This window comes from Theropithecus gelada, chromosome 4 (genome assembly GCF_003255815.1).
Source record: "Theropithecus gelada isolate Dixy chromosome 4, Tgel_1.0, whole genome shotgun sequence".
NCBI lineage: Eukaryota > Metazoa > Chordata > Mammalia > Primates > Cercopithecidae > Theropithecus > Theropithecus gelada.
Window position 1 is genome coordinate 113,260,547 of NC_037671.1, and position 144,179 is coordinate 113,404,725.

A 144,179-nucleotide genomic window follows, 5' to 3' on the forward strand; every position below is an offset into this window, starting at 1 on the left:
GGGCATTTGGGTTGGTTCCATATTTTTGCAAATGCGAATTGTGCACTACAAACATGTGTCTGCAAGTATCTTTCTCGTATAATGACTTCTTTTCCTCTGGGTAGATACCCAGTAGTGGGATTGCTGGATCAAATAGTAGTTCTACTTTCAGTTCTTTGAGGAATCTCCACATTGTTTTCCACAGTGGTTGTGCTAGTTAAATTCCCATCAGCAATGTAGAAATGTTCCCTGAGAAAAATACTCCTTTGTAGTAAAACTGGCAAAAGGCATATTTTAAAGAATCCTTTTAGAAAGAATTTCATAAATCTCAAAGGGTCAGAAACAGAAATTACAATTTTCAAAAAGCTTTCTAAAACAAAAGCTAAAATAAAAGATGGGATAGCAAGGAGTTCCTTCTATTATTTTAAAAAAAGTAAAGTTAAGCCTCTTATTTTTAATTTGTATTTACCCTTAGAAAGACAAAAAGGAGAAGATGTAGTACAACAGGTATTTCAGCCTCCTCTCTGAGGTGGTACTCGCCATGGAACATTTACACATGGCACATTCCACAGCTGTGCCTAGGGCTGTGTTCAAATCCACTGTGCCCATTTGCTCTTCCTTCCTGTCACTACTGCTCAGAAAACACATTAGAATTTAAGCTGATGAAAGTACAGTTCATCCATTCTAACTTATAATAATGTGAGTCATGTACACACATTCATAATCTAAGTATTAATAGCAACAATGTACTTGCCATCTATGCGTCTTTACACCATAGCAGAGCCACTAGAAAGAAGACAGAATAAAATGAGAAAAATAAGACATAATGTTTACCATTAAAAATTACCTTAACATGTGGATTATTAGCCTCTTCCTTCCTGTAAAAACAAGATGAAGCAAAATCAGAAATTATGTATATAAATGACCACACTGATAAGGTACATATGCAACAGCAGCTGCCTCAGAAGCAATTGAATTTCTCCCACCTTTCATTGCCCAAAGTCATGCTACTTTACTCACAGTAACAAAGAATGTCAATGTCTGGATACGTACTTTTTATCCCCCTAGAACCAGGTTACTTGTGCAAACACAGTAAAGACATTTACAAGATGATATAACTTATGCATAGAAGAATAGCAGGAAATGCAGAAAGTGTGATGGTGAGTGCTTGATGTGATTATGGTCAATTTTCCCTGGAATACTTTTTGTTTCTAAGTTTTAAAAAATAGGATGTATAATAATTATAATCATAATTATATTAACACTAGAAAATTGCTAATTCCATGATTTTCTAGGTAATTTCCCCTAATTTTGTGCTGAGAAAAACACATATACATAAATTTATCTCCATTCCAGTGCCTGCTCTCTGTTAAAAACATGAAACATTCAGTTGTGAAGAGCAACCGCTGAAGAGAGTAAAATAGTCAACAGGTTTGTACTTATTCTTTATGATTTCCACCATGATCTTGAAGACAGTCTTATTTAAAGCTGGCACTTTATCTTATACATAAATAAGATAGCATTTGGAGTCACATGTCTGAATTTCGTCATTTTCCACATAGCTACATGGTAGTATTAGACCACTGAGTTTTAATTACATATTTTAACTGAGATGCAAAAATGAAGTGAATTTTTATGCATTCTTTTAGAAAGAACTACGTAAATCTTGATGCCTTTGAGGTTCTTTAAAGTTATGTATGCTTACCCCTACCCACAACCTCCCGGCCCTGCAGCCTCTTCCCATCTCTTTGCTGGCATGAACTTGCTCGTAGCTCCCCCACCACTTTGCTGGAGCATGTATGGATGGACCACACTGCACTGCCCCAAAGGCATGCATGTGCGCTAACCCCACCATGTTGCTGCTGTGAGCACATGCACACATGGATACCACTGCCCCACCTTCACCTATGCCCTGACCTCACCAATGTGCATACATCCTGCCATGCTGCTGTTGCTGCTGGCCTGTGTGTGCAAGTGTCGACCCTGCTCTCAGGGCACCAGTGAAGTGCTTTGTTTGGCACTGCTTCACTGGAGTCTTGTTACCAATGGACCTGGAACACTTTGGCTTTTCCAATGCAGTAGGTTCCTAACCTCAAGGGGTCAGACAACAAAGTTGTGTGCCTGGTTCCAGCCCTTTAGGGTTAGAGCATGAGTCCAGAAGTGCTAAGTTGAGTGTTGGCCACCTGAAATCTTACAGAAACAAAGCTAGGTGATCGAACCTACCTTATACAGCAGTCAAAGTGTCAATGGCATCAAGGAATGTAAAAGCAAATAATCTTATCCAAGGAAAGCAGCTTCAAAGATTAAAATAACATCAGCCCACACAAATGAAAAAGAACCTGTGCAAGAACTCTGGCAACTCAAAAAGTCAGAGTGTCTTCTTACCTCCAAATGACCATACTAGTTCACCAGCAGCTGTTCTTAACCAGTCTGAAATAAGACTCTGGGTAAGAATGAAGATCGTCGAGACTCAGTAGAAAATCAAAACCTAATGCAAAGAATCTAAGGAATTCAGTAAAACCATACAAGAAAAAGAAGAACAAAACCTGCCAGGCATGGTGACTCATACCTGTAATTCCAGCACTTTGGGAGGCTGAAAAGGGTGGATCACTTGAGGCCAGGAGTTCAATGCTGGCCTGGCCAACATAGTGAAACCCTGTCTCTACTAAAAATACAAAAATTAGCAAGGTGTGGTGGTGGGTGCTTGTAATCCTAGCTACTCAGGAGACTGAGGCAAGAGAATCACTCAAACCCAGGAGATGAAGGTTGCAGCAGTGATCTGAGATTGTGCCACTGCACTCCAGCCTGGGCAACACAGCTAGACTCTCTCAAATAAAGAATGAACAAAACCTGAGAAATATGGGATTATATAAAGAGACTAAACCTATGACTCATTGGTGTCCCTGAAAGAGAGGGAAAGAGCAAGCAACTTGGAAAACAAGTTTGAGGATGGTGTCCACAAAAATTTCCCCAAAATCCCTAGAGAGGTCAACATTTAAACTCAGAAAAGGCAGAGAACTCCTGTGAGATACTACACAAGATGACCATCCCCACATAGTCATTAGGTTCTCCAAGGTCAATGTGAATGAAAAAATATTAAAGGCAGCTAGAGAAAAGGGGCAGGTCACCTACAAAGAGAACCCCATTGGGCTAACAGCAAACCTTTCAGCAGAAACACTACCAGCCAGAAAAGATTGTGCACCAACATTTAGGATCCTTAAAACAAACAAATTCCAACCAAGAATTTTATATCCAGCCAAACTAAGCTTCATAAGCAAATAAATAAATAAATAAATAAATAAGATCCTTTTCGGACAAGCAAATGCTAAGGGAATACATTACCGCCAGAGCTACCTTACAAGAGGTCCTTAAAGAAGTGCTAAACATGGAAAGGAAAGATCATTACCAGCCACCACAAAAACACACTTAAGCATACAGACCATTGACAGTATAAAACAACTACAAGATCAAGCTTGCATAAAAACCAGTTAACAACATGATGACAGGATCAAATCTGCCCATATCAATATTATCCTTGAACATAAATGGGCGAAACGCCCCACTAAAAAGACACAGAGGCATGTTGAATAAAGAAGCAAGACCCGACTGTATGCTGTTTTTAAGAGACCCATGACACATGCAATGACACCCATAGGATCAAAGAAAAGGGATAGATAAAAATATACTAAGCAAATTGAAAATACAAAAGAACAGGAGTTGCTATTCTAATTTCAGACAAAACAGACTTACACCAAAAAAAAAAAAAAAGGCATTACATAATGAAAAAGAGTACAATTCAACAAGACGTAACTATCCTAAATATATATGCATCCAACACTGGATCACCCAGATTCATAAAAGTCTTTCCTAGAGATCTACAAACAGCCTTAGATAACCACACAATAATAGTGGGAGACTTCAACACCCCACTGATAGTATTAGATAGATCATCAAAGCAGAAAACTAACAAAGATATTCAGGACCTGAACTCAATGCTTGCCCAAATGAACCTGACGTCTAAAGAACACTCAACAACAGAATATAGTACGAGAATATTCTTCTCATCTGCACACAGCAGATACTCTAAAATCAACCACACAATTGGCCATAAAACAATTCTCAAAAAATTTTAAAAAACTGAAATCATACCAACCATACTCTCAAACCACAGAATAAAATCACAGAACAAAATAAAAATCAGTACTAAGAAGATCTCTCCAAACCAAACAATTACATGGAAACTAAACAATATTCACCTGGATGACTTTTGGACAGGCAATGAAATTAAGGCATTACTCAATAAATTCATTGAAACTAATGAAAACAAAATATACAGCATACTAGGATCTCTGGGAAAAGCAAAGTCTTATTTATTTATTTATTTATTTATTTATTTATTTGAGACAGGGTCTTGCTGTTACCGAGGCAGGTCTCAAACTTACAGACTCAAGCAATCTGCCCACCTCAACCTACCAAAGTGCTGGGATTATAGGCATAAATCACTGTTCCCAGCCTAAAGCATTGTTAAGAGGAAAGTTTACAGCACTAAACACTCACACCAAAAAGTTAGAAAGATTTCAAATCAACAACCTAATATCACATCTAGAGGAACTAAAAAAACAAGAGCAAACCAATTGCAAAGGTAGCAGAAGATGAGAAATAACCAAAATCAGAGCTGAACTGAAGGAAATTGAGAGGTGAAAAATCATACACAAAAATCAACGAGTCCAGGTTTGGTTCTTTGAAAGAATTACTAAGATAGATAGACTGCTAGCTGAACTGATAACAAAAGAAAAGCTCCAAATACACACAATCAGAAATGACAAAGGGTACATTACTGTCTACCCTACAGAAATACCAGAAGCCCTCAGAGTATTGTAAACACCTCTATGCGTGCAAGCTAGAAAACCTAGAAGAGATGGGTACATTCTTGGAAACATACAACTGCCCAAGATTGAACCAGAAAGAAACTGAAATCCTAAACAGATCAATAATGAGCTCTAAAATTGAATTAGTAATAAAAAGTCTATCAACAAGGAAAAACCCTGGGCCAGACAGATTCACAGCTGAATTCTACTGGATGTATGAGGAAGAGCTGGTACCAATCCTACTGACATTATTCGGAAAAACTGAGAAGAAGGGACTTCTCTAATTCAAAGTTGATGCCAGCTTTATTCCAAAACCAAAATCTGGCAGAGATACAACAAAGAAAGAAAACTTCAGGCTGATCTCTCTGATAAATATAGATGCAAAAGCCCTCAACAAAATACTAGCAAACTGTACCTAGCAGCATGTCAAAAAGTTACTCCATCATGATCAAGTAGGTTTTATTCCTGAGATGTAAGTTTGGCTCTTCTCTACATTCACAAATCAATAAATGTGATTCATCGTATAAACAGAACTATAAACAAAAAACACATGTTCATCTCAATAGATAAGGAAAAGGCTTTAGATAAACTCAACATCTCTTCATGTTAAAAACCCTCAACAAACTAGAGATCAAAGGAACATACCTCAAAGTAATAAAAGCTATCTATGACAATCCCACAACCAACATTAAATGGCAAAAGCTGGAAACATTTCCCTTGAAACTGGAACAAGACAAGGATGCCCCCTCTTGCCACTCCTCTTTAGCATAGTACTGGAAGTCGTAGCCAGAGCAATCAGGCAAGAGAAAGAGATGAAAGGTATCCAAATAGGAAGAGAGGAAGTGAAACTATCTCTGTTTGCACACAATATGATTTTGTACCTAGAAAACCCCAGTCTCTGCCCAAAGACACCTAAATCTGATAAACAACTTCAGCAAAGTTCATACAAAATCAATGCACAAAAATCAGTAGCATTTCTATACATCAACAACATTCAAGCTGAGTGCCAAATCAAGAACACAATCCCGTTCACAATAGCCACAAAAAATAATAAAATACCTTGGAATACAGCTAACCAGGGCAGTGAAAGATCTCTACAACAGCTGAAAATAAAAATCAGAGACTATAAAAGGAATGGAAAAGCATTTCATGCTCATGAATAGAAAGAATCAAAATTGTTAAAATGGTCAGACTGCCAAAAGCAATTTACAGATTCAATGCTATTCTTATCAAACTACCAATAATATTTTCAGAGAATTAGAAAAAAATTATTCTAAAATTCTTATGGAACCAAAAAAGAGCTCAAATAACCAATACAATCCTAAGAAAAAGAGAAAAGCTGGATGTATCACATTATTCAACTTCAAATTGTACTATCAGGCTGCAGTAACCAAAACAGCTTGGTACTGGTACAAAAACAGGCACATAGACCAGTGGAACAGAATACAGAGTCCAGAAAAAAAGACACACACTTACAACCATCTGATCTGCAACAAAATTGACAAAAAAAATAAGCAGTAGGGAAAGGACTCTCTATTCAATAAATGGTGCTGGAATAACTGGGAACACCGAAACTGGACCCCTTGCTTATAATATGTTCTAAAATCAACTTAAGATGGATTAAAGACTTAAGTGTAAAACCTAAAACTATAAAAACCCTTGAAGAAAAATTTAAAAATATCATTCTGGACATAGCCCCTGGGAACAATTTTATGATAAAGATGCTATATTACTTAGGGTTCTCTAAACAGACAGAACTAATAGGATAGATGTATATATAACGTGGAGTTTATCAAGAAGTATTGACTCACACGATCCCAAGGTGAAGTCCCACAATAGGCTGTCTGCAAATCGAGGAGCAAGGAAGCCAGTCTGAGTCCCAAAAGCTCAAAAGCAGGGAAGCTGACAGTGCAGCCTGCAGTCTGTGGTTGAAGGTCCAAGAGTCCTAAAGCTAAAGAACTTGGAGTCCGATGTTTGAGGGCAGGAAGCATCCAGCATGGGAGAAAGATGGGCGCCAGAAGATGAAGCCAGTCCGGTCTATTCATGTTCTTCTGCCTGCTTTTATTCTGGCTGCAGCTGGCAGCTAATTAGATTGTGCCCACCCAGATTGAGGGTGGGTCTGCCTCTCCCAGTCCACTGACTCAAATGTTAATCTCCTTTGGCAACTCCCTCACAGACACACCCAGGAATAATACTTTGCATCCTTCAGTCCAATCAAGTTGACACCCAATATTAACCATCACAGATGCTGAAAACAATTGTAACAAAATGAAAATTGACAAACGGGACCTAATAAACTAAGGAGCTTCTGCATAGCAAAAGAAACTATCAACAGAGTAAACTGATAATTTACAGCATGGGAGAAAATATTTGTAGACTATGTATCTGACAAAGGTCTAATATCCAGCATATATAAGGAACTTTAACAAATTAACGAGTGAAAACCAAACAACCCCATTAAAAATTGGGCAAAGGACATGAACAGACACTTCAAAAAAAGACATACACGTGGATAACAAACACATGGAAGAACACTCAACATCACTAATCATTAGCGAAATGCAAAGCAAAAACACAATGAGATACTATCTCACATCAATCCGTATGGCCATTATTAAGTCAAAAAAACAGATGCTGGTGATGTTGCAGAGAAAAGAGAGAGCTTCTACTCTGCTGGTGAAAATGTAAATAAGTTTCACTACTGTGGAAAACAGTCTGGAGATTTCTCAAATAACTCAAAGCAGAATCACCATGAACCCAGAAATCCCATTATTGGGCATGCATCCAAAGGAATGTAAATCATTCTACCATAAAGATAGATGCACTTGTATGTTCATTGCAGCACTCTTCACAATAGCAAAGACATGGAATCAACCTAAATGTCCATCAGTAGACTGGATAAAGAAGATGTGGCACATATACACTATGGAATACTAAGCAGCAATAAAAAAGAATGAGATCATATACTTTGCAGCAACATGAATGGAGCTGGAGGCCATTATCTTTAGTGAACCAACACAGGAATGGTAAATCAAATATCACATGTTCTCACTTACATGTGGGAGCTAAACCTTGAGTACATATGCACACAAAGAAGGGAACAACAGACACCAGGGCCTACTTGAGGGTAGAGGGATGAAGGAAGGCAAGTGTCGAAAGACTAACTATTGGTACTATGCTTATTACCCGGGTGGCAAAATGATCTGTACACTAAACCTCTGTGGCATGCAATTTACCTATATAACAAATTTGCCCATATAACTCTGAATCAACAGTTTATTAAAAATAAATCTAGAATAACATTTATTAAAAATAAATAAATGGAAATAAAACTACCTATTCTATAATCAAAGTTACTATGAAATTGTATTTTAACAGTACATGTGAAAATACATTAATAAACATAATAGCACTCTACAAATGTGTAAGTCTTTCATGTTGATGAGAGTTCATTGTATTCTGAGAAAAATCTGAGTAAAAGGGAAATTCCTTTCTTCCTTTCTTTCATCCTTCCACAACTACTCATTGAGTGATGAATCTGGAACAGGCATAACTATAGGCTCTTAGTATATAACAGCAAACAAGTTCAATGAAAGTCCTTGTTCCCAAGGTTAATAACTGTAACAAAAACACTACATAATAATAAACCAAGCTAAATCTCTGTCGAGCCGAATTAATAGTTTAATGGTCACTTACAACTTAAAAACTAATTTCATTTTAATTTTGTCAAAAATGGATTAAAGGGTCAGTTATCAAAAAATGTCATCTATCATGGCTTTTAACTGATATTTCAAATGGTAACTTAGGGAGTACAGCAACCAATGCTGAAGGAATTCTATTATGTTTCTTATGTCTGATAGTTCTATATTTTATTTTCCTCAAGAAAAAACTAATTGGAACAAATTAACTAATAATAATACTCAGAAAGTTTAATATTAAGCCATTTAGGGATTATAAACGGAGATCCCATTTCCCACCCTACATGTGCATTTGTTTGTCCAGAATAGAAAATATTAGCATTTGATTCAAACTTATAAAAATACCTTGATGACTTTATAACAGAACACAATTAGCTAAATAATTATATTGTCTTCAGAAACCTTTTTTGTAGAGAAATTGTTGAAGGGGGGAGTAGTGAGAAAACTAGTAGGCCAATTTGTCCCTTTTAGTATTATCATGGGTAAAACATAGAAAATAATGAAGCCAATGGAAAAGAAACAATTTAAATCAAATAAAAAGGTTTTCAGAATAATGCTATTGCAACATTAGTAGGAAGAAATTTAAATTCTGTTTGGCAATTTGAAGTAAGCTATTATATAGGATTTTATTAAAATTTGAGAAAATCACAGTTTAAATGGATTTGTAATATTAACTCTAACATTGTCTTTATCAGTTCTATAAACCCATAAGATCCACATGTAAGTTCATAGAGATATGAATGTTTACAAGTCTTTAAAATAAATATCATAAATAAGCATGAAGCAAAAGCCCTTGTAATCTTTCCTGTTATTTCTTTACAGTCATCCATCCATCTGCTTTCTCTATGATCTCCTGAAGCATTCTACTTGAAAGAAGATCGAATTAATTGAGTTCACCTTTCCTCTAACCTGTTTAAATTCTTCTTCCAGGATCACTTCACAAAATTTACTTTTAAGCTAGTCCCACATTTTAGAAACGACCTTGGTTTTATTGCGTGTCGCTAAAGACATTTATCTTTTTCAGATAGGAAATAAAATAGCTTTTTGTGGGAAGATATGAATGGCCCTAGTTCAGAGTAGGTATTTTCTAGGATAATTTGCCTCTCTTCAGTTTCTGTCTTCTCCAAACTTACATTCAATTATATGCATTCTGATTATTAATTACTATAATAATAACCTTCTATGTGCTTTTTACATGCATGTTCATTACATAAATCAATATTAGTTGAATGTTTTCATTTGACATTACTATATATCAGGATTTTTATTTTACTATTTCACTGCAATTCTTTTTTTATTAACTACTGTGCACAAATTATTATAAAAGGTTAAAGAAAAAAGATGAACAAAACACTAAGACCTTGGAAGAGGCCGAGTGTGGTGGCTCACGCCTGTAATCCCAGCACTTTCGGAGGCTGAGGCAGGCGGATCACCTGAAGTCAGGAGTTCAAGACCAGCCTGGCCAACATGGTGAAACCCTGTCTCTACTAAATATACAAAAAAAATTAGCTGGGCGTGGTGGTGGCTACCTGTAATCCCAGCTACTCGGGAGGCTGAGGTACAAGAATCGCTTGAACCTGGGAGGAGAGGTTGCAGTGAGCCAAGGTCGTGCCACGGTACTCCAGCCTGGGTGACAGAGTGAGACTCAGTCTAATAAATAAATAAATAACTAATAAATAAATAAATAAAGACCTTGGAAGAGTTATCAAAGTAGTAAAGTACAGAAAACTCATTACCAAATAAACACAACAAAAAAGCTGAAATGATATTTCTTCTACTTGAAGTGAATTAAAAACTAAAATAAGAGTTTCCCAATATCGATTTTCACTTAATTCGGCAAAGTGTAAAGAAAAACTAAAAAATACATTAATTTTATTTTAACTACTAATTTTGGGTTTCACATTATCTGATCTTCAGATGACTTATTGGTGAAGTTTGAAAACTATAAGATTTTATTTTTTCTCATTCCAGCATTAACAAATTGAGAAGTTTCAGAATACAGATGTAAAAAGAGAAAGATCAAAGTGTAGAGGGACCATATAAACAAGAGATGGGATTAGTAGTATCATACATTTAGGGATTTTGTATGGAAAACATAGTTCTTCATTTAATAATCAGTTTCTGCCAAGTCAGTTATTTAACACATTACTTGTAATAGATTCTGTATGGTGTCAGTTTGGATAAGCTGGAACTACAACACCCAGAATCCTCCTCTCTGTACAGTTTCAGGCTAGAGTTGGCCAAATGAAAATGTTTTACAGGATTTTTAAGGCAGAAGTGACGCAACAACCATTGCTTTCTGAGGGTCAACATTGTAGTTGTGGTGAAAGACAGATGCAGAGGTACCCACAAATTCCATCTTGTCCTGGTTCTTTCCCTCTCCAAGTCCAGTTTTTCTTCTGCTAGCTTTGGGTAGAACGGGTAACCCAGATCACCACCCAACACAGAATCAGTCACTTTCCATGGACTTTCTCACCAGCTCTATCTGTGCAGTCTCGCTGTGGCAACGGGATGTGCTTATTTTGACATATTTCCTTGTAGACTCTGAGTTACCTATGCCTACCAATATCTTAGGAGGGCTGGCTAGTGGCCTCTCCCTAATTCTCCAATGCTCCCTTAAGACCTTTACTTCCTAGGTTTTAATAAAAAATTGTATAAGATTTTATTGCTATAATAAATCCCTTATTTCAAAATGCTCATAGTGGTTCTGTTTTTTGATTAATTCCCCATTGATATTACTAGAGGTTCCAGGGGAGCAGAAACTTAACAATGGGAATCTGGAATTGGTTCTTGATCTGATTGGTTAAAATGACCTCTTTGCCAATATCAAAGCAAACATGGTATTTCATGGTATGTGGTGGAAAAAGACTTACTTCAATTATAATTCAGAGTCATCTGTAATCAAATGTCTATAGAAGACAAGATTTTGGTTGACTATGTAGGTGCTTCCATATAACTTTTTAGTGGACATAAGAAATATAATGTTTTGTAGGTGGTTTCTAAGAGGAACCAACTTGGAGAAAGAAAATTTAAGTTCAGGATCAAGGCATAAGTAAAAGGTCAGAGCTTCTGTAACTGCCCTAAAAGAAACCTTATTTTCTATAATTACAGGATCAAGTTTCTGGAAACCAAATCCAAAGTCTAATCCTTCACTTGGCTGAACAACAAAACAAATTCAATCTTTACTCTCACAGAGTCTCTTAGGTTAAAGTTAGGATAATGGTTGAGAAGGAGTGGGATCATGGAAAATCAGGTAACATTTGAGTGGATTTTTAGGAAGCTGGGAAAATTGAATCATAAATTCTGCCAAGACTCCTGGGCCTATAAAATAACACTGTTCTCTCCTAGAAGTTAGTGTCCCTTCGCTGGTAGACACTGTAATGGTTTCCTGTGAAGTAGTTGTCTTGCAAAGACTGATGATTCCTCTCAAGATCTGCCTTCCCTACAGTATAGAGCTCCTACGGGAAGCCTACAGGTGGAAAGCTCCATTCTCATGCAAAACTCCATCAGCTCTTTTTGTTCTGCTTGTATCTATGACTTGACAGTTCAGACTCAACAGTCATCTTAAGAAACCTTCTATGTGAAACAAACAATATAATAAAACCACTAATCAAAACCCAACAAAAACAAAAACAATTTTAAAAAATACAGAGAAAGAGAGTGAAGAAACAAAAAGAAATGTAATAGTATCCCTGAAACAAGAACACAGTACTGTACAAAAAGCAGTCAGGGAATAAGAAAGAGCTCATGGAATTAAATATGTAATGTAGAAATTAAAAAATGAGTAAAACATTCAAAGCGTAAAATATCCTACAAAATAGATTAAAAGGCAGATGTAAAAACTAGGAGCAAGAGGATAAGAAACCTAGAGGATTTGTATGGTAGGACCAACATCCATATACTAGAAAACTAAAAAGAAAGAATGAGGAAAACAAAAGGGAGAAAATTGTCAAAAAATAATTTCCTGCTGAATGACCTATGTTTCCATACTGAAGATGTTCACAAGAGGTGCTGTGAAAAATAAATGAAAACAAAATCCACATTGTATATTATTGAGAGATTTCAGAATATTTGGAATAAGAAGATTCTAACCACTTCCAAAATTGAAAAACGTAGCTTAAAAGGATCAAGAAACAAAATGTAATTGAATTTCTCATTAGCAACATTGGAAGCAAGATGATGAAACAAAGTCCATGGTTCTTTACCAGGAATCTACTGGAAAATGCATTCCACTAAAATGGGAGGACATCTGAAGGGGACAAAACAGACATAAAATACACAAGAGACATGCAGGGAGACATGTGGGAGACCCATGATTGTGGTCAGGAAGCTCTCAGGTTGATGACCCATGCAGCACCCAGCAGCCAGGCAGTCCATGTTGGACCAGGTCAGGAGACTTTGGGAAGTTGCCTCCGATGGATAAAATTAATAGAATCTATGTAACAGGTTTCAACTTAATGAGAAAAGAGTTATACAAATAAGGAGCATGTGGGAGACGAATTAGTAACATAATAAACAAAGGAAACAAGTAATGCAAGACTGCCAGGAGAAAACAATTATACAAATCATCATTGTATACTGTGTGGCTTAGTATTGAATATAAAACCACAAAGATGATGTAACGATACTGGGGAAATGGAGAAATGAGGGTGCTTATGGGTTTGGTAGGGGTAGAGAAAAAGAAGTAAGTCTCTGTTTCCGTACTGCCAAGTCCATAGATTATGCCTAAAACTGAAAATTCAGAGTGTGGCAGTCTAAGTAGGTTATGTAGAGATAAAGAACTAAAAGAGTTAAAATAGTTGCCTGGAGGATGGAATGGAGGCAAGAGGTGTGGAAGGAAGCCATGTTTTTCTTAGTAAGTCATGTACAACTATTTGACTCATTAAATATGTATGACTTTGTAGAACTGTTTGACTGAATATGTGCATGTATAACTGACAAAATATTTTAAAATTAAAAACTACACAGTTTATTCATAAATAATTAAACATATCTGATCATAAGTGAGATTTGGGAAGATTAACACAAGCTAAGGAGAATAAGTGAATAATTGTAACTGAATATACTATAGTTCATATAAGTTCATCTAAATGTTACTCAACTTAAACTCAGTAATTTGAGCGAATCATTAATGATACATAGATGATAGTAGAAAAGGAAAAGCCTGTTTTAAAAGTGATTGATTCATTTATTTCTCCTGATTATGCAGGAAATAACTTTTCCAATGTCATTGTTTGCTGTAGTCAGGTGAGGTGCTTCCCTTGACATCTTGTCGCCCAGGAAAATCTTTCTTGTGAACCTCCAGGCTGAAGTTGGATATTCCTAGTACTCTAGATGTGCTAATTTCACCATATTCTTGAACATTATTCTTCCTTTCCAATCAGAGTGTGGTGTTTGTGGCCAGTCACTGTAACCCCTTTTTTTCTTGTCTCCATAAATGTTGACCAGCTTGAAAGTCTAACGTCAAAACATAACGAGTGTAATCAAGTGGAGGAAAGAAAAGCTGTTTGAAAATGGTTATTTCTCCCCTACCTAATGTATAGGTTCTTGTGAAAATGTTCTTTCTGTTATTTTTAAGACTGCCTAAGACTGAAATAGTTTCCTCATTGAACAAGCTATAAAGAATGAATACATCCAGATCAGGGTCAATCTGGTCTTCAAAGACCTCCTAGTTTATGTGATTAACTTCAGTCAAAAGATAAATTATATAGTTATGTGACATCTGAAAGTCACTTTGATAAAACTCAGTACGTGGCGACCTAGAAACGTTAAGACTTTGTCAGAGAGGAGTAATTGTGACAATGTAGATCCTTTTTTTTTTTTTTTCTCTGTGGTCAATACTCACTGGATCAAAATAGCTATTATCCTCTGTGCTTCTGTCTGCCCTGGCTTCTTTCATTTAATCAGATGCCCCTTTGGTAATTTCATTCCCCCACCAACTCTCTTTAGCGTTGTTTCCTAGAGAGATATTCTTTTTAACCTAAGATTGTGTTGGTATCTATTCTGTCCTTCCATATGGCAATGGAGGAAACAAAGGGAGTGTTAATGGAGACATGGCTTTGCATAACTCCCACAGAATGACTTCTAAATATGATGTTTATTATAATAATACTGTTGAATTAGGATTTATAGTCCCTTTTCTGAGATGTGTTAAAGTAGTACATGGAAAACTCTAAAATTAAACAAGTGCATCAATTTCAGACATTAGTTTCTTAATAAGCAACACATATCTAGCAGTTTCAGCCCTGCACGAAGACTGTGCAAATCCAATAAGGTGAAAGAATCTTTCCTTCATTAGCTTTGTCTTCCTTTTATTTACCATTATTTCTTACTATATATACAAATACATGTAGTAAATATATCTCTTATAATATATATTAAGAAATATATATATATTGTAATATATATTTGCTAGAAAGAGAACAGAGATTGTGGATTGCAACTTTCCTTGAACAACTCTGACATTCTTACCTTCGTTACCAAGTAGGAAATCCTTACAAAGGTGTATTTGTTGTCTCCAGCGGCCCTGGTTTAATAATTTCTATTGTATTACCTGATATCTAACTAGTACATTCATTGAGGTGAAATCCCAAGCCTCTTTCTAAATAGAATTATAGTCTAGACTGATATCTCACAAACAGAAAAATTCATTTACTAAGAGTTTTCTGAGAATAGATAACTTTTTGTTATATCATAGGCTTGGCTATTATTTGTCTCACAAACTTCATCTTTATTTCTGTTACCTATAGGTTTAATTATGATTTGGGAGTTTTTTTTTGCGGAAATGAGTCTCATGGGACTCTTTGAAGTAGGGTAAGAAAATTGCTTTTCTGTTTTCTTTTTTTTTTTTTTTTTTTTTTTTTGAGACGGAGTCTTGCTCTGTCGCCCCAGGCTGGAGTGCAGTGGCCGGATCTCAGCTCACTGCAAGCTCCGCCTCCCGGGTTCACGCCATTCTCCTGCCTCAGCCTCCCGAGCAGCTGGGACTACAGGCGCTCGCCACCTCGCCCGGCTAGTTTTTTTGTATTTTTTAGTAGAGACGGGGTTTCACCGTGTTAGCCAGGGTGGTCTCGATCTCCTGACCTCGTGATCCGCCCATCTCGGCCTCCCAAAGTGCTGGGATTACAGGCTTGAGCCACCGCGCCCGGCCGCTTTTCTGTTTTCTTAAGCCTAGTCAGAAGGAAAGAATGAGAATGAATTAATAAGGTGGAAATATTCTATTTTTTACTATTCAAAATTAAACATTTATAAAATATTTGGAATAATAAAAGACTTTATTCCATACACATATGAACAATTTGGACTGATGATGATAATGTAATGATTTGCTTGATTTATTTCCTGTGTATCTGTTTTTTAACAAAAAGACAATGAAAATGCTTTTGTCGTGGTACTTGGTGCAAACAACCTATGCAAAAGTTATCAGGTGACAGTCTCAAGAATACGAACATTTTATGAATACAGAACACGTCATAAGCAAGGGTCAGCTTTGGGAAAGGAACCATAATATAATTTACATTGTGTTGAATGAAAGAGTTCTTTGAATTTTATTCCACAGTCCATGATGTTCTAGGAAGCCTTTCTTTTCTTTTCTTCTCTTTTCTTTTGTTTTCTTTTCATTTCTTTTTTTTTATTTTAACATAATTGAAATAGGGAAGTTAAGAATGTGCTTTTCAACTCAATTCCAGCACAATGTTCTATTAATTCAAATGGTACCAATGAAGTGTACATTTTTGTCATGTGGATTCTGGGAAGTCTATGGAAGATGTAACTCAGGAATCCAGACTTCTAAGAAGCTTCTTAATGGCATTTCCATGAGGAGTATGACTTTTACTTTATTTGAACACTGATAGAAAAATTAATAATAAAGAATTCTTATAAAATCCTATTTTATTCAGTAAATAATTGATTGGAATAATTTTCTTTTTTTTTCTTTTTTTTATCTCTTTTTTTTATTATTATTATTATACTTTAAGTTCTAGGGTACATGAGCATAAGGTGCAGGTTTGTTACATATGTATACTTGTGCCATGTTGCTGTGCTGCACCCATCAACTCGTCAGCACCCATCAACTCGTCATTTACATCAGGTATAACTCCCAATGCAATCCCTCCCCCCTCCCCCCTCCCCATGATAGGAGCCGGTGTGTGATGTTCCCCTTCCTGAGTCCAAGTGATCTCAGTGTTCAGTTCCCACCTATAAGTGAGAACATGCAGTGTTTGGTTTTCTGTTCTTGTGATAGTTTGCTAAGAATGATGGTTTCCAGCTGCATCCATGTCCCTACAAAGGACACAAACTCATCCTTTTTTATGGCTGCATAGTATTCCATGGTGTATATGTGCCACATTTTCTTAATCCAGTCTGCCACTGATGGACATTTGGGCTGATTCCAAGTCTTTGCTATTGTGAATAGTGCCGCAATAAACATACGTGTGCATGTGTCTTTATAGCAGCATGATTTATAATCCTTTGGGTATATACCCAGTAATGGGATGGCTGGGTCATATGGTACATCTAGTTCTAGATCTTTGAGGAATCGCCATACTGTTTTCCATAATGGTTGAACTAGTTTACAATCCCACCAACAGTGTAAAAGTGTTCCTATTTCTCCATACCCTCTCCAGCACCTGTTGTTTCCTGACTTTTTAATGATCGCCATTCTAACTGGTGTGAGATGGTATCTCATTGTGGTTTTGATTTGCATTTCTCTGATGGCCAGCGACGATGAGCATTTTTTCATGTGTCTGTTGGCTGTATGAATGTCTTCTTTTGAGAAATGTCTGTTCATATCCTTTGCCCACTTTTTGATGGGGTTGTTTGTTTTTTTCTTGTAAATTTGTTTGAGTTCTTTGTAGGTTCTGGATATTAGCCCTTTGTCAGATGAGTAGATTGCAAAAATTTTCTCCATTCTGTAGGTTGCCTGCTCACTCTGATGGTAGTTTCTTTTGCTGTGCAGAAGCTCTTTAGTTTAATGAGGTCCCATTTGTCAATTTTGGCTTTTGCTGCCGTTGCTTTTGGTGTTTTAGACATGAAGTCTTTGCCCATGCCTATGTCCTGAATGGTACTACCTAGGTTTTCTTCTAGGGTTTTTATGGTATTAGGTCTAACATTTAAGTCTCTAATCCATCTTGAATTAATTTTCATATAAGGATTAAGGAAGGAATCCAGTTTCAGCTTTCTACTTATGGCTAGCCAATTTTCCCAGCACCATTTATTAAATAGGGAATCCTTTCCCCATTTCTTGTTTCTCTCAGGTTTGTCAAAGATCTGATGGCTGTAGATGTGTGGTATTATTTCTGAGGACTCTGTTCTGTTCCATTGGTCTATATCTCTGTTTTGGTACCAGTACCATGCTGTTTTGGTTACTGTAGCCTTGTAGTATAGTTTGAAGTCAGGTAGCGTGATGCCTCCAGCTTTGTTCTTTTGACTTAGGATTGTCTTGGCAATGCGGGGTCTTTTTTGGTTCCATATGAACTTTAAAGCAGTTTTTTCCAATTCTGTGAAGAAACTCATTGGTAGTTTGATGGGGATGGCATTGAATCTATAAATTACCTTGGGCAGTATGGCCATTTTCACGATATTGATTCTTCCTATCCATGAGCATGGTATGTTCTTCCATTTGTTTGTGTCCTCTTTGATTTCACTGAGCAGTGGTTTGTAGTTCTCCTTGAAGTGGTCCTTTACATCCCTTGTAAGTTGGATTCCTAGGTATTTTATTCTCTGTGAAGCAATTGTGAATGGAAGTTCATTCATGATTTGGCTCTCTGTTTGTCTGTTACTGGTGTATAAGAATGCTTGTGATTTTTGCACATTAATTTTGTATCCTGAGACTTTGCTGAAATTGCTTATCAGCTTAAGGAGATTTTGGGCGGAGACAATGGGGTTTTCTAAATATACAATCATGTCATCTGCAAACAGGGACAATTTGACTTCTTCTTTTCCTAACTGAATACCCTTGATTTCTTTCTCTTGCCTGATTGCCCTAGCCAGAACTTCCAACACTATGTTGAATAGGAGTGGTGAGAGGGGGCATCCCTGTCTTGTGCCAGTTTTCAAAGGGCATTTTTCCAGTTTTTGCCCATTCAGTATGATATTGGCTGTGGGTTTGTCATAAATAGCTCTTATTATTTTGAGGTACGTTCCATCAATACCGAATTTATTGAGCGTTTTTAGCATGAAGGGCTGTTGAATTTTGTCAAAAGCCTTTTCTGCATCTATTGAGATAATCATGTGGTTCTTGTCTTTGGTTCTGTTTATATGCTGGATTATGTTTATTGATTTGCGAATGTTAATAATAAAGAATTCTTATAAAATCCTATTTTATTCAGTAAATAATTGATTGGAATAATTTTCTAAATTAAAAAATTTTAAACTTCAACTTCATCATTAGTGGATGTTACTTAAAGATAAAGCAATTGTATCTAATGCTAAGTTGTACATTTAGTATACTTTTATTTATTTTAAAAATATTTAAATTATTATTTATTTGCAACTTTTATTATATTTTATTATTTTTAAAACTTTTATTTTAGTTTCAGGGTTACATGTGCAGGTTTGTTTTATAGGTAAATTGCATGTCACGTGGGTTTCATATACAGATTATTTCATCATCCAGGTATTCAGCATGGTACCCAATAGGTAGATTTTTCAAAACTCACCCTCCTGCAACCCTCCACCCTCAAGTAGGCCCCAGTGTCTCTTGTTCCCTTCTTTAATATCCATGTGTTCTCAATGTTTAGCTCTCACTTATAAATGAGAACATGCAGTACTTAGTTTTCTGTTCCTGCGTTAGTTCACTTAGGATAACAGCCTTCGACTCCATTGATGTTGCTGCAAAGGACATAATCTCATTCTTTTTTATAGCTGTATAGTATTCCATGGTGTATATGTACCATATTTGCTTTATCCAATCTACCATTGCTGGGCAATTAGGTTGGTCCTATGTCTTTGCTATTGTGAATACTACTGTGATGAACATATGCGTGCATCTGTCTTTATGGCAGAATAATTTATATTCCTTTCTGTATATACCTAATAATGGGATTGATGGATCAGAAAGTAGTTCTATATCATGTTGTTTGAGAAATCACCGAACTGCTTTCCACAGTGGGTGAATTAATTTACCTTCCCACAAGCAGTGTATAACATTTCCTTTTCTCTGCAACCTCACTGACATCTCTTCTTTTTTTTGACCTTTTAGTTATAATCATTCTGACTGGTGTGAGATGGTATCTCATTGTGGTTTTGATTCACCTTTCTCTAATGATTAGTGATGTTGAGCGTTTTTTCATAGGCTTGTTGGATACGTGTATGTCTTCTTTTGAAAAATGACTATTCTTGTCCTTTGCCCGCTTTTAAATGCTATTGTTAGTTTTTTGCTTATTAATTTGTTCAAGTTCCTTGCAGATTCTGCATATTAGACCTTTGTCAGATGCATAGTTTGCAAATATTTTTTCTCATTCTGTAAGTTGTCTGTCTACCCTACTGATGTTATCTATTGCTGTGCAGAATCTTGTTAGTTTAATTAGGTTCCACTTGTCAATTTTTGTTTTGTTGTGATTCCTTTTGGTGTCTTCCTCATGAAATGTTTGCTAGGGCCTATGTCCACAATGGTATTGCCTAGGTTTCCTTCAAGGATTTTTATAGTTTTAGGTTTTAAATTTAAGTCTTAATCCATCTTGAATTGATTTTTTGGGCATGGTATAAGGAAGGGGTCCAGTTTTAACCCTCTGTCTATGGCTAACCAAGTTATTCCAGCAACATTTATTGAATAGAGAGTCCTTTCATCATTGCTTGTTTTTGTTGATTCTGTTGAAGATCAGATGGTTGTAGGTGTACGGCTTTATTTCTGGGCTCTCTATTCTGTTTCACTGGTCTATGTGTCTGTTTTTGTACCAGTACAATGCTGTTTGGATTAGCGTAGCTTTGTAGTATAGTTTGAAGTCAGGTAATGTGATGCCTCCAGCTTTGTTCTTTTTGTTTAGGATTGCTTTGGCTATTTGGGCTCTTTTTTATTTCCATATGAATTTTAGAATTTTTTTTTTCTGATTCTCTGAAGAATGTCATTGGTAGTTTGATAGAAATAGCATTGAATATGCAAATTGCTTTGGGCAGTATGGCCATTTTAATATTGATTCTTCCTGTCCATGAGCATGGAATGTTTTTCTGTTGGTTTGTGTCATCTCTGATTTCTCCTCCTTAATTCATTCCATGAGATGAACATCATTCTGATACCAAAATCTGGCCAAGACACAACCAAAAAAGAAAACTTCAAGCCAATGTCGTTGATGAACATAGATGCAAAAATCCTCCAGAAAATACTAACAAACTGAATCCAGCAGCATACCAAAAAACCTAATTAACCACAATCAAGTAGGCATTATCCCTGGGTTGCAAGATTGGTTCAACATATGCAAATCAATAAATGTGATTTATAACATAAACAGAACTAAAAACAAAAACCACATGATCATCTCAATTGATGCAGAAAAGGCTTTTGATAAAATTTAACGTCCCTTCATGTTAAAAACCTTCAACAAACTAGGCAGTTAAGGAACATACTTCAAAATAATAAGAGCCATCTGTAACAAACCCACAGCCAACATTATACTGAACAGGCAAAAGCTGGAAGCATTCCTTTTGAAACTGGAATAAGACAAGGATGCCTACTCTCACCACTCTTATTCAATGTAGTATTGGAGGGCCTAGTCAGAGCAATTTGGCAAAAGAAAGATATAAAAAGCATCCAAATAGAAAGAGAGGAAGTCAAACTATCTCTGCAGACAGCATGATTTTATACCTAGAAAACCCCTAATGAGTCTCTGCACATAAACTCTTACATCTAATAAATAACTTCAGCAAAGTTTCAGGATACAAAAAGCCAAAGTACAGAAAACAGTAGCATTTCCACGCACCAACAACATTCAGGATGAGTGCCAAATCAAGAATGCAATCTTATTAACAATAGCCACACACTCAAAATAATTTACATAGGAATACAGCTAACTAGGCAGGTGAAAGATCTCTGCTTTGATTTTTTTTTTATATTGGGCACCTACTATATCCAGGTCCTACACTAGTACGTTTGAACTGGTAAGAACTTTCACCCTCAAGGATTTAGGATTTTCAGTGTTTTAGGATATTGACATATTTTCCAAATTTACCCATTCTACAAACTAAATGCAATCAAATTGATTGAGATGCATCCCAGAGGCTCAGGAGAGAAAGCCCCCTGAAAATGCTGAGGATGCTTTGAAATTTGCAAAGCTTCACAGGGATGAATGATTAACTGTTTTTTTGTTTTTTGTTTTTTGTTTTTTGGTTTTTTTGAGATGGAGGTTTGCTCTTGTTGCCCAGGCTGGAGTATAGTGACATGATCTCGGCTCACTGCAACCTGCACCTCTTGGGTTCAAGAGATTCTCCTGCTTCAGCCTCCCATGTAGCTGGAACTACAGGCATGCACCACCATGCCTGGCTAATTTTTTTGTATTTTTAGTAGAGAAGGGTTTTCACCATGTTGACCAAGCTGGTCTTGAACTCATGACCTCAGGTAATCCGCCTGCCTTGGACTCCCAAAGTGCTGGGATCACAGGTGTGAGCCACTGCGCCGGGCCAACAGAAATGTATTCGAGATGGTTCTTGGGAGATGCACTTTCTTTTCACTATGATAATGCTTTTAATGGTGGTGTCTGTACAGTGTGTGATATAAAGTCAGGAAGAACTCCAAGTGCACACACAGAGAGACCTGGTTATCAGAGAAAAGATTGTGAGTAAATAGAGTTCCCACTGCTTCCCCACTTTACCCAGTGTCCATGTCTGAAGGCTCTAGGCCACCTTCCTCTTGGCCTCCTTCTCAACCTTTCTCTCCTCCATGGCTGAGATGTCCTGGTATTACTGGTATTGGGACACCAGGTTGTTCATGTTGCTCTCGGCCTTGGTGAACTTCATCTAGTCCATGCTCTTGCCCATGTGCCAGTGCAGAAAGGCTTTGCACCAAAACATGGCCGTGAACTACTCAGAGGTGTGCTTGAACAGCTCCTGGATGGCCTTGCTGTTGCTGATGAAGGTGGCAGACATTTATAGCCCCAAAAGTGGGATGTCACAGACAAGTGTTTTTACATGGTTGGGGATTCACCCAACAAAGTAGCTGCTGTTCTTGTTTTGGGCATTAAGCATTTGCTCATCCAACTTCTTCATGGACCTGTAGTCCGTGAACACCGTGGCCACCTTTAGGCAGGGGTCTCAGGGAGCCATCATGTTCTTGGCATCAAACATCTGCTGGGTGAGCTCAGGCACTGTCAGGGCCTGGTACTGCTGGCTGCCCTGGATGGTCAGCAGGGTGAAGCCAGGCATAAAGAAGTGCAGGTAGGGAATGGGACCATGTACATAGCTGGCTTCTGCAGGTCAGCATTGAGTTGGCTGGGGAAGCTTAGGCAGGTAGTGACCCCACTTATGGTGGCAGACACCAGGTGGTTCAGGTCACCATAGTTGAGTGTGGTCAGCTTTAGGGCTCTGAAGCAGACGTTATGGAGTTTCATTATCAGTGCAATAGGTCATATCTGTGTTTTCTACCAGTTGGTGGACTGAGAAGGTGATGTTTTAGGGCTCCACCCCCATGTCTGACACCTTGCGCAAGGGCGCCACACTGAACATGTTCAAGATCCTGTCTGGATACTTCTGTGGGGTCTTGCTGATGAGAAAGGTACCCCTCTCAGGCCCAGTCCCTGCTCCCAGGGAGTGGGTCAGCTGGAAACCCTGCAGGCAGTCATAGCTCTCAGCCTCCCTCCTCACAATGTCCAGCACCGAATCCACCAGCTCCGCACCTTCTGTGTAGTGCCCATTGGCCCAGTTGTTTCCAGCACCACTGTGATGGAAGATGACGTTGTCCAGCCGTAAGATCTGCCCGAAGGAGCCCGAGCACACGAGAGTCCACGGTGCTGGGCTCCAGATCCGTGAGCTCAGCGTGGGGCACATACTTGCCACTGGTGGTCTCATTGTAGTATACACTGATGCACTCCAGCTGCAGGCTGCTATCCCCACGCTAAGTGCCAGTAGGACCGATGGCATGATCATCACTGATCACCCCGTAGAACCAATTGCCAAACTGACCAGTTTGCAGGTGCACGATCTCTCTCAAGGTGGCTGCAGTGGGGATAGAGGCGGTAGGATAGTCACAGGAGCAGAGGCTCAGGCGTGCAGAGTGCTGGAATCCACTTTATATCTGGAGAGAACTATATACGATTTATAAACTGACCCTTTAAATTCAGATCTGATATCCTGTATCTGTTGATGTGTTAATATTAGGTTGGTGCAAAAAGTAATTGCAGTTGATGGCAAAACTGCAATTACTTTTTGCACCAACCTATAACTTGGGAAAACCTTTAGATCACTCCTTTTTGTTTATGAATAAATATTATTATTTTGCTACTTTATATGGGGATAAAATATACCTTAGTAATAAGAGACTTTTTTCCCCAAAATATATCATCTTCATCTCCCTGAAGCCAAACTGTTTTACCAACTTCATTATGATTTGCATTGAGCAGTTTATTTTTCTTGCAAGGTCAGGCAATTCCTGTCTTCACTTGCTGATGGACAGATGCATATAGGAAAAGGCATTAAAATTGGTTATTAATGAAGTGAAAGTAGTAATTACAGAAAGATAATCCTGAAGTAGTCTTCTGTAAGGGAGTCCAATATGTCACATGAGTCTTCACTTAGAGTGACAAAATTATAATAGATTTTGGAAACTTTAATTTTCTTGTGCAGGCAATTTCGAATTAGCTGTTCTCTTTGTCTTTATTAGCTACATAGAGTTTCAAAAAACATCATGTATTTACTATAACTTTTAAATCACAGGAAAGTTTTACTTGACCTGAAAAATGACATGGATCTATATATACCTTCACTGCTTATGTATGAAACAAAATGAACTTAATTCTCTGAGAAATGAACTTCCCAGTGGCTTTGGCTCAATTTTCCTTTAATGATGATTCATGTGGTTTCAGAACTCCAAAGGTCACTAAAGGTTGTGTCTGTGCAAATTTGAGAAGTCTGCCAGCTCAGAAGATAACTTGAGGCAGTTCTGTCATCCTCTTGTGTTACCAAAGGATCTGCAAATCTGTAAACATGAAGCTTCATATTCCCCAAAATAATTTCTTCAAGGAGCAACAAGAAAACCGTAGTTGGAAAGATAAAATACAAAATAATGTTGACAATTACAAAAAAGATATATAGATGATTTCAGTAAATTAAAACAAAAGGGGAGTAAGCTCTTCATTAAACTTTTGGTATTTTTTTCTGATATAGAGTATTAACATTCAACTTATTTTTACTTTGAAGAAATAGGACCTCTACGTCTGTGTGTGTGCATATGCGTGCGTGTGTCCCTGTGTGGTGTGGTTTTGTAAAATCACCCAGATGATTCTAAGGCATTTCTCTCTTTCCACCACCTCCCCATAATCATTGATATAATGTCTCATTTTCCTTTAAAGACAAGGTTGGAATATTGCAGAGGGTAAAAACATAAGCCCACAATATAGGCATGCTAGAATGAAAAAGCTCCTTTAGTTTATTATATTTGTAAGTAACAATTTAACCCTATTATCAGGGTTAAACTATAGGCAGTTTCTAACTAAAAATAACCAAACTCAAATAAAAAATAGTAACATTTATGTGTAATAAATAATACCTAGTTCAATTATAAAATTTCTAGTTGTAGAACTCTACTATAAAGTAATATACATACTACTTTCTACAGCAATAAAGAAAACGGATTGCATATTTTAGTGTCTCATAAGTACATAATATTAAAAGTTTACCTTATAACTCTGTTCTATCTTTTTTTCCTGATTTTGTCTTTTGTTGAATTAAAAAAATATATCATTTCTATAATTTGGGGGCTGTTTTTACCCTTCACAAAATAATCATACTGGATTTGTTTTGGAGGGTTGTTTGTGCTTTCCTTTTAAATTGGCTCTAGATGATTTTCAGTGAGGCAAGTACCAGGGTACCCTACTCTTCCATTGGTGGTAGTTGATTCTCTTGCTTTAACTGTTATTGTTAATGTATTTCACAAGGCATCTCCTTTTGCCTTAGTTCTTCTGCTACTTGCACTCTGATTTTTTAAACAACTCTATCATCTCCAGCACATCTGAGGGATAAGACATATTCCTCCAATGATAGTGGTTCATCATGGCCCTGGTTCTGAATCATGAGATCATGCCACTGTCGTAAGCACATTAGATCCTACAGGGGTGTGTGTGTGTGTGTGTGTGTGTGTGTGTATGCATGTGTGTAATGTATGGTGTGGTTTTATAAAACCCTCCAGATAATTCTGAGGCATTTCTCTCTTTCCCCCATCTCCTCATAATCATTGACATAATGTCTCCTTTTTCTTTAAAGGTGAGAATTTCCTTGGCTAATCCTTAAGTCTTCTTTTAACATTTGAGGACATGATTCTCCTCTTTTACAATTCTTTATGGTGCTGCCTTTTTAGGGACTCTCTTTTTTCTCCAGTTTTGGAAATCCTTTCTCTAATCTACGGTACTTCTATACAAGTAAGAGGAATTAGAAGCATGTATCTCAATTAATGTCCTTTGTTGGGAAGAGGCCCCCCAAAATCTAGCCATAAACTGGCCCCACAACTGGCCATAAGCAAAATGTCTGCAGCACTGTGACATGTTCATGATGGCCATAATGCCCACCCTGGAAGGTTGTGAGTTTATCGGAAGGAGGGCAAGGAACACCTGGCCCGCGCAGGCCAGGAAAACCGCTTAAAGGCATTCTTAAGCCACAAACAAGCATGAGTGATCTGTGCCCTAAGGACATGCTCCTGCTGCACTTAACTAGCCCAACCTATTGCTTTATTTCGGCTGTTAATCCCGTTTCCCATAAGGGACACTTTTAGTTAATCAAGTATCTATAGAAACAATGTTAATGACTGGCTTGCTGTTAATAAATACGTGGGTGAATCTCTGTTCAGGTCTCTCAGCTCTGAAGGCTGTGAGACCCCTGATTTCCCACTTCACACCTCTATATTTCTGTCTGTGTGTCATTAATTCCTCTAGCGCCGCTGGGTTAGGGTCTCCCTGACCGAGCTGGTCTAGGCAGTCCTTAGCATTAATATTGACAAACAGACAAAACACAGGAAACCATAAAATAACTCTGTAATTACCCCATTGGCACCGAGTTTGCTATTCTAGAGGGTCACAGGAAAGGTTTTCCTCAATGGAACCAGAGTTCTCATTGGCATGTTGTGGTAACAATGCACAGCTACTAAACAGAAATTTGGTTACAGGAACAGCTTTATCGCCTTTGCCTTACATTTAAAAAGAGACATTTAAATCATTTATTTTCTCCTTTTTGTTTTTGGGCTTTTTAAACTCTTTGAAATATCCTTCAAGAATTCTCATTGGTCTAATTTTCTACTTTACATGTTCGTTTACAATCTCTTGGAAGTCTTTCTGTTTTTGTTGTTGTTGTTTGTTTGTTTGTTTGAGACAGAGCCTCTGTCGCTCAGGCTAGAGTGCAGTGGTGCAATCTCGGATCACTGCAATCTCCGCCTCCCAGATTCAAGTGATTCTTGAACTCTAGCTGGGACTACAGGCATGGGCCATTACACGCGGTTAATTTTTGTATTTTTAGTAGAGACGGGGTTTTACCATGTTAGCCAGGCTTGTCTTGAACTCTTTGCCTCAAGTAATCTGCCTGCCTCGGCCTTCCAAATTTCTGGGATTACAGGCGTGAACCACTGCACCTGACCTGGACATCTTTTCTAATTCTTCCACTAGTGTAAGGCATTGCTTAACACATTTTTATCTTCTTTACTAAACTGTAAGCATATATAGAAGTCAACAAAATGTTACACATTCGTAACCTCTAACACTTAGCACTGTCTGGCATATGAATAAATGACTGAAGAAACTATATTCCCATTTTTCTTAGATTATTTGTTCTCTTGACTTGTATTCTAACTTTTGTGTTAGTTTCTTTTTACATATTTTAAAAGCCTCTACCCTTGTTCTTGGCAGTATGTTATTATATGTCATATGAGATACAGATATATAGATATATATACACACATATCAATAAATGGATCTATACATAGCTATGTATGTCACATGCCATATGCTTGGGTTTAGAGTGTATTGCAAAGTATCTTTGTCATTGTCACTCATCAAGTCTCATATATTTGATGTTCTTAAGATTAGAACCATGGTGGGAAAATAACATAAGGGATACGTAGTCAGCCTTGGTTTACTTATATTTATTTCCTTAGCAGCACATTAAGCATGAGGATGCTGCTTCCATGTTTCACATCAACATCTTTAGTTATCTTTGCAATGTTTCTGGCAGCCACTAACTTTCTATGGTCTTAAAGAGAAAATGATGGCCTTAGCAAAAGCTTTTTTTTAAAAAAAGATCTAAACGTAATGAACATTCTTTCCATTTTTTTCTTTTAGTGTGTTTTACAATTTCTCTTAAGTTTATCAAACATGCATTGTGTGCCTGGTTGGACTCCATCTGGTGTCTCATGTCATCTGCTATTATTTCTATGTGGTTTAAGCCTCTATATTTCTTAACAATTAATTTTAAGAAATGTTATTGCTACTTCAGCTTCCTTGTATTAGTCATTTCACCTTTCTCTAGAGTCATAAAAAACTCCATCAGGGTTGGTTCAAGAAAAATAAATCACAATCAAAGTCGAAGTTCCCAAGTACGACCAAAAATAATGGAAAACAAAAACATATGAGACGGTGGAGGCCATCAAATTCAGGTGTGGAGTCAGAGAATCCATGTCTGAATCTTGGCCCTAGGATGTATCAACATGCGCAAGTTACTGAACTGATGAACCTCCCTTTTCTCATCTTCTTTTAATAATGAGGACGGCTTTTTCCATTATGCAATAACCTTGTAAAGCTGCTTCCACTGGCTTGGCACTTACAAAATGCTTCAGTACAACTCAACACACAATTGTGTCATCACCGGGCCTGACCCTGGCAAGATGAAGGGGAAAAGGAATGCCCCTGGCCTCAGAGTTCAGTCTCATCTGGCTCCCACCCCACCTTTGACCCTTTCCTTCAAATCATGGTGCCTTCCCAATAGATCACAAAGAATGCTGATGAGTGATGTTCTTCGGGTCTCATGTTGGAGAAAGTCTTGATGTGAGGTTGCAGATGAAGGTCTATGATTTGGAGAACATTCTATTAATAGAACTGTAAGCACAGATGGCCCAGAGTTCTTTTCAGGGACAGCTTTCTGAACCACATCCATGGCAGCTGGTTCACATGAGATGGTCTTTACCAGTGGAAGAAGGAATCAGGTGGCCTGGCACAATTTCAATTGGGTGGCACTCTGTGAAATTAGACACTATTTAGCATATATTTGCTGGTTTGTGATACAGAGTGTCTTGTGATTCTACAGCTCTTTCCTTACAAAAAAGCTTCACTTGCTTGCAGCTTAGCTAGATTACTGTCCTGCTAGCTCCTACTTTCCTTCTATGTGATTAATGGCATTTATATTTCAGATAAAGGTAAATTAAAACTAAAGATTAAAAGCAGAATTTGATTTAAAAACAGCGTGACGTGACACGAGACCATGAAATGAGCAAATACTCTACATGCTACCAATGTTGTTTGGTTGAAATTAACGTCATATTCAACACTGCTCTTTGTCAATAGTCACTCGGTGAAAAAAAAATTCAGACAGGGAGAAGGCTCAGTGATGTCTGTAAATGAGATTCTTCTGTTGAGCTGGAGTAAGAGAATGGGCCTGCTTTGGTCTGTATGTGTCCCCTCAAAGTTCTGATGCTCAAATCCTAACCTCCAGGGTGATGGTATTAGGAGATGGGCCTTTGTTAGCTGATTAGGTTTTCCCAATGTGGGTTGGGTGTCTGGAGACATCAAATCTACTGGCACTTTGATCTTGGACTTCTTAGCTTCCAGAACTGTTAAAAATACATTTCTGTTCTTTATAAGCCACTCAGTTTATGATATCTTGTTGAAGCAACTGGAACACACTAAGACAGGGCCAAAGGGATTTTTACTATTTTAAGTATCGATATGCTGAAGAACTATTTTAAATACTGTAATAAAACAAAACCACAGCTACAACAAACTTTGCTGACGTTCTGTGCTGGAAATGTCTTGTTTGCTGCAAGACTCACAGAACTTGCAAGCTGACATTTCTTCTTGCTGTGAGATTTTTACGTTAACTGCTTGGTCCACAGGCTTCTTTTCTTCCCAATATCTGCCACAGGATTCCCACTGCAGGCTCCGTTTGTGACCTGTGATTGGTGGGGGCTGTGGTGATTGTGGATGGAGAAAAGGAGTCCTTGTTTATTGCTTTTTAAACTTGAATAATTTCCAGAATTACCTAGAAGAACTTATAAAAATTCACATTTCTCTTTTCACAATTCTGATTTTCTAAGTCCAGTGGGAAGCTTAGGAGTATATATTTTTATAAACCTTCTTAGGTGAATCTATTTAGGTTGGTGCAAAAGTAATTGCGGTTTTTACCTTTACTTTCTATAGCAAAGCCCACAATTACTTTTGCACCAACCTAATAATAAAGAACCAGAATTAAAACCAGAAGAAGATGTGCTTCTGGTCTTGCTTCTAGTAACTAGATTCTGGCATTTTTATCTTGTCCCCCATTCCTAGGAACTAAATCATGGGTAAGTTAGTTTAGTGCCCATGTCCTTTTTTTGACACACTGCCTAGAAAACTTTAAAACTATGCTATTGCCAGGCACAGTGGCACATGCCTGTAATCCCAGCACTCTGAGAGGCCAAGGTGGGCAGATCGCTTGAGGCCAGGAATTTGAGAACAGCCTGGCCAACATGGCAAAAACTTGTCTCTACTAAAAATACAAAAATTAGCCAGGCATGGCAGTGCACACCTGTAATCCCAGCTATTCAGGAGGTTGAGGAAGGAGAATCGGGAGAGTCGCTTGAAAGGAGGAAATGGAGTTTGCAGTGAGCTGAGAGTGCGCCACTGCACTCCAGCCTGGGTGACAGAGTGAGACTATGTCTCAAACACACACACACACACACACACACACACACACAGTCTCACCACAAAACTGTGTGATTTACTTTGTTATCTCCAGTTGGCTGTCTCTGTATATTTTCACCTGGAAGAAAGTCCTAAACTTGAAATCCCAATACCCAGGGCCATATGGAGGGGACAGGATGCCTAGCCGCAGGTCTCTGGATATGCAATCTTGCCTGCTCCTGGGTTCGCTGACACTGTCCTTGCTCTGTCTCCACCTGTCAGAACATCTACTTTTGTTATATTGGATGTCCCTAACTTGAGCTTTCTGCACTACCACCAGTTGCCTGACAAATCCTTGCAAATGTAGACAGGATAGTGATCACCTGCAGCATGAGTTAAATAGATTTTTGCATTCACTCACTCCAGTCAATAAATCAGAAATCCTGGGAACTGGTCATAGGAATCTACATTTTTAACAAGTAGCAAAGTCTTTCTGATACAATTACTCCTGGACCACACTCTAAGAAAGGGAACCTAGAACTAGATTCATTTCCCTAAGTTCAGTTTCTATCTCGTGGGTAGATCTTATTTTAAGTCTTAACTCAGGTAAGTGTCATCCATCCTGTTACAGTTAACACACCACCCATGTGTCTGTGTGATGAAATACACTAGCATTAAGTTAATCCAAATGTTACCTCTTCCAATTCTGATCTTCCCCACTTGAGATGTATCTTGCCCTCTCCTGGACTTTCATAACTATTTGTTCATCTCTTTAGGTAGTCTTCATATCTCATTTTCTTTTATAGCCTTTTATCCAACTTAACAGGCTTTGAGCTTCTTGAGGCAGGTCTAGGTCTGGGTTTTCTCTGTTTTCAGCACTTGGCGCAGTGACACAGGCCTGGCACATAGTAGGTGACCAAAAATGCTTATTGAATAAAAGAGATACAGTGCTGGATGCTGCGTTTGGAACTGGAGGTATAAGAAAGTCCTGTGATTTTCAGAGATTTATTCTTTTCTTAGAAAGTAGTGATTTGAAAGCATTTTAAGACTTTCCTTGAAAACGTTAGTTACAGAAAATTTTTCTAAAAAGAAGAATAATTGGTTGTAATGGTGAAAAGAGGGAATATTCCAAGAAGGACCATAAAAATGATAATGCCTAGTCTTTCTGTCTAGTCACAACTTTGGTAGGTTGTTTATAGATGGGACTTGGCAGACTGTTTATAGATAGGAATTATTTGGCCGACATGAGTTAGGCCACAACAAAACTGTGTTTTTGAAAACAGTGTGTGCAATACCTTACTCCCCATAGTATTTGCCTGTTTTTAGGTCAAAACAAACTAAATCAGCTAGCTTCAGAAATTGACCCCTCAGAAACATTTTTTCAGAATGTTTGAAACACTTTCTTTCAAGAGAGACCTCGATGTTGGACACTATTTTTCCATTTCAATGCACAGAGAACTGAGTTTTTTTCCAAAGCGCTCCATAAAACTCCCTAAGAAGCAAAAGACCAATTCACCTGACCATTTCTTCTACAATGCAGCTGATAACCAGGCTTGGACTCTTGGTTTTATGTATTTCTTTTCCTTTTCATCAAGGAAAGGGACTAAAGGAAATAAGTTTGTGTTAGTTTCTTCACGTATTTCTCTTTCTCCTCTTGGCCATAAGAACAAAAAAGCTTTACAGTGTTACTCACAAAATGAGGTGGTAAAACTAAAGCTGCAGGCATCTGTTTTCAAAAAAATTAGCCAGTATCAGCAAATGTATAATAATTACTAGAAGCCCTAAAGTGTTCACCAGTTGAAGAAGTGGGATATGCGAGTTGATGTAACTCAATAGCAAGTTTCCAGTGGAAAAGTCTATTAAAAAAAATCATACAAGTTAGTTTAACAGACTTTAATATGAAGAATTACCAATCACTTTTTAGGGAACTGAACATTTAAATAGGTAAAAGTAGTGATTCAAAGAGTGTTTTAGTGCTGCTATAACAAAATACATGAGACTGGATAATTTATGAAAAACAGAAATGTATTCCTCACATTTCTGATGGCTAGGAAATCTAAGATCAAGGCATTGTCAGGTTGGGGTTTCTGGTGAGGGCTGCTCTCTGCTTCCGAGATGGAGCCTTGCTCAGCATCCTCAGGAGAAGAGGAACATAGTGTCCTCACATGGAGGAAGGTAGAAGGGCAAATGAACCGGAACAATGCATGAAGTCCTTTTATAAGGGTCTTAATACCACTCATGAGGGAGGAGCCCTCAAGATCTAATCACCTCTTCAATGTTCCACCTCTTACTGTCATCACATTGGGCATTAAGTTTCAATACCTGAATTTTGGAGAGGACACATTCAAACCATAGGGCAAAGGTGGTAACTGCAGGAAGTAGGTTTGCCCCTAGGGCTTGGCAAAAAGAAAAAAGACTGGGATTATTAAATTTAGAAGTCAATAGAAGAGCTTGTAAAATTGGGATCTGGACTTTGAGGAGGAATGTTTTGGGTTACCAAGTAGCATCTCAGGAACTTGCAAGAGGGTACCCATGGAACCCGAGAAACTTAAGGCTATAATATAGATGAACAGAAATCTCTGTTCCTAAGATGCTCACAGTGTAGTGAGGAAGGTAATAACATATGCAAAGGTAATTTGCAAATTGCAAGATATTGTATAAAAATAAATTTATACTACAGTTATTTATAATAAATTTCAAATGTATGTATCATGAACATTCAAATGAGACATTCTGGGAGCAATCTAGATGTGATATCTTCTGCCCATTGTCAAACTGGTGTTAGACTATGGGACCTAAATTTTGCTTTGTAATATACAATAATCAGTTATAAACCTATACACCACAATCGGTTTCTAAATTTATTTAATTAGGACCTAGACTTATTAAAAGTAACATAAATTTCACAGTATGTGCCTCATTGATATTCATAATTTGTTTATTATAGCCTAGCTTTCCTGGGTCAACTTCAGAAGTTTCTAGTGACTATTGAGCTTCTTGAGGGGGTTGGATAGGGTGGAGCCAAGAGAGGCGGGAAAGTGTTGCTGTTGTCATATTTTTTGAGAAATTTTTAAACACACAGAAACAGAGATTGAGTCATTAAATACAGGGAAGATAATGTAAACTAAGTGTTTTCCTCATTTAGTGATTCTAACTTACTGTCTCGGGGCAAAAAATTATTTATCACAAACTTCAAGAGTTAGAAAATAGTTCCTTAACAGTCCACAGATTACACATACTTTCAGGTGAAAAATGATTTCAGATAAGTCTTTCTCAGCTGTACTTAAAAACACAGGTGGCAAAATCAATATTTATATTTTGGTTGATTACAAGAGAACATGAAATTTAATTATGAAATAATGGGCACAGAGAATACTTCCTTTTGGTTAGGATAACAATCTTTCCCCGTACAATTTCATCCCAGAAATCAACTGATTTATGTAAATGCCACATAGATATTCTGCATTTTGTCAAAAAGAAAATATGCTACAAATATCTGCATAGAGGATCTCTCCCTGTAATTAGCTTCTCATTATGCAGCTCATCCCTCAATCCACTCAAATAGTCCTCTATGCTAATTGCACAATATTTCATTGTTAGCAGAAAGTGCAAATAGCATCCTCATCATTTAACAGAAGTTGGTTCCTTAATACAGACCTTTTGTAAAATGAAGCACATTTTCTGGCACATCTATGTTAAAGAAAAATATTATTCATGACACTTGAAAAAGATAGTAGAGAAGACTTCTCTACTACAAAGGGGTTTTGTGGTAGGAGTGAGAAATCTGTCTCAACTCCAAATACAATAAGGACAAGTGGAGATTTTTAGCCAAGGAGTCGGGTTAAGGGGTGAGGTGGTCAAGTGGATAGAAAATTACTAAGAGGAAACATCAGGGATGAGGATAATTCTTGCTAAGTCCACTTACCAGGATGATTGCTGAAGGCAGGCCAGAGTGATAAGATATTGAGGGTGGGAGAAGTGGGAAATTGATATCAAGGGTGGTAGATTTTTGCTAACCTGATACAGCAGGATTCTTTCTAGAAGTGGACTAAACCAGATGAACCCAAAAGCCCAAAAGTCAGAGCTCAGTTTAGAAGACTTCAGAAAAGACTGACTTAGAGTTAGGTCAAGGAAGAGTCTTTGTCAATAGCACTTAAAATAGTTATTGACTGATTTATTAAATTTCTTATAATTAAAACATGGGTAGGTATATTTTAAGTCACACTTTATATTAGTGTGATCTGTTACGCAACAGTTTGTCTTCTGAATACCTCAGTATTTCTTTGGCTTTCTCATTTTTACCTTTAAAACTTTAAACGAATGGCATTAAAATTACTTGTGGCATTTAATGACATGACTTTTTAGGAATTATGAATTATAAAGATAGTCTATACTTAGAATATTTAGGGTCTTTTTGCAATTATTCTCATCTGCCCAAGAGCAATTCTTATTAATAAACTAATAACAGTAATTCTTAGAGTAAACCTTCGAGTCTTTCCTATGTGACAGATAATGGGTTAAAATCTTTACATTATTATTATTATTATCATTATTATTATATAACAGTTTATTTCAGCCATCACCCATCAGACAAGTATGCTATTGTAGAGGACTACATGCTTGCAAACAGGGTGTTCCTGATAAATCCTGCTCTCGCAAATGAAGCAGGGCGTTCCCGATAAGTCCTGCTCTCGCGCCGGATAAGTCCTGCTCTTGCAAACGAAGCAGGGCGTTCCTTCCCTGTTTACAGGGAGGACAAAGGAGCCAGCTGCTAACAGCAGACCCTGGGGGCTTGTTTATGTGTAAACATCTTGAAAATCCAGAAAGTCAGGGAAAGGTCAGAAAAACAACAATGTGTCTTGTGACTTGGCATCATTCCACAAACGATTGTATAAAATAAAGCAGAGCGTGCCATTCGAGGCGGCCGCCATGTTTGTCTTGTCTTGTGTTGTCTTGTGTGTTCATTCCTTTGTTTAGGAAACACGCAGACCCCAACATGCTATTGCCATTTTTCTCCATTACACATAGTACTGTGAGTAAGAGCAGTGGTGGCAGAATTGCTAGGAGAGAAGGCATGAACTTTTTTTTTTTTTTTTTTGAGTCTCGCTCTGTCTCTGGGCTGGAGTGCAGTGGTTAGGCTCACTACAACCTCAGCCTCCTGGGTGGTATGAGCTTTTTCTTTCTTTCTTTCTTTTTTTTTAATTATACTTTAAGTTCTGGGATACATGTGCACAACGTGCAGGTTTGTTACATAGGTATACATGTGCCATGTTGGTTTGCTGCACCCATTAACTCATCATTTACATTAGGTATTTCTCCTAATGCTATCCCTCCCCCTGCCCCCCACCCCAAGACAGGCCCCCATGTGTGATGTTCCATCCTGCCATGTCCAAGTGTTCTCATCATTCAATTCTCACCTATGAGTGAGAACATGTGGTGTTTGGTTTTCTGTCCTTGTGATAGTTTGCTGAGAATGATGGTTTCCAGCTTCATCCATGTCCCTGCGAAGGACATGAACTCCTCCTTTTTTTATGGCTGCATAGTATTCCGTGGTGTATACATGCCACATTTTCTTAATCCATTCTATCATTGATGGGCATTTGGGTTGGTTCCAAGTCTTTGCTATTGTGAATAGTGCCACAATAAACATATGTGTGCATATGACTGTGAATCGATTTGGTCCTGGAATTTTTTTGGATGGAAGGCTGTTAATTATTGCCTCAATTTTAGAGTCTGTTATTGGTCTATTCAGAGATTCAACTTCCTCCTGATTTAGTCTTGGGAGGGTGTTTGTGTCCAGGGATTTATCCATTACTTCTAGATTTTCTAGTTTATTTGCATAGAGGTGTTTATAGTATTCTCTGATGGTAGTTTGTATTTCTGGGGGATTGGTGGTGATATCCCCTTTATCATTTTTTATTGCGTCTATTTGATTCTTCTCTCTTTTCTTCTTTATTAGTCTTGCTAGTGGTCTATCAATTCTGTTGATCTTTTCAAAAAACCAGCTCCTGAATTCATTGATTTTTTGAAGGGTTTTTTATGTCTCTATCTCCTTCAGTTCTGCTCTGATCTTAGTTATTTCTTGCCTTCTTCTTGCCAATTTTTGAATTTGTTTGCTCTCGTTTCTCTCATTCTTTTAATTGTCATGTTACCGTGTCAATTTTAGATCTTTCCTGCTTTCTTTTGTGGGCATTTAGCACTATAAATTTCCCTCTACATGTGCTGCTTTAAATGTGCCCGAGATTCTGGTACGTTGTGTCTTTGTTCTCATTGGTTTCAAAGAACATTTTAATCTCTGCCTTCATTTTGTTATTTACCCACTAGTCATTCAGGAGCGGGTTGTTCAGTTCCCATGTAGTTGTGCAGTTTTGAGTGAGTTTCTTATTCCTGAGTTCCAATTTTATTGCACTGTGGTCTGAGAGAGAGTTTGTTGTGATTTCTGTTCCTTTACATTTGCTGAGGAGTGCTTTACGTCTAACTATGTGGTCAATTTTCGAATGAGTGTGATGTGGTGCTGAGAAGAATGTATATTCTGTTGATTTGGGGTGGAGAGTTCTGTAGATGTCTATTAGGTACACTTGGTGCAGACCTGAGTTCAAGTCCTGGATATCCTCGTTAAACTTCTGTTTTGTTGATCTGTCTAGTATTGACAGTGGGGTATTAAAGTCTCCCATTATTATTGTGTGCGAGTCTAAGCCTCTTTGTAGGTCTCTAAGGATTTGCTTTATGAATCTGGGTGCTCCTGTATTGGGTGCATATATATTTAGGATAGTTATTCTTCTTGTTGAATTGATCCCTTTACCATTATGTAATGGCCTTGACTCTTTTGGTTTAAAGTCTGTTTTATCAGCGACTCTTTATTGGTTTAAATTCTGTTTTATCAGAGACTAGGATTTCATTCCTTGCCTTTTTTTTTTTTCTTTCCATTTGCTTGGTAGATCTTCCTCCACCCCTTTATTTTGAGCCTATGGGTGTCTCTGCACGAGAGATGGGTCTCCTGGATACAGTACACTGATGGGTCTTGACTCTTTATCCCATTTGCCAGTCTGTGTCTTTTAATTGGGACCTTTAGCCCATTTACACTTACAGTTAATATTGTTATGTGTGAATTTGATCCTGTCAGTATGGTTAGCTGGTTATTTTGCCTGTTAGTTGATGCAGTTTCTTCCTAGCATCGATGGTCCTTACAATTTGGCATGTGTTTGCAGTGGCTGGTGCTGGTTTTTCCTTTCCATGTTTAGTGCTTCCTTCAGGAACTCTTTTAAGGCAGGCCTGGTGGTGACAAAATCTCTCAGCATTTGCTTCTCTGTAAAGGATTTTATTTCTCCTTCACTTATGAAGCTTAGTTTGGCTGGATATGAAATTCTGGGTTGAAAATTCTTTCCTTTAAGAATGTTGAATATTGGCCCCCACTCTCTTCAGGCTTGTAGAGTTCCTGCCGAGAGATCCGCTGTTAGTCTGATGGGCTTCCCTTTGTGGGTAACCCGACCTTTCTCTCTGGCTGCCCTTAACATTTTTTTCCTTCATTTCAACCTTGGTGAATCTGACACTTATGTGTTTTGGGATTGTTCTTCTTGAGGAGTATCTTTGTGGTGTTCTCTGTATTTCCTGAATTTGAATGTTGGCCTGTCTTGCTAAGTTGTGGAAATTCTCCTGGATAATATCCTGACGAGTATTTTCCATCTTGGTTCCATTCTCCCCATCACTTTCCAGTACACCAATCAAACGTATAGTTGGTCTTTTCACATAGTCCCATATTTCTTGGAGGCTCTGTTCATTTCTTTTTACTCTTTTTTCTCTAAACTTCTCTCACTTTATTTCATTAATTTGATCTTCAATCACCGATACTCTTTCTTCCATTTGATCGAATCTGCTATTGAAGCTTGTGCATGCGTCACACAGTTCTCATGCCAAGGTTTTCAGCTCCATCAGGTCATTTAAGGTCTTCTCCACACCGTTTATTCTAGTTAACCATTTGTCTAATCTTTTTTCGAGGTTTTTAGCTTCCTTGCAATGAGTTCAAACATCCTTCTTTAGCTCAGAGAAGTTTGTTATTACTGGCCTTCTGAAGCCTACTTCTGTCAGCTTGTCAAAGTCATTCTCTGTCCAGCTTTGTTCCTTTGCTGGCAAGGAGCTGTGATCCTTTGGAGGAGAAGAGGTGCTCTAGTTTTTAGGATTTTCAGCTTTTCTGCTCTGGTTTCTCCCCATCTTTGTGGTTTTATCTACCTTTGGTCTTTGATGCTGGTGACCTACAGATGGGGTTTTGGTGTGGACGTCCTTTTTCTTGATGTTGATGCTATTCCTTTCTGTTTGTTAGTTTTCCTTCTAAGAATCAGGTCCCTCAGCTGCAGGTCTTTTGGAGTTTGCTGGAGGTCCACTCCAGACCCTGTTTTCCTGGGTATCAGCAGCGGAGGCTGCAGAACAGCAAGTATTGCTGCCTGCTCCTTCCTCTGGAAGCTTTCTCCCAGAGGGGCATCTGCCTGTATGAGGTGTCAGTTGGCCTCTACTGGGAGGTGTCTCCTAGTTAGGCTACATGGGGATCATGGACCCACTTGAGGAGGCAGTCTATCTGTTCTCAGAATTCAAACACCATACTGGGAGAATCACTGCTCTCTTCAGAGCTGTCAGACAGGGACATTTAAGTCTGCAAAACTTTCTGCTGTCTTTTGTTCAAGTATGCCCTGCCCCAGAGGTGGGGTCCACAGAGGCAGTAGGCCTTGCAGAGCTGTGGTGGGCTCCACCCAGTTCGAGTTTCCCCGGTCACTTTGTTTACCTACTCAAGCCTCAGCCATGGTGGACGCTCCTCCCCCTGCCAGGCTGCTGCCTCACAGGTTGATCTCAGACTGCTGTGTTAGCAGTGAGCAAGGCTCTGAGGGTGTGGGACCCGCTGAGCTGGGTGCAGGATATAATCTCCTGGTGTGTGGTTTGCTATGACCGTTGGAAAAGCACAGTATTTGGGTGGGAGTGTCCTGATTTTCCAGGTACAGTCTGTCATGGCTTCCCTTGGCTAGGAAAGGGAAATCCCCTGACCCCTTGTGCTTCCCAGGTGAGGCAATGCCCTGCCCTGGTTCAGCCTAGCCTCCATGGGCTGCACCCACTGTCCAACCAGTCCCAATGAGATGAACCAGGTACCTCAGCTGGAAATGCAGAAATCACCATATAAAAGAGTCCCTGTTTCTCCACAGCCTCACCAGCATCTGTTGTTTCTTGACTTTTTAATAATTGCCATTCTGACTGGCGTGAGATGGTATCTCATTGTGGTTTTGATTTGCATTTCTCTGATAATCAAAGATGTTGAGCTTTTTTTCACGTTTGTTGTCCACATAAATGTCTTCTTTTGAGAAGTGTCTGTTCATGTCCTTTGCTCACTTTGTAACTTTTTTTTTCTTGTAAATGTGTTTAAGTTCTTTGTAGATTCTGGATATTAGACCTTTGTCAGATGGGTAGATTGCAAAAATTTTCTCCCATTCTGTAGGCTGTCTGTTCACTCTGATGATAGTTTCTTTTGCTGGGCAGAAGCTCTTTAGTTTAATTATATCCCATTTGTCAATTTTTGCTTTGGTTGCAATTGCTTTTGACCTTTTCTTCATGAAATCTTTGCCTGTGCCTATGTCCTGAATGGTATTGCCTAGATTGTCTTCTAGGGTTTTTATAATTTTAGGTTGTACGTTTAAGTCTTTAATCCATCTTGAGTTAATTTTTGTATAAGGTGTAAGGAAGGGATCCAGTTTCAATTTTCTGCATATGGCTGTCCAGTTCTTCCAGCACTGAATAGGGAATCCTTTTGTCATTGCTTGTTTTTGTCAGGTTTGTTGAAGATCAGATGGTATAGCTGTGCCATCTTATTTCTGAGATCTCTATTCTGTTCCATTGGTCCATGTATCTCTTTTTGTACCAATAACATACTGTTTTGGTTACTGTAGCCTTGTCGTATAATTTGAAGTCAGGTAGTGTGATTCCTCCAGCTTTGTTCTTTTTGCTTAGGATTATCTTGGCTATATGGGCTCTTTTTTGGTTCCATGTAAAATTTAAGGTTTTTTTTTTTTCTAATTCTGTAGAGAATGTCAATGGTAATTTAATGGGAATAGCATTGAATCTATAAATTGCCTTGGGCAGTATGGCCATGTTCACAATATTGATTCTTCCTATCCATGGGCATGGAATATTTTTCCATTCATTTGTGTCCTCTCTGATTTCCTTGAGCAGAGGTTTGTAGCTCTCCTTGAAGAGGTCCTTCACTTCCCTTGTTAGCTGTATTCCTAGGTATTTTATTCTGTTTGTGGCAATTGTGAATGAGAGTTAATTTATGATTTGGCTCTTTGCTTGTCTATTGTTGGTGTATAGGAATGCTTGTGATTTTTGCACATTAATTTTGTATCCTGAGACTGTTCAAGTTGCTTATCACCTTAAGAAGCTTTTGGGCTGAGATGATGAGGTTTTCTAGATATAGGATTGTGTCATTTACAAATAGCGACAGTTTGACTTCCTCTCTTCCTATTTGAATATGCTTTATTTCTTTCTTCTGTCTGATTGCCCTTGCCAGTACTCCTATTATTATGTTAAATAGGAGTGGTGAGAGAGTTCATCCTTGTCTTATGCCAGTTTTCAAGGAGAATGCTTCCAGCTTTTGCCCATGCAGTATATTAGCTGTGGGTTTGCCATAAATGGCTCTTATTATTTTGAGGCATGTTCCATCAATACCTAGTTTATTGACAGTTTTTAACATGAAGGGATGTTTAATTTTATTGAAAGTGTTTTCTGTATCTATTGCAATAATCATGTGGTTTTTGTCTTTAGTTCTCTTTATGTGATGAATTACATTTATTGATTTGCATATGTTGAACCAGCCTTGCATCCTGGGGATGAAGCCGACTTGATTGTGGTGGATAAAGTTTTGATATGCTGTTTCTGGATTCAGTTTGCCAGTATATTATTGACGACTTTTGCACCAATGTTCATCAGGTATATTGGCCTGAACTTTTCTTTTTTTGCTCTCTCTCTGCCAGGTTTTGATATCAAGATGATGCTGGCCTCATAAAGTGAGTTAGGGATGAGTCCCTCCTTTTCAATTGTTTGGAAAAGTTTCAAAAGAAATGGTATCAGCTCCTCTTTGTACCTCTGGTAGAATTCAGCTGTAAATTCCATCTGATCCTGGGCTTTTTTTATGGTTGGTAGGTTACTCATTACTACCTCAATTTCAGACCTTGTTATTGGCCTATTCAGAGATTCAACTTCTTCCTGGTTCAGTCTTGGAAGGGTGTATGTGTCCAGGAATTAATCCATTTCTTCTTGATTTTTTAGTTCATTTACATAGAGATGTTTATACTGTTCTCTGATGGTTGTTTGTATTTCTGTGGAGTCAGTGGTGATATTCCCTTTATCATTTTTTGTTGTATCTACTTGATTTTTCTCTCTTTTCTTCTTTATTAGTCTAGCTAGTGGTTTATTTTATTCTTTTTTTTCAAAAAACCAGCTCCTGGATTTGCTGATTTTTTGAAGAGGTTTTCATGTCCCTATCTCCTTCAGTTCCTCTCTGCCTTTGATTATTTCTTGGCCTCTGCTATCTTTGGGGTTTGTTTGCTCGTGGCTCTCTAGTTCTTTCAGTTGTGATGTTAGGGTATCACTTTGAGATTTTTCTAGCTTTTTGATGTGGGCATTTAGTGCTATCCATTTCCCTTTTAACACTGCTTTAGCTGTATCTCAGAGGTACTGGTATATTGTCTCTTTGTTCTCACTGGTTTCAAATAACTTCTTGATTTCTGTCTTAATTTCATTGTTTACCCAGGAGTCATTCAGAAGTATGCTGTTCAATTTCCATGTGGTTGTGTGGTTTTGAGTGCGTTTCTTAATCTTAAGTTCTAACTGGTTTGAGCTGTGGCCCAAGAGGCTGTTTGCTATGATTGCAGTTCTTTTGCATTTGCTACTTCCTCATACTTCTTGTTCAACCAGCCCTCATTTCCTCCAGCCACCATGACCCTCTATAATCCTTAGACAGGTCAATCATGCTTCCCCTTAGGGTATTTTTGTTATGTTTTCCACTCCTTTGGATTATCTTGCCTCAGATAACTGCTTGGCTCCCTCTCTACCTCAAGTCTTTGCTTAAATTTCACCTTTGCAAAGTGGCCTCTTCTGACTGTATTAATACTAAACCTTTACCATTTCCCCTTCCACCATCTTGCTGTCCTCTACTTTCAACCTTCCTTTCCATGGTAGGTCATGCTTTACTTCTTCTTTATTACCAGCACTAATTACCTTCTACAACATATAATTTACTTATTATTGTGTTGTTTGTTGAATCTCAGCCTGCTCCCTCCACAACGCAATCTCCTGGGGTCTAGGATTTACATTTATTTTGTTCCTTGATATATCCCAAGTATCTAGAATAAAGCCTAGACAATCATACACGCTCAGTAAATATTTGTGGAATGCATTAAAATTCATCATCAAATTGAATTTTTAAGGGACTTATTGTTAGGAAATGCCAAAGTCTAAAAAGAGAGCCTTGAGTGCTTATAATCAAAGGCAATTATCAGCTCTTCCAAGTATGCCAAAAGGAAGAAAGGTCCTAAAGCCATGCAGCCCCAGGAAGGGAATCATCTCCCATTCCCTGCCCCTGACTTCCCCCTCCCCTACCCCCAGGCTCCCTTCAGGTGTGTCAAGAAAGTCTTCAGAACAAGAACAACTGTAACCACCCAGATTGCCTCTGGGGGCCTCATTCTACTGTAGAGCAAGGAATCGTTACCCTTCCTCCCGACAGGGATTAGTAGCACAGACCACTGACAACTCTGTGGCTCTTCCTTTTCTCTATTTTTTCAAAGAAAGCTCTTATTATTATGAGGATATTGCTATCTTTGACGGTGGTACTTTGAGTGTGTTGGGATGATAAGATTTCTCATTAATTGGGACCACTGACTACTTGTTGGGCCGTGAGGAACCACAATTGGAACTTACCAAGAAGAATTCGCAGCCCCTAGAGCTCTGAAACTCAGCACAGAACCCAGAAACTGGACATGACTGTTGGTGTTTCCTTGAAAAGAGGATGGTGTATTATTTATTTTCAGTTGAGCATAGAATATTTGTGTGGGACTATATGCGTCATGTTTGGAATTGGATGTATGCAGAAAAAGAGAAAGTGTGTGGTCCTGGCCATTGATGAGGATGGTTTGTAAGGAACAATAATTATTAGTTTGAATTTTTAAAATGGAAACAAAACACAATCAGAAACATGTACAAATTATAATAGATTGATGGCATATTACAAAGTAAATAAACTCAAGTAACCAACACTTAGATCAGGAATGAATATGGGCAGCATTTCAGAAGCCCCTCTGCCTTAGGCCAATTACGTGCCCTTCCTTCTCCCCAGAGGTGACCACTCTAACATTGGCCTCTAACATCATAGATTACTTCTGCTTGTGTTTGGCTTCAATTAATGGAATCATGCAGTTTGTGTTGTTTGTGTATCTTGTTATTTTGAATAATATGTTTGTAAGATTATTATGCTTTTTTTTTTTTCAAATACCAGGGCTTTTTTTTTCTTCCTTTTCATGCTGTGTAGTTTTCAATTACCATGCATACCACAATTTAACCATTCTACTGCTTATGGGCATTTGTTCTTTTATATACATTTTTAAATATGTGTATACATTTCTACTGGTTATCTAGGAGTGGGCTGTGGATTTGCTGGGTCATAGGGTAAATATTCTTGCATATATTCAGATTTGGTAGATGCTGATAAACATTTCTTAAAGGTGATTGTACCAACTTGCAGTCCCACCAGCAGTCTTTGAGAATGTCATCTATTCTGCAATTATCATCAGTTGTTTTAATTTTAGCTACTCTAGTGAAGGTGTAATGGCATTTACTGTGATTCTATTTGCATTTTTCTGCTGACAAATGAGAAGTGAGCACATTTTCATCATTTGCTTTATTTTGTTTTTGTTTTTTGACCATCTGACTGTTCTCTTTTACTATTAAATTTTCTTTCTTACTGATTTACAAGAGTTCTTATATATTACAGCTACAGATCAACCTTTTGATAATATATGAATTGAAGATATATATATATATATACACACACACACACACCCCCAACCTATGGATCAATTTTTCACTTCCTTAATATTATCATTTGGTAAACAGAATTATTAAATTTTAATGAAGCTTAATTTCTGTATTTTATTTTATGACTTTTGCATTATTGTGTTTTCATTATGAAGTGTTTGCTAACTACAAGGTCATAGAGATAGTCCTCTACAGTGTCTTCCAGAAGCTTTATTATATACCCTTTTACATTTAGCTCTATAGCAAATGTGGAATTGATTTTTATAAAAAGTACAATGTTAGGAGTCAAGTTTCTATTTTTTTCTATTTTAATGTACATTTAAATAGCACTATCTATTGAAAAAATACCATTTCCCTATTGCTTTGCAGTGTTACTTTTCACAAAAATCAAATGTTCATATATGTGCAGGTCTATTTTTAGACTCTCTGTTTTGTTTCATAGTCTATTTTTGTAGCTTTGCACCAATCTTATACTATTTTAGTATTGCCAGTTAATATTGCCAGTCAACTATTGATTTATCATAACACAACTCTTCTAACTTTATTCTTTTTCCATAAGACAATTTTGGTTGTTTCCTGGACTTTTGCATTTTCATACATATTTAAGATCATTTTGACATATTCCATAAAAAATTCTTGCTAGGATTTTGATTGACAGTTTACTGAATCTATAGATAAATTTGCAGAGAATAAATATGGTAACATTATTGAGTTTTCCAATTCACATACATAGTACATTCTTTAATTTTGATGTTTTAAATTTCCCTATCAATGTTTTATAGTTTTTTTGTAGTGATCTTACATGACTTTTGTTAGATTTATGCCAACTATTTGTAATTGTTTGATGCTATTGTAAGTGATGTGTTTTAAATTTTACATTTCTATTTTGTGTTACATAGAAATTCATTTTTTTAATTAAAAATGATTAATCAATTTAAAACTTGATTTTTAAAATTATTTTTAATTTTTTTTTATTTCTATAGGTTTTTGGGGAACACGTGGGATTTGGTTACATGAGTAAGTTCTTTAGTGGTGATTTGTGAGATTTTGGTGCACCTATCACCTGAGTAGTATACGCTGAACCCAGTTTGTAGTCTTTTATCCCTCTCCCCATAATTGATTTTTATGTAATAAATTTGTAAATAGAAACATTACTTATTCATTTACTTATTAAATGTACTTATTAATTATAATCCTTATAGATTCTTTTGGATTTTCTATGTTAATACTTATGTCATTCACAAATAAGGACTGTTTCATTGTTTTCTTTCTAACTCTTATACATTTCATTGTCATTATTCATGGTAGTTCTATTCTATAAGGTGCTATAAGTTATATTCTATAAGGTAGTGACAAACATTGGATTAGTGAATGCTGCATCATTGCTCCAAGGAGAAATACAGGGTTAAGTTGCTGTGCACCTCTGATCACAACTTTTTAAATCAATATATCCACAGAACCTTAATATATATTGTTGATTCATTAACACTGAACTCATGGCATTCGACACTGTAATGATGCCTGAATAAAGTTTACGTAGCACATATTTTTCTGCATAAGGCATGTCACAGCCTTCTGACTAAGGAACAGTAGATAGCACTTCAGCACTATGCTTGGGGGCTGTTTTAAACACTATAATCGCCAGTAAAAATACAATAATGTGGAACTAAATAGACCAAGGAAAGGACACTTGTTTAAGGTATGAGCGCTGAAACAAAAAGGCGAAGCAAGACCTGTTCACCCTCAGCTGGAAACGTGAGGATTGGTGAGTCAAACTTTGCACTGCTCTATAGGTGCCTGTCAGTGTCTGCAAAAGTGCGGAACTGATTTTGAGTGACAAATTTCTGCCAGTAGGTAAATTTGCAAAAACTGAATTCTTGTAGAATTCAGAATTCTTTCGCAGTTAACTTTTTATCAAATTAAGGAACTTTTCCTTTATTAGCAGTTACCACAGTTTTTAAAACTATTAATATGTATTTTATTTAGTTATAATTAGGTGAAAACCTCTGCCATTTTCCTGAATGAGAAGACAATTTTCTTAAGTCAATTAATTTATGAATTTAATTTAGTTCCAATTCCAAATCTAAGAGGGGTGTGTGTGTGTGTGTGTGTGTGTGTGTGTGTGTATTGTGGATGTGTGTTTGTGTGTGTATAAGGGGTGATGGGGAAGGAAACTAAAAAATCATCTTTACAAAAAATTTTTAAAAATCTTAAGAGTGCCCTATACTTTGGGTGGAAAATACAGAGAGTTACATTTTAGATTAAAATATTGGCTTTTACTTTTATTGTCACACTTCTTAGGAATGTATAGTGGACTTTGTTATGTGTACCTAGCTCCCCCTTCAGGCGTGGAGGACTGTCACTCCAGCTGCTGGCTGTGCTGCCATCTGATAGCTCTCAGCTGTCAGCTCTCTTCAGCATTGTCTCTGTTCACAAGAGCCTCTCCTTGTCCAAGAGCCCACCCTATTCCCAGAGCAGCCCACAACCAATAACTGATGTGGGGGTATCGTGGCCCAATACTCTGTCCATACTGGAAGGCTCCTCACTTCAGAGTGTCCCATGGGGTCATCTGAGGACTTCATGGAGACTAAATTCCCTCTCTGCCCAAGCTTACTTTCTTTCCTTCCCTTCCGCTGGTGTTGAAACCAAGAGCACTTTTTAATAAAGTCCTGCATGTTAATCTCCACCTCAGAGTTGGCTCCAACCTACCTTAGGGTACTTTTGGTATATAGTGTATAGGGGCCAGGTATGCCCAACATCCTGCAATGAGGACTGTCTTGCCCAGCAAAGAATAGTCTTGATTTTGTAGAGTTTTTAAAAATACACCACCAGACACTCATGTACTTAGAAAACTTTATAATTTTCAGAGCCTAGAACTGAGTTATTTTAAATACACAAATGCAGAGTATATTTTGCAAGATTTTATGTTTTACTGATTTTTATCGGCAATGCAACTACAATGTAAAAAGAAAGAAGTTTGTGTTGTGTTTTGTTTGGAATTTTCCCAATCATTATTCACTGTTGCGAAAACTAAAGGCAGCAACATTAGTGTTATTCATGGCGTTTGTTTTAACACAGCACACTAATAGTAAACTCTACATATAGCCGTCTCACCCATGATGAGTCTACATTCAGGTACAAACATCTGTCTTATCATGTATTCAAATTCAAATATATTTGTATGTTCATGATAAAATATTGACTTATATGTTATTTTATATTAAATTACTTTTATTTTCTCTCCCTTATAATTAAGACTGTATATTGATTCTTTTGCAATCACAAGTGTTTCAATTCAATAATTTTGTTAAAGCTCCTATTCCAATTTCCCACAAAATGTCCTTTTCAGTTTATTTTTTTAAATTGTGGATCTAGAAGTCAATCAAATACAGCCACTGCGCCTGGCTCAGAACTCTATTTATTTTAAAATTTTATGCCTTATAACATATTGTTTTGATTATTATTTTTACTCAAGTTCACCCACATTTTGCTAATGGTAACCCTTGGATCTTGTTTTGGGGCACTTTCTTACTTGGTGGCGAAATGAAATATTCTATTCTCTCATTGTACTTTTCTCCTTCTGACTGATGTGCTTATAGCTACTGCAGGTGTCACTGCTTCTAGACTATATATAAATCTATTTATAAATCTATAATATAAATCTACCTATCCATCTACTGAGAGTGAGTAGTTCTGACTGATATTTAGAATTTCAATATACAGAATTCTTCCTCTCCATTTCCATATCTTGTTCAACAATATCAACGTACATACTCATTGACTCTTTTCTACAATACAAAAAATATTTTCAGAATTTCTCCGCTGATACCATATCAACAGCAAACTGATCAAGTAAAGTTCACAATTTCTTGGCAGTCCTTTTTGTCTTTAGAATATATGCCCTTTGTGTGTTTAGAATATATCCCTCTTAGGGTATAATCAAGTTACTTGATTAAATATTTTTCTATATGATTATTTTATTAATTTGATATAGATATATAGGCTCATTTTTTTTCTGACTGGTGTCCTATTTTAGATTTTTTCCTCCAATCCTTGTGAATTTTGTTTTATTTTTGGACTATGAAAGTAGTAACATGTTCAAAAGTAAAGTTTATATAAAAAGATGTGCTCAGAGAAATCTTATTCTCCTCTTGATTTCTTTTCTCATTTCCCCTACCCTTTTTTGGTAACCATGACATTAATTTTGGATTTACCCTTCCTTCCTACCTTCCTGGGTTTTTTCTGTACAAAGAAGCAAATACACATATATCTCTCCTCTTTTTAAAATAAAAGTTGCATACTTTTTTGCTTTCATCATTTAACAAGTATGTTAAAAATCACGCCATATCAAAAATTACAGACTTAACTATTCTTTCCAGTTGTAGAGTATTTCGTTGTGTGGATGTAATGTAGTTTATTCAACTCCTCTCCTATTTATGAGCAATGAGGTTTTTTTCCAGTATTTTGCAGCTAAACACAGTGCCACAGTGAAAACTGTAATTCATATGTTTTTGTATTGTTGGAGATATATGTTTAGCATTAATTTCTAGAAAAATGAGATTGCTGCAGCAAAAGGTCAATGCATATGTTGTTTTGTGAGTTATTGCTAAATTCTGTTCCATGTAGATTTCACCATTTTGCATGTGTGTATGCAATTACGTAAGACAGAACCAGTAATGTACCATAGAACCTGTTTCTCACAGTCTTGTTGACAGTGTGTAATGATATTTGAGAATGTGATAGATGCCATACATGATGTCTGTTTATTTTTGTTTCTCTTGTGTTGAACATCTTTTCATGTGTTTAAGTGAGTTTGAACACCTTTTCCTAAGTTTGAGTATCATTTATTTACATGTCTTTGTGAAAGAAAGAGAGAGAGAGTGCAAGAGAGAGAAGAGAAAGAGAGAGAGAGTTGGAGAGTGAGGAGGTTGGGGAGTTATTTGTGCCCTTTGCCTAATTTCTTTATTTGGTTTTTATATTTTTATATTTGCCCTCATATTTTGAGTTATTTATATATTATTTTTTTGCCATGTACTTTTTAGTTTCAATTTTGGCCCTCAGAATCTTCCAAGCCTTATTTCATAAGAAAAATACATAACATGACGAAAAGAGACATGGCATCAAGGCATGTCATGTAGTTTATTTTTCCTTGCATGTTACTTGTATGGAGTCTTCATCTGTAGATTTCAGCTGGTTTAGCAGTCGTTGTCCAATGTGTCTGGAATACTGTCCACACCTTAGAGGAGCATTTGAGAAATCTGCACAGAGGATACACCATATGGGTAAACGGCTGTGGAGAACTAAAGCAATTTCCATCGACTACTTAGTTAATTCACTCAAGTAGATAAATACTTTATGAAGATTATTAAATTGTTTTATTGAATTTTTGTAGCAAACATAGCTGCGTTCTACTATTACCTAATTTACCTCTATTAAGGAAGTACTTAAAAGAATATGATTGGGTCCTTTAAAACTATACAATGCATTGGACAGTCTTAATGCAAAGTATTAAGATAGAAATACAACGTTCATTGCCATCAGAACAAGGGGTTTTTCACTGTATGTTTTAGATGTTGGTTTAATGAACCTGGTTTATTTTCCTCTGTCATTCCTTTGACAATTTTTATGTATGTCATTTCTTCATCTCATTAATTTAATGCATTCTTTCCGGTGCATTTTTCATTGCCAACTAGTTATCGAAATACAAATAAATGCCATAAAAACTCAATTAATTTATTAGATGTATACACTTGCATTTGTGCATTTCTTCTTAAACTCTTTAATCTGTGAGAGCATCAGCATGTGCAGGCCAGTTGCTTTGAACAGATTGCAGAAGATTCAGGAGCAAGGTGAACCTAGAAGGATTATTTAGAGCTTTGTTTTCAAATGTATACATTCAAATTTGTTTACAGAAGGTTACCCTCAATATAGACATTTTGGTAAAACAGGAAAAGATGAAAAAACCCTACCTAGTTCCAACATACTTAAACATACAGTGTGTGGTTATTTCAGCATGGTTTCCTATCTATTAGTCCATACATAATTTTTAAAAATATGTATCTGGCTTTGTGTGTCTCAATTTATAATACTCTATAATATTTTATTTCATCAGATGTAAAATAGTTTATATGACATTTCAATAGTATTGTATTTTTTTCCGTATTTTAAAATGAATTTACTGTTTAATTGAATGTGTTCTTTTCATTTGACTCTTTAAATATTTGTAGCAATAGCTACAGAAGAGAAGAAAGTACAATTAAAACCTTGAATACCAGGTGAATTGATTTTAAAAACTGCTGTATTTATTGGTTTAGTCTCATGTGATACAGCTAAGAATAAAAAAATGATGTAGACCGGAACAGTTGATAGAATTACACATTCTTCTTCAGAAGTCAATGGTAACGTCTTTCAGGATGCATATATTTATATATTGGTACTCATGTATGAATCATTTTTGTTTAGTTCATATACTTACTAACTACCTTCTAATTGCATGGGATATTTAAGGATGTGTGAAGAATAAAATAAGTACTTTCTACTTCTAAGGTATTTTAATCTCAGTAGATGGTAAAAATTCATAATTTTTTTCATGAAGTACATAACATGTATAAATTCTTGATTAACTTAAAAGTTTAAGATTGGAATTGGAGAGATTCACCTTTTATTCACTAAGAAAGAGAACAATGTACATTTGCAAATTGATAAGTACTTAGAATTACTTTTCAAAAAAAATTAGCCAGGACAGAAAAATATCAGCAAATATTGCTAAAACACCAAAAACTGAAGAACTGTAGTCTAAAGAAACAAAGTTGTAAGCCCCTTACTGGTATACCAATGCTTTTTTAAACTATTGACAGTTTTTGCCTTTTGAGACAGGGTCTCTCGCTCTCTCACTCAGGCTTGAGTGCAGTGGTGTGATCATGGCTGACTTCAGCCTTGATCTCCCGGGATCAAGTGATCCTCCCACCTCAGCCTCCCAAGTAGCTGGGACCACACTTGCAGGAGCCACCACAGCCGGCTAATTTTTGATAGTTTTTGTAGTGGCAAGGTCTCACTACGTTGCCCAGACTGGTCATAAACTCTCAGCCTCAAACAATCCTTCCACATTGGCCTCCCAAAGTACTGGGATTACAGGCATGAGCCACTGTGCTCAGCCAATTTCCTCCCCTCCCGTCCCCTCCGTTCCTTTTTTTCTCCCAGGCTGGAGTACAATAACGTGATCTCACCTCACGCCAATCTCTGCCTCCCAGGTTCAAGGGATTATCCTGCCTCAGCCACCCAGAGTAGCTGGGATTACAGTTGCCTGCCACCATGCTCAGCTAATTTTTGTATTTTTAGTAGAGGCAGGGTTTCACCATGTTGGCCAGGCTGGTCTCGAACTCCTGACCTCAGGTAATTCACCCGCCTAGGCCTCACAAAATGCTGGGATTACAGGCATGAGCCATTGCGCTGGCTCATTTTTTTCTTTTTTACAACACTTTTTTTTTTTTCCTGGTTGGACTGCCACAGCACAACATTTTTCTGGGTCTCTTACTTTTCTTATTTCCTTTCCTCTTTTAGTTCCTGAAGTGTGTGCATTCTTCCTCTTTTACTTCCTGAACTATGTGCATTTTTGAAGACTACTTCCTGAGTCATTTTTCTTGACCCCTTCCTTATTCCTCATATAACTCAGGGGCTCATAAAACTTCAACGCTCCAGCTCCCTGTGCACTATTGTACAGAAATCTCCTCCAGCCACGGTGGTTCACGTCTGAAATCCCAGCACTTTGGGAGGCCGAGGTGGGTGGATCACCTGAGGTCAGGAGTTCAAGACCAGCCTGGCCAACATAACGAAATCCCATCTTCACTAAAAATACAAAATTAGCCAGGCGTGTTAGTGCATGCCTGTAATTTCAGCTGCTCAGGAGGCTGAGGCAGGAGAATCACTTCTACCCAGAAGGCGGAGGTTGCAGTGAGCCAAGAATGGGCCCTTGCACTCAAGCTTGAGCGACAGAGAGAGACTCCTTCACATACGTGATTAGCCATGGTTTTTCTTCAAATTTGATTTCTTAATTTGGTAGGAAGGGAAATAAAGATAAATAATTATAATATTTCCTTGGCGAGGATACAAGGACAATTGGGACAATTGTAAACCAATCCCTTCTTACCACATGAAAAACACATTTTAATTCCTCCCTCTCTTTATATTCAGTCAAGCCCTGAGGAGACTTCCTTTGTGGTGCTCACATTTATTTCATTCACTCCAGTTCCAGCTGTCTTAATGCAGACCCTTATCACCTGACCTTGATTTAGGGTAACATTCTTCTAACTTTTTCTTCACTATCTGCTGAGTCACCAGATGAATCTTCCTTTAAAAAAAAAATTAGAAGAATATCACTCTAATATGAAAATTCCTAAAATATGTCTTTCATAATAACTTTCCTGTTTTCAAGTCTTAGAAGTTCCGCACTACCAACTGGCTAATGTCCACTTCCGGCTTTCTGCTCCTGACCTCAATCGAACTTTCCAGATTTTACTTTCCTCATTCTTCTCACATCTGTGCTCTGTTTTGGTTTGTTACATAGCTGCTTAAAGTGTCCTTTCTCTGTTGCTTTCTGCCTTTAAATGTTTAATACCAGTTAAAGTCTCAATTCTCCTGCGAAGTCTTCTTTATGAACTTGAAGCATTTGCAAACACATATTTGTTCCAACTTTAATCATGTATGGCAATGGGATAGCAAATTCAATCCATAATTGTTTATGTGCTGGGTATGGTGGACAACAAAAATGTTATGTTCAGCCCATAATCTTGGGGAATGCACAGCCTACACCTGCACTGTTCAAATTCAATCCATAATTGTTTATGTGCTGGGTATGGTGGACACAGTGCAGCCTACATCTGCATTGTGCAGTTGGGAAGCTGCTTACCACCTGAGGCTACTGAGCACTTGAAATATGGTTCCTGTGACGGATACATGGAGTTTGTTATTTTATTTAGTTTTAATTAATTTATATTCGAATTTAGAATCTGAAGCAATGCAAATAACATTTTTTATTAAACAACAACTCTTTCTTTTGGTAGGACAATATTTTATTTTTTTGTTGTACCACATAAAACAGTATTGTATTGCAATGTATGTGAATAATATAAATTTGAGGCTCCAATAGAAAGGAAAAGCATATTTGTGATTAGGTAGACATGCATGAGAACTTCTATTGAAATTAAACCTTTTTATACTTCTAAACAATAATAAATATTTTACAAATATTTATAAATCAGTATTCAGAAGATTGTAATTGTAATTGACAGTTTTATATAAATTGGCTGCACAAACTACATGAATGGAGTGGATGGGGGTATTGCTAGATAAATGCATCATCCATCCAGTCAGTATCACTGGACTGACTCAGTTCCAAATATGTTTTCTAAGCACTGATAAAACAATGTAATGTATTCGAGTGGTTAAGACAGACAGCCAAAGTCACAGTAACTAATTGTAAGGTAGGTATAATTATGGTACTATATTGGGGATTTCTATTATATCTTAATTGTAATATAATTAAATTATTTTTCTGTTAAAAATATAAGCATGGACATATATTTTTAGATTCAAAATGAAGGCATGCTGCTGATTTAAAAATCAAGAGTTGCAGAAGCTAGCACTATGCCCAGAAGACTGGAAGAGAGAGAAAGAATGAGAGACAGAAATTGGAAGAAGATATGTGCCAACGATGAATGGCAATTGCAATTTGCTGTGGCAGAGCAAAACCTAAAAAGCTTTTAAAACTGTTGTGAAAAAAGATTTTATGTTAATAAGGTGGATAATATTTAGATGCATTTTCAGGAAATACACAGTGAATTTAATAATAATGTTCCTCTCAGCAGTTACAAATTAAAAAGGAATCAACAAAATTAGTTGCCAAAAATAAGAACGAACAGTTCAATCACCACAATGAAAACATTATAATGTTTAAGTAAATCTGAACTTGTAACTAGGGCCAGCTATTAAATGGCTTATATATTTGTATAAAAAAGAAAGCCACTTTTAGATGGAGGAATGTAAAAGGAGTCACTATATCAGCTATGGAACTTCTGTTTTCAAATATTGAAGAAAAGCCTTAAAAAGGTATTTTATGAAAAGTGAAATACATACAATTAATTCACCAAACAGTTGTTTCATAATACAAGACCCTTATAACAGTATCAATGATCTAATGAATCCAAACTGGAAAAATTGAAAGCACTTTCTTTTCACTTTAGTTGAGTCTTGCAGTAGAAGAGACACTGTTCAATTAGCCACGTGGGTGCCTTTTGTATCAAAGGATTTACTTCCAAAGATATGGAGAAGTATAGTTTCACAACTGCACAGCATAGATATTTTTGAGTCTTTCATATCTCCAAAGAAGAATTTAAGCTAATTATGAAAAAGTTCATTTCTATTGTGATGACACTGCTCTAGTATATTGGAGTTTTAAAACGAGAGTTTTTCTTTATTCTTTCATTCTGTGCTATGATACATACAGTCTATGTGCAGTTTTTTCAGACAGACTCCTCAAAATATTCAATGGGTATGCTTGTTCAGTATATATGGGTGTATGCTAGGAATCACTGCAGGTTTGGGGACTGCTGAGAGAAACACAAGACTAGGACTCTAATGATCTTAAGTTCTTTTTTTTTTTTTTTTTTTTTTTGAGACAGAGTCTCGCTTAGTCGCCCAGGCTGGAGTGCAGTGGCGCGATTTCGGCTCACTGCAAGCTCCGCCTCCCGGGTTCACGCCATTCTCCTGCCTCAGCCTCCCGAGTAGCTGGGACTACAGGCGCCCGCCGCCTCGCCCGGCTAATTTTTTGCATTTTTAGTAGAGACGGGGTTTCACCATGTTAGCCAGGATGGTCTCGATCTCCTGACCTCGTGATCCGCCCGCCTCGGCCTCCCAAAGTGCTGGGATTACAGGCGTGAGCCACCGCGCCCGGCCGATCTTAAGTTCTTTGACCAAAGCTCATGCATTAAGTCATGGAAGACTACAAAATTTACTGTGCTGCTAATTCCAATTCAAGATTTTCTTGAAATTAATAAATTTTTAATTAATAATTAAAGACAAAAGAAATGACAATGTGGTTTATATTCTGTCACTGATACCACACTACATGTGAATAACAAAAATTTGAAGCTCCAATAGAAAGAAAAAGCATATTTGTGATTAGGTAGACATGCACGAGAACTTCTGTTGAAATTAAACCTTTTTATACTTCTAAACAATAATAAAGATTTTACAAATATTTATAAATCAGTATTCAGAAGATTTTAATTGTAATTGACAGTTTTATATAAATTGGCTGCACAAACTACATGAAAAACATGAAGAATGCTTTGTTGATGTTGATTAGGAGTTGATTTTTAATTTACACAATAGTCTTTGAATTCAATATTAACAATAGCAGTTTGACTTAAGAGTTAGTGAGTTTACTTAATTTGAGGAGCTATAGTTTTAAAGGTATATGATTTTGCTTCAAAGTCTAAACAATTCTTTTTTAAAAACGAACCAGTTTTGTCAATGTGCATATGAATATTAAACAAAAATAATGTTTTGGTACTCAAACTATTGGAAATGTTTTAAACATATTTGGAACAACTTGAGTATGTGAATCTACTTATCAATTGTAAATTGTTAGTAATCTCAGTACAGATCAAGTGTTTCTGACGAAAATATTGTGTCTGAATTGAGTTGTCCTTTAAGTGTAAAATATACACTGTATTTCAGGCTGTGTGCAGTGGCTCATGCCTGTAATCCTAGCACTTTGGGAGGCCACGGAGGGCAGATCACTTGAGCTCAGGAGTCTGAGACCAGCCTGGCCAACATGGTGAAACCCTACTGAAAATACAAAAATTAGCTGGGCATGGTGGCAGGCATCTGTATTCCCAGTTACTTGGGAAGCTGAGGTAGGAGAATTGTGGGAAGCTGAGGTAGGAGAATTGTTGGAACCTGGAAGACGAAAGTTACAGTGAGTTGAGATCATGCCTCTGCACTCCAGCCTGAGTGACAGAGGGAGACTCCATCTCAAAACAAACATACAAACCAAAAACAAAAAAAACCCTATCTATCCATCATCTATCTATCTATCTATCTATCTATCTATCTACTTATCTATCTTTCTGTCTATCCAGATATACATACTGAATTTCAAAGACAAAAAATGTAAAATCTATTATAATAAATGTTTTATATCAGTCAAATGTTGAAATGATAATATTTTGGATATAGTTGATTAAATAAATATACTATTAAAATTATTTTTACTTGTTATCTTTTACCTTATTAATGTAGCTACTAGAAAACTTTCAGTTACCAATGTGCCTCTCATGTTTCTGTTGGACAACACCACTGTAGACAACTCATATTTTGACATTGTATTAACTTCTTTAATATTATTCAACTTTTCAAGGTGCCTAACTCACGTTCCCTATTAGACTAAATTCTACTTGAGATCAGGAATCATGTTCTTCTTTTCACACTTAGGCAACTATTATTGAGAGCTTACACAGAAGACAGAAAGGTACATTTAAGGCCCATTTCTTGCACTCAAAGAACTCATAGTCTAAAGATATGTAAATAAATAATCAAAATATGGAGACATAAGAGCTTAAAGATCATAAAGACATAAAGAGCATAAAGACATAAGAGCTTAAAGCTTCAAAGCACCATGGCCTTAGAAAAGAAGGGAAGACTAAAGTATCCACCACAGCATTCTAGCAAGCAGACTGCTATGTCATTACTTAAATGGCTTTGAGATTAGTTTTACAAATGGAATTTAAATCCTTGATTGTACAATGGAGTCAGAGTAGTAGAAGGATGCTAGTGGGAAAGAAATAGTCATAAAACAATTGAAGGTGAAGTAAGAAGTTTGAAAGAAAGTGAATTAAATTACGTCCAATGTGTTTGGATGGAAGTCTTTGTTTCATGTGAAGTTCATGCTGAGAATAAAGGAATGTGTTTCCATGCGATAGCACAAACTCTTAGCTTTCTTGCACAGTTTGGAAGTAACCAAAGGCAAGAATGAGAAAATATTCATCTTATCATATCTGCCAGTTTTAAAGATACTCTTTACCTTGCAGTGGTGTTTGAGGCGAGACCATCTATAAACAGAAATGTAGAGCAAGTAAGCAGTTCTCTGAAGGGCTAAGAGGACTAAGGACTCTTATTGCTTCTGCTTTGGCGCCCTCAAGTGGCCATTTGAAATGAGTAATTCAAGGTATTGTATAATATTGTATTGAACTTATTTGCAGTTATGCACCATCCTTGCATTAATTGGCTTCTCCCAACTATGTCACTAATAGATGACCCTATTGAAGATGAAGGCTTTGGTAAGCTGTTTCAGAGAATTTTCCTTTCCAAATAAAGGAAGAACCACCATTTTGTAAGTGGATGCTTATTTTAGGCAATACAAGGCCTAGACATAGTGATGAAGTACTGGCCCTGGGTTTTTTTGAGAGAAAGACAGAAACAAATCATCTGTCTTTCAAAAATTCTCTACAAATATTTCTGTACCATCAGAGACGACTTGGAATCTTCCAATGTCCAGAGTGTCCCTTAGATGGTAAGGCTTACTGATGAGAGAAGGGGCTGCCTTCTATATCTTTATTTAGTTCTTCAAATGTCCTTTGGGCTGTAGAGATGAGCATCATGAGTCACTGATGAAGCCTGTCCAGTAGCCAAGCTAAAATATGCTCCATCTAGTCACTGCGCCAAGAATGGACCTATTATGACACATACTAGTATACTATGTGACCTGATAAAAAGTCTCCGTTATTAAAAGTCATAGTAAATGGATATACCTCAGTACAAGAAATGAAAGCAACAGTCATTCTTTTAGGAGCAATCAACTGATTTCAAGGAAAGTTTTTATGCCATATTTTTAATGTTTGGCAAAGCATAAATGATGACACTTTCATGTAATGAGTAAAACTTTGCATTTACTGTCATACCTTTCTTATGAAAATCATGAACTATTAATGAACTTAATAGTTGATTATTTCATTAACTTTGACACAATTTCTGTAAGGTAAGGCCATTGTAATTCCTTCTATAGGTTTTCAGATTCTTCAATTTAATAGGAGAGGAACTGTCAGGACTTAGAAATAAAAATAAAGACGTGGTAGTTGATATTTGGCAGGAGAAACAATTCTGAGTAATCCACTGGGAATTAACAGATGCAGTATCTTAGCACTTTAAAAATAAAAATTCTAAAAGATTCACTGTAGAGCCAGATGATATTTTTATCTATTGTCTGATATATTTTCAATGTTCTAAAACATAACATTATGATATAAAAGGTCTTCTCGTTAAAGATGACGAAGGAGAAAGATGAAACAATGACATGCCAGGATTCTGCTATCTGATAGTTCTGAAGAGCACTTTCCATAATATTAATATACTTTTGTTACTGTGAGGCAAATCTAATATTGATTTTTGAAATGACACATTTCTTTATTGTGGAATTTAGACTTCAGTTTAAAGATTTTTCCCCATGAAAAGAAACCCTTTATTGCGCTTGATTTGAGGTTTTTTAAAATTATTATTATTGTGGATGAAAAACCTTTCAAATAGGCAGACCTCATGTAAACATATTGGATTTGAATGAAATTGTAGCACCAAGTATCAGAAATTTATTATTAAGAATAATAATTTTTGTAATAATTATTATTAATAAAAATTCTTATTATTTATTGAACTTATATTTATTAAATGTCTTTAATGTATAGCTGCCAACTCCCATATAATGTCTTGAAATAAAAAGCCAACTAGGAATAAGCTGTCCTGGAGGATTATATTTACACACTTCTTCAAACAATAATCTTGGCCTCTGTGAACGCCTGGTGTCTTACTAGTAAGGTAGGTAGGAAAGGTCTGTTTTCTTCAATGTTTAGGATTTGTGACGCATAAATAAAATAATGTATGTAAAAGGCATTTTTGAAATTCTAGAATTCTAACTTCTAGTTGTAGTTCATTTTTTAATTGTATATAACTAGACTAGCCAAACCAGCAAATTCAGACAATGGTATCTGTTTGATTATAACGTGTTTCCATGTAACAATAAACAACTAATCATTTGTTGGTCTATATCAGAGGGAAAAAAAGATGATCAAGTTGACAATCTCTGGTTAGCTCACACTGTTATTTAAGGAAAGACCTTTCATCCTAGCGTATTTTATCCTTTCTGGGGTGAATGTTTGTGTCTTTTTTATTTGTACAAATTTATGGGGTACTTGCGAAATGTTTTGTTACATGTATATAAGACATAGTGATCAAGTCAAAGTACAATACATTTTTGTTAACTATAGTCATCCTACTTTGCAATCAAACACTGTATTTAATCCTTCTATTTAACTGTATGTTTGTACTTTTAAACCACTTCTCTTCATCCTCCTCCCCATTTTTACCAGTCTCTGTTATGTTTTCACTCTCTACCTCCATGTAATCAAATTTATTAGCTCCCACATATAAGTGAGAACATGTGATATTTGTCTTTTTGTGCATGGATTATTTCATTTAAGATAATAGCCTCCAATTCCATCCATGTTGCTGCAAATGGCATGATTTCACTCTTTTTTATGGCCATATAATATTCTGTTGTGTATGTATACCACATTTTCTTTATCCGTTCATCCATTGATGGATGCTTAGGTTGTTTTCACATCTCTGCTATTGTGAATAATACTGCAATAAACATGCAAGTGCAGGTATCCCTTTCATATATTTATTTCTTTTTGCTTGGGTAGATACCAAGTAGTAGGATTGCTGGATCAAATGGTAATTCTATTTTTAGATTTTCAGAAATCTCCGTACTGCCTTCCATAGGGGATGTACTGGTTTACATTCCTACCAACAGTGTATAAGGGTTTCGTTTTCTCTACATCCTCACCAACGTCTATTATTTTGCCTTTTTATAAATAGCCATTTTGACTTGATAAAATGATTATTGCATTGTGGTTTTGATTTGCATTTCTCTTATGATTAGTAATGTTGACTATCTTTTCATATGCCTGTGGACCATTTGTATGTCTTCTTTTGAGCAATGTCTATTCATGTCTTTGTTCACTTTTTAGTGGGATTATTTAGTTGTTATTGAGTTGTTTGAGTTCTTTGTATATCCTGGATGTTAGTTCCTGTTGGATGAATAGTTTCCTTCTCCTATTCAACAGGTTGTCTCTTCACAAAAATTTCTTTTGTTGTGCAGAAGTTTTTTAGTTTAATTAAGTTCCATTGGCTATTTTTGTTTTTATTGCCTGTGCTTTTGATGTCTTAGTCACAAATTCTTTGCCTGGACCAGGGTCCAGGAGAGTTTTCCCTAGGTTTTTTTTTTTAGTATTTTTTATAGTTTTGGGTCTTACATTTAAGTCTGTAATGTATTTTGAGTTGATTTTTGTGCATGATAAGAGACATGGGTCAAGTTTCATTCTACTTCATGTGGCTATCCAATTTTCCCAGCATAATTTATCGAAGAGGGTGTTTTTCCCCAATGAAAGTTCTTGTTGGCTTTGTTGAGAATCACTTGGCTGTAAATGTGTGCCTTTAATTCTGGGTTTTCTATTCTGTTCATTGGTGTATGTGTCTATTTCTATATTAATACCATGGTGTTTTAGTTACGATAGCTTTGTAATATCTTTTGAAGTCAGGTTATATGATGCCTCTGGCTTTATTCTGACTTGCTTTTGAATTCCCCTGGGTCTAGTCAAATATCTGGCACAAGTAGGTGCTCAATAAATCACTTTAAGTTTGTTAGTATATTAACAAATTCTTATAAGGTGAAATACATTCTTACCAATAAACCAAAGTTCTAGTAAAGGCTAAATTGACTATAATAGTAGTTACAGCAGAACACTTAATTGGTATTATATGGAAGTTACTAGAGAGACAAAGAAAGCCCAATAGTAAAATTACTGACAATACATACGCCTGGAGAAATGATAGCCCATCATTGATAATGCAATGCAGAGCTCCACTGAGATGAGACTATGTAGTAGAAACCAAGATAAAGGCACTCTGAAAATGAATTTATATATAAACCTATAAAGTGAAAAACAGTCTTCGATGAATAAACAAATAATACATTGAAAAGGCAGAATTTTACGTAACTCCATATGAATTTTACATAAAATTCCAATAAAATGAAATTCTGAGGTATTCAGCAGCTTTGGCAACTGAAGCTCTGAATATTCTAGGCTACCCACAGTTTATTTGTGAACTCTGTGATAAAGAAGAAGAGCACTGCTGTGAGCTGCACATAGAGAAATAAGTTAGCAAACTATGTTTTGTGATAGATAAATATTTTGGAAATCAGACGTTTTGTGTTATTGTTATGTTTTAAAAATTTATTCTGAGATTTAATTTTTCTAAATAGTGTATTTGTTTGATTCAATTTCTCCAGAGGAAAATGATGGCATTTCAAAGAAAAATATACTTTTGTATGTGAAAATAAGAATTACCATGAAACATTTTATATAACCACTGACTTATATTTTTATTACATAATTTATACTGAAATAAGTTCAATTCTCTAACATGCTAGTCAATATCAGCTATAGCCCACCCTAAACGGGTATTTCCAGCTCATTTTTGAACATTTATTCCTGCTTTATCACATTTTTCTGTCCTTGTCATTGAGAAGTAGCTTACAATCAAACAGCTTTCACCAAAGCTCCCTCTTCTTCCCCCAGACTAAGAAAAAAAAAAATCAAACAACGACAATAAAGAAGTCAGACACACAGCACATGCTATGTGAGTTCCTTGACATTGACACTTGACATTTTGACTTGCGGTTGCACTTGTTTTGCCTCCATTTACATCTGGTTTCAATTTGAGTTATAACCAGCCACGTTCAGGAGAAGTAACAGAGTTGGAGTTGACAAGACATTAAGAACTTTCCTTTAGGGTAATTGTCTATGAAATGAAAATTAAAGTTGACATCCAGGAATCGATTCCTTGGTAACAGAGGTCCAGTGAAATAAGATGTCATATGACGAGAGAGTTACATACAGGAATTGGATTCAGATGATGTGGAGAACTTGTGGTGGTAGAAATGATAGGAATTGAACATTTACTAGACATGGCTATCAAATTTCCATGTCTGAGTGACAGGATAGATTTTTGACAGGGTAGATTTTTGTTGCCATTAATAGATACAAGAAAACGAGGAAGAGGAGACTGGTAGAAAAGATTTGACTTGTCACGACACACAGGGGAAAATGTATAATAGAATTCTAGAAGTATGCAGCTGAAGTTTGGGAAAGATGACTCAATGATGTATTCCTAAATCAAAAAGGCTAACCTCCTAAAGGAGGGGGAGTTAGTCAAGATCTAAAATCTGGAACAGTGCTTTGGGTAAAAGCAACAGCAAGCAAACAAGAATGACCTGAGGAGGATCCATATTATAAAATGCTTCCATCTTTTTTCCATTAATTGAGAATAGAAGAAAACAAAAAAATAATAATCAGCTTATTTCTACCAGATTATTAAGAGCACAGTTTATTACTTCCCTATGTAAGACAACTGAAATGCACTTGACAAATGTTTACTGATTACCTACTAAGTGCCTTTTGTTTTTCTAGGCCCTAGAGCTCTGAGATGAGGTGATTTGAAAGTAGTCCATTGTAGAGGTTAACAGTGTAAGCTTCAGCGTTGGAATTATGCTGGGGTTTGATCAGAGGCTCTGCTTTGCCATCTCCTGCTGTTGGGGAGCAGGCTAAGCCTCCTTGAGTCTCCGGTTTCTCATTTGTAAAGTGGAGATATTTAATGTCTCTAGAGTTGTGAGTTAGTAAGGAACAAATGTTGAAAACTGTTTATTTAACACAGTGCCTGATGCATAGTAAGAATTAAATAAACGTTTCCATTTTTGGACCAAGGGTTTAGGCCATCTGTTCATTTGGGAAGGTTTCAAAATATCACTTCAGCTTTCCAAAGGGAAGTGACCTAAACTGCAGTCTCTTTTTTTTCACATTTTGGTTCACATATATCTCAGGAGTTCTTTTCTTCATTCCATTCCTAGTCATTCACATTTGCAGCATGAGATTTTTCTTCTGCACAAAGAGTATCTCATGCTTAAGGAAAACTTTCAAACTGTCTCAAGCATAATTTGTCTCTACCATTAGGCTCTAATGTTTTGGCAACAACAAAAATTTTAACCACAATAGTAAACTTGTAGTGAAAACATTTGGATATACTTTTAAAAACAGATTTATTGAGGTCTAGTCTACATAAAACAAAATTCACCCTTTGTAAGTGTATAGTTCAATGATTTTCCTAAACTTATAGTTGTACAACCATCACTACACCCATTTTTAAACATTTCCATCACCTCAAATGTCCACTAGTGCTCTTCTGCAGTTATTCCTGGCCTCTACCACCAGTCCTCAGCAACTGTGAATCTGTTTGCTGACTCTGTAAATTTGCTTTTCCAGATATTTCATATAAGGGGAATTATACACTGTGTGGACTGTTGCATCTGGAGGCTTCTTCAACTTAGCACACTGTTTTTGAGTTTCATCCATGTTGTCACAGTAGAGGTGCATCTTTTATTTTTATTGCTATATAGACTTCACTGTGTGACTATGATTCATGCACTGGTCATTTATTCAGGAACCATTTGGATAATTTCATATTTTGGCTATTATAAATAATGTTGCTATGAAAGTTAGTGTTCATGTTTTTCTGTGAGTGTATGGTTTTATTTCTCTTAGATAGATTCCTAGAAGTAGAATTGCCGGGTCAGATGGTAATTTATGTTTAATTTTGTGAGAAACTGCCAAACTGTTTTCCAAAGCGGCTATGCCATTTTAATTCCTAATGGCTGTGCAATAGAATTCCAGTTCTCCGATCTTTGCCAACGCATGATATTGTCTGTCTCTTTTAATTATAATCATTCTAATAAATGAAAATTTATTGGTAATTTCTAGGCATGTTATTGTGATTTTATTTTGCATTTTCTTAACAATTAATAATGTTCAACATTTTCTTCTGTGTTTATTAGCCATTTACATTTCTTTTCCTTCTCCTCTTCATCCTTTTCCTTCTCCTGAGTGAAATGTGTATTCAAATATTTTATTTGGATACTTTGTCTTATAATTGAGTTTTAATTGAATATATTTTAAAACAATAAACTTTATAAAAATTATGTTCTGTTTAGCTACCACTCAAAGAAAATAGTAAAACATAGCCATGTGGAGGATTTGAGAAGAATTACATTAAAACAGGTTTACATTGCTCATATAAGGGGATGTATGGGAGCACTCTGTGGATGGCTAGTTCAAGGACAGACATCATCAAGGATCAGGCCTCACTGTCCTCATGGTTTGGCTTCCTTCCTCAAGCTTGCACACTGGCCAATGCACCTCTGGGAATCAGGTCCACGTTCTAGACAGAAAGAAGGATGTTGCAGAACAAAAGGCATGGGACACCCCGATTTAGATTATTTTAATCCGGAAGTTATATTAGGTTGGTGCAAAAGTAATTGCGGTTTTTAAAAGTAATGACTGAAAACCACAATTGCTTTTGCACCAACCTAATAGCTAGTACACTTCTGCTTATATTTCATTAGCCAGCACTGGGCCAAATGACCCTTCCAAGCTGCTACAGAGCATGGGGTTGGGACTGGGATATTTTCAATGTTCAGGGTGCTGCTCAGGGTTCTTCCATTAAGGAAGAAGAGGATAGTGGATATTGGACAGGCAACCAATAGTTTGACAGTGCTACATTTATGCGGACATATATTTATAAGATGTCCACCACAGAGTAATTTGTACTAAAAAAAATTAAGAAAAATTAATTAGAAAATGGAACTAGCTAATAATGGGATACCTGTCACAGCGGGGACTTTATTATTTTATTAAAACTAGACTTAAAAGGCTATCTAGTGAAGAGAGAAAATATTCTTCTTATATTAAGTGAAAAAGCATTATAAAAAACATCATATAAAATAATCACATTATTGGCCAGGTATGGTGGCTCATGCCTGTAATCCCAGCACTTTAGGAGACCGAGGTGGGTGGATTGCTTGAGGCCAGAAGTTCAAGACCAGCTTGGCCAACACAGCAAAATCCTATCTCTACTAAAAATACAAAAATTTAGCCAGGCGTGGTGGTGTGCTCCTGTCATCCCAGCTACTTGGGAGGCTAAGGCAGGAGAATCGCTTGAACCTGGGAGGCGGAGATTGCAGTGACCCGAGATCGTGGCATTCCACTCCAGCCTGGGTGACAGAGCAAGACTCTGTCTTGAAGAACAATAAACAAAAGACTAAGATGCACAAAGGGTCTGTTTTGTAAGAGAAAGTAATGCCACTGCACTCCAGCCTGGGTGATAGAGCAAGACTCTTTCTCAAAGAAAGAAAACAAAATACTATTTAGGATACAGGAAGTGTCTGTTTTGTAAGAGAAAGAGTGAAAGATTTGGGAAAGGAATCACCTAGCCGTGGCACAGTAGGTCTGATGGCAGGAGATTGTCAAAAAAGGTAAGGTCATCCAAGATGTTTGGGTCATTTTTTTTCCCCTTCCATTGGTGCTAGTAGATGCCTGTTCATCTTTCTATTATAACAAACTGCCTAGTGTCTGACACATATTAAGCACTGTCCGTGTCAGTGTTGACTGAATGAGTCAATAAATGAATTAATGAATGGGAGAGGTCCCCTTTAGTAAATGAGACAGGAGCCCCAGGCACACGCTTAAGTATAGGCATACCAAACTGTGGGATTGTCTATGGAACCCAAGGTCAGGGGGGAACTAGCAGTTACTGTGCTGGGATGTCACCCATCCTGACAAGCAGCTCCTGAAGCCTGCCCACCCCCATCCTCACTGCTCTCCCTCACCGTCCCCCGCTTTAGGGTCCATCTTGGTTTTGGAAACAGGAGTAGGAGGAGGGTTGAGCCTTTATGTGCCTCAGGTGTTGGATAGTAAACATGTAAAAGACCAGAACTGAGCAGATTCTGGTGTTGGCCTTTAAACTTGCTTTGAAGTAAATAAATATTTAAGATAAATGTAACGATATGTCAACTCCTGAAGCATGTTTGGTTTTTTTAAATGTTCTTTCAGTAAAGTTAATTTCTGTGTAGGTTGTACTATATATTATTCCTGAGGTAGATTATAGTCTTGAACATTTAAAGATATAGGTGGATCTTTTCAGGCACTTTTTTTTTTTTTTGAACAGAGTCTCACTCCATCGCCCAGGCTAGAATGCAGTGGTGCGATCTCGACTCACTGCAACCTCCGCCTCCCAGGTTCAAGCCATTCTCCTGTCTCAGCCTCCCAAGTAGCGGAGATTGTAGGCACGCACCAAGATGCCAGGCTAATTTTCATATTTTCAGTAGAGTCAGGTTTTACCATGTTGGCCAGACTTTTCTCAAACTCCTGACCTCAGTTGATCTGCTCACATCAGCATCCCAAAGTGCTGGGATTATAGGCATGTGCCACTGCACCTGGTCACTTTTTAAGAAATCAGAATGGCAAAGAACTATCAGATGTTTGTAAATCTGTTTTTCAAACAAGTTTGTTAAAAGGCCAAAGGAAACAGAGACCAGATGCTCTGAGAGCAAGGAGGATGGACCTTCCTTGAGGGCCAGATTCTAAACTTGTGAGAGCCTTTTTATGATCCTCTTTTCTAAGACAGTCTTCAGCATAAGTACTCATACTTTCACTTACAAGTCAGGGACATCTGGACAAAAGCCTCTCAGCTACAGACTTTAGTTTATAACCACAAGATTTCATGTGCAGGCAGATGTTACATTTACAAGTATCGTAGGATGGGCTGGTACTGTAGGACACAAACATCATGATGTTTTTATTTCCAGAGACCTTCACAGGGAGAGTCTTATTATGGAGAGTGATCTATTTTTTAAAGATCGATATCTCTGGACTTGATAAACTAAGGAGATATAATAAAACATGCATAACCTAACTAAGGAGAGAGAAAGAGAAGACCACATCGTTCTTATGACAGACAGGGCCAAAGGGTCCCTTTATAGGATGCAGGGAGACTTTGGTATAACAGTGATGTTAACCTTTGCTTCAAAGGCAACTGTGTAATGTGAGAACAACCAACTCTGCCTCAGGGGATAGTGAGACCGACTTTTCCTATGATCTAGTGGCTATATACTCTACTTACTCACTAATACAGATTCAATGAGGTTTTGAAATAAAGCTTATTTTGCCTGTAGGAGCAAGCTTAAAAGAGATCTGGTTTATCTTATCAATTTTGCTTGACTCCAAACCACTTATTATATCTTAAACCAAATTTCTCTCTTACTTTTTCTTTAGGTTAATTTTCACACATCTATAAATTAAGAAGAGGCCCACTAATTATTTTATTTGCATATTAGCAAAAACAAATTTAGCTTGGAATCTATTTACTGCAAGCTTTTTCTTATGGTAATTCTTATTAAATCCTTTCTTTTCCCATGGATTTAAATTTTTGTGTTGAGTAATCCTTTCACTTCTCAGCAATTTTCATTTTTTTAGTTATATTCACTAGCCTTAAGGCACTCACTTTATCTCTGTGTACACACACACACACACACGCACACACACACTCACTCACACACAGACATTAGAACATTGTATAATTCAGTTTAATGAAATTTTAAAATATTTGATTTTAGATATGCACAATCAACTCATACAGATACTCGCTTCTCATACTAACCATTACTGGGGACAGATAGAAGGTATTAGTAAACCCAGCTGGGAAGATTCGAATTCAAGTTCCAAAATTTGTATGATACTTTACTTGGTTGCCAGAAACAAACAAGCACAACATTAACGAACTAAGCATAAACAGAATGGAATAGAAGTTAAAATGGGAGCTGGTAGAGAAGACATAAATAAGGACAGTGAGGGAGGGGTCAGAGAGCCTGGGAGATGAACTGACAGGGCAAATGTCATGGTATCTTGAAGAATGTTGAGGAAAAGAAAGACAGATTAAAGACCACTAGGTAAGTTTAGGCTCCTGGACCTACTAGGAGGTTTCTGGTAGCCTTGAGTGCAGTTTAAGTTGAAAGGAGACAAGAGAAATTTAACTAAAGAAGTTAAAGAGCGGTTGGGGTGATAAGACAATGAGATAAATCAGTGTATGTGTTAAGAAAAACACTTAGAACAATGCTTGGAGAGCATAGCAAAGTCAACAAAGGGTTTTGGGTTGGTTACTTGTGGATGGGAAGACCTGAGATGGTTAGGCGAAGAGTCAGATTTCAGAAATGGAAAGATCCAAGAGCAGAAAGAAAAGGAGCATTGAGGACAAACAATAGAGGCTGTGGAATCAAGAGTGCGTGTTTATACTTGAAAAGAAAGAGGGAAGCAGCCTCACTCGCAGACAGAGTCAGGAAGAAGCATCGTGGAGCAGGCGTACATGGATTTACAGCAGGAGGGAAAGGAGTGAGTGAAATTTATGAATTGAGGAAAGTTTAAATGGTGAAGTATCAGCCACTAAAGCAATATTCTCACAGAAGAGCCAATGATACTGGAAAATGCTTTGACAGAAAAGGTAAGGTACAAAATGTGTGTACAATGTGATCTTAATATGATAGAAAAATGGAGAGAAAAGGAGGAAGAAAGGGAGGGAGGGAGAAGAGAAGGAGGGAGGGAAGAGAACTTAGGCTTCTGCACAAACAGAAAGCTGGAATGGGAAATGATGCCTGAGTGACAGAGCATTGCAGGCAGCCTGGGCAGCAAGAGCAACACAGAGATGAGAGAAAAGTGAGCTATTTTAGGAAACTGAATCAAAGAAGCTCCACTTCTCAGCTACCAGGGCCATTTTGAACACACTGAGTTTAAAATGGCCATAGCTATAGGGACTCTTCACTTCTGTCACTGACATTTACAAGGACTGTGAGTTCTAGTTCTGCTAGCACGGGTGAAGCTTGGTAGTATTCCCTTTAGAATCGGGCCAAGTCCCATTGGAAAGTTAGCATCCTGGCAAGGTGATGGGCGCTAAGGATTGAGCAAGGTGACGGCCAATAAGGATTAATAGTTTGACTTAAGACTGACAAAACAAAGGCTACTAAACAAAGATCTAGAAAGGAGTTGGCGAAAGATGTGTTTCCTTGTAAGAGACTGTCGCTTAAAACGATCACCACTCTAGTATCCAGCAACAAGTGTATAACTAGAAAGAAGTCAATAGGAATGTTTCACAGAGATAGGATTCAGAGATAAATAAATTTTCAAAGGAGTTGAATTTTTTTTTTTTTTTTGATATGGAGTCTCACTCTGTCACCCAGGCTGGACTGCAATGGTGCGACCTTGGCTCACTGCAACCTCTGCCTCCCAGGTTCAAGCAATCTTCCTGCCTAGCTTCCCCAGTAGCTGGGATTACAGGCATGTGCCACCATGCCTGCTTAATTTTTATGTATTTAGTAGAGATGGGGTTTCATCATGTTGGCCAGGCTGATATTGAACTCCAGACCTCAAGTGATCTGCCCGCCTTGGTCTCCCAAAGTGCTGGGATTACAGGCGTGTGCCACCACGCCTGGCTAATTTTTGTATGTTTAGTAGAGATGGGGCTTCACCATGTTGACTGGGCTGGTCTTGAACTCCTGATCTCAAGCGATCTGCCCACCTTGGCCTCCCAAAGTGCTGAGATTACAGGTGTGAGCCACTGTGCCTGGCCAGGAGTTGAAAAATCTTAACATGAAAGTAGAAGTCATTTATAAACCTTGCATTCAACAGGAATCTAAAGTTCTCTTAAAAACATGCTTTTATTTCCACATAGATAAGTAAAATTTGAACTCTAGGAAGATCCTTCGTCCTCAAATTCCTCCCTTTGTTGTTAAGCTGCTCAGAATTTATGCATTTAAAACAGATTTCTTTGTTCAAATGTTTTCTGGTAAGAGTTAGCAGAATGTCTAGCTAACGTTGGTGGATTGAAGGGACATATATTTATAAGGGCTTTAATCCACAAGAACAAAGAGAACACAGGAGAAGATGACAGCAACAAAATTCTGGAAACTGGAAAGAAGAGGAACGTGTAATAATCAACTTCTCAGGCTGAAGGAAGCTCAAAGCTAAGCTGGAAGTGAGTCTTAGAAGTAAGCTGATTTGCACTGCAAAACCTCAGAAAGCTCAGAAGCTAGATACATCTATTATCTTGAATAGTGAGATTCATGGGAGGCTGGAACAGAAGGATTGGTTGGTTGTCTACATAAAAATAATTCAGACTTCTATAGCTGAGAATACACTGAGATCCCATGCATGCACACAGAAAGATTTAGGAATAAAGGAAAGTCATCTAAGATAGTTTCTAAGTTCCTGCATGCTGGATTTCCAAAGAAGTTTTGACTTTTGACTAGATTCAAAAAAGAAAAAAAAGCTGTTCCTTCAGATTTTTGGAAGATTGCATGTGTATCCATTACACATTCAAATCCAGCACTATCTTATTTCCCAAATGAAGGTTTATATATCGGCAATCTTTCATTATAAAATAGGAGCTAGAATTTTTAGCTTGAGTCATCCTTCTTAATGGGCAGCTGGTCTCTTTTACCAACTGATATTTCATATTAAATTGTCCCCCAGATATTTCATCAAAAGGGCTTGCAGCACACACCCTACATTTACCTCATGTCTCTTTTGTGGTTCATTGTAAATCTGCACAATGAGGGCGTCTGTGCGGCAGCTGCAAATTTTCTGGTTTTCAATACACACAGCATATTTGTCAGCAATTACGTCTCAGCTTCTCTTTCTGCACTTGTATTCTCCGTAGCGAGCAGTGATGCAAATTAATTATTACAAAGATCTGGATTGGGCACTCCCGTCCCTACAATGCAAACTGAAGTCCTTCCAATTTATGGATCATTCTAACCACTCAGGAGCAGAGATCAAGAAAATACAATCTCCATATGTTTTAGAATTATTTGAGTGTCTCAAAGTTTTCTTCCTAAAGGTAGCGTTATGTTATCTTTAATTCCTAGATAAATGTGCCACATCTTCTTACTGCCCTTGAACAATGATTTTCAAAAACTTTCCTAGTACACGTTTAAAGGTAAAAGAAAGTGAGTACTAAGAAGGGTAGTTACATAGTCTAAGATCATGGAAAAGTGAACATTAAGTCCCAGGTTTTAGTTTAAAAAGTGTACTAGCTTTATATTCCAATTAAAAAGATAATTTTTGTGTATTATCGTAATACTCAAATTACTGGCCTAAGGGAAAATTATGTGTAAAACCTTTTGTGTAGTTTATACCATTTATTTGAGTATACCTTGCCACACCCTCTCATATGCCTGGGATTTGTGCTTTCCAAATCTGAAGTACAAGGGAAGATTCCTTGTAAAAAATTATGACTTAAGTTGCCTCAAATTTCATTTATTTAGGGCAGGGCACAGTGGGCAGTGGCTCATGCCTGTAATCCCAGCACTTTGGGAGGCTGAGGCGGGTGGATCATTTGAGGTCAGGAGTTGGAGACCAGCCTGGCCAACATGGTGAAATCCCGTATCTACTAAAAATTACAAAAATTAGCTGGGCATGGTGGTGTGCACTGGTAGTCCCAGTTACACGGGAGGCTGAGGCAGGAGAATCACTTAAGCACAGGAGGGAGAGGTTGCAGTGAGCTGAGATCATGCCACTATACTCCAGCCTGGGCAACAGAGTGAGACTCTATCTCGAAAAAGAAAAAAATTTTTTTAAAGCTTTTTTTTTTTCTTTTTTTCTCTTGAAAAGTTACTCTTTTCTGAATTTGGCAGATATTGAAAACTTTCTTATAAGTTCTTCCTGATGACCATCTATAGTTTTGTTCTCTAATAGTCTTAAAATTCAAAATTCCAAATTAATTAAAGTATATAACTATAAATATATTTAGCACAGTTCCTAGGCCTACAGGCCCATCTCTCTTTGCATTCTAGGTTCAAAACCCAGCTCCTTCATTTTCTTGATGTGAAATGGAGCTACTTTATTCCTCAGTTTTCTCATCTAAACAATGGACTTGAATATAGTGCCTATGTTTTAGGACTATTATAAAAATTAAATGAAATCAAGTATGTAAAATGGTTTAGTGCTGGGCAATAGTCCAATGATCAATATTCTTACCTCTCATACTTAGACAAGAAAATTGAGCCCAGAAAGAGAGAAGTTCTAAACGCAATAAATCTTTTAGTAATTTTCAAAAATTGTAACCACCATACCTGTTTCCAGAATTCTCTCATTAAGAAATAGTGACTATTTCTCCTCAGATGGTCACAGATTTTGCAAAATGTTGGCACATCTTTCTACATAGCTATTCTCAACAAAAAGTCAAATGATAGACTGTAGTAGACACCTGGATAATGAACACTGAGAGGGAAGGAAATGTCCATACATTTATTCATTCGTTCTTCACCGATGCAACACACGTGCACCAAGTCCCTACAGTGGGTGTTCACATGTGTTGAAGACCGCTGAAAGCTCATGTCTTTGTCCATTCTATTGTAAGCATCAAATTAGTCCCTAACCTAGCATTAGAGTCTCTGTTTATGCTTTAGATGCATTTATAAGTGCTGATGGTTCAAATCACAACAGCAGAGTAAGTGATTCAAGTCATTCTTTGCAAGCTCAGCTGTACATTTACTATTGCTAGATTTTTTTTTTTTTTTTACAGTAGCATGTCTGTTGCACCACCTACAGTAGCTTTTCTAAATCTTCCTTTTGTTCACACCCCTCTACTCCACCACTATCCCTCTGGTCTTTGCCCGTGACCTATAGACATTTTATGAAGTTTGAGATTATTTACTGCAAATTGCCTCAACTGGCTCCCCTCCTTCTCCAAAGGAGTGGATGTGAACCCATCTTCCCTTTCTTCTTCTCAGAGAAGTAGACATCTCTCTTTGCAAAGGCTAATTCCTTGGCGAAGTTCCTGATCCTGTTCAAGTTCTTTGTTTTATCAGCTAATGTTTCTCATCCCCTCACCTGACTCCTTTCCTAATCAGAATCAAAGCAGCACCTTCTTCCCACATCACACTGCTCACTAAACTTCATTGTTAGTATGTCAGTGGGAGCTGCCTGTTAAAACATAACCATGTGTTTCCACCAAGAGATCTAACAGCTGCAAGTAAAAGAAATTAGTATGATTTTCAAAACATATTTGACTAATAACTTAGTCACATATTATGAGTAAAATAACATGTTCTGACTATAAAAATATTTTTTAAAAATCACACAATCTTCAAGAGAGGTGTTCTACATAGAAAATAAAGCTATAAAGTTTCGTGATAATATGTTCACTATGTGACCTTCTAAAATTTGCACATGCTAGAAATATTAAGTAGACCATTTATATTCTTTAAGTGTATGTGTGTGTGTGTGTATATATATATATTTTTGTTTGTTTGTTTTTTGAGACAGAGTTTTGCTCTGTCACCCAGGTTGGGGTGCAGTGGCGCAATCTCAGCTCACTGCAACTTCTGACTCCCGGGCTCAAGCAATTCTCCTGCCTCAGCCTCCCAAGTAACTAGGATCATAGGCAGGTGCCACCACACCCGGCTAATTTTTGTATTTTTTGTAGAGACAAGGTTTCACCATCTTGGCCAGGCTTGTCTTGAACTCCTGACCTCAAGTGATCTGCCTGCCTTGGCCTCCTAAAGTGCTGAGATTACAGGCCCTACATGTTCATATTCTAGAGGAAATTTTAGTTCCTCAACAGGCTAATGAACTGTTACAAAAGTTTTACAGGAAATTAGATTGTATCATAGACTTATGCTACAATCTTTCAATACTTTAGGCAGAGAAAGAACAAGTTAAATTCTTTCAATACTTTGGGCTGGAACAAAACTGTTGTAGAGTTGCTTAAGTCACCTGCTTTTAAATATTTATATACTGAAATCTTGAGGGGACGTTGAAGGACTCATTAAGATGTATTTCTTTCACTTCAGTTGTGATGATTAGATTTCTGAGTCTCTGAACACCAACTACAGATCCATATTTCTCTCTATTTCATTACTCACTGATAATTTTATTTTATGCTGCTTTGGAATTCATCTTATAAAATGCTATGTATTCTCACATCATGTTATGCTCCTGTTTCTTGATTCTCAATGACATAGCATACACTTAAAACAATAGTCTGCTTTTTCTTTAGGAACATTTTAAAATCAACTAATATTTGAGAATGAGACAAAGGGAAAAATTATCATATTTTAATCAAGCTACATGTTGAAAAATTTATTCTTAAATTACAAAATCCTTTATAACAAAAAGGTATAGAAAATAACTTTTCACTGCCTAAAATATTTACAACGAACAAATTCGAAATTCAAGTAAAAGCAAGTTTTGTATTCAAAACCTTTTAAATATATAAAACCAAGAAACAAATGGCTTTTTTTTTTCCTGTATGCAAACATGAGAAGGTCCCCAAACCTGGCGTGGGTCTGTTTTTGGGTAGCAGGAAGCACTCTGCTGTAAGGGAAATGGCTGTGCTTTAGTCAAGAGTAGGCCGAGGTGGCCTTCCCGTGCAGCATGACTCAGAGGGTTTGGAGCGCAGGCGCACAACTCTGCACACTATGTAACCATGCCACGTGAGGTGCATTAGGTGAACACTCACGTGAGCTCATGCTTGGCTCGGAACCACTGTTATCTGTAAAAGGTATAACTGCCCTGCTGATGCTGTACATACGGCTTGCACCCAGAAAGAGAATAAAGCCATGTTATAGTTGCCTATGATTTCTCAAGTGTTTTTCCAGCTACCCACCACTCACCCACCCACTCCCCTCAGACCTCAGCTTGGGCTAAAACCTGACACTTGGCGTGACATCTGCCTACCATTGTAAACCTCTTCTGTTAGTTAAATCACTGGGAACAGTAGCCCACAGTAAAAGTGCCCTCTGTAATATACCCCATACTCACCTTAATCCATTGCAATTTGCCTTCTACCCAAAAATGTCTGTATAAGCTTTTTCTAAGGTCAAGAATGACTTCCATGTTGCTCATTTCAGTGAACACTGTCATGATTTTATTTGATTCTGAGCATCATTGACCCCACTCTCCACTTTTGTCTTTTGTTGTTGTTCATACACAGACTGATTTAAAAATAGTAAAATTGGGGCAGTAGAGAACTAGCTAAAGATAGTATGGCACAGCTATAAAATAGACCACATCATCTTTTTAATTTTTTTGATTTGCTTCAGACTTATTATATTTTATTTTTTGACACATTTTAACCACGTATAATTATATGTCACACAGTGACGTTATGATACATGCATATAGCATGGGATGATTGAATCAAGCTAATTAACATATCCATCCCCTTAAATACCTCTCATTTACTCCTCCCGTCTAACCACAGCTTTCTAGTCTTGGATCACCTCCCCACGCCTCCCACTCCCAGCCTCTGCAACCACCATTCTACTGGCTGCTACTATGAGTTTGTTTCAAATTCCATATATAAGTGAAAACATGGCTTTTTTCTTTCTGTGCTTCGCTAATTTCACTTATCAAAATGTCCTCCAGGTTCAGCCATTCAGTCATGTTGTCAAAAATGGCAGGATTTTCTTCTTTTTTTTCAGGTTTTATTTTAGAATTAGGGGTACATATACAGGCTTGTTACAAAGGTATATTGCATAGAGCTGGGGCTTGGAGTATGAATTCTGTTTTCAGGCTAAATAGTATTCCATTGTGTCCTTCAGTTCCATGATGCAACTGACAGGATTTCACTCTTTCTTATGGCTGAATAGTATTTCATTATGTATATAGACCATATTTCCTTCATTCATTCGTCTATGGATAGACACTTAGGTTGATTCGACATCTGGGTTATTGTGAATAATGCTGCAATGAATATGGCAGTGCAGATGCTTCTTCCCCACGTACTGATTTCAAGTATTTAGGATATCTACCCAGATGCCCTTCTGTTCTTTGAAGCTCACTCTCTCTCAGCTTTTGAGGTTCTGGTCACTCCTGCTTTTCTTCATTCCTTTCTTGCTGATTCTTCTTAGTCACCTTGGCTCCTTTTCTTCCATTTGGTTCTTAGAATACCTGGACTCCAGAATGAACATACTTAGAGATGGCTTGGGATTACAGCTGTGAATAAAGAAGTGAACAAATAAATAAACTATCCACTAATTCTTTTGATTTCAGAGTACTAAGACCCTCTACACCTATACAATGACTCCTCCTCACCAACCTGCTGATACATGAAATACCCTAAGTAGGAAACTCTCAAAAGTCTTACTGTCGAACACCATCACCTTGGGAATTAGGATTTTGTGGGGACACCGGCATATAGACTATAACAAGAATGTAAAATTTAGAAAAGCTGGGTGATATGTCCCTAGCACCTAAACAATGCATCACAGATACTCAATGAATAATTGGTGACTGAATAAATGAACACATACATACAACTGAACTATGTAGCAGGGAACATGTGAACTAGAGCTACATGCTTTTATATGCATGAATATCTCCAAGATAGGGTAAAATAATAGTTGCCAAAAATATGTATGATATAAAATATTTATATCCATTTAAAAACATGAAAACAACTTAAATATTAAAGACGTAGGAATGAAAATCAATGAATTCAGGATAGTGGTTGCCTTTGGTGACAGAATGATTCATAGTAGGAATAGGTGCATAGCAGGCTTCGTAGCAGGAGTGTTAATAAAAGGCTTTATTTTTTAAGTTGAGGGAATCATGGGCATATATTTTATTGTCATTTATGCATCTTTCTGAATGCCTCAGATGCTGAGTAACGTTTTTTAAAAACTTGAATTGTCCTAATTCAAGAAAAATCACTTACTTACTCACTCTCTTTGCCCCATCATGGTATTCAGGCTACATTTTCTTAGTACATGTAAGCATTGATTTTAGGTAAATATCCTCTAAATGATAAAGTTTATATGAGGTTTAATCCTTTATTAAAATTATACTCTAGTAGGGTGCAGTGGTTCATTTGTGTAATCCCAGCATTTAGAGAGGCTGAGGCAGGAGGACTGCTTGAAGTCAGGAGTTTAAGACCAGCCTGGGCAACATAGTGAGACCCCTTTTCTATCAAAAAATACAAAAATCAGCCCAGGTATGGTGGCATGCATCTATAGTCCCAGCAACTTGGAGGCTGAGGCAGGAGGCTCTCTTGAGCCGGGAGGTCAAGGCTGTAGTAAGCCAAGGTTGCACCATTGCATTCCAGCCTGGGCAACAGAGTGGGAATCCATCTCAAAAAAAATTATAATGTAATCTTATGGTAGTTATTTACTTATAGATATCTTTTATACTTGCGTTGAGTGCCCTGAGGGGCATTCTCATTTTTGGTGAGGACAGAATCATAACTATGTATTTAGTAAAAAATTATTGAAATGTTTTATGAAAATTTTAAGCTCCCAAATTAGGTACTCAAATTTCTATCTTTATAATAAAAAATATTTGATAACAGCCATCTGAAAGAGCCACTATTTGCTTTAATTCCCCTAAAAGGATTTAGTACAGAGATATGCATACTAGTGAGATAGATTAAAGAGTCTTTGGAGTAGAATTGATTTTAGCTTAATTCTAAAGCACGCAAAGTTTGTCTTCATTGTCTCATCTTTTTTTTTTTTTTAGTGTGGTAGGAAACTACACCTTCTTAAAATTTTAAGTGTATAATACGTAATTGTTGACTATAGGTACAATGTTGTTCAGTAGATCTCTAGAGTTTATTTATTTGGCTTGACTGAAATTTTAACTCACCATTTCCTCTCCCCCACCCCCAGCTCCCAGTAACCACCATTGCACTCTGATACTATGAATTTCACTATTTTAGATACTTCATATAAATGGAATCAAGCAGCATTTGTCTTTCTGTGACTGGCTTATTTAACTTAGCATCATATTCTCAGGATTCATCCGTGTTGTGCATATTGACGAATTTCCATTTTTTAAAGGTTGACTAGTATTCCATTGTGTATATTGTCCCACATTTTTTTATCCAGTCATGTGTTGATGGGCATAATAGGTTGTTTCCACATCTTGGTTTCCACATCTTGGCTATTGTGAATAGAACCGCAATAAACATGAGTACTAACATCTCTTCAAGACTTAAATTTCAATCTTTTAGATAAGTATGCAGAAATGGGATTGCTGGATTATATAATCATTCTGTTTCTGATGTTTTGAGGAATATCCGTACTGTGTTTTTCATAGCAACTGGACTATTTTGCATTCCCACCAACAGTGTGCAAGGGTTCCAGTTTCTCCACATTTTCACCAACACTTGTCTTTTGACTGTTCCATCTCTTTCTGTTCTGCATACTTTCTTCCCACCTGGAAAATCCCCTTCTAAACTTTCTGCTGATCCTGAACTTCAGGATCCGTTAGAATCTTTATTAATCTCTTAAACTTCAAGAGAGAGTAACAGGGCTTCTCCTTGGTAGAAAAACAGAAATGAAGAATCAAAATGTAAAATTTCATCTGACTCAGAACCTTGTCTCTTTTCATATTTCAGCAACATCATCACTCATCTTTTTACTTTCTCTGTTTTTAGTTAGTTCTACTATTCTGGCATGCGTGCATATTACTTGAGCCTCTAATTAATTCCAATTGTTTGAAGTCATTGCCCTATTTTTTCCAGTTTTACCCTATCAGAGTTAAGGCAAATGGATGGGGGGGGGGGGAAGTTCAAAGTGATTTCTGAACTGAAGACTCAAGGATGAGGCAAAGAATCCTCACCAAGACGATGGCAGTTGTGGGACTCAGAGAAATATAAGCTAATGGCAGCCTACCTTTCTCCCTTCCTGCGCTTTGATTATGTAATGTCACTGCCTTCTGGCCTCCATGTTTTCTGCTGGGAAATCAGCTAATCACGGTCTCATTTAGATTATGATGTATAGATCTCTGCAAGTTTATCCTATGTGGAATTTATGAAGCTTTTTACACATATAAATGAATCTTTTCATAAATCTTGGGCAGCTTTTGGCCATTATTTCTTCAAACATGTCATTTGTTCTTTCTCTCTTTCCTCTCTCTCTGGGACCTCCATTATTTGTATATTGATACATTTGATGATGTCCCACAGGTCTCTGAGGCTATATTCATTTCCCTTTCTTGAGTTTTTCTTTCTGTTTCTAAGATTAGATAATTTGAACTGACCTATATTTGAATTTACCAATGGTTTATTCTGCCAGTTCAAATAGGCTGTTGAGACTACCTGGTGAAATTTTCATTTTAGTTATTTTACTTTTTAACTCCAAAATTTTTGTTTGGTTCTTTTTTATAGTTTCTGACTCTGTACTGGTATTCTCTATTTGGTGAGATATCACTCTCATGCTTTCCTTTAGTTATTAAGACATGGTTTACTTTACTTTTTTGAACATGTCTGCAATCGCTGATTCAAAGACTTCATCTAGGAAATCATTGTCTGGACTTTCTTAGAGACAGTTTCTAATGGCCACCTTTTTTTCCCTGTGTATGAACCATAGTTTCTAGTTTCTTTACATACTGAGGAGAGCCAAGATCACTTAGTGGCCATCAAGCAGACCATCCAGAGGCAAAACTCCTTATCTGAGAAATTTAGAAGTAATTAGACTTCCAGGATCTGCTACTGGGCTTCTTTCCTAAAATGTATAAATAACCAGAATGTCTATACATCTCTGGAATGCATTCATATTGAAACTCATTCTGCAACCCTTGTTAATATTAAGGCACCAAAATGTCTATAAATGTAATAATTTATCATGACCTACATGGCCAATATGGTTCAGATTATCCTTAAGCTCCTGCTTTAAGGTCCGTAAATACCCATAAAGGAAAACCCACCATGGCATGCTCAGTCAGTCCTCTCTTGCTGAGGCTTCCCAGTGCACTCTTCTGCAGCATTCTTTCTATCTAATAATAGACTTCAATCCTATCTAATAAAAGGATTTCAAACCTACACTATTGTCGGTAAATTCTTCTTATTACCTGTAAGCTGATCACTTCACATGGCTGCGACTCTGACTCCTCATCCAGCACATGCCTCATACATTGTTTGTTATAATTGGATATTTAAAATAATACATGATAACTTTGAAAATCAGATTCCCCCCTTTCGAGACTGACATAAAAAAATCTGCTAAATCCCAAAACCCTTAGGTTCCTGAGGCAAGAATGGAAGGGTTGGTCTTCAGAGCCATAAGAGCTGAGAGAGTGAAGATTTCTGCAGGAAGGGCTAAGTACTCTTAGAGCTGATCTGCTCTCTGGATGTATTCTCTCTGCTTTTAAAAAACTGGATGAGAAAAATATTTCCTATGTATAGCAGAAAGGCATTCTTATAATAGTCTTCTTTTTATTTTTCTACTCTCAGAAGTTCTTTTGTTTGCTAAACATTTAGTTTACTCTGCCCTCTTAAACTGACTTTGGCATTACATGGTAAACATGTTCCTTTATGCAATTCTTTGAAGCAAAATCAAAACCAAACTAAACTAAAATAAAATAAAATGAGTTGACATTTCCATAGTTATCTATTTACTTTCTTTATATTTTCAGGTTCTATGTGATCTACACCAATTTTATTTTTGGAGAAAAGATCACACTTGTTAGGCATATATTATCATTACAGGTAAAATATTCCTTTAAGTCTTTAGTTCTAAGGAAGAAAAATAGTGAGAACTGTCCCTCCTCATAGTGATTCTATAAGTTATCAGAACAAGGTGAAAAAATTAGTTATAAATTTTCAGCTTTGCCTTTTTTATACATCCTACAAATAAACTAGAAGTGATTTTAATTTTTTTAAAACATAAAGTTGCATACATGTCTCCAAATGTTTTGTAATTCAGAAGGCAGCTGGAGCCCTCTTTAATCTCTGAGACTTAGATATCTCCAGATCTCCCTTGGAAGTTCAACACCTTTCTATCATATCTGCTTATATCTTGGTGTTCTCCCACTCTTTTGTGCCAGGTTCCTTAACTCATATATGCGAGTCTTCAAAGATTCATGGAAAATGTTTATTAAGAAAAAAACTATGCATGGATTTCGAAACTTTTTTTGCATCAATATAAACTCATACTAACTTGTTATAACATATCTGAACAGGATATAGTTTGAGATACTAAGAAGAATAAGACATTAGTTTACAAAGGTCTGTATCAGAGCAACACGAGGTCTGCTAAAATGAAGAACAAATATCTATTGACAGTAAAGCTTGAGTGGAAGAATAGTGAAATCATTGATGCTTTTTGAAAAGTTTATGGGGACAAAGCCCCAAAGAAACCAGCAGTTTACAAATAGATAGCTTGTTTTAAGAAGGGAATAGACGATGTTGAAGATGCAGCCTGCAGCAGCAGACCACCCACGACAATTTGCAAGGAAAAAAAATTTGTGCCCTAATTGAAGAGGACCAATTGTTGACAATAGAGACAATAGCCAACACTCTAGACATCTCAATTGGTTCAGCTTATGCAATTCTGGCTGAAAAATTAAAAGTGAGCACATTTTTCAGTCAGGGAGTATCAAAACCACTGTGCCCAGATCAGCTGCAGACAAGAGCAGAGCTTTCACTGGAATTTTGAAACAAGCAGATCAGGATCCTGAAGCATTTCTTTGAATTTTAACAGGAGATGAAACATGGCCTTACCAGTATGATCCTAAATACAAAGCACAATCAAAGCAATGGCTACTGAGAGGTGGAAAGGGCCCAATCAAAGCAAAAGTGGACTGGTCAAGAGCAAAGGTCATGGTGTTTTGGGATACTCAAGGCATTTTGCTTGTGAATATTCTGGAGGGCCAAAGAACAATAATGTATGTTCATTATGAGAGTGTTTTGAGAAAGCCAAAGCTTTAGCAGAAAAATGCCTGGGAAACTTCATGAGAGAGTCCTCTACAACAACAATGCTCCTGCTCCACGCTCTCATCAAACAAGGGCAATTTTGAGAGTTTTGATGTTAAATAGGCATCCACCTTATAGTCGTGAGTTGGCTGTGACTCTTTTTTTTCCCCCTGATTTGAAAAATCTTTAAAGGGCATCCATTTTTCTTCAGTTAATAGTATAAAAAAGACTGCATTGACATGGTTAAATTCTCAGGATCCTCAGTTCTTTAGGGATGGATGAAATGTCGGTGTCATTGCTTACAAAAGTGTCTTGAACATGATGGAGTTTAGATTGAAAAATAAAGTTGATATTTCTTACTTTTTGTTTAATTTCATTTTTCCATGAACTTTTTGAAGATCCCTCATACCTTGGTTTGTTTTGTTCATGTCAGATCAGACTCAGACAACTTTGTCTCTACCTTTTGTTTTTCTTGTAAAAAATCAATATATACTTTTGTGAGATTAATAATCCTTGTTGAAGGTTTAGAAAAAGATTCTCATTTGAGTGTGTGGACTTTTACTGTCTCACCAAGTCTTCCTCCTCCTTTGCCTTTTGATATCTGCACTTCTTCTGCTCAGACCTGTCAATTCTCCTTTGGTAGCTATTTACATGTCTCTAATTTCTACACCTAAAATTTGCATAATCAAATTCATCAATGATTTTCATTTGGCAGAACCCACCCCAGCTAAAAGATAGTTGGGTTACTGATAATGAAAGCATTTCATACCCTCAGACACAAAACATATCCATTGGAATTCTGAAAATATGAGAACAAGCAAATTTGGAAGTTAGTCTCAGTATTATTTGTCTCAAAATGTCAGCAGTTCTTTAATTAGGTCATACAAAGAATGATGTTAGGAATATTTACAAGATTATCCATGCCATTAAAGCTACTATAGTCCAATATATTTTGGAGTAATTAACCAGCCTTTGTAATTTTTTCTGAGAATTTTATACTCTCCTCCCATAAGCTGAAGATATAAAAGACACAAGATGAAGATGTAAAAGACATTGGGAATAAACCCTGAGCCAAAACCAGATTTACATTTCTTACTATTTGTCTGCTAACACCAGGTGTAATTCTAAAAATGAACATCCACTATTTTATATAGGAGCTAAAAAGCAGCTTAATTTTTTATGAAAAAAATAAAGGGTACGAATGAGCTTTCTGAAACATTAATTTTATAGTTTAGAGCACAGGAGCATCTTAGTTCTTGAACTAGGATTCTGGTTTTCTCTGCTTGTCTTTTATATTCTTTATGTTTGTAAATGTATGTCAGAATTCATATATGACTTATTTCCCTTGAAATAAGTATACTTATGTTAAAACAAACAGATGTTACCTGCCTCAAATTAGAAAAAAATACTTGCTTTATAATTGAGTGATCAAAGTCATGTTTGTGTCTGTCATTTAAAGTTGGAACAATTCTGTGTGTCCATGAGCTCGCTTGAGATTTATCATGCCTAATTCAGTAATGTTGACTCAAATCTTTCCAGAATTTTTGATAATTCTGTCTTCACTCAACAGTTATAGGCCATTTTTGCCTCTGAAATATAGGATGTGAAGAACTTTTATCTATTACAGTGTCTCTTTTATAGATCTGTTCATTTTTATAACCAAGTTCTTTTATTTCAACTTATTCTTTAATCTTTCTTCCTAATCTTTATGATTAAACTTTCAACCTCCCCTAGTAGAATAGATTCTAGATGCTGAGGTATATAACTCAATTGTGCAATTCAGAACTGACCTCAGAGTTTTGTATGTCTCCAGTACAACCGTTTAAACTACTTGACATTAAAATGTTAAGCCATTCTGTCATTTTTGAGCAATTTCCTGAATAATTTCCAATTTCCAAGCTATTTGTACACAGGAAACTGCTGTTTAACAAAGGTTGCACCCAATGAAGTCAGGGGCCTTTCATCTAATTATAAACATCCCTTATTATCTTCAATTAAGTCTGCTGTGACCCTGAAATAACTTTTCATAGTTGAAACCAAACTATAAAAAGAATCTATTGGGTATCAAAAGTACCACTTACCTCCCCAAAGAACGAATTTTTAAGGCCTCTATCAAAATCTCTACTTCAGAGATCTCTGGAGATGCATGTTTGGCAATGGTGTCTATTTACTAAAAATTCATTTTCCGTGAGACTTCTAGAAATATCTTCCACTCAATTAGGAGTTGATGTTCTTCCTTAATTAGACTGAAGTCCCGCAGTATTAGAGTACAAAGCAGAGACGTGTGGGAAGAGGCATTCCTTACAGGAATGAGTCTTTATGTTTAAGGAATACCCCCTGGGGAGGGCTAAAAAGAATAGCCTTGTCAAGCCAAGGGGTGTGAATTACTGCTGTGAAGATTTACAATTCTAGAGTCCTCTGTATTTTAGTAACATTAGGAGAGGTACCATATGGAAGGGGTATGAGCAGATGGTACTGAGTAAGTGTAAAATGTAGATGATATGGTTTGGCCCTGTGTCTCCACCCAAATCTCATCTCGAATTGTAATGCCCACCTGTCAAGGAAGGAACCTGTAATCCCCATCTGTCGAGGGAGGGAGGTGATTGGATCATCGGGGTGGATTCCTCCACGTTGTTCTCACGATAGTGAGGGAGTTCTCATGAGATCTAATGGTTTTGAAAGTGTGGCACTGGCTGGACGTGGTGGTTCACGCCTGTAATCCCAGCATTTTGGGAGGCCAAGGCAGCTGGATTACCTGAGATCAGGAGTTGGAGACCAGCCTGGCCAACATGGTAAAACCCCGTCTCTACTAAATATACAAAAAATTAGCTGGGTGTGGTGGTGGCCGGTGCCTGTAATCTCAGCTACTTGGGAGGCTGAGGCAGGAAAATCGCTTGAACCCAGGAGGCAGAGGTTGCAGTGAGTTGAGATCGCGCCATTGCGCTCCAGCCTGGGCAACAAGAGCGAAACTCTGTCTCAAAAAAAATAAAAAAATGGGTGGTGCTTTCTCGTTAGCTCACTTTTTCTCTCTCCTGCTGCCTGTGAAGAAGGTGCTTGCTTCCCCTTCACCTTCTGCCAGGATTGTAAGTTTCCTGAGGCCTCCCCAGCCATGTGAAACTGTGAGACAGCTAAATCTCTTTCCTTTATAAATTACCCAGTCTCAGGTAGTATCTTTATAGCAGTGTGAGAACAGACTAATACAGTAGACAAATATGCTAGCCACCCTGATTTAATCATTACAAACTGTATACATGTCTCAAAACATCACACAGTACCCCATAAATACATACAATCATTGTCAAGTGAAAATAAAACAACATAATAGAGTAAGCTATGTCTTTTCTATATATATATTTTCACACACACACAAACACACACACACACACCCACACACACACAAATTTGCCAGATTACTATTATTTGAGCTTTTAATAAAATGTTATTTAAAATTTAATCTGAATCAACATTTTACATCTTGATTTTTAGAATACTTGGGTTTTTGTTTTGGTTTTCTTAAGCCAGGGTCTCTCTCTGTCACTCAGGCTGGAGTACAATGGCACAATCTCAGCCCACTGCAACCTCTGTCTCTCAGGCTCAAGTGATCCTCCCACCACAGCCTCCCAAGTAGCTGAACTACAGGTACACAGGCCACCATAACCAGCTAATTTTTGTATTGTTTTGTGGAGATGTGGTTTCACTGTGTTGCTCAGCTGGTCTCAAACTCCTGAGCTCAACCAATCTGCCTGCCTCGGCATCCCAAGGTGCTGGGATTAGAGGTGTGAGCCACCACGCCCAGGTTAAAATACTTGTATTATGAAATAAATGTAACTCTAGAAAACATAGACACTAGCTGCTTGAGAAAATTGGTCTGAGGTAATCTCAACTTCAAACAAGTAATAGTATTTTCAAAATCAGCCCATATCAGTTAGCCCTGGCTCTCCATGTTTCCCCTACTCTCTTGCTATACTCAGGCTACAGGACTCAAGAACCAATGATACATCAAGTCATAAAAATAAGGAGGTGACTCAAGTAAAATGAGTCTTCATAAATATTAGAGCCTTTTTAGCTTGATAAAGTTTAACAAAGCAACTATTTTATTTCATAGCTGTAGTCTTTAAAACTTAGTTTTACAAATGTCCAAATTGCTATTTAAAATTTTTAATGTCCCTAAGGAAAAAAGCCTAAAAAATGGTTTTTAAAAACATTTTTTATCGCAAAAAATTTCAAACATAAAAATGTAGTTTCATTCATATTGCTGCCTAATCACCACCATTGGAGTAGCTTAATCGAATTCCTAGATATGATATCATTTTATCTATAAATACCTAACAGTGTATCTTTAAAGGGCAGGGACTTTAAACAAATATGATGAGAATATCATGATCACACCTAAAGACAACGATTCCAGAGCATCAAATTGTATCTAAATACTGTTCCAGTGTTGCTGGTTCTATTGTAAATGTACTGTTTCAGTTGGCTTATTCAAATAATGATACAAAGTCTACACATTGCCTTTGTGTAATGTGCCTCTTAAGCCTCTTGATATATTACAGTTTTTCTCCTTCATTTTTTCCTGCCATTTGTTTGTTGGAATTTCCCACAATCTGAATAGCAGCATCATGGTATTGTTTTAAAGATGCTCATTCACTCTATGAATGTCCTGTGAACTGGAAGTCAGATCTAGATGCTTAACTAAATTCCTCTTGACAAGAACATTTCATAGGTGGTTGTGCGTGCTTTCTGTTGCTCTGCATCAGATGGTACATGATATCTTGTTTCAATCTCTTTTACCTGATATTAAGATTGATCTGTGAATTCATGTGTGATCAACCTGATCCATCCATCGTAAGGCTTCCAGGATTTTAAAACTGATGAATGTTACCTAGATCTATGATTTGATTAGGAAAAAATATTACATGTATTTTAAATTCTTTCTGAATTTGTTTAGAATTATTTCAGAAAGAAGGTTCTTTCATCAACTATTTGATTACTCACAAATGCATTTTGTACAAGAAAGGTAGAATAGATGCTTAATTCCCAAATTTATTCCTAATAAACTAGGACGATTTGTATATCCTTATCAAGAGCTTTCCAACACAGCAGGCATTAGAAAACAGTTCTAATTTGATTTGATTTCCTTATTTTCAAGTGGGACAAAATTGTTTGAGGTTGATTTCTTTCATTTTCACTTGGTTATGAATAGAGTATAATCTTTTGTAAAAATATGATTGGTTGTCTAGAAAGTAATTTTTTATCCAAAAACTATGTGATTCAGAATATTGACAATGAAAAGCTGGTGAACTGGAGAAGAATAAATAAAAATGAGAAACTTGTCTTTCACCAGGGTGGTTTGAAATAGATAGATATTATGGGGAGAAGGGATAGGGATAGGATAAAAATGGAGTGACACTTTTCCTAGTATACGTTCAGTATGGATTTGATTTTTAGAACATGCTATTTAATTAATTAATTTTAACTTTCATTTTAGGTTCAGGAGTACATGTGCAGGTTTGTCATAGAGGCAAATTATGTCTCACAGGGTTTTGGTGTATGAATTATTTCCTCACCCAGGTAATCAACATCATACTTGATAAGTATTTTTCCTGATCCTCTCCCTTATCTCGCCATTCACCCTCAGATAGGCCCCTGTGTCTGTTAGAAAATGCTATCTTTTTTTTTTTTCCATTTTCAGGGAAAGAATATGTTATTTTTTTAATCTTCAAAAACAAATAAAATAAATAAAAAGGGAAGGGCAACATAGAATACAAACAGAAAGAAATGAATAACATAATACACTCAACTGAGAAATAAAGAACTAACCCAATTACTTGTTGAATCTGGTATTTTGACTATAAACTTTCTGGCTAAAAAAAAAAAAAAAGGCAAAAAAGTTAGTAGTTTGTAGATTAGTGTTTCAGAGGTATAGTTTAGAAATTCTGAAACTTCTTAGTACATATTGTAGGACTGAGCAGATACATAAATGAATTAAGCATAGTAGAAGTCAGGTTTGTTATTATCAGAAAAGAGTATCACAAAATGGGAAGGGTAAGCGTTTGGAGCAGCAATCCATGAAGGGCTCTGGGCATCCCTGTGCATCATTGCTGGGGGTGCCAGGAATGCAACACCCTCATTACTTTTCATCTAGGCCATTTTTCAGCGTTGGATGTGCTAGCAGTTTTGAGAGATGAAGTTATCACTCCCTAGAAGACAAAAAACAGGTTTACTTATTTTGCTACCAAACAATAAGTTCTTCAGCCGTGCAGCAAATCCACTGTGCATCCAGTTTCCACCTGCGGCTCATGCATCATCCCCACGGGACTTGAGAGCAAGAGGATCCCACGCAAATCATGTTGCTTGCTGTGCTGCACATAAAATGTCCTTTGTCTCTGACTCAGAAGTCTTGTATCTTCTATCAGCATACATGAAACAGTGGCAGGCTAACTCATTAAAATAAGGTAAAATCAAATTCCAAGTCTGAATGATGCTAGAATGACATACGGTATTTTATTAGAATTGGAGGGATGGGGATGAGCTCATAGTTATAAAGATAAATGATAGATGATAAATGTATAGACAGCTAGATATTCGTGTGTATGTATAAATAAATGTTTTTACAAAGAAATGTTTTTATGAAGTAGATTGCTACAGGCTTCACATAGCCCTTAGCTCTTTGTTTATAAATACCTTTCCTCTCTAAAAAGATCCAGGGCTCCCTGGAGAACTGGCTAATTCTCAGGCATGGAATGAAAAAATACAAGATGAACCTGGAGAAGCTTTCTGTGTCAGAAAGTAAGAATGTGCTCAAAGAATGATGGGAACATGCGAAAAGGACATAGGAGTCTATTTGAAAGGCATCCCACTGGCCAAACATAGGGTAACTCTGAGGATAAAAATAATGGCAGTAAAGAATTATAACCCACTGAAATAAAAAATGATAAATGGATAAATGAAGGCATTATTTATAGTAGAATGACAGCTAACACATTTTAAAAGAAAAATAGAGATACAAGATCAACATTTGGCAACCACCATAATAATTGTTCCAGGCAAGAAACATCCGTGAAAGCTAAAAACTAATGGATGCAAATTGATGAGAAAGATAATGTTTACATAACCTCAAAGTATCTCTTTCATAAAATACTTATTAGTGACAGAGTGAAAATGGTGAGTATACAATGGAGAAACCTGGCAGACAGCATCTTAACCAAGGGATCAAGATGGAACAATTGTGTACTATAATGTACATTCTTATATCAGGCACTAAGTACGCAACATCACTTTTGTGCTGCTCTGCACAAAACACATAACTGAAATCTAACTCTGAGGAAACATCAGATAAAAACAAAATGAACAATATTCTTTGTAATAAGTGATCTGTGCTCTTCAAAATGTGAAAGTCATAAAAGACAATTCCAGGTCAAACGAGACCAAAGGTACACAACAACTAAATAAAAAAGGAACCTTATATTATATTTTGCACAATAAACTATTTTTTGCCCTCTCTTTAGAGAATATTAATGGGAAGTTGGTGAAATTTGAATAAAGTCTCTGTACATGAGATTATAACATTATATCAAAGTTAATTTCTTAATTTTAATCACTGTTAGGTGGTTATATAAGTGAATTTGTTTTCTGGGGAATACAAACTAAATAATTTAGGAATAAAAGGATATATATCTATGATTTACTCCTAAATGACTCAGAATATATATATGTATATACACACACATATACACATATGTATGTGTATATATAAATTTGTTATATATAACATATGTATGTGTCAATATAATAAATTTATATATACACATATATGTATACAAATACAATATAGATATTATATATATAATTTATATCTCTATCTATGGAGAGAGCGAGTAAAGAAAATGTGAAATGTTACCATTTGGGGCCTTTAGCAAATGGTTGACAGAGATTCTTTGTATAATTTATTTATTTATTTATTTATTTGAGATGGAGTCTCGCTGTGTCACCCAGGCTGGAGTGCAGTGGCATGATCTCGGCTCACTACAACCTCCACCTCCCATGCTCAAGCAATTCTCCTGCTTCAGCCCCCCAAATAGCTGGCATTGCAAGCCCGAGCCATCCTGCCCGTCTAATTGTTGTATTTTTAGTAGAGATGGGGTTTCACTGTGTTGGTCAGGCTGATCTCGAACTCCTGGGCTCAGGTGAACCGCCTGCCTTGGCCTCCCAAAGTTATCTGTATAATTTTTGCAACTTTTTAGTACATGTGAAATTGTGTTTTCTAGAAACATTTATAAAATTTCATTTCTTGCAAAATTCAGTACTTTTTTTTTAACTTTTAGATTTAGTCAAGAGATTTTAGTAAAATTTAAAGTAATTGGAATTAAAAAGAATTGTTTCTAATCCTGGCTGAGCACAGCCTTGACAACTTAATCTCCCTGAGCTCCAAAGACATATAATTGCAATATTAATATATATATACACTTATTTTCCTCATACACTTAATACTTTTATATAGCAAACATAGATTGAATCCTGACTTGTTTTTTAATGAAAAGTTTATGGCAGGAAATTGAATAGAGAGATCTGATTATAACCTCAAACTGTAATTCTTAATCTCATGACATACTAATCCAAAGTACGGCAAGTGACTTATTTCCACAAATATTTAAAGTAAAACTTTAACTCATAACATTTTTTTGCAGAGTAGAACATGGTTATTGTCATACTAATGTTATTGGTGTTTTGGTAAATTTTCCTGAGTTGGGGAGATAAGGTTGGATTATGGTCAGGACACTGTGCCTTGTACCAGCAGTTGATGGTCCCATCTGGGACCCACCTGTCATTAATAAAAGCAGTATGCATGAATTACTGCAGTGTTTTATGTCTCTGTAAATATTGGATTTCATCAAAATATAATTGTAGGCATGGGAAGGAGCACATCCATATTTGAACATCATCTGTCATGAATTGTTTGAGGAAATACATTAAAAAATTATTGCTCCAAAAATGCAAATGATTTGAAGACACCATAACTTGCGGTTCATAAATGTGTTCATAACTGAACAAGGTTTATGTGGGACATTTCAGTATTTGTAACTTATAGAAGTAAAAAGTGATAAATCTTGCTGTTTTATCATTTATAGATAAAATAATTTTGAGAAAGAAAACATTTTGGAGATAAATATACTACATTTCCTAGAAGTAGTTCTAGATCATTGCAGATAATGTTTCTAGAATAACTAAACAACCACATTGGATTTGATGAGCATACCACTGCTGCAAAGCACTGTGCAAAGGAGCACTCAGCTCCTTTAAATTCATTGCATTTGTATAAATGGAACTGGTTTGGTCAAAGGCTGTCTTTTAATGAGTGAGATTTTACATTCAAGAGTGAACATAATCCCTTGGTTCAAGAGTCAATGAAATGAAAAAGTGATTAATTCGCCAAATTAGGGCTGAATTTGCTTTTGTATTCTTTATAGACTAGGCGCTACTGGATACATTTGACTCATTTGAAAAGTCCACTCCATCACAATTAACTTTTATCATTACCACCTACTTAAGGGCCTGCTTTCCCAGTTGTTTTCAAATATAAATTTCCTCAGGAATATAAATAGGTTTACTTAGTGATGATTCAATTTGAAGTGGAAACTCACTTAGATCTACTGGGGAATACAGAAAATCTATTATATTAGTCTTGGTTATAAGGAATTATAGTAGTTAGTAAAACAAATTATATTCACATGAAATAGAGCATCTCATAGATAAATAGCAAAAAATATTTGCTAAATCCTAACAGATGCCCAGATTTTTGGTTCTTTACTGTTCCCTCTATTTTTGTGTGGAGATTTAAAAAAGATTGAAAAACTAAGCCATCACCCCACCATCTTCTCAGAATCGATCAATTGAATTAATAATTTTGAATATTTGGGAACAGTTAATATAATAGAAGACAAGGAATTTTAAAATGTGCTCTAAGGCATGGATAGAATTTACGTATTTGAAGGTTATTCTAATTACCATGTTAGAGATTGTTCAGCATGCTGTAAATCACACATATCTCATTTTAACATCACGGAGGCCAAGTGCAGTGATTCGTGCCTGGGAGGCCAAGGCAGGAGGATCGCTTGAGCCCAGGAGTTTGAGATCAGCTTGAGCAACATGTGAGACCCTGTCTCCACAAAAATAATTTTAAAAATTAGCCAGGCATCGTGGCCTGTAGTTCCAGCTACTTGGGAGGCTGAGGTGGAAGGTTTGCTTGAGCCCTGGAGGTCCAGGTGGCAGTGACCCGTGAATGAACCACTGTACCCCAGCCTGGGCAACAGAGTGAGATCCTGTCTCCAAAAAAATTATAATAAAATAAAACAAAATCATGGCATATCTGGGCCCTTTTTATTATGGTTCTTTTTTTTTTTTTTCCAAATTACTATTTGCTGATACAATACTGAGGTAACAGGGACTGGATTGAGGTAGAAGGAACCATGCATAGTTTCAGTTGTGTAGAGCGAAGGGACAGGTAAAGTAACTAGTCCTCTGTCACCGCAGCAGGCCTACACACCACTTTTGTCTTCTGCAGCTAGAGCTCAGGTCAGGTGGCTTTCTGTTCCTTCTGGTCTGCAACCTCCAGTTACCTTCCAAATACTAGGAATCATGGGCATGGCAGTAGAACCCCAAAGCCCCCTAAAAGCCATGAAGAAAATATCCAGACTCAGATATGTGGCAAAAAATTAGGAGCAGGTCCAGATTTTGTGACCCAGAAACTTTTACAATTGGAAGAAACTTTTTTAAAAATGCAAAATAAGAAACCCAGAATTGGGAATAAAAGTAAATATTTGTTTAGAATGAGTAAAAAAACCTTCCTCGGTTACTAATTATAAAGGCTGATAAACACCACAAACATTAAAAATGCAAATAACTCAATATTTTTATTAATTAACTCCCTGACATACCTTTATCAGCTTTATTGGGATATAACTGCATAAAAAATGCACATGCTTAATGTGTACAACTTGAAGCCTTTGGATGTAGGCACGCAACTGTGATACCATCATCAAAATCAAGATAATAAACACGTGAATCACCTCCAGAAGTTTCCCTATGCCCCTTTATGTGTGTGTCTCTGTGTATACGTATGTGTGTATGTCACACATTCTATTAGTGCTTACTCTGAAGGCTATACCTGCATTCTTGATTTGTTTATTGTAGTTATGAATTTTAATAATATATATTTTAAATTCAATGAAAGATTACATCATTGTTTGGAGACTTAACGTAAGTCTACAGTCTTAAATTTTCAGGTGTACAATACCAGTGTTATTTACAGGCACTATGTTGTACAGCAAATCTTCTATTTCTCCTTCTTTTCTTATTCATAAAGATTTAAAAATATAAAAACCATACCTAGCTTCAAGAAACTGACTGTGAGCAAGATTTGCTCTTGAGCCATAGTTTGCCAGTTCCTCTTTTGGTATATACATATATATATAGTAGAAAAAATTTATTTTATCATGCTTCACTTCATTGTGCTTCAGAGATACAGCATTTTTCACAAATTAAAGGTTTGCGACAATCCTACTTCAAGCAAATCTATTGGTGCCATTTTTCCAACAGTATATGCTCACTTTGTGTCTTTGTGTCCCATTTTTGCAATTTCTGCAATATTTCAAACTTTTAAAATTATCGTTACGTCTGATGTGGTGATCTGTGGTCAGTGATCCTTGATGTTACTATGGTAATTGTTTTGGAGCACCATGAACTTGTGCCCATATAAGATGGTGAACTTAATAAATGTTATGTGCGTTCTGACTGCTCCACCAACCAGCCATTCCCCTATCTCTCTCCCTCTCCTTGGGCTTCCCTATTCCCTGAGACACAACAGTATTGAATTTAGGCAAATGAGTGCAATGCCCTCTAAGTGAAAGGAAGAGTCACACGTCTTTCACTTTAAATCAAAAGCTAGAAATGGGTAGTGAGGAAGGCATGTTGAAAGCCAACATAGGCCAAAAGCTAAACCCCTTGCAAAAAAAACAGTTGGCCAACTTCTGAATGTGAAGGCAAAGGAAACGTTCTTGAAGGAAATTCAAAGTACTACTCCAGCGAACATATTAATGATAAGAAAGCAAAACAGTCTTATTGCTGATATGGAAAAAGTTTTAGTGGTCTGGTTAGAAGGTCAAACCCACCACAACATTCCCTTAAGCTGAAGCCTAATCCAGAGCAAGAACTTCTATGGAAGCTGAGAGAGGTGAGGAAGCCATAGAAAAAAGTTGGAAGCTAGCAGAGGTGGGTACATGAGGTTTAAGGAAAGAAGGCACCTCCATAACGTAATTGTACAATGTGAAGCAGCAAATACTGATGAATCTTTCTCTTTTTGCTTTTAATATGTACATTTAAAATTATAAAAAATTTCAGCTTGTTAAGGAATAACTGAAAAATAAAATTCACATATTTAAAGTATATATTTAGCTATGTTGTCCAGGTTGGTCTCAAACTCCTGACCAGGAGTTCTGTCACAAAAAATAAATAAATAAATAAAGTATATATTTAAAGTGTACAACATGAAGATTCAATATAGGTATGTATTGTAAAGTGATTACCATCCCTCAACTCACATAGTTCCCCTTTTTAATTTTTGTTTTTTTGATGAGAACTCTGAAGATAAACTCTCTTAGCTAATTCCAAGTATACAATACAATATTATTGACTATTGTCACCATGCTGTACATAGATCCCCAGATCTTATTTTTATAACAGAAAGTTGGTACCCTTGGATCAACATAAGATCACAGAATTTTATTTAAGCACCTCTTTTGCTGTATCTCATGGGATTTTTATATGCTATATCTTTATTATCATTTAGTTAAATATATTTTCTAATGTCTGTTTTGATTTCTTTTTTGGTCTGTGTATTAAATAGACATTTATTGCTTAATTTCTAAGTAGGCGGGGATTTTTGTAGCTTTCTTCTTATTATTTTGTCTTAATTCTGCTGTAATCAGAGAATATATTCTGAATTAGTAAATTCTTTGATAAGACTTAATTTGTGGCCAGCATATGGTTAATATTGGTATCCATTGCACTTAAAAAATCATTCATTTCCTTGTTGTTCAGTGCGCTATTCTATATATGCTAACTAGGTCAAATTAATGATGATATTCAAATCTTTTCAAACCTTACTAAAATTTTTTGTCCCATTATTCTATCAGCTTTTGGAACTCTATTTCACTTTTATTCCCTTCCATTTCTGCCATATATTTTGAAACCTTGTCTATGAGTACATGCAGACCCAGGAGTATGTCACTGTATTGTTTCAATGACCCATTATCATTCTGAAATGCCCTTCTTTAACTTTTATAACGCCCGTTTCCTTAAAGCATACTTTTCTGATCTTAGCATAGCTAGATGATCTTTTTTTGTTCATGTTTTTTTAGTAAATATTTTCTGTTCTCTTACTTTTAATTTTATACGTTCTTGTATTTAAAATGTGTTTTTTCTATGCTGCATATTGCTGGGCTTTCTTTTCTATTCAATGTATTTTATTTCTTATTTGGTTTATTTAGTTTAACTTATATTTATTGTAAGATCTGATATAGTTGTGTTTATGTCTTATCAGTTATTTCCATTTGACCCCCTGAATTTATGGTTCTCTTTCTCTGCATTCGTTTTTCTTTAATTAATCAAAAGTTCTATTCGTCCACTAATTTCTTATTAATGTGTTAGTCACACATTCTATTAGTGCTTACTCTGAAGGCCACACCTGCAATCTTGGTTTGTTTATTATAGTCACGAATTTTAATTACATATGTATTTTAAATTCCACAAAATATTACATTTTTGTTTTGTACAGTGAATGTCCATTTATGTTGGGGTTTAACACAAAAAAAAATTGAGAATAATGACTCAAATAGTTTAGTTTTAAATTCTTGATTATTTTATCTAAATTTTATTTACATACCACTTGGCTTTCCTTTTCTCATTCAGAAACCAAGGTCACAAGCAAAGATCCCAACATTTAAAATGTCAGTGCAAGATCCCTTCTCTGTTTATGAAGGCCGTTTTAAACCAAATGAAATTATACAAACATACAAATAAATGTTTTAATGAAGTAATTTTAACTTTCACCTTTTAGTTTTAGGCAGTGAACATTAATATACAAAATTTTTCATCTTAAAATACTATCCATTTGTTTATAACAAGACATCTAATAACATGTAAGCAGAATATGCTTCAACATAGGTTAAGTAAATGATACACATAATTGTAAATAAGCAGTAAATGTTTAGAAGGAATCCATGAAAACTTTTGACTCAAAACCATTGAAAATGAAAAATCCCAGTTCTTGAAGATAACAAGTTAATGGATACATTTTCTTTTATAACAGAGAACTGTCTAACCTCAGTGATACTGAGTCTGAATGAAGCATGAATTTATTATTGATAATCTTAGCAAGGCTGGTCCTCCCTAAACGTTCGTTTACTTCGTTTTAAAATTCTAATCTGTATTACTGCCTAAGCAAAAGCATCACTGCATGAGCTGTGTAGAATTTGTCATTTAATTCATTTGTGGCCTCTTTTTGAGCCCACCTGTGTCAAACAGTCATGTGTCTATGCTTGGATATGTTAATTAATGTGTTATTTTCTAGGGAATGACTTTTACTCAATAACTTCTCCTGCATGGCCTCTTTGAAGACCACTTGGTTTCTCTGAAATATCCAGCTACTTTGTTAGTATTTACTGCAAACATAATTATCTTGTAAAATGGAGAGATCAAGTCAAATTGGTTTCATCTAGTTCTAAATTCCCCCTTACCCGTATGTTCACTCCATCAATACAATTCTCTAATGCAATTTAGGGAATGGTCCCTGTACCCAGTTTCTTATTTTTTAAATTAACATCTTCAAGTATTTAGCCTGTTTGGCTTCCCTTTTTAACTTTGCCTCCCCTTTTTAACTTTGCCTCATCAAATACATGCTTTCAGAAGCAGTCCCATATTAGAGCCTAAAGTATAAAGAAAAATAAGAACCCCATATATATTTATCACAGTATCTTCTCATAGTGTGAGCCAAGTGGAGAAGTCAATAACAGCTCTATATTTTTTTAAAATATGACTACATATGAATCTGTGTTGCCCAATCCGTTTTCACACCATTGTCAACATTCAGATGCCCTGGCCATGGGCTGAGACAATTGCTATTGTACAATAATGCCACATGGTAAAACAGCCTGAATTTATTAAAATTTCTGATATTTTGTGCATCCCAGATTTTTTGTATTAATTTTAGTTTTTAAAAATATTGCACTAAAATATTATTTATCTTGATTACTGGAATTTCTAGCACCCCTTAAACAGTTGTGCCCCAGGAGAGTCCCTCCTAGGCCACACCCTAAACCCCATCCTGAGCTGGAACCCTTTCCTTGAAAATTAATGTCTGAGTACTCAGCATGGTGAATTTCTTCGATCTTTCTCTTTGAGGAGAGAGGAGCATGTACTTCTGTCTCAGCTCCTTGATCATCATCATCTGTCTCTGGAGAGGCTGCAGATGGGAAAAGAAGATTTTTCCACTTCCGAGTCTTTGGAATCATTTGGCAGGTCAACCAAACTGCCCTCCAGTGGTGTCTGCATTTTCCTCTCATTTCCTCTACTTCTGACTCCTCCTCCTGGACCTCCTTAGCAGGTTCATTTTCTTCTACCCGGCTCATTCCGTGATTTCAACCCAGACCTCTTCTCTCTCCCTCCCCCTTGCTACACTTTCCCAGCTCTCTTGTGTCAGTCTCAGCTTCCTGCACCTCTTTTCTCTTGGGAACATCATGCAGCTACCTGCTGCCCTCACGCTGCTCCCATGTCAGACTATGTTCCCAGGCCTAGGGACTATGAGAATGATGATGCTTAATGTCAGAATGTTTAATACACATTTAATCCAAATATTATACTAATGTGCTTTAAAAGTGGCCCAGATCGTTACTTTCCTGCTTTTTCAAAAAAACCAGGGGGTTAGGGAAAAGATCCAGTTTATAGCCTAGAGGAAGAGGGTGGTTCCTTAGTAGAAATAGAGAACAATTTCGACTATTTCTAAACACCATTTTATCTCCTTAATCAAATGAGTTTGTACAAATTACAGAATCTCAAAACCAGAATTTCCTGTAACTCTGTAAAGAGAAAGATTTAGTACTCATTAAACATACAAATCATATAGATTCTAAATGTTATTTATTGTAAATATATTTACTCTCCTTTTAACATTTTAAAATGCATATTATGTTTTACATTTTTAGCTTTACATCATTTAAGAGCATTCTATTTTACAATACAATTACTGTAGGAAATTATCATCATCAATTTTTAGAGTACATTATACAATTTTAAAAATATTTGCAGCTCAGAATCACAGGTAAAATATTTTCCACTAAGGTTGTTGTTTCCAATATACTGTCTGTGTTACTCACAATCTAGGCAAACCTGAGTAAGCGGCTAAAATTCCTGATTATCAGTTTTGTCACTACAATAATGAGGAAACATGATTGATACCTACCTCTTAGGACTGCTCTAGGGATAGAGCGAATTCAGTGTGTACAAAATGCCCAACGCTACAAGTATTAACCATTATGTTTATCATTATTAATAGGGTTAATATTAATATGAGTTCCTTAGTGTGAAAGTGAATTTACCTTCTTTTTTTCTAAATTCTTTCTCACATTGAATAAGTTGGATCATTCTGAATTCAAAACACAGCTCAATTATTGTATTAATGCCTTTAATCAGTATACCAATTAGTAAAAAGGAGTATCACAACATAACCCCAAAAGAAGTTATTATTTATTTTTACTCTTCATTAAAGACCAGGATTTTCAGGGACAGGTAGGGTTTCAAATATGGTAACAGCTTTGCCTTATTATGAAATAAAAATAAGTGATACAAAGTTTAGAATATTCTTTTTGTTATAATGTATTTTTTTTAGATTGGAATAGATAGGAAATACTAATTAGGTAATACTGACAGGGACACAAAATTCTAAAGTTTTGGGTAAGGATTTTCTGACTGGGAAAAAAGCATCTTATAATCCTTGAAGTTTAGACGAAGTGATCTTTGCTTTAGGAAAAGTACAGACAAAAACAAAACTTAAAAATAGAACAACTGCATTCAGCAGGATTCCACTCACTTGATTGTGGAAAGCTAGAACCGAAGGGACGTTGGAAATGGCACAGTTTGACATCTGCATTATGTTATGTGATGCAATGTGATCACATACATGCACACACTAGTTAGGGTAGAATATGGGCTTCAAACTATGAGCCTCAGCATTTCTAAAACTCGTCTTCCATATTAATTCCTTTCGGGTCAAAATGTTTTCAAACTCATCATCTATGGAATGTATTTCTCATTTCCCACCTAAAAGATGATATCTTACATTATACAATGCAAATGACTTAGTGAAACACACCATTTCAGTGAAATATTGATGTTCTGTACATTTATTCTGATATATCCTTGGATAAAGTCTTAAGATAACTGAATACTTATGTTTGAAGCAGAAGGATAACTGGCATTCTTTTCCAAAATGAAATTAATTTGTTTAAAAGAATTATTAGAAGAATTTTTCTCTCTCGGTTTTAGTCTGCCTTTCCACAAATCAAGTATAGAGGATAATTGTGCCTTTCCACAAATCAAATACATAGGATAATATAGGATTATATTTTGTCAAAATAATAAAGATAATTACTACTTATTTTAATTTTTAACGAACAATTTATATATATTTATGGAGTACAAGGTGATGTTCACTACTTATTAAGAGTTTTTTGCGTGTCTACATGCCTTGTCTATTTCAATTCCTACAATAATTCTGTGAGCTAGGAATCACTAGGCCCATTTTATTGATAAGGAAACCGAAGCTCAGGAGGTTGCATAATGCGCTCAAAGCCACAGTTTATAACCTGAACCCAGGTTCTTCTCACTCAGGGTTCCATATTTTTAACTACAATGCCACAGTGCAGAATGTTCTTTACCCAGAATGTTCTTTACTTGTTAAAATTATCTATTAATGTACACAGCTGTTTTAACTATTCTCCTTATTTCCACGTATAATGAATGTTAATGACTTTTAGTGAGAAGATTATAGAGTTTCATGCAGGAATTCACTCTGACATTTAAGACTAACAATTCTTTGTTATAATGATTTTTTTTTTCTGAATCCCAAGTAGATTTTTTTCGCCTTTTCATCATAACTTAATTATTTTTAAACATAAATTAATAGTAAAAGTATATGATGATAGGCAAGGTATCTATTTATTTCTAAGAATGGTGTCTATGAAGTAAAAAAAAAATCAGCATGATGGGTGTTTTTTAGGACTTTTCATGATTATTTACGGGGCTTGCATGTGCGAGAGTCCCAGGGACAGTCATGCTGGCAGTAGTACCTGCAGGCACAAGAGTGTCACCCTCAGAAGAGAATGAAATGCTTGCCCAAGGGAAGGGAGGAGAAAGAGCTTACCATCTGCTCTCTGGAGTTTGCAGGTATAGATGAAGGAGAGGCTGGTGTTTGCTTTTCACCTGAAGATTTCTGAGAATCATACTTGCCTGAAGCATTCGTAAGAGCATGGCAAGAGGGACAGTTGCTCTGTTGTGCCAGGAAGAAAATGGAGGTAACCCCATCCTTTCATTCCAGTTATCAAAACTCTCAAAGCCGTAGAAGAGACCTTCAAGGTTCTGTTTTATTATTATTATTATACTTTAAGTCCTGGGATACATGTGCAGAACGTGCAGGTTTGTTACATAGGTATACATGTGCCATGGTGGTTTGCTGCACCCATCAACCCATCATCTACATTAGGTGTTTCTCCCGATGCTATCCCTTCCCTTGCCCTCCACTCCCTGACAGGCCCCGGTGTGTGATGCCACCCCCACCCTTGTGTCCATGTGTTCTCATTGTTCAACTCCCACTTATGAGTGAGGACCTGCGGTATTTGGTTTTCTGTACCTGTGTTAGTTTGCTGAGAATGATGGTTTCTAGTGTCATCCATGTCCCTGCAAAGGTCATGAACTCATTCTTTTTTATGGCTGCATAGTATTCCATGGTGTATATGTGCCACATTTTCTTAATTTAGTCTATCATTCATGGGCATTTGGGTTGACTTCAAGTCTTTGCTATTGTGAACAGTGCTGCAATAAACATATGTGTGCATGTGTCTTTTTAGTAGAATGATTTATAATCCTTTGGGTATATACCCAGTAATGGTATTGCTGGGTCTAATGTTATTTTTGGTTCTAGATCCTTGAGGAATCGCCACACTGTCTTCCACAATGGTTGAACTAATTTACACTCCCACCAACAGTGTAAAAGAGTTGCTATTTCTGTGTTTTTATGTGAAGAAACCTGAGTTTAGGGGAGAGGGCAGGAGACAAGGTCCCCACCCAGGAGATAAGTAGACAAAGTAAGATAGAGGCCCATGAGCGAGCCTAAGGCATAGGTGGGTTATAGGGAGACGTGTCTGTGTCTCACTAAGACTGTTCTAAAGATCACCCAAACGAAGCCATCCACATCAGTGGCAGGGAAACATCTAAGGCAATGACACCACTAGCAGCAGAAAAGAAGAGTTTGTGCCGGAGTAAGACTGGGGTCTCTAGATGAAGCCCACATGGTGCCTCCCTACCACCAATACATGGCCAGGTCTGCTAAACCTGAAGATTCTTCAGTTTACCTTTTCTCCTCTCTGCCATACCCCAAGAAAAGCTAGACCCAAAAAAGAAAGAGAAGAAGGTGTGTAAATAAGAGAAGTCCACATACTTTTACCTTCCCCGCTGTCTTCTCCAAGACCCTGATGTGAGAGGAGAAGAGGAACTTCAGTCATTGGCTCTTTCTCATGTAGGTTCCTCCTTGATAGGAAAAGAAGATAGTGTTAGATAAAATTTGAGATCACAGCTTCAAAGATGCCATTATGTGATGGGAAAAAAATACTAGACACAGTCTTGTTAAGGGCAGTGATTGGAGAAAAATCAAAATGTTCAGTTTTGGCCCCATTGAGTTATCTTCTCTGTAAGCCAGGTGCACTTACATGAGACAAAATTTAACACAATGTGAATTTTGCGTTTTTTCATCCCCTAAGGCTTTCATACTGCACTTAGTACGTTATTATGATTTTAGTTTATAGTATACACACTAAATATTAAATTTATTACGTCTTGGTTGGGCAGATGCCCTGTAATTCACACAGTGTCGGTTAACATAGACACTGTGTAACAAAGGCATATACGGTAAGGCTTCCTTTCCAAGCATTTACAATTGGCTGGGGGTAACATACAAGCACTTAAGTTATCCAAAAAGACAGAAGTCAATTAACAATATAAATTCTGCCAACATTTACGTGAAAGACACTTTAAAGAAAATATTGCATTTGTGTAATGTTAGAAAAAATTAAATACCATATGTTAAACCTTCTCAGATATTCTTCAGCCAGCTCCTCCTAAATGTTTTCTTTGAGTCGATATTTTAAGTGTAGGTCCCATCATTTGCTTCTAACTGTTACCATTAATTTTAAGTGCACAGAACATCAATGAAAACAATGAGTGTTTGACAGCCTCTACAAATGGAAAATGTCTTTATTAAGAGCCAAACTGAAGAGGCCAAAGCCCTCTAGTTTGCTGTTTCTGGCATCTGAAGTTCAGACACAAACGACTCTGACCGGTACTTGCTGATGTGACATCTGTCTTTGTCTGCATTTGCTCTAGGAGATGCCCTGTTAGCCCTTTCCTGGACCGCCTTGATTCTGATACCTTGCCTGGACAATCTTATTATTTGTCATCTGGCTGTCTGGCTACTGTGTCCTCTTCCTGTCATCCTAAACTTCCTTTCCTTATCTGAAGCCAGAACTACGCTCATTCTGAAACAGGCACACAAACACACAAACACACCGAAATAAAAATCTTGAAATTATAGTGACCAATATATCCTTTTACATTCACCTGATTTAAGCAGCACTGTAAATGAGGAAATCATATCTAACATGAAGTCAAGGTATTCTTATATCCAGAAATAACAAGCTTTTGATTCACTTGAGAATATTTTGAGCTGACGTCAAGGCTTTTAATATAATTTTGCTGATGCGGGAGCATAATATGACGAACAAAACGCTTGAGAATGTTGAGGTATGCTCTCAAATATGTTAACATGATCAGATAAAATTTAGTCCTCAAACTGGAACAGAGCAGTTAAGGTAGCATGCACTGGCAGATAATCAAACTCAGGCTCGCCAATTAAATTGTACTGCAGCTGATAACAATGCAGTTGATGATGCCCAGCATATTCCATGCTTGTCACAAATTGCTGTTACTTATGAAACAGAGCAGTAGCTTTCCACTTGAATATTTTCCAGAGCAAAGGGAACTGCGGGTATATGCACATATGCTCACAAGTGCTTGGTGGCTCTTTCTAAATATTTTTAAATGGATGTTTTAATATACAGAGAAGGCTTTGGATTTTTTTTCTGTGATTCAGCATTGTCAAGTACCCCATCATTTGCAACATTAAAGTCAGAAACTTGTCATAGCCTGTCTCCACCAGGAATATATGTGTGCATATATATCTTACACCACTTTTCACTTGTCACATATCTCAGTGGCTGGACGAGAATACGGTGCTAATTGTTCTAACTGTTGGAAAGTAGCTACACTTTAACGCATTATATCAAACAAACATTTTTACGACTCTAAAAGATCTATCCGAGTATGGAATGTGCTGCCCTAAGAGAGTTCTTCTCAATGCCAGAGAAGTACAAGTATACACCAGGTAGTCATGTAGCTGTTATGCTGAATTCAAATTTCAAGTACTAGGTGATGGTTAAACATGTTTTGATTGGAGCCTAGTCAGAGAACACGGAAGCTATAGGTCTGATTGTTTGGCCTACGTCATGCTGGCAAAATTCAATGTAAATAACAACTCCTATATATTTTTCTCAGAACTGGTTCCTAAGAGAGCAGAAAATCAGCTATATGAAACCATGGCTAAAGAGATAAATGGCCTCAGTACTCAAATTTGTATACCACGCTTATCTTCAACTGTAGATCACCTGAACAATAGTGAATCAACTGATTGGGAAGAATTTATCTAATGTAAACTATGTGGTCAACAATCTAAGGGATTATTCTGTGAAGAAGAAAATCTGGTTCTAATTTATACTCTGTTCTAGCTGATCGTAGAACCTAAGGAATGGTCCATTTCCCCTAGTATATTCTCTTGTGTCACTATAGATGCTTTCCCAAAATGCTGATCACAATTTTAAATTTTACCTTTTAAGTGTCTATTTGATTAGTGGCTGAATCCCTCTGTCACACTGAAGTCCATGAGAACAGAAACTGTTATTTTTTGGTCTGCATTGTATACACGACATTCAACACAGTACCAGCCACAATGTGAATGCTCAAACATTTACTGAATATATGACTGAATGAATTTAAATCTTCTGGGGTTCAGTTTCTCCATATTGAAAATAAAGAGATCCTTGCATCGTGTCTAAATATTGCTCAAATTTCTTACATCTTTAAGGGTTGTGGACCACCATTTTATGATCCTTATTCTTCAGAAGCATAACAATGTTTAGAAACAGAGGCATGTATGAAATTACTGGAGAAAACAGATATAGCCAACAATCAAGCATTCCCTTGTAGGTTACTGAGTTCAGAAAATGAATGAATAAATTATTATTTTGCATTATGGATGCATTTGAATAATGGAAAGAATGTAAGAAGACATTTTCAGGTTAGCAGTAGAATAATAACAGAGAAAGAAGACAGTGGCAACAATGAGGATGAGCTATGCAAGGGAATGTGAAGATTTTCCCCATATCTGCATGTTTGCTTGATTAAAATTTCCAATTTATTCTATTAATGCTTGTTTCTCTACCTAATTAAATGATGAAGTAAATGTCGTGGCCCGGATATTTGGGACTGGCTTCATCAGAATCATTTAATTATATTTACGGGTTCCTGGAAGTTCAGATGACAAATGTCACATCCCCAATCTTGAACAGCCCAAGTGACAATGCAGTACTCCTAGGGAGAAAAACATGGCCATACCCATCATGCTGTGTGGAGGCTGATTTTGACAATAGAGATGCTTGCCTCCTTTCAAAGATAAAAGGAAAAACTCGAAGTTCTTTAAGTCTGAAAAGCCGGTAAATAGTAACAGCTTATAATAGTCTCTAAAATGACCATAAAGAAAATCCCAATTGATTTAATGATTAGAAGTGAAACTTAAAGTCAAGAAATTCAAAGCCTCCTTACAAAGCCATGCCCTTCACATTTATTTAAGAATATATGTGATCACAGGCACATATTGTACAAGTCCAGCATCCTTTTGCTTATCCAAGAGAATATACAGCCACATGGCACAATGCTTTTGATTAACACCACTGACATTAAAAATGAGAAATTGAAGTGGAAATAATAGCCTACTTAAATGCACACACAATAATAAAGCGTTCCATTTGTTTAAGTGAAGAATAAGAACTTTTACTTATTTTAGGTAATTTTTTGAAAAGAAAGGCAACAAATATTTTTCAACAAGTAAAGATCATATGTATGTTCTATAGTTTTGACTGAGGGTACAAAATAAAAATGTCCTGGATATTAAAGGGTCATAAAGGAATTTTATGAACAACTGTTTGCCCACAGATTTAATTATTGGTTGATTGTAGTGAATCCATTTTATGAAAGATACCATCTGCCAGTATTTGTAAAAGGAGAAATAGACAATCTGAATAGATCTATATCTATTATAGAAATTGAATAAATAATAACCTTACAAAACATAAAGTCCTGGGTCCTAATGGGTTCACTGGGATGAATTCTACTAAACATTTAAGGAAGGAATTAGAGGAATCATCTAAGATCTCTTTTAGAGATAAAAGCAGAGGGCATACTTCCAAACTCATTCTATGAGGCCAGCTTACCCTAATACTGAAACTAGACAAAAACACGGCAAAAAAGGAAAACTGCAGACCAACATCTGTCATGAACATTGATGCAAAAAATCTCAACAAAATGTTAGCAATTCAAATGCAACAATGTATAAAAAGAATTATACACCATGACCAACTGACATTTATCACAGATATGCAAGGCTAGTTCAACAAGAAAAACCAATTAATGTAATCCATCACATCAATAGGCTAAAGAACAGTCATGAATTTAGACATAGACCTTACATCCTTCCTGAAAACCAACTCAAAATGAATCATACACCTAACTGTAAAATGCAAAACTAGAAACTTTTAGAAGATACTATAGGAGAAAATCTAGATGACTTTGGATATGGTGGTAATTTATTAGATACAACTCCAAAGGCATGATTTATGAAAAAAATGATAAGCTGGACTTCATTAAAATTAAAAACTTCCACACAGTGAGAGACAATATCAAGAGAATGAGCAGAAAACCCACAGACTGGGATAGAATATTTACAAAAGACACATCTTGTAAAGGTCTGTTATCCAAGTTTACAAAGAACTCTTAAAACTCAACAGTAAGAATACAAGTCTGGGTGTGGTGGCTCATGTCTGCATTCCCAACACTTTGGGAGGCTGAGATGGGTGGATGACTTGAGCCCAGGAGTTCGAGACCAGCTGGGGCAACATGATGAAACCCCATCTCTACAAAAAATTAGTTGGCCGTGGTGGTGCACCTGTAGCCCCAGCTATTCTGGAGGCTGAGGTGGGAGAATCATCTAAGCCCAGGAGTTTAAGTCCACAGTGACTGCCACGGCACTTCATCCTGGGTAACAAGCGAGATCCTATCAGGAAGGAAGGAAGGAAGGAAGGAAGGAAGGAAGGAAGGAGAAAGAAAAGGAGGAGGAAGGAAGAAAAGAAGGAAGGAAGGAAAGAAGGCAGGAAGGAAGAAAGGAGGGAGGGACAGAGGGAGGGAGGGAGGAAGAAAGGAAGGAAGGAAGGAAAGAAGGAAGGAAGGAAGGAAGGAAGGAAAGAAAGAAAGAAAGAAAGAAAGAAAGAAAGAAAGAAAGAAAGAAAGAAAGAAAGAAAGAAAGAAAGAAGCGGAAGGAAGGAAAGAAAGGAAGGATTGAAGGAAGGAAGGAAGGAAGGAAGGAAGGAAGGAAGAAAGAAAGAAAGAAAGAAAGAAAGAAAGAAAGAAAGAGAGGGAGAAGAGGAAGGAAGGAAGGAAGGAAAGAAAGAAAGAAAGAAAGAAAGAAAGAAAGAAAGAAAGAAAGAAAGAGAGGGAGAAGAGGAAGGAAGGAAGGAAGGAAAGAAAGAAAGAAAGAAAGAAAGAAAGAAAGAAAGAAAGAAAGAAAGAAAGAAAGAAAGAAAGAAAGAAAGAAAGAAGAGGGAGGGAGGGAGGAAGGAAGGAAGGAAGGAAGGAAGGAAGGAAGGAAGGAAGGAAGGAAGGAAGGAAGGAAGGAAGGCAGGCAACCTGATTAAAAAATGAGCCAAAGAACTTAACAGACACTTCATGAAACAAGTTGTACAAATGACAAACAAGCATGTGAAGAGATGCTCCATATTACATCATTAGGAAAATGAAAACTAAAACAATAATGAGATACCTGTTTGTGTGGCCGAAATCCAGTACACTGACAGCACCTAATGCCGGGGAAGATGAGAAGCAGCAAGAACTCCCACTCATTGCTGGTAGGAAGGCAAAGTGGCACAGCAACTTTAAAAGACAGTTTGATGTTCTCTCACAAAATGAAACATACTCTTACCGCAGGATCTAGCCAACACATTCTTTGATATTTACCCCAAAATGTTGACAACTTATGCCCACACAAAAATCTTCATACGGATCCTTATAGCAGCCTTATTTATAATTGACCACATCTGGAAGTAACCAAGATGTTCCTCAGTAGGTGAATGGATGAATAAACTGTGGTACATCCAGGCAAAGACATGTTCAGTGACAAAAAAAAAAAAAAATGAGCTATGAAAAGACATCGAGGAAATATAAATGTATATTACTAAGTGAAATAAGTCAACATCAAAAGCCTATATGACATTCTGGAAAAGGCAAAACTATGAAGACAGTAAAAAGACCAATGGTAGTCAGGGATTGGAGGGGAGAGAGAGATGAGGGGACAGAACACGGGATTTTTAGGGCAGTGTATATACTGTGTGTGCACTGTAATGGTGGGGACATGTCATTATATATTTGTACAAACCCATAGATCCTATAAAACCAAGAGTAACCGTGATGTAAACTATGAAGCTTCGATGACTGTGGTATGTCAATGTAGATTCATCAGTTGTAACAATGTACCACTCTGTAGGGGATACTGATAACTGGGGAGGCTGTACAGGTGTCAGGGCAGAAGGAATATGGGAAATCTCTGTACCTTCCTCTCAGTTCGCTGTAAACCTAAAAGTGCTCTTTACAACAGTGAAAAATTAAAACAAGGGCGATCTGGTTGATATGGAGGATGTACAGGAAAGGTAGAGGGGGAAGCAAGATTAATTTTTGAAATTAGGATCATGAATAAAATGAAAGAGTAATATGATTATAAAGTCTCCTTCAATATCCACAGATACTTTTCTTTTTCCTAAGTGTTAAATTTCTTCATGATTTCTAACATTGTATGAACCAAAGATTTACACTCTTGGACTATCTGACAGTTCAGTAATATATCTGATTTTGGAGAATGCATACTAGACAGGCTTGCCTAGAAAGTTCAGAAGGAAATTCTGAAAGCAGTGTTCTTATCTTAGTGGCAAGCCCTCATTCTCCGATGGGAAAATCATGTTTGTATTTAAACATCATTTTTAGTATCTGCAAATGTCACACACAGACCTTCTGTTTTTACTTCAATAACCTGCACATGGTGTATATTTAGTTAGAGGCCCTGCCAGCTTTGAGGAACCTATTTACCCAAGAGCAAAAATATCTTTACTTAATACATAGATTGTATAGGTTCACTGAATAGCTTGTCTTCTAAAGTAATGATAAGACAGTGATTGTAATTCTTTACTTTTTTTATAATAAGAAAGAAACGAAAGTCTTTCTCTGCAGTTAAATTATCATCTGTTAAAAGTAGCAGTATATGCTGTGTCTTAAAATTGAATTTGGCATGTTTTCAAAATGTTTAATCTTGCCTTAATGTAATTTAACAATGAAATTAAGAGAGTTGTTTTTATTTATTTTTAAAAGTTTTTAAAGCTTTATGAGTAAACAAAGCAATTACCCATAATGTTACATTATAGTATGCCTATTTCTATTTTTGTACTGGTTTGTCCACAGACATGTATGTACACTTTACTAATTTGTTCTTTTTGCTTAATATTGTATTAATACAGTATTGCAAACATTTTTCCTTATTTCCATAGTTTTAAAAAGAAATATATTAGTGTCAATAATTAAATTTATTTTGTGCTTCTTTTAATCTCCCTAATTTTGAAACATTAAGCTGTTTTATTGTTTTGCTTTCATAATGATTATCTCAAACTCCTTTAGCTTTTCTAATGTAGCTTTTATTTATTTATTTTTGTTGTTACTCTAAATTATCTTCTAAGGAAAGCAGGGTATAACCTCAAAGCCATGTGGCTTCTCCTAGCTCATTATCTAAATTTTAGAATCTGAAATCCCATTTTTTAACCTTTAAATAAACTTTTGTTTTATTATTCAAAATGTTTATTCTACTTTTTTTTTTCCAAAAATTTACTCCAGTTATTTGGACTTACAGCACCTCTTCCCTTGTTAGACCCCTCACTGACTATTATAAACAATAACCATACACTTTAGTGACTGCTCTGTAATGGGAACACGGTTTTAATGGCCATCAAATGTTTTTGTTTTTTTGTTTTTTCCGGTCCATAATCCAATTGGAGAGCTTACGTATAATTCAACGTTTTGGAGTTCTGTTTTATATCCTGCTGGGTATTTTGGAGAAAGAATTTCTAGGTGGGAAAGTGGGAGTCCGTAGTTCGAAGAATGTCTTCCTATTGTTTTCACACACAAATGACACATTTCCTGAGTGCCTTGGTTAAGACCTTTTTCCTTTCAGATACCAGGCCATTGATTGATACTCTATTTGTGATGAGGTTGAAAGGAGTCCTGATTTTAATTCCCTGAAAGTAAGTTTTCTTTATATAAAAGCTTGAAGACTTTTTTTTGTAACCTTTAAAGAATTGCGCCAAACTATGAAGTGCTGACTTCTTATGATTAATTTTGCTCGGATATCAAAAGCACTTTGAATATCCAATGATACCGGTTTTTTAGTTTGCCTCATGACTTTTACTATAAAACTTTCCTACTTCGTTTTGTTCGTCAGTAATTTCTATTATTTGAATGTTTTCTTTCTTTTTTTATTCCACACCTGTCATTTTTGTCTCATTCTCTTCATTGTTATTTTTTTCCTTATTTATTATCAGCTCCACCTTCCATCATTTACCTTCACTTTGAAAGAGTTGATTTTTATATCTGCTTTCCATAGAAATCTTACTTGTTTATTTTCAAAATTAATTCTCATGCTTTGTTTTATCTCCCTGAAAATAGATAAAATTTTTGCCTTAAAATACTGCCTTTCATATATTGGACATTTCTTTTTTTTCTCTCTCCCTTTTTTTTTTTTTTTTTTTTGAGACGGGGTCTTTCTCTGTCACCCAGGCTGGAGTGCAGTGGCCGGATCTCAGCTCACTGCAAGCTCCGCCTCTCGGGTTCACGCCATTCTCCTGCCTCAGCCTCCTGAGTAGCTGGGACTACAGGCGCCCGCCATCTCACCCGGCTAGTTTTTTGTATTTTTTAGTAGAGACGGGGTTTCAGGTTAGCCAGGATGGTCTCCATCTCCTGACCTCATGATCCACCCGTCTCGGCCTCCCAAAGTAATCTCCTGTAATCTCCCTGGGATTACAGGCTAGAGCCACCGCGCCCGGCCCATATATTGGACATTTCTAGGGGAGTATTAGCTCCAGGATTTTTCTTCTTTCTTTCGTTTTTTTTATCCCCAGATTTTCTTCGTGAATCTCAATTGTTTGTTTCTGTTTTGTTCATGTTTCATGGAAAACTAGTACTAATTTTAAGAGAAAAAGGAAACATGGACCCTTGCTTACAAATGTTCTTCCTTCAGCCCATTAACGACCGAATGCACTCCTTTCCAACCCACTAGATTTGTCAGGGTCAGTCAGACTCTTCGCGGTATGTTTGAAGTGTAAATTAATAAAATGATTCTGATAGAGAAAGAAGTTGGCAAATATATCCCTTGAATTTAGAACTGAGGAGCACACTTACTTACCTCCTATCACTACTTCTCACCAAGGATTTCTCCATGTTTTAAATTGGAACTGAAAATGGAGGGAGGAGTTGCTGTTTACCAGCTAAACCACGTAAGACTTCCAAATCGGGGACTGGAGATACTTTGGGGTTAGAGAGCTGTTTCTGATTAATTTTTAAATTTTTACTACAGACACATGCATCTAACTTTAGATAAAAGTGCTTACAAACATTTGTAGAAATTAATGTAAGCGTCTGTTTCTTGTCTCCTTTTTTTTTTTTTTTTTTTTGAGACGGAGTCTCGCTCTGTCGCCCAGGCTGGAGTGCAGTGGCCGGATCTCAGCTCACTGCAAGCTCCGCCTCCCGGGTTTACGCCATTCTCCTGCCTCAGCCTCCCGAGTAGCTGGGACTATAGGCTTGGCTTCTCCCTCTTCTTTCCCGAGCCACCCTCTTCACACTCCCCTCCACTGGTAACTCATGTGACAGCCTAGTATATATCAGTCTATACTTTCTCTGTGTTTTCTTTTCTAAAACAAAATGAGATTTTACATACCCATCTCCATCTTTCATATTCAACAACTCTTTGTGGAAAGCTATCCAAGTGAAATGATTTATTCTTATTAATGAATACATGGTATAATGTATGAATGATGTTTCACTGCATGCTTGTACCATAATCTGTTCAGTCATTCCCTTGTTGAAGTGTTTTATCCCTGTGAGAAATGTTGTATCCTGGTACTTTGACTCCTATGGGATATATTTCTAGAAGTGGGGTTTTCAGATCAAAAGACAAATGATTTTTAATTTAATAGGTTATATATTTCTGCACCCAAAGCTGCTACATATCCTGTAATGGCAATGTACTGTAATAACCTTTACCTGATCTCTGTCAGCAATACAATTTTAAAAAGTTTTTTTAAATAGTCTGATTGGTAGAAAGCATATCTTGCTAATTTAATTGGCATTTCTCCAACTTTTGGTTGCTTTTTTCTAATCTGAGCTTTTCATTTCTTAAAACTTATACTTTAAATATTAATCCTTTGTTTTCTGAATTGTGGTTTTTTTAAACCAATCTATGGTTTATCTAGTGCTTTCTTCCCTGGTATTTTTCGAGGTCTTGATCTTAATGCTATTCTATGATAATAGAATATTATTGAAAACTCTGCAAAATACGTGAATGGCTGTTATTATTTGCAATTGTAGCTCATATTTCATTTTCTGTTTGCATATTACCACCAGTATTCCAATGGAGTTTATTAACAAGATGGTCTCAAAACTTTCACTCAGTTTATTCTTTTTCCTGAATACCCTGATTTTTATTCGCTCTCATAATAGAGTCTTATTACTTTACTCAGAGTGGGGAATAGATAAAAAACAACTTTTTGATATTATAAGAAATACTCCTTCCTGAAGTCTGAATTGTACTTTCAAGAGTTCCTTTTTAATGTAATACATTTTAATTTTTTTTAGCAAAGATAAAATAGGTTTTCTTTCTATTAATACAAAGAAAAAAAGTAATTTTTACATCATTCAGTTCTATTTTGAAAGTCATCTTAGATTCCATATGACAGTGACAAATTAACATCTGTTAAACATTTTTACCATGCAGTAGGCATGGTGCTTTCCACACCATGTATTGTTTGATCCTTAAAACAATACCATGAAGAAGGAATTATCATAATTTTACAGTAGAGGAAATTGGACTCAAAATAACTTGCCAACATCACATAATTAATAAAAATTAGATAGGATTTTAAGCAAATGCTATCCTTACTCCTGTCGCCCCCTCTGTGTGAGTTTAACAGAACAAACAGTTGAATCGCGCAATCAAGTTGCAAAATCAAAAGAGCTACCTGCAAACAGTTCTGAGAACTGCCCACCCACCTGGCCTGAGGATTTACAATATAAAAAAGAAAATTGATGTGCGTGGCTCTCTTGTTATTTTGTTAAAGCTTTCAAACGAATAACTGAAGAACTATATGGTCACAGAAAATGAAGTTCACTTTCCATCTAGTCATTCAGGAAGGTGAAGCTCCCAGTTTGGGTGTGTAGATTGTCATGAATTTATCAAAGCTTTCCACTGAATATGATTTTCAAGTGAATGTTTTAAAGTACTTCACATCAGAGAGAAGTCCTGGAAAAGGGACCCAGCCTCTGCCAGGCGTTCCTACACTTCCCTTTCCAGGTTATGTAGGGTGGGGCTTCTCAGTTGTGCTCTGTGCAGCACATCGCTCTTGGGCCTCTTTGCTGGAAAGACATAGTTCATAGTTCAATATTTGATTTTCCTGAGAGCACAGATTGGTTTTCAAAGTGGCTATATCGGCTCACAATTGACAAAAGTGCCCAAATGTTGTCAGTTCCCAGTGTCCTCGGTAGCATTTGACAGGTGTGAAATGTAACTGGTTGCTGTTTAAATTTTTTGCTATGCATTTTTCAATGGGATTTCCTGAAATATTCTTCTTGACTCTTTGGAGACTCTTTTTATTTCTATTATTATTTTCTTCTTGATTTACACATTACAAAGATTTCCTCTCTCCTTATCTTTCTATCTCTAGTATCTGTCTATACAAGACTTTTTTCCCTTAGTCATGACTTCTACTGTCCCATGGTATCAGAGTTTGTCCTTCTCTCTGTGTCTTGAACTAAAAATTCCCATTACATACTTGGTCTAGTGTGATGGTTCATATTGAGTGTCAACTTGATTGGAATGAAGGATCAAAGTATTGTTCCTGGGCGTGTCTGTGAGAGTGTTGCTAAAGGAGATTAACATTTGGGTCAGTGAACTGGGAGAGGAAGACCCACCCTCAATCTGGGTGGGCACCATCTAATCAGCTGCCAGTGTGACCAGGATAAAAGCAGGCAGAGGAACGTGGAAGGACTGTACTGGCTAAGTCTTCTTGCCTCCATCTTTCTCCTGTGCTGGATGCTTCCTGACCTCCAACATTGGACTCCAGGTTCTTCAGCTTTTGGACCACAGACTGAAGGCTGCACTGTCAGCTTCCCTACTTTTGAGGTTTTGGGACTCAGATTGACTTCCTTGCTCCTCAACTTTCAGATGGCCTATTGTGGGACTTCACCTTGTGATCATGGAGTCAATACTCTTTAATAAAATCCTTTTCATATAGACATCTATCCTATTAGTCCTCTAGAGAAAACTCATACTAGTACAACTAGTTCATCATTGTCCTTCCTATTTAGCAAAGTTCTCATGTTACTTCACCTTAAGACCATTTTCTAGCTTTAGTTGGAAACTGGATTATATAGTTTTTCATGAAAAATCAAGTCTGGGGTTGGTGGCAGGACCGGCTAATTCCTACAAGGAATTTTATGCAGAAGACAGATGGAGGTGCAAATCTTTTAGAAGGGGATGGCGAACAGGACAGATATTGTGAAGCTTCAACTTTTCAGGAGGAAGCCCCATGCATCTAATACAAACTGTTAGTAAAACTGGTAATAAAGTTTGGTTTGTGTTTCCTTTGGTGTGGTAATAAAGTTTGGTTTGTGATTTAAAGGTTGAATGAATAATATCTCATTTTTAAAAAAATTTTACATTCATGTTTTATTTCTTCTGGAAGTTGTTTTTCTGTATGATATGAGATAGAGATCTAAAAGCAATTGTTCCCACATATTTATTAAATAGTGCACCTACTTATTTGAATTATATTGATATTAACATATTTGATTTGTATCTATTTGGCTTATTTTAGGAACTTTATTAAACCAATCCTTTTATTCTGGCATCAGTACTTTTCAAGTAGTACCACTTGGTAATACATTACTATTCTCTTGAAAAATGCTGGATTGTGTAAGAATTTGTACAAAAATATTAGCTTTATTGTGTGTTCAGGAGAACATTAATTTTATTTGAGAATACATTTGCAAAATTATTGTGCAATTCACCTTGTAAACAAAAGTTAGGTATGGATATTTGGTTTTAAAGCAAGTCTAATATAAAAGTCAAGTTTCAGTTTGAAAGACCTTTATGGGATGGTATGGAACTTGTTTTCATGAAACGTTAATTCACAAGTAATGTACAATTAAATAGCAACAAAGAGATAATAAATCTAGACATGATTTGAGTGAACTACTGGTAGTGATATCATGAAAAGGCTGATCATCATCCATCTCTTTGCTGAGAAGTCTGGCTAGCATGCAGCCCTTACCAATTAACGGCAATGTTTTTTATCTGAGCTCATTTAAATGCATTTTTAAGAGTCCAGACAATGAGGAATAGATGGCTGTAGTTGCTATCTCTGTGGTACATAGGCATGATCACACTGGATGATTTCACCTAGAAAATACAAGGACATCAGAGTATAACTTGACCTAAAACCCCAAATATTCAGCATTTTGATTTATTCATACTAATGCATATACTCTTCATCTTTTGTCTGGATAATTAAAAAATATCAGTATAGAGTACACTATTGAGATTTAAATGAGTATAGAATATCCAAGTGGAATATTATTGAAATGGAGGATTAGTGGAAGAGAACTGAAAGCACAGAAAGTTTGCAGTAAGATAAAGGAATATTGGAATTTAAATTTTTAGAAGGTAAAACAGACAAGTAAAAACATGACATAGTCATAGAAGAAACTATCTGAATTTACTATCTTTAAAAATGTTTATAGTTAAGGAGCCCAAGAATCTTAAATCATGTGTCTATTTCTAGCAGCTTCGTACAGTACACGTTTCACTAACTCTTTCCCTGAAATAAATAAAGAAAAAAACTAAAATGATTGGATAAAATATTTTTAAAATTTTTGAATACATTAATGAGCTGATAAAAAAGTGAGAAATCCACAAAGACCCAAAACTAAATAAAAAATGAAAGTCAGAAAGCTAAATGGAACAATGAAGTAAGTTTTTGCCTTGCGGACATTTATTAACCCGGGATAGCACAAACTTTGGATTCCATGGGTTATGAGACACAGAGATCAGGAGACAAAGCCCAAAGACAACTAGAATTTGTGGAACTCTAAGAATAATCAGCAAAAATATTAAAAATAAACAATCAAACACAGTAATTCAAAACAAATAGCTAAATAAAGACTGAATCTTTTGTTCATCAAGGGTGAGCAAGAAGTAGACCCACTGTACAGAAGAGATCTGAAAGATGGTAAGTATTTTTTGAAACCTTCATGTGATAGGAAAGGAAGTGAACCCTTGTGGAGGCTTGCAGCCTGAACGCACACTACATGGAAGATACAAATATATAAAGTGGTTCCAGTGCCTGATATGATTTGGATCTGTGTCCCTCCTAAATCTCATGTCGAATTGTAATTCCCAGTGTTGGAGGTTGGGTCTGGTGGGAGGTGATTGGATCATGAGGGTGGTTTCTCATAAATTATTTAGCACCATCCCCTTTGGTGCTATTCTGGTGATAGTGAGTGAGTTCTCATGAGATCTGGTTGTTCAGAAGTGTGCAGCACCTCCTACTCTCTTGGTTGCCCCTGCTCCAGCCATGTAAAAAGAGGAGCCTGCTTCCCCTTTGCCTTCCACGGTTACTGTAAGTTTCCTGAAGCCTTCCCAGAAGCCAAGCAGTTGGCAGCATCATGTTTCCTGTACAGCTTGCGGAACCATGAACCCAGTAAACCTCCCTTCTTTATAAATTACCCAGGTATTTCTTTACAGGAGTGCGGGAACAGACTAATAGAGTGTCTCAGTGAGTTGGCTCAAAGCAAATGCAAATCTTCTGAGAATGAACCTCACTTAATCACAAGCCTATAATAGTTTTCATGTGTAAATCCTCAGGAAATAAAATCTCTTAGTGGAGAAAAACAAAACAAAACAAAACAACACCAACCAAGATCACAAGGCAGTATGAGTAGGAATCTACTGGAATAAAAAAAATTGAAAAAAAAACAGCCTTCAAATATTGGTTTATCTAATAAAAACCATCAAATAAAGAAGTTTAATATATTTTTAAAATAGAAAAAGAAATATGAAGTAGAAAAACAAACAATGATCTGACAAAGAGAAGGAATAGATTACTTTCAAAGGAATAACAACTAGGTTGATGGGTGATTTCTTAACAGAAACTATAAAAGCCAGATGACAGTGAAAGAAATGCCAAATTTTAAAAATTTGATTATTCTATGGGTACTTCCAGGTTTCAAATGAAATAATCAAAGCCTTGAAGCTTTTTAAATGCTTGCAAAAAACCTAGGGAAATGTATTATGTGTTGATTCAGTATTCATGGTGGTGACTTAAGCTTTTTATTCATAAAACAGTTAAAAATGAAAGAAAAGATCTTTATTATCAATTTCATAGATTGAATTCACTGACAGCAGCTCTAAGATCAATCAGAAACTGTTTTCTCTTGGTTATAATGAAATTTTGAATTTGCATGACAAATCGAATAATAATGTTTTCCTCTAACAAATTAAAATCTGATTTTTAGTAGTGCTGTGTGCAAGGGCAAAGTTAGCCTCTGATTGAGGCTCTTATTTTTTTTTTAACACACATGATTGATAAACCAATTCAAGGATGACACTAATTGCTTTTTTTTTTTTTTTTAGAAACACAAAATGTTGTCTTCTCCTCTGATATAGTTTTACTAAGTATTCCTTCACTCTTCCGTTTAGAAAGAGCTGAATTACTCAAAGAAATAAACAACAAAGCATTCTGTACTTCATCAGATAGAACTTTTAGTTTTATGTCCTTGCTGTTCAGACTCACAGCAAACATTTCTGCTGTAGTGAAGTGCCTGGATTTCAGAGATCTTAGTGTGACTTGTAACTGTTTCTCCAATTCCCACACCTTGCACGTAGGTTCAAAAGTTCAAATGTTGGAAAGGAACCAGAATTGTTATTGTCCCCTGTGACTTAAGCAGGATGTACGCAGTCAAAAGAAGCTGCACACTAGAAGTTCATCTACATTAAATAATTCACATAATTTTTGTATTAGTCCATTTTCACACTGCTGATAAAGACATACCCGAGACTGGGTAATTTACAAAAAAAAAAAAAGAGGTTCAATTGGACTTAAGTTCCACATGGCTGGGAAAGCCTCACAATCATGGTGGAAGTCAAGGAGGAGCAAGTCACATCTCGTATGGAGGGCAGCAGGCAAAGATAGAGAATCTTGTGCAGGGAAACTCCCCTTTTTTAAAAACAGCAGATCTCATGAGACTTATTCACTATCATGAGAACAGCATGGGAAAGACCTGCCCCCATTATTCAGTCGCCTCCCACTGGGTGTCTCCCACAACGTGCAGGAATTCAAGATGAGATTTTGGTGGGGACACAGACAAACCATATCAATTCTCATCCAGGAAATTATGCAACATAAGCATGAAAAAGTATTTAGACAATGGTAAATACACTTAATCAGAAGAGAATCTTGAGATTCTACTAGCAAATGAAGATATAATATTTTATACACAAAAACTTTAGAGTACTTTCATTTGTAAATATGTTCAATTTAACCTAAAGAAGTTAGAAAATAGTAAAGTAAAATTCTTTTTTAAATAAAACTCTACTAAAGCTTAAAAAATAATGTCAAATGTTATTGAGAAATCCTAACCAGAGCAATCAGGCAAGATAATGAAATAAAAGACATCCAAATAGGAAAAGATGAAGTTACACCATCTCTCTTTGCTGACAATATAATTCTATTACCTAGAAGACCCTAAAGACTCTGCCTAAGGGACCTTGGAACTGACAAATGACTTCAGTAAAGTTTCAGGATATAAAATCAACATACAAAAATCAGTAGCATTTCTGTACACTAATAATGTTCTAGCTAAAAGACAAATCAAGAACATAATACCATTTACAATAGCCATACACACACCCCCCAAACCTCCCATCCCCCCCAACTCCACACACATACATAGAAATACATCTAACCAAGGAGGTTAAAGGTCTCCATAAGGATAACTACACAACACTGCTGAAATAAATCAGAGATGACACAAACAAATGGAAAAAATTCCATACTCATGGATTTAAAGAATCAATATCGTAAAATGGCTATATTGCCCAAAGCAATCTACAGATTAAATTACCAACCCCAATGTTTACAGAATTAAACAAAATCTATTCTAAAAATTAATATGAAACCCCAAAAAGCCTGAATAGACAAAGCAATCCTAAGAAAGAAGAACAAAGCTAGAGGCATCACATTACCCAACTTTAGACTATAAAGCTACAATAATCAAAACAGCATGACACTGGTTCAAAAACAGACACATAGACCAATGGAACAGAATAAGACTAAGAAATAAACCCACACATGTGAAATCATCTGATCTTCAACAAAATCGACAAAAATAAGCAATAGAGAAAGGACTCGCTTTCAATAAATAATGCTGGGATAACTGGGTAGCCATATGCAGAATGAACCTGAACCCTACCCCTTACCATATACAAATCTTAAGATGGATTAAGGATTTAAATGTAAAACCTCAACCTATAAAAATTCTGGAAGACAACCTAGGAAATATCCTTCTTGTCATGGGCTTTGGCAAAAAATGTATGACTAAGTCCCCAAAAGCAAGTGCAACAAAAACAAAAATTGACAAGTGGGACCTAATTAGACTAAAGAGTTCTGCATAGCAAAAAAAAAAAAAAAAAAAAAAAAAAACAAACAAAGAAAAAAAAAACCAAAAAAAAAAGACAACAGAATGAACAGACAGCCTACAGAATGGGAGAAAATATTTGCAAACTATACATTTGAAAAGATCTAATATCCAGAATCTACAAGAAACTTAAACAAACCAACAAGCAAAAAATAAATAATCCAATTTAAAAATGAGCAAAGGACATGAACAGATACTTCTCAAGACATACAAGCAACCAATAAACATATGAAAAAATGCTCAACATAGCTAATTATCAGAGAAATGTATATCAGAATAACAAAGAGATACTATCTCACACCAGTCAGAATGGCTGTTACTAAAAAGTCAAAAAAATAACAGATGCTGACAAGGCTGCATAGAAAAGAAATGCTTTTGATGGAAATGCAAACTAGTTCAGCCACTGTATAAAGCAGTTTGGAGATTTCTCAAAGAACTTAAAACAGAACTACCATTCAACCCAGCAATGCCACTAGTGGGTATATATACCCAAAGGAAAATAATTCATTCTATCAATAAGACACAAGCAATCATATATTCATTACAACACTGTTCACAATAACAAAGATATGGAATCAACCTAGATGCCCAACAATAGTGAATTGGATGAAGAAGTTGTACACCATAGAATACTATGCAGCCATAAAAAGAAGAAAATCATGTCCTTTACAGCAACACGGATGTAGCTGGAGGCCATTATTCTAAGCAAATTAATACAAGAACAGAAAACCACATACCACATGTTCTCATTTATTAGTGGGAGCTAAACGTTGAATACACATAAAGATAAGGATGAGAACAGTAGGCACCGGGGACTACTAGACAGGGGTACATGGGCTGAAAAACTACCTAATGGGTGCTATGCTCACCACCTGGTTGATGGGACCATCTGTATCCCAAACCTCAGCATCACATAATATACCCATGTAACAACCCTGCACTTGTACCCACTGAATCCCCCAAAAAACGTTATTAAAAGGAAAAGTAAAAAAAAAAATCCTCAGATGAGTGGGCAATAATAGCTTTATTTATAAGTAAATTGTAGAGAAAATATTCTTTGTCTTACCTCATTAGAATCAAACTTATATGATATTGAATTTTGTAGTCTATAATTCACTAAATATTGCTCTCATTATTGAAACTGGATCTTGATTTTCTGTTCCTCAAAAAGAATTGGCTTCTTCAAATCTTTTCACTGTAAATCTTCATGGAAATAGATCCCACAACAGGCAAGTTTTTGTTTTGTTTATTTTATTTTTTGTTTTTCCATTTCATGTAATATGATGTTATAATAATACTAAATGGATTTAAATGAAAATATTAATATAATTCTATCAGTGTGACCTGCTGGTCTCCTTCCTAGATTTTTTCTTTCAACCAGTAATTAGCATAAATAGAGTCAGGTGGGGTTTTACATAGTTGAAATCAGTGCATTGCTTGTGTGTGTATGTTGATATTACCATGACATATCAACACTTTTAAAAACGTTGTCAAATTATAGCTTAAATAAATTAGTGTTATTTTTTTCTAACTAATTTGACAAAAACAATAAATTTATAAGCCAATGTAAACATCAGAGTTAGCATAGTAGTATGATTAAAAGAATGAATTCTGGTGATAGACTACCTGGAATAAATTCTAAGTCAGCTCCTTGGACAAGTTACTTCTTTGTGCCTAATCTTCTTTGAATTCATCTGTAAAATGGACATATTTTGTCACTTTCATTAGAGAATTGTTATGAAGATTAAATGAGATGTAAAAATTAAATGCATGGAAAGGCCTTAGAAAACTTCCTGACTCATAATAGATGAAAGGATTAGGCATCAATATATAATCAACAGAGAAATGAACATGAAAAAAAGGGCAAACTATTTGGGTACAACCTTATTAAGGTGCTTACACTAGCATTAATATTTTTTCTACAAAACGAAATTGTTCTAATAATATGCAATATAATTTTACTTTATATATTTTCCATAATATTATTTCACACAGTTTTTTTGTCACTGCAAAGCCTTTAATCTTGTAAAAGCCACATATCATTCCATCTGGCTGATATATATTACAATATTTAGATTGTTTCAGTTTAGCATTGTAATATTATAAATTTCTTTGTCATAATATCTTTTTACTTCTCATGATTTGTTTCTTTAGAGTAAATTCCCAGAAGTGGTATTACTGAGTCAAAGGGCATGGACTTTTTCAAACCCCTTTTATGTCCAAATTTTACTCAAGAAAGATACAGGAAATAAAAACAACTATGGAACTATGGAAGGATAAGTCTCTGTCTGGAGGGAGAAGGTGGAAAATGCTTATGGAATTAAGGTAAACTGGAACGAGAACAACAAAGCGAGGACAGGCACACACAGGAGATGGAAAGAGAGAGAAGACTTCGCAAATTTGCTTTGGGCCATCTGTGAGCTTTCTTTCTCATTCATTCATAACTGGAATTCATATCAGAAGTAAGACTGGAATCACACAACTTTTGATATAAATAAACTTTTTGTTGGAAGATATGGTGGATAATGATCAAGAAATTCACAAAGCTTTGGAGCACTGAGATAGCAAAGTAGATGCATGACACCTAAGCATTGACTGGTAAGTATGACCATGAGATCATTTAATTGAAATCCCAAGCCCTGGGCAAATATCTTAGAAGAGCCACACTCTCGTAAAGGTTGACTGGGGTTATGTGTGCGTGTGTGTGTGTGTGTGTGTGTATACACATATATATGTGTATATATGTATGTATATGTATATATGTGTAGGTATATGTACATATACATTCATATATATGCTCCTATGTTTTCCAAGGGGGGCCAGGCTTGACAGTGACTTTCAGCGGGAAGAACCAAGGAAAGGGAAGTCATCTAATAGATTTAAAATCAGAACTTTGAGGTCCTCTACAGAATCAGAGACCTAAAAATCTGGCAGCCATGGACATTTCCATGTGAAATTTTCAAGGGGGAACATGAGGGAATTTGTCTGATTCGAGGCCTAGGACATATGAAGTATTGGTACGGATACCTTCCTATGCACCCCCCTAGCAAATGCTTAATTTGTCTTTGTGTCTGAGATGATGACCATTTAATGTAAAGTATACATGGAAGTTGGGAAACCTTAGAGTGGAGAACATAAAAGCTTACAAAAGTGCCTTTGTGCTCAAGCTCCATGGAGAGAGGGAAAAATCTCTAAGAAAAGAAATGAACTTGAAAGACGTTAGAGAATCAAAACCAGCATCAAGAAATTGTCAGCAAGGGAACATGATGGGAAGAGAGAATTCTCAAATAATTGTTTACTATACAATGATGATTACTATTTATTGAAGCTTTGCTACTATACAGCATGATCATAACTTCTCCTATTTTAGTTCTGTGATTAAGCATCTCTGTTTTAGAAATGAGGAATACTAAGATTTAGAGGTATTAGTTAATTTGCCCAAGATTGCACAGCTATTGAGTGGCAAAGAAAGGATTTGAACTCAGACTGTTTTGCCCTGAAAAAGCAACTAATCACTCCTATGAAATATTGAACCTTTTTTTTTTTTTTTTTTTTTGAGACAGAGTCTCCCTCGTTGTCCAGTCTGGAGAAGCACCAGCTTGCACTGAGAGAAATGAGAAGAACTGCAGCAGAGCTTCAGAACTGTGATCTGTTACAAAGTAAATGGTCATCGATGAATTACCACTTCAGATACATTTTGAGGTAGATGACCTTGTTAGTCCCTTTCAATGAGAAGATTCTATGATTCTAATGTTTCTTAAGATGATCCTCTGAAGTGACTCAGTGGCTTAAGGGACAAACATTACTCCCTGATTCATTGTAGCCCTTCCACTGTTTGGCAAACTAGCTAAGTGATTTGAGCTTATTTCTAAAATAAAAGCAGCAAGATTAGTAAAGTGTAGTTTCATTTCAGAAAAAAAGCCAAGGAAATTAGGAAAAAATATATTTGGAGGAATAATTAAAAAGACTTAGTACATAGTGGCATTATGAACTAGGCATCTTAGATGTATATTTTTATTACACGTATTTGTATGAATAAATGATTTAGATGACATGGCAGCTTTGGATTTTTTCAATTTCTAGTCTCCTATGGGATTTCAGATAAAATACACATAACTTTAACTCTATGGAGGCTTACTAGGGAAAAAATAGTTGCATTTATTTTGTGGTGGTTTAAAAAGAGAATGTAGAATTTGCACAGAGACCTCAGCTCCTGCTCCATTTCTGTTGGTAATTGGCTCTGTGACCATGGACTCATCACTGAATTTCCATCAATCTCAATTTCTATACCTCAGAAATTCTTTCCTTTCATTTCTGATATTAATTCATTTTTAAAAATCCATTCATTTAAATAAAAACATCTATTTTATTTGACAATGTATTGTAACTAGTTGTGATTGAGAAGATATCGTTTCTACTTTAGTTCACTTAAACTGAAGAAGAAGGGTTCCCCAAAAAGGAAAAAAACCAATCATCTGAGAAGTATGAAGAGATACAAGTGAATGAAGTTCTAGATGCTGAGCAAGGGGCAAGCTTGACAAAGTAAGAGATTCACTAAAGAGTGATCAAGTAGGATGAAGATGGATTTTCACTTGGATTTGGATTGGATTTCACTTTTGGACTGTCACTAGTAAATTAGAGCAATTTTTTTTAGTTTTTGTTTTCAATTTTTGTGGGTACATAGTAGGTGTATATATTTACGGGGTACATGAGATGTTTTGGTGCAGACATGCAATGCATAATGATCACATCATGAAGAATAGGGTATGCATCCCCTCAAGCACTTATCTTTTGTGTTACAACCAATCCAATTATACTTTTTTAGTTATTTTTAAATGTACAATTAAATTGTTATTGACTGTAGTCACCCTGTTGGTCTATCAAAAAGTAGGTCTTATTCACTCCTTCTAATTATTTTTTGTATTGATTAACCATCCTGATCTCCCCTCAACCTCACTCCCATTTCCCTTCCCAGCCTCTGGCAACCAAAGAACATTTTAGGTGGTACAAAAGGGCAAGATCAGTATTTAAACGAGCTGAAGGATAAATGCACGTAAGAGGAGAGAAGGTAAAGATGACTATTCACAGAAATTTTGCCATGAAGGGAGAAAGGAAGGTAGGTAAGTTTGCTTAAGCAAGAGTTTGTGTTGCTTGAATGATTTTATTATTTTACTTAATACTTCCAGTTTTCAGTGATCACATCCCTCTTTGACATTTTTACTAAAGGATTAAATGAAAGCATTTTTGCTTTTACACGGAGCATTAATGACACAGAATTGTAACATCATTACAGTGAGAACTGTAACAATTTCCAAAATGACTCTAATGAAAACACTCTAATTAAGGGGATATTTGGGGAATGGAGCTCTACATCAGTTCATAAGCCTGACCTACCCCCCAATTATCCACCCCTTTATTTCTTTATTTGCATCATCGCATTTTAAATTGTTTCCCAAATCACACATCAATAGTTAAGTGCTTTATATTGAGAATCTCTTGTGTGCTAAGGATTATTCCAGCACTCAAATGAGAAGCAAGCAAGTCAGAGGAATTACAGAAGTTCTAGATGCTATTATCTACCTCAGAGAACACACCCCAAAAAAAAGTCTGCATGCTTAGGAATTTAACATGTGTAAAACCACCGTGTCCAAATAGAACACATTACTAAACCATAAACAGATTTAATTAGCTACAAGTTTTCAGAAAGGAAGATGAGGTTTTAGGGCTCACACAACTAAGAGGGTAAACACTGCAGCCCCTAGAAAGAGAATCTCATCGCAGAAATAACGTCAGAGAAATCAAAGAGAAAGGTAGAATACAGAATATTGAACTTTTCTTGAAGCCTAGGTCTGACATGATTTAGGGCCTTTAAGTGAAAAGAGACATATTTTGCATGGGAATGCATATGCTTTGATATATAATGTAATATGCAATATGTTGTTAATTTTCTAAGATCATTGGATAAGATTTGCTCCTTGACTGGCGTAAATTCTCCAAATGGGAAGGAACAAAGTCTGCAAATATAGTAGAAGGAGAGAGGGTCAATAAATAGGTTTTCTCTGAGAATTATACAGATGTGGATTCAACAAACAGCAATTCAAGAAAAGCATCCTTCATGTGCAAAGGACAATGGCATCTTTTGGCACAGGGTATGTGGTGTGAACTTGCCACATCTCTCTCATTAAATTTAAACTTCATGGGCAGCACCTTCTGGGGAAAGTGCACCTCTTGGCTGAGATTAGAGAATCTATTTCTTTTCTCCCAGGGAGCAAGGGGCAGGACAGATAAGGTATGCCTCTCCTGTGCAGTAGGGACCATGTTCCTGGCCAAGGAGACAAAGGTAAGCTCCTTCATAAAGATTGTCACAGATACGGTTTGGCTGTGTGTCCCCACTCAAATCTTATCGTGAACTGTAATCCCCACATGTTGCCACATGTTGGGAAAGTGGACTGGTGTGAGCTGATTGAGTCGTGAGGATGGACCTCCCCCTTGCTGGTTGTTTGATAAATATCTGGCACTTTTACCCTCTCACTCTCTCTCTCTCATGCCACCATGTAAGACGTGCCTTGCTTCCTCTTCCCCTTCCACCACAATTGTAAGTTTTCTGAGGCCTCCCCAGCCATGTGGAACTGTGAGTCAATTAAACCTCTTTTCTTTATAAATCACCCAGTCTTAGGTAATTCTTCATAGCAGTGTGAAAATGGACTAATATAGTCACATTTTTTCCTGAGAAAACAGTCACATTTTCCCTAATTTATTTCACATTTCCTATCCTTGGATTCTTGAGAAAGAGGAAAAAAATACCATGTATTATTTTTAGGTTTTTTTAAAAAATCACATTTCTTAATGTCATTTGCCAAGTCCACCAGCAAACAAGTGACACACACCATAGTTTGCTTGTGTCCTGTTCCAGTTTTTGACTTAGATATACAGATTGAAGCCTGTGGTCTTAGGTGGTGGCATAGGTAGGACAACAGGTTAGTTTTGTGTCGGACTTGAAGAAGGCCACATAGGAAGGAAAGCTCCCTAAGACCCTATAAGCCCACAGTGAATGATAAATCGAGGTGCTTATTCTTTTTGACTCCTCCAGAAAATTGAAGGAATAACACACAAGATTTGTCATCATTTCTGAATCATTTAATCCTGAAATGAAATCATGCCTTTTATCTTGGGAATTACTTTGAATACAGACCCATTTGGCATCTAAAAAGTTAGTCTCTTTGACTCATGCATCACACTTCTCAGACAAAGGAACACATTCTTCATTTGGGAAAATAACTTTAAAAAATTCTTGCTACTTGAAACAAGTCCTTGTTAGAGCAGGCTAAAGCTTTGGTTTAGAAATCATATATGAATTCCCTTTTGATCAAACAGACACTAACCTCAAACAGGACCCAGGTTTGAAACTGAGAAAATCTCAGAGGTGAGATTCTCTGGGCCAGGGGATGGCCAGTGGATTAAGAATTCAGGATTATCCACAGGGCAGCCTGTTTCTCACAATAAAACTGAAAGTTCATATCAAGGAGTAACAAGGTCACCGTGCTATCAAAATGCAATGCGTAATCTCAGAAAGTTCTCAAGAATTAGTGTGTTTCTCTGAAATTGTCTAATTCAGAATGGAAATCTGAAACATTTTCTTGCTTTCAAGGCTAGTTGCTGATGAAACAGGCTGAAAGCCTGCACCAAGTACTTGCTTTTCCTTCTCCTGTTCAATAGCCATCTTTAAAATAAAAATGGAAAACTAAGACAAAGACTTAAAAACAATCCTTAAACTCCACATTCACCTCCAGCTACCATCCTATGTTTTGAGTCTGTCACTCACATGCAAGTATTTTGAAAGTGCGATTGACCCTCACGGTGTTCAGTGAACCTGTTAGCAACTCTGGATATGAAGGGATGGCTTACTACTCTTATCAACTGGCTTTACAATAGATCTTTAAATCTAATATGAATCCTTAAAAATATTTCTCCCAGCAGAAAATGGCATGTGCCAAATTGTATTAGTAGAGAATAGTTATAATAGGGCAAGAAGAACTTTTTGCATCTTTAAGGTCAAAGACCAAGAGATGATATGAGTCAAAATCTTGTTTCCTAAGACAATAGAATTCCTCTATTTTGAGGTTATTGATTGTCTTACACTTATTTTTCACTATAAACAAGAGAGGAAGAGCTAACAAAGAATCATGCAATGGCCCTGCATTTGTAACTAAGCTGGAGCCAGGAAATGGCATTCATCTGTGAAAGAAGTCACTCACTGCCAAATGAGTTCACTGACATTTGGGACAGCAATGGAGAATTTGAAATGGTTAACCTAACACATTAGAAGCAGGATTCTTGGAATGAGCCTTAAATAACAGAAATCTCATTATTGCAGGTCAGAAAAGCTGACTTTTGAGAAGATAAAATTTTGAAGTAGGAAGATACGGAATGATTTTTCATTATTCATTTCAAACTTTCAAATGTAATTGTCTCTCAAGTTCCTTACAATTAACCTGAGGCATATTTTCTGTATTTTTATAATTGATTATGAGACTCGCTACTTGAATCTTTCTTTCTGATTTGTTTATTCTAGGATACTTTCACAAGAAAAATTAATCTTCAATGTTTTAAAATAAAATATCTCTAAATGTTTACAATGTTAATGAGTAGCTTACACAAATTCAATTATACTTCTCTCTTTTTAGTGATTAAAATATAGACTATATTAACGTATGTGCTATATGTTATGGTATATATTATACATTGATAAGTCCATATTTAAGTATAGGTTTAAATATATATATAAATATATAAAAGCAATTAACAACATATAATGCAAGTAAAAAGTAGTTTAAGGACTTTTTTAGAGTAATTTAAAATTAATTCTATTTTGACCTATTTGCTAGCTTTAAAAAACATCCTCAAATAAGGTATGCTGCCACAAATGTACCCGTGCATCAGTTTATACAGTTTATACGTTAGTGCTATGTTCACAGGATAATTTTATTCAAATGAAAATAATCAATTTGGCAAACCCAATAAAATGCCTAATGTTTATCAGGTATTCACAAATATTAATTCCTGTCTTCTCTTAAGAAACAATATTCCATGCAGATGAGAAAGTAATTCAATACACAATAAGCAAGAAGTTGTTCCGAATAAGAAGACAGTAAAACATGGCATATACATTATAGTCAAATGCAGGAGCTCAAGTAACAAGTGGAAAGATATTTCATAAACAGAAGAAATTTTTAAGAATCAAAGAAGAATATGTAATTATATTTTGGCTGATTTTCATTTATTTAAAATTTAATGTACCCTTTGAGAAGTCAGTATCATTGGAAAGAAAATGCTCTTCATTTTACAGCAGAAGAATATTAGTGTTGAGAATAGTGTGGGAGATATAAATCCTGTGGAATCTATTAAAAAGGATACAATGGTAGAATAATATCACCTTTCTTTATTATGTGCTTATTATAGTTAAGTGACTGAGAATGAACTAGTCATGTCCAGCACAATGACTAAATCATTTGCATTTATGGTTCTTTTTCAGGGTAGGCACTATTTTCTCTCATTTATCCATCCAGAGTATTCAGTGAATGAGATATCAGTTGATGACTTCCTGATTTTTAGGGTATATGTAAGGATGCCTTGAATTTTCCCCCAGTCCAATGTATTTCTTTAATATTCCAAAGTTTCCCTAAATTTCTTTAAATCTCACTAGGGTGCTAGTTGATAACAAGTAAAATGCACATGCATCTTCAGACTCCTGCACTGGTCAAATTCACTCAAGTTATGAATCATCTCACCATCCCAGAAGCTCTCTCTGTGTTTGGGCAACACATAGAGTCACACGTGAAACTTATATAATGATGCTATCTATGGCTCCTCCCTCCAAATGATTCCTGGGGCCTTTAGAAATATTATAGATGTGATAATAATTTGGTAGAGGAGGATAGAGGAGTGGTCAACATTACAACACAGCTTCAACTTCAACGTTAGTCACTCCAGTTATTAAAAATTCTTTAATTGTCCCAGCTTTCAGATTTGCTTTCTGCCTGTTGCTCTCGAGTGGTACCCAGGTTCATGCCTTCTTTCTCTCTTTTGTATTGCTCTTTCCCCCTCTTCTTTTCTCTAAGTATCAAAAAAGAAAACAAAACCCAAAAAACAAAAACAAAATGAAACAAAAACCCAAATCATTCTTTTACAAAACAATTTGGCCATTTCCTACAAGTCTGGCCAATTCTAAGGTTGCCTCAACTCCTAATATTACCTATGCCTTGGCGTTCTCATCTTTTACCAAAGCTATTCAAGACATTTATCGCTACAAATAGTGTTATATCCCTCAAAATAATTCTCGTGCCCCATATTAAGGTTATAAAAATTTCACCAACAAACCTTCCTTTCCTTTTTCCTTCCCTCCACTCTTATGTAAAGATAAACTCTTTAGAATACACTAGAGTTTTCCAAAATAAGACACTGAAGATACAATTTTCCTGTATCTTTTAGTTCATGAGTGAATGGATTGTTAGTAAGAGCCAGTTTCAAACATTACCTTATGATTTGCATGGCTGCTCTCCTTTTCATTTGAACTTAACAATATATAGGGAACGATAATTATGTGGCTGCAAAGTTAAATGTCCCATTAAAAGTCCTTCACAAACTGTATAAACACAGAACTTATTCATTACTCAATGTAGATGGCCAATGTATACCAATCCTGTTTTTAACTGTGACTCTGCCTCATCGACAGAAACAATTCTTTATACTCAAATTATTTCTCCAGTATGTGACTGTTCTTTAAGCCTGGCTTCAACACATTGCTGCATGACAGTTCAAACTAGAGCATTCATACTGACAAATCTACAAGAAATTTTCTTACCTACGTACATAACAAATGGTATTTTAATGTGACAGTTTTATCATCACTGACAAGTACTTAAGAAGTACCCACTGTTGTGTTTCTCTGTTCGAATTGCCAGAGAATCTTAGTGGATGGTTCCAGAATTATGAAAGAAAAATAATTTGGAACACAGAAAGAGCTAGCCAATAGCTATTATTTTTCTGGTACTAATGAAAATGTAGCTAGGTTATATAATTAGGAGAGTAATGATGTATAGTTTTGTTTTGTTTTTATCAAGAAGAGTTCAGTTCACCACTGAGATATCCAGTGATTTCACATGGCTGACTCAGAGGCTATAAAATAGGCAGTATTGTTGTGCAAATTAGTTAACTTCTCATGGGAAATTTTTTAGGAGTGTGGAAAAACAGTAGAATCCACAGAGCATTACAACAGAATGGAACTTGTATACAACCTATGGCAGAGACATTAATTTCTCTGCCATATATCACTTCCCTCATGGGTTCATTTGCTTCATTCACAGCCATGGAAGAGAATTTCTCTATATAAGGAATGACTCCGTCCACCTTGGCCTCAGCTAATTGGGTCAGGACTCATAGGGAAGGCAGTTACTCCTGTGGTTGACTAAGAGCCAATCACATTGCCTGTCTCTTGAGAACTTCATCTGAGGGCAGATAACGGACTTGGGAGCTGTGTCTCCAGTGAGGCCAGTCAGCATCTGGTAGAGAAGGTACTGAATACTTCATTGTTCATTCCTACTGGAGCCTGCTCATTCCCATTTTTTGAGACTCCTGGAATCTCAAATTTAAGTTTCAGTTATTTGCAGTTGGGGATATTGGAAGAATACTTAGAGTAAGTCATTGTGGAACTCCCTCACAAAAATAAAACGAATTCTTAAATGGAATGTGTTATCCTGGATTGGATCCTGGAATAGAAAAAGGCCATCAGACAAATGCAAATCAAAACCACAATGAGATACCATCTCACACCAGTTAGAATGGCAATCATTAAAAAGTCAGGAAACAACAGGTGCTGGAGAGGATGTGGAGAAATAGGAACACTTTTACACTGTTGGTGGGATTGTAAACTAGTTTAACCATTATGGAAAACAGTATGGCGATTCCTCAAGGATCTAGAACTAGAAGTACCATATGACCCAGCCATCCCATTACTGGGTATATGCCCAAAGGATTATAAATCATGCTGCTATAAAGACACATGAACAGGTATGTTCATTGTGGCACTATTCACAATAGCAAAGACTTGGAATCAACCCAAATGTCCATCAGTGACAGACTGGATTAAGAAAATATGTCACATACACACCATGGAATACTATGCAGCCATAAAAAAGGATGAGTTTGTGTCCTTTGTAGGGACATGGAGGCAGCTGGAAAACATCATTCTCAGCAAACTATCACAAGAACAGAAAACCAAACACTGCATGTTCTCACTCATAGGTGGGAACTGAACAATGAGATCACTTGGACTCTGGAAGGGGAACATCACACACCGGGGCCTATTATGGGGAGGGGGAAGCGGGGAGGGATTGCATTGGGAGTTATACCTGATGTAAATGACAAGTTGATGGGTGCTGACGAGTTGATGGATGCAGCACACCAACATGGCACAAGTATACATATATAACAAACCTGCACATTATGCACATGTACCCTAGAACTTAAAGTATAATAATAAAAATAAATAAATAAAATTTAAAAAAAAAGGTCAATAGTGGGAAAACTGATGAAATCTTAAAGTCTGTACTTAGTAGTATTACATCAATGCTAGCTTCTTAGTTTTGATAAATATACCACAGTTATGTGCAGTATGAACACTGGTAGAAGGTGAATGTAGGCTGTACAGCAACACTCTTCTATCCTTCCAACTCTTCTGTAAATCTAACATTATTTCAAAATAAAAAGTTAGATAGATATCAAGACAGATGATGATAGACAGACAGGCAGGCAGACAGACAAAGATAAATAGATAAAAATACAGAAAGAAATTTGGAGCCAGAAAAGTGAAACCCATATTCTATGATAGTGAAAGGCAGAAATTGCCCTAAAATTTTATTCTCATTACTTAGAAGACTTGTGTTTTTTTCTTTATCAGAATTTTCTGATGTGGAATCCTTTAAATATTGGTTCTTCAGAACATTAAGAGGTTGAAAACAAAAAAAAAGGTGAAAAGTAAGAGTTTTCCCATGATTAAACTAGGTTTAAGAAACACTGGGATAAACCAAGGTTTATTCCCTACAAATTTTTCTGAGCCTTCTTTGATGGGCTATTTCACGGGACCATTATTCTAAGGAAACCATACTGGGAAATGTCCCATCCCCATGAAGTCCACCTAGACATTTTTCAATCACAAGTACATTTTGTATATTTCTCACAGAAAAATTCATGAGACAGTAAGTACATGATAACATACCTTGATAGCGGCTCTCACAGGCCCAGCACTTCCCAATAGTGTTGGTCATGCTGATATTTAACCTTAGTGTTAGTTATGGTGACCATGAGGAGAATTAAGAGTAGAACCTGAGGAGTACAATCACTGATTGCCTTGTGAAATGCCTCATTTGAGGTCTCTGCATAGCATTCAAGACAGGGGTCATCTCCCTTACATCAAGGGCGTTGGAGCCACTTCTGAAAGCCAGGAGGACTCAGGGAAGTCCAGGGGGCCCAGGGTCTCCAGAGCAAAATCATCCTAAGTTTCAAATAGCCCTTCTTCCCTATCAAGGCCTTGACTTTGACTTGGAGGAATTGCCTAGGTTCAGAATTAATTCTTAGAAAACTTGTCACTTTTCTAATGAAGTTTGTGCCTGATCTTCAGCCCTGTTTGCCCCTTGGCTGCAGGAGATGAATATCTGTCAATGCAGCTAAGGAGGTTCTTGGACACTCACACTTTGCTATAAATTGTGGATTAGTCTGCCTGGGCCTGCCATTTGGAGGAGGCTTTGCAGAAGAAAGGGCATAAGGAATGCAGGACAGGCAGGAAGGCAAGCAAGCAAGAAAGCGGTCTTGGCTGGAAATGAGTCTCGTCTATCCCAGCCCCTGAGGGGCTCAGAAGTGGCAAGTATATACCCTAGAAGTTGTACCATCTTGAGGCAAAGAAGCTGGTCTTTTCTCCTCCTGGATCAGTCAGTTATTAACCTCTAGCTGTCCTCTTGAAGTAAGAAGTAAGGTCCTGTTAGAAGAGGCAGCACCTGCTGAGCGCAGTGGCTCTCTCTTGTAATCCCAACACTTTGGGAGACTGAAGCGGGCGGATCACCTGAGGTCAGGAATTCGAGACCAGCCTGGCCAACAAAAATTAACCAGGCATGGTGGTTTATGTCTGTAATCCCAGCTACTCATGAGGCTGAGGCAAGAGAATTGCTTGAACCCAGGAGGCGGAGGTTGCAGTGAGCTGAGATCACACCAATGCACTCCAGCCTGGGAGACAGAGTGAGACTCCATCTCAAAAAAAAAAAAAAGAAAAGAAGAAGAAGAGGCAGCAACTATTCAGCTGAGGGCGATTCTTAGGTGAAGCATGCCACTGTGAGGGAAGCAGAGTCACTCACAGTACCTGGGGGCTATATAGGTGGACTGGTAAAGGTGATCTGGGTGGGCCCCAATAGCATCTCTACAGATTCCCCAATGCCAACCTTGAGCTACTCTAACCTTCATTGATTCCCCAGCTCATAGCTCCTCTACACTAACAGCCCATGCCCACTGTGTTTAATCTGCTGCATTTTGCTATGCATATCAACAATTTTATAGATTATCATTTTATCTGTCCAGCTCTATTTCTTGGCATCGAAAGATAAGAATTGGGTAGTACATTTGGTTTTTATACTGTTTAAGTCACAATGTTGAACTTTTGGTTGAGACATAAACACTCAGTGATTAGTAGAATAGACAAAGTGTCTATGATATATAACTATTAATACCATACTTCTTCTAAGCTTACAAGAAATACTTTATTGATTAGAGAACAGCAGAAATTGAGTAAAACTAACAAAAAGTTAAAAAAATCAATGGGAAAGTATTTATGAATAATGAGAATTCTGTATTAGTAAGGATCAAACATTACATGCAGCAGCCAAAACATTTGAACAAATGACACAGTAAACTATCAAATACTCTCCATTAGGCAAACTGTGAGACATAAAAAATATAAGATGTTACATTAAAGAAAATCTAAAGACATTGTAGCTTGCATTTGCTTAACACAGCAGCCATAGAGTTGATTTTTTTTTCTTCTGGTGAATAAAAGATAGCAAAGTAATCAGAAGTGGTAGCTATATTTTTAAAGAAAGTAAGTAGAAGTGGATGATAACACAGATACATGAGGCCATTTGAGTAGAGAGAGGTGACGTTCCAGAGGACTCAGAAATTGCCACACCTGTACAATAGAAGGACATCCCATGCTCACGGATGGCAAAATCAATATTATGAAAATAACCATACTGCCAAAAGCAATCTACAAATTAAATGCAATTCCCATCAAAATACCACCACCATTCTTCACAGAACTAGAAAAAAAAAATCCTAAAATTCATATGGAAGCAAAAAAGAGCCTGCATAGCCAAAGCAAGACTAAACAAAAAGAACAAATCTGGAGGCATCACATTACCTGACTTCAAACTATAGTACAAGGTCATAATCACCAAAACAGCATGGTAGTGGTAAAAAAATAGGCACATAGACCAATGGAACAGAATAAAGAACCTAGAAATAAACCCAAATACTTATAGCCAGCTGATCATTGACATAGCAAACAAAAACAAAGTGGGGAAAGGACACCCTATTCAACAAATGGTGCTGAGATAATTGGCAAGCCACATGTAGAAGAATGAAACCAGATCCTCACCTCTCACCTTATTAAAAAATCAACTCAAGATGGATCAAAGACTTAAATCTAAGACCTGAAACCATAAAGATTCTAACAGATAACATTGGAAAAACCCTTCTAGATATTGGCTTAAGCAAAGGCTTTATGATCAAGAACCCAAAAGCAAATGCAATAAAAACAAAGATAAATAGATGAGACTTAATTAAACTAAAAAGCTTCTACACAGCAAATAATAATAATAATAATCACAGAGTTAAAAGACAACCCACAGAGTGAGAAAAAAAAATCTTCACAATCTGTACATTCAACAAAGGACTGATATTCAGAATCTACAAATAACTCAAACAAATCAGCAAGAAAAAAACAAACAATCCCATCAAAAAGTAGGCTAAGGATGTGAATAGACCAAGCATGTGGAAAAATGCTCAACATCACTCATTATCAGGGATATGCAAATCAAAACCACAATGCAATATTACCTCACTCCTGCAAGAATGGCCATAATCAAAAGAAAAACAACAAAAAAATAGATATTGGCATGGACACAGTGAAACAGAAACACTTTAACACTGATAGTGGGAATGTAAACATAGTATCACTATGGAAAACAGTGTGAAGATTCCTTAAAGAACTGAAAGTAGATCTACCCTTTGATCCAGCAATCCCAATACTGGCTATCTACCCAGAGGAAAAAAGTCATTACATGAAAATGAATCTTGCACACACTTGTTTACAGCAGCACAATTTGCAATTGCAAAAATATGGTATCAGCCCAAATGCCCATCAATGAGTGGACAAAGAAAATATTATACATATGTAACATTTATATTATTGAATTTATATGTATTGAATAAAGTCAATCATCTTCTGCCATAAATAAACATTTATAGGCTAGGCGCAGTGGCTCACACCTGTAATTCCAGCACTTTGGGAGGCCGAGGCAGGTGGATCACCTGAGGTCAGGAGTTCAAGACCAGCCTGGCCAACATGGTGAAAACCCACCTCAACTAAAAATACAAAAAAATGACCTGGTCGTGGTGGTGGATACCTGTAATGCCAGCTACTTTGGGAGGCTGAGGCAGGAGAATTGCTTGAACCCAGATGGCAGAGGTTGCAGTGAGCCAAGATCATGCCGTTGCACTCCAGCCCGGGCGACAAGAGTGAAACTCTGTCTAAAAAATAATAACAAATAAATAAACATTTATATTTATGGAAGAAAGTCAATTTCTTTATCCAATTAATGAGTGGATAAAGAAATGTTACGTATACACACACACACACACACACACGCATATATATATATATATAGTCATATATATAATGGAATACTACTCAGCCATAAAAAGGAATGAAATAATGGCATTTGCAGCAATCTGGATGGAATTGGAGATTATTATTCTAAGTGAAGTAACTTGGGAATAGAAAACCAAACATCACATGTTCTCACTCACATGTGAGAGCTAAGCTATGAGACACAAAGGCATAAGATTGAGACATTGGACTTTGAGGGCATGGAGGAAACGGTGGGGTGGGGGTGGCAAGGGATAAAAGACTACACATTGAGTACAGCGAACACTGCTTGGGTGGTGGGTGCACCAAAATTTCAGAAATCACCTCTAAAGAATTTATTCATGTAACCAAACACCACCTGTTCCTCCCAAAACCTATTGAAATAAAAAAATTAAAAATTAAAAAAAATAATAGAAGGAATGGGCATTAGTCAGTATTACAGATGGAAAAATTCTAAATATAGTCATACTATTCATACATGGTTCCCACCTGACCTTTTAAAGAGCTAAATATTTTAGACATTGAGACAAATCTTCAATGAGACACAAATGCATTATTTAGGCGAGCAGGTGCTGGCTTCTGCAGTCATTTCAAAACCTCTCAGTAGAATCAAAGGAAATATGCTTAGCTCACAAAGAGCAGTTTTAATCTCCACTACCAGGGTTCAATCACGGAAACAAAATTTTGCTTAATTCTTGTCTTTTTCAAGGCCCAGCTCCCATGAATTTCTTTCTCAGTTCTCTAGACAAGAAATTTAAGTAAAAATAGAAAGTGTGATTCTATTTAACTATCTCTAAGACACTGGGAATCAAGGGAGCACAAGTCTTTAACTCATGTAGTACAACAGCACTACTGGTGATATGGTTTGGCTGTGTCCTCACTCAAATCTCATCTTGAATTGTAGCTCCCACAATTCCCACATGTCATGTGAGGGACCTGGTGGGAAGTAATTGAATCATGTGGGCAAGTCTTTCCTGTGCTGTTCTCATGATAGTGACTAAGTCTCACAAGATCTGATGGTTTCATAAAGGGGAGTTTCCCTTCGCAAATTCTTTCTTTGCCAGCAGCCACGTAAGACGTCCCTTTGCTCTTCTTTCCTTTTCCGCCAAGACTGTGAGGCCTTCCCAGTCATGTGGAACTGTGAGTCCATTAAACCTCTTTCCTTTATAAATTACCCAGTGTCAGGTATGTCTTTATCAGCAACATGAAAATGGACTAGTACGATTGGTAAAGAGATTCATGACATGTTGGCAAAGAACATGGCCTGGCTTCAGAATGTGAAGGTCAGGAAGTCAGAGCCAGCTTTGACATAGAGGGCTTGGCTGATCAGCAGAGGTCAGCTTCAGCAGGTGGTGGCTACACTTTGGTGGGACCGTCGTGCCCAGAGGCACCACTTATAACTGAGAGGACTTACTGGTGAGTCCTCATGAAATATTTCTTATGGTCTCCATGAAAATGTTGGAGACACAAATCTGCAAATAATCCCTAGAGATCCAGAGATTTCACAATCAGGGAAATATCAATCAATTAGGGTTTTCTGGATGAAAACTTCAGACAGCAACACATGTGATCCAACAGGAAAGAAAATCATTAGAGTGATGGAGGGTAGCTCACAGATTCTAGGAGAAAGCAGAATAAGGCAGGAATCAACATAGCTCTGGATGCCAATAGATATCCCCTTAGATCTGCTTCCTGTGTGAATTTTTGTTCTGTTTTCACTCTGTGCATGGCTTACATTCCAGAAAGATCAACTCTTTAGTCTAGCTTCAGTCGTGTGCTCATTCTTTGGCTACAGAAGTGCCTTGATTGGCAGACTGTACTTAATTGGACACTAAATAGACTGTATTCTATGGAACAAAGCTAATCCTCCCAAAGGGAAATCAGGATCTTGTTCCAAAATTAGGCACATTTTAGGAGGAAAAGGTGTACAGAACCACTGAAGTTTAGTTAATTGTTAGTATACTTAAATAAGTTGGTGTGGAACACCAATGAAGATAATTTCAATGAAAAGATACTCAGTTGTGCAAGACCAAAATGACCTACATTAAACAAAGTAAGGGAACCGAGACCAGCGGCATGAAAAGAAAAGGAAGGCAGCTCAAAGTAGATTGGAAATGAAGAGAAAAAGAATAGAACTAGAGACCAGTCTTTCAAGTTCCTAAATACAATGTGACATCCATCCTTGAGGGTAGAATGTCTTCATAGGTGTTTTACTCATATTTGATTTCAAAGCTTAGTCTCTCCTAAGTATACAGCAGATAGATGTTCTATAAAGTTTTGCTAAATTTTTGGTGAATAAATAAATAAATAGACTAGCAAATGAATGGATGGGTGGATAGATAAAAGGGAGGACAGCTAACAAAATAATGCTAATTTGGCCAATAGAAATAGACAAAATACACCATGGTAGTGTGCTTCTGTTAGAGCAGAGGTCCATTAAGTAAAGTCGGGTCATTAGGTTAACTACAAGGCAAGTTATGACTCATACTTAAATTTCGAAGGTGTATTATAGAAATCAGAGGGATCTAATTGCTTTCAATTCTGCATACTCAAAGAACACAGTTGCACAGTTGTCGGCCTCAAACAACTTGTGTGAGTGAGGAGTCGACTTCAATGTCTCCTACAAAATTATTTGGTAATTTCTCCAAAGCTTTTGGAAATTACCCAAAATATACCAAAATCCTTTCATCTTGTAAAGTTATGTACAATCGATATCTAGCCATTTTGTTTGCTGTTCTCCTCTAAAGTTTTCTAGAATAGTAGCTAGACTAACCTCATAAAAGCATGTAAAGTAAACCTGAACTTTGACATGCAATGGGAAATAATAAGTTAATTCAAGTCCTTCACAGAAATCCTGGTGAAATTGCCACAACTCAGCCAGGATCATTGCTATGTTTTTAGGGTTTTATTTCTTAGAACATTTCCTAGTTCAAAAAAGGAAAAAAGAGAGAGCTCAATAATGTAGTCCTTTGTAATTAAAATCTTTGAGATGAGATTATCTGATTTCCTCTTTTATAGCAAAGTTTTGCTTGTGACAAGCTTTCTGAAAACCTATGAGCATTTCTGGCTTGACTTCAGCTTGCTGTTTTTAATGTGACTTTTTCCGACAGACCCAATTAGAAGTTTGATATGTTTTTTGTTGTACCGTTCAGTAATATACTAAATACCTTCACATTGTTGTGCAACCAGTCTCTAGAACTAGTCATCTCACAAAACTGAACCTCTATTACTCATTAAACAATAACTCTCCACTTTTTTCTCCTCCAAGCCCCTAGCAAACATCATTTTACTTTCTGTTTCAATTAGTGTGACTATGGTATATTTCACTTAACCTATAACCTATAACCAGCTAACTATGTTGTAGCATGTGCCACAATTTTAAATCTCCTTTTTTTAAGACTGAATATATTCCATATATTCAAAATAGCTTGTTAAGTGGGGCAAACCCAATGATTGTCTCACCCTCAGTAGGTAACTGGGTGCTTAAAAAGTGCCTTTAAAAGCAGGAAGCCACATCCTCCAAGGGCGAGACAAGTGGCCTTAGAAAGTTGCAGCTTTAAAAGTCAGGAAGTTTGTACAGAGAATAGCAGCACTGGAGGTGAGCAACCAGATGGAGTCACAGGGGAGCCAAGCAGATGGTGGCCTGCCACAGGAACGCCTGCCCACCCAGGTATATCTCTCCTCTTTCTTCCTTTTCTTTCTTCTGTCATTCCTTCTGCCAATATTTACAGAACAACTTTGTGTTAACACTATTTTAGGCCCTCAGGATATATTAGTGAACAAAGGAGATTTTTTAAAATTCTGCTCTCAAAATGTTGGGATTACAGGCTTGAAATACCGTGGGCCGAGGTGGGTGGATCACAAAGTCAGAAGTTCGAGATCAACCTGGCCAACGTGGTGAAATCCCGCTCTGCTAAAAGTACAAAAATTAGCCTGGTGTGGTGGTGGGCATCTGTAATTCCAGCTACTCGGGAGGCTAAAGCAGGAGAAATGCTTGAACCTGGGAGGTGGAGGTTGTAATGAGCCGAGATTGCACCACGCCATTCCAGTCTGGGTGACAGAGCAAGACTCTGTCTCAAAAAATAAAAAAAAAAAAAAAAAAAGAAAGAAAAGAAAAGAAAAGAAAAAAAAATGCTCTGCTCTCATAGAGTTTACATTTTGGTGTAACATTTCTCATTTCTTCTTTCTTCTCTCTCCTGTTTTCTGGAATCAGCTTTTAGAGGTAGAACCAAAGTTTTTGCTGTGGCCAACAATTCAAAACCCCAGTCCCAGAGCAATTAAAAAACAAAAGGTGGCCAGGCGCGGTGGCTCATGCCTGTAATCCCAGCACTTTGGGAGGCCGAGGCGAGTGGATCACGAGGTCAGGACATCGAGACCATCCTGGCTAACATGGTGAAACCCCGTCTCTACTAAAAATACAAAAAATTAGCCGGGCGCGGTGGCGGGCGCCTGTAGTCCCAGCTACTCGGGAGGCTGAGGCAGGAGAATGGCGTGAACCCGGGAGGCGGAGCTTGCGGTGAGCTGAGATGGTGCCACTGCACTCCAGCCTGGGCGACAGAGCAAGACTCCGTCTCAAACAAAACAAAACAAAACAAAACAAAACAAAACAAAAAAAGGCTTCTGTCAATCCAGTCAGTGCTGGGCCTCAAGGGTTCTACTAAATGTCCCCAGATTTTTTTGTTAAGCATTCATCACCACTCATGAAAACATAAGTCTCTAACTCTCAGGGATGAACTAAGAGGCCACAGAAAGGAATGGGAACATGGTTAAGACCATGGGGTTCGAAATTAAATTCAAAATGAGCTCTACTACAGTCTGCTTGTCGACCAAGAAATGTAACTGATGGATAGGGTGATTCTAGGCAGGCTGTTGGCTCTGGGTGTAGAAACTAACAACAAATTATTTCCCAATTTAACTTGTGGTCTCAGTTTGATGTAAGCTGTTCACGGAAAATAAAGTGAACCATTCCAAGAGTAGGCTATTTTTCATATCTTCTTAGGCTTTGTACCATATCTGAATTGCACATAAATTGCATTAAGCCTTCCTACACACAAGTCAACTAAAATCAGCTAAGTTTTTGACAATGTTAAGTTGTCAGGTTGGCAGTGTAATAGTTCACTAGTGTAAACGATGAATTGGAAATTTTAGTGAGTGAATTCCTATCATGAATAGGATTAACAATTCCATGAGCCTTTGAGCGTGTAATTACTTATGATCTGCAATATTTATGTTCCCTTTGGGCATCATTATGTTTTTCTATGTGAGTAATCTTATAACCTGTACATCTATAAAGGTCCAAAGATATTCACATATGCTTATATTTAATTTCATTTAAAATATCTATATTACACTCAAAAATTCACAGAAGGATAAATGAGAATAATGTGAAACTGATTACTGGAACAGAAAATAAATATAATTCTTCAAAAATGAGATTGGCTTCAAATGTTACATGATAATTTCACATACACTGTAAATATATATATAATTTTACATAAAGTATGAAAATATTAACTCTTCTATAAGTGATTATTACTGCTATTGATTTGCTAATTATTTTTAAATACTTAATGTATTGATTTAAGTTATAAGCGTTGTGGTGTATGCATAAAAGAAAAAATCTCTCCCTCTCAGACAAGAAAAAGATACCATGGTCTATACATAACCAGAAAAGTTACATACAGATTAAACTATACAAGGGTCCTACGGCAGTAAAGAATATCTAAATCTCATATTTCTCATTATTTGCTGTTTCCAGTTTGAAGATATTACAAATAGTATTGCTAGGAATATTCTTGTACATATCTGCTGGTGATTACATACAAGAGTTTACTTTTACTGCCTTCTCTGACTAGGACCCATAGTACAAAATTGAACAGAAAAAACAACTGTATCTCTGACATACTCTTCATTTTTAAAGAGATGCTTCTAATGTTTTCCCATTCAGAATTATATTTGCTGTAATTTTTTGGTATAAAACTTTACCAAGTTATATATTTCTACTTTGTTAATTTTTTTTTTTTTTTTTACCATGAAGGGGTACTGAAATACATCAAATGTTTATGTACACCTATTGTCATAGAGTTTTACGTGCTTTAATCTGCACATATGAATAGCACTTTTAGGTTTGCTAACATTAAAATACTTTTGAATTCCTGGGAAACCCAACTTAATCAATTCGTGTTATCTTATAAACACAGGTGAATTTGGTTTGCAAGTACTTCGTTTGGGGTATTCAGAGGAAGCTGGTAGAACAGGAGGTCCCAGGCTGCTCTCCCTGGCATAGAAAGCTCAACTACAACTATCCACTGATAAGAACACCTTGGTGAAAATCTCAAAACTTGGGAATAAGCTTGAGACACCTGAATGGACCATGAAAGCGAATAAGAACAGCGTTAGACAGGTGTTGCCTCTCCACATCCTCCAAGTCAACGCAGCACCACACACAGAGGATCCCCTGGATCAACAGCAGGAAAAGAGAACAAAAAACTCACATCCAGGTCCCCTAGCATCCTGCGAAGCCGAAGCCCACTTTGTCTTATGGGGAACACAGGGAAGAAAGGCATGACCAGACCGCCTTGGGACAGATAGAAACAAAGCAAGGAGGCACTGCCCATAGTGACCTGCACCCAGATCTTGGTGGTAGCTCCATATTACTGTCAGCAGAGGTGCCGATCCGAGGTACCAGCAGCACAGCCCACCAGTAGAGCCAGACTGGTTGCTCCCAGAGCATATTAATTAGGCTTGAGTCTTTGTTTGTTTATTTATTAGAGACAGTGTCTCCCTCTGTCACCCAAGCTGGAGTGCAGTGGCACAATGATAGCTCATTGTAGCCTGGAACTCCCAGCCTCAAGAGATCCTCCTGCCTCAGCGTCCCAGGTAGCTGAGATCACAGGGACATGCCATCATGTTTGGTTATTTATTTTTTGTAGAGATGGGGTCTCACCGTGTTGCCCAGGCTGGTGTCAAACTCCTGGCCTCAAACAACTCTGCCACCTGGGCCTCTTAAAGTGCAGGGATTATAGATGTGAGCCACAGAGCCTGGCCTGGCTTGAGTTCCTAGATGGCTAGCCTCCATCCCCAGCCTCAAGGCCCCTTTTAGCAAAGCTCAGGCACTAGACTTGTATATCCAGGCTTTCAAATAATGACTCAGTGCAGCCTCAAA

General features: G+C 36.6%; 1 pseudogene; it reads right to left on the minus strand.

The window, feature by feature from the left end:
• Nucleotides 1-22,394: 22,394 nt before the first annotated feature.
• On the minus strand, nt 22,395-97,967 carry LOC112622638 (annotated as a pseudogene).
• Between the last annotated feature and the right edge of the window lie 46,212 nt (nt 97,968-144,179).